We start from the raw sequence: 124,153 nt of genomic DNA, 5'->3' as shown, positions 1-124,153 counted from the left end.
CTGCAACAGAATCTCAAAGAAGACCATGTTATGATCACTATTCCCTAAATGCCCCTCACCCACACAAATGTTAGAGACTGGTGTAGCGAGTAATGTGTGATATATAGGGAGCTATTTTAAATGGAATGAATGGATGTATGTGAGTTGCAAAATGGCCTGTGGATGCACCTGAACAGAATGGATGTTCGTAAGGGACAAAAGGGCTGAATGATACATTTTATTCCTTTTTAGGCACTAGCGGAGGTGTTACAGGTGCAATGAACTGATTTTTAGTGCAGAAGGGCTGAGCGGATACAACAAGGGGAGTTCTCAGAGAACTGTTGTTTTGGGAAGGAACAAAAAAATGAATTGTGCTTTTGCACGTTCCTGTATTCAGGCCTGGATTTGTGTAACGGCCACCTAGTCCTGGGCCAAGGGTGGCAGTATTTTAGGGGGGTGGCATGCTGCCCAACCACACTCTCATTGGTTCAAAAACACTGGGGATTTGCAAGAGATACAGTAATTTTTTAAATTTCCTGTGTGCCAATCCCCATTGCTCCTGTCCAGATGATGAAAATTTGCACAAATAAAGGCGAGGGGACAGGGGTAACGAACAGCAGTGGGCCTAGGGGCACCCATTATGTAAATTCGGGCCTGCCTGAAAAAAGATCTACTGAAATAACTTTGTCAAGTTGAGAATACAGTGCAATAAACAAGTCAAATATTATGCATTAGTACAGTACAACAGTTATACATGTAATGGTAAAACAGTAAGCAGGACCATTTTGAGGCCTTGACGGACCCTGGTCAATGATTCAACTGGCAAGACCTATTACCCTGCCTATTATCCTGTTCTAAAAACACTCTCACTTTGGGCCTGACCCTACACAAACCACACCCATATAGTCAAAACACGTGTCATTATAATTACTACAGAAAATACATAATCCACATATTAACCCCAGCTGTGCCAGTATAATCACTGTAGAAATGGCCAATGAGCACTCAATTTATCCCAGACAAGCATGTAAGATCACAAAAAATGGGCAATGAACAATCTATTAACTAAAGCTGACCATACACACAAAGATTCACTCGTTTGACGAGGTATTAATTTTTTATTTAGTAATTATAAATGGACTGTTCACATACCAAACACTTTTTTCAGAATTTTTCATGAGAAATAAAGATTTTTTTTAATTTTTTTCAAAAATTGAAGTTAAATGTTTTATGTCCCTGTCTCTGCTGTTTCAGTCTAGCAGCTCAGTAATTCAGGTGCAGAATCTAAACTAAGAATTTGCTACATTAGTTGATCCATTTCTCAGCAGCACCCATTGAACATTGACAACTATTGTATCAATTCTAACAGTTGCCTTTCATGAAACACAGGGATTCTGCTCAGCAGGGACAAAGATAAGAAATGTATCAATTAAATGTATTGATTTTGACCAGTTACATAGTCATTGACCCCCCTCCCAGGAAAAAAGTCACAAATAGAAAATAGAAATCATTGAAAAAATACCTTTTTATCAGAGCACAAGTTGCATGACTGGGGGCTCCTGTAAAACTATATGTGTAGCCCCATGTCAGATTTCAAAATTGAATATTAAAAAATGTCTTTAGCTCTTTTCAAAAATGGATTTTAGTGCAGAAGTATGCTGAAGCAGCACTATTAACTGATGTGTTTTGAAAAAAAAACATGGTTTTCCCATGACACTATCCCTTTAATGTCAACTACCCTTTTTTTAATAAGAAGGAAAGCTTTAATTATTAGTGGGGGTGCAAAAAGTAAGGTACCTCAATGATTATACTTACCTGCAGAGACGGCCCAAAACAACTGGGTGCCCTAGGAAACTCAGCTGGCCATTTTGGTAGTGCGTGAGAAGTGGAAATGAGCAACAGCAGGACTAGAGAATCCAGACTAGGGGTAGGCAGAAGACTCTTCAAGAGGTACCTGTACAGCAACCCCCCCCCCCATTGTTGCACCTTTAGCAGGTGCCTCTTCTGCCTTCCCTTAGTTTTGGCCCTGCTTACCTTATACCCTAGGCCAGTGCTCCTGTAGAAAACTGCACTGATCCATGGAGCGATCCTTTTCTTGCTTCTTCATTGCATGGGAGTGCATGCGCAGTAGAGATGGAAGCCATAATGTTTTTTTTTTTCACCCTACCAAACACAAGTGGGCCCAGGGACATTGAAAAAAGCAAAAGTGGAAGAGGAGGCTCACTCTCTGGTGATTGCTAAGCAGAAAACTGCACCAACCTAGCATTCTTCTAACAGGGTCAGGCAATTGATTACAATCACGGGGGTGTCTAACATTTGGAATCTGTAAGCCCTATGCACTGATCATATCTCAAACTCAGGCTGTAAGCCCCTTTATTATGTATGTTCCCTACTTTGTCTGTTCTACACTGCCTACATGTGCCATACTCAGCCTGCCCTATGTTCCCTGGGTGTGCCATACTCTCTGCCTGCCCTATGCTCCCTACGTGTGCCATACTCAGCCTGCCCTATGTTCCCTGTGTGTGCCATACTCTCTGCCTGCCCTATGCTCCCTGTGTGTGCCATACTCTCTGCCTGTCCTATGCTCCCTACGTGTGCCATACTCCGCCTGCCCTATGTTGTCTGTGTGTGCCATTCTCTGACTGCCCCATGCTTCCTGTGTGTGCCATACCAAGCCTGCCCTATGTTCCCTGTGTGTGCCAAACTCTGCCTGACCTATGGTTCCTGTGTGTGCCATACTGAGCCTGCCCTATGTTCCCTATGTGTGCCAAACTCTGCCTACCCTATGCTCCCTGTGTGTGCCAAACTCTGTCTGTCTTATGCTTCCTGTGTGCCATACTCAGCCTGCCCTATGCTCCTTGTGTGTACCAAACTCTGCCTGCCCTACTCTACCAGTGAGTGTCATGGGTTGCCTGCCCTACTCTGCCTATGTGCGCCCTACTCTGCCTGTATGTGGGAGGTGAACCTGGATGGGGTTTGTTAGCATTTAGAAATACCTGTTAGAGGCCCCTAAGGTGTTTAATCATGTGCTAGGGCTTGCTGTGTTATCCACAGGGGAGGAGCAGGCATATGGATTTAAAGGAGAATTCAACCCTAAAGTTAAAAAAAACCCTACCCTACAATGACCCCCCTCCCTCCAGCCTAAGTGTTACACTAGGCAAATGCCCCTAAGTCTTTTCTTACCACTCCATGCAGATTCTGTCCAGCAGAATTCACGGGCGCCATCTTATTCTTTTCATTAATCTTCAGGAAGTTAGTATGTGCATGCGCAGTTGGAGCAATTTTCTGCTTTGCAACAACTGCGTATGCGCCAAAACGCATGAAAATTGCCAAAGCACCAGTCTCATTCTGAAGATTACCGAAGCGGCTAAAGATGGCGCCCGTGAACGCCGCTGGACAGAATCTGCACCAAGGAGTTAGTAAAGACTTAGGGGCATTTGCCCAGGGTAACACTTAGGTTGGGGGGTCTATGTAGGGTAGGGGGTTAGAGGTTTTTTAACTTTAGGGTTTAGTTCCTCCTGAAGGGTACAGCTTAATATAACAATACATTTTTTCACTTGAGTGCTGGGTGATATCCCTGCAGGGAATACCAACCATTTGGTTTTTTGGTGTGCTACCATCATTAATGTGGATATGGTATTAAAACTTCCTGTGATATTATGGGCATGGTTTAAAGTGGGTGCAGTTTAAAAATTAGGAGTGGTCAACACTGTCTTCTACTATCAGTTCTCCACCATGTAGGCCAGAAAACCCAAGCTTGAAGTACTACAGCAGTAGAAAAACACTATCCTATACAAACTTCTGGTCATGGACATACACAACACTGGAGCAGCATGCTTATCAAAATAGTCAGTGAGAGAGTGGATAGTTGAGGCACTTGAAGCACTATAGTGCTTACTGCAAGAAAATATAAGGGTAGGGACACACTGGGCGTGAGGCAACTTCGGGCGATTTCGGAAAACGTATCGCCGCGTGTGATTAGCGCAGGCGATTTTTCATTTTAGCCAGGCGCAGAGCGAGGGGAGGCATTCGGGGAGAAAAGTCGCGGCGATTAGTCGCCAGGCGACTAAAACTCCCCAAATCGCCCAGTGTGTCCCTACCCTAATGCTTGAAAACTTAAATGCTTGGAATTATTATGAATATAGAAGAAAGATAAAAATATAGGAATACTGGATTTTTCTTGTTGAGAAAATGTGGCAGCCCTATACCTGTCACAGACTAGGGAGGTGAATGAGAGCAAGTAGTGGGCAGGGGAGTAGAAGATTGCATCATCCTGTTTTGTAGGATATTATTGTTTGTGTATAGAATTGCCATCTTTTCTGAGAAAAATAACCACCTATCCATATTATATAAAACTGGCATTATACCTCACACACATCCATTCATTCCTTTTACATTAATCCCCCCCCCAACAGTCCAAATTTTTTTTTCCTGACAGCCCTTGTACCTCACACACATCCATTCATTCCTTTTACACTAATCCCCCCCCCAGCAGTCCGAATTTTTTTTTTCCTGTCAGCCCTTGTACCTCACACACATCCATTCATTCTTTTACACTAATCCCCCCCCCCAGCAGTCCGAATTTTTTTTTCCTGTCAGCCCTTGTACCTCACACACATCCATTCATTCCTTCTATACTAATCCCCCCCCAGCAGTCCGATTTTTTTTTTCCTGTCAGCCCTTGTACCTCACACACATCCATTCATTCCTTCTATACTAATCCCCCCCCAGCAGTCCGATTTTTTTTTCCTGTCAGCCCTTGTACCTCACACACATCCATTCATTCCTTTTACACTAATCCCCCCCCCAGCAGTCCGATTTTTTTTTTCCTGTCAGCCCTTGTACCTCACACACATCCATTCATTCCTTCTATACTAATCCCCCCCAGCAGTCCGATTTTTTTTTCCTGTCAGCCCTTTTACCTCACACACATCCATTCATTCTTTTACACTAATCCCCCCCCCAGCAGTCCGAATTTTTTTTTCCTGTCAGCCCTTGTACCTCACACACATCCATTCATTCCTTCTATACTAATCCCCCCCCAGCAGGACGACTTTTTTTTCCTGTCAGCCCTTGTACCTCACACACATCCATTCATTCCTTCTATACTAATCCCCCCCCAGCAGTCCGAATTTTTTTTTCCTGTCAGCCCTTGTACCTCACACACATCCATTCATTCCTTCTATACTAATCCCCCCCCCAGCAGGACGACTTTTTTTTCCTGTCAGCCCTTGTACCTCACTCACATCCATTCATTCCTTCTATACTAATCCCCCCCCCAGCAGTCCGAATTTTTTTTTTCCTGTCAGCCCTTGTACCTCACACACATCCATTCATTCCTTCTATACTAATCCCCCCCCAGCAGTCCGAATTTTTTTTTTCCTGTCAGCCCTTGTACCTCACACACATCCATTCATTCCTTCTATACTAACCCCCCCCCCAGCAGGACGACTTTTTTTTCCTGTCAGCCCTTGTACCTCACTCACATCCATTCATTCCTTCTATACTAATCCCCCCCCAGCAGTCCGAATTTTTTTTTTCCTGTCAGCCCTTGTACCTCACACACATCCATTCATTCCTTCTATACTAATCCCCCCCCAGCAGTCCGAATTTTTTTTTCCTGTCAGCCCTTGTACCTCACACACATCCATTCATTCCTTCTATACTAATCCCCCCCCAGCAGGACGACTTTTTTTTCCTGTCAGCCCTTGTACCTCACTCACATCCATTCATTCCTTCTATACTAATCCCCCCCCAGCAGGACGACTTTTTTTTTTCTGACAGCCCTTGTACCTCACACACATCCATTCATTCTTTTACACTAATCACCCCCCAGCAGTCCGATTTTTATTTTTTTTCCTGTGCATCATTCTTACCAGCTAGCCAGATCACAGCCCTATCTGCATGGTTGTGTGGCTGTTTGTCACAAGGAAAGGTTGTGTGTGTGTGAATGTTAACAGAGACTCTAAAAAAAGGCAATGTGTACAGAAAGAGGTAAATACATGTAGATAAAAAACACCTCAAAGTAATTGCACAGTAAAGATATGTTTATCTATGTGGAACTCTCAACTAATACACAGAAGACAGCAGCCAATGTAAATGAAAAATGAACCAATGATCCTTAGACATTTGTGACTTTTTCAACTACACAAGCAACCAATGAAATGCTAGGGGGAGGGTAGTATCGTTGTCCAATAAGAAACAAGTAAGGGCAAAGCTTGGGAGTGATGATGTAAGCATGTAGGAAGTTATCAGTGTGTCAGGTTCAAAATAGGCCACTCCCATCCCTTCAGAAAGCTGGTCAGAGAGAGAGGAGAAGGACAGATTTAAAAGGTATATAAACCAACTTTACACTAGGATTTTTACTTTCTTTTAGGCACAACTGAGTTTCTAAAACATATAATACATTGTCAGTGGTTTCATAAGATTTGGACATTGAAGGTGAACAACCCCTTTAATATCTATGAAAGTTTTTATCCAGTAAATCATTGTTGATCAAACTCTGTTTTACTGTAGTAATGAATGGGAAAGATGCCTAATTATAGCCCTCAAGATGCATCATGACTTGTAATATATGTCCTACTGTAGTTGAAAAGTCTTGACAATCAGTTTTATTTCTACCAGTGTACAATAACATGCAGTTGTTACCTATTATTCCATATGTAGTTGTTGCTAAAATGGAAATTGTCGGCCAAACAAAAAAAAGATATTTTTTCTCTCTCCATTTTCAGTCTTGTGTCATGTGACAACAAAGCTTAAGTCCTATTGCTGCACCTCAATATTAACTGCAATGTCATAATTATGATAAAACTTGAAATGCAATGCACACTATCAACATTCTCATAAAACATGATAAAATCATTAACCTTTTTTTATCCAGTAAATCGGTCTTTATCAGACCCTGGTTTTCTTTACTAATTTAGGGATTTGTGCTTGGACGGTTTAATTTAGGGAATTACCCATAAGTACAATATTAAGGAGGGCTGATTTACCAACATACTATATGTGCTAACTTGCACAAGCGCCTTTGACAACATTCAGGGGCTTATTTACTAATATAGACTCAAGTGCAGTTGGCATTAGATTTGATGAGGTCTATGTTTTAATTTTATAATTTACAATACACTGTTTAAATTTTATTGCTGATTGGTTGCTATTGGCAACTGCGCTTGTGAACCGCCTAGTTTTGTAAGTCCTGAGCTTTATTATCACCTTAAAAACTCTTGTCCTGTTGTAGTTGCAAGCAAATTTTGCTTGCAGTTTAGTTTTACTGTCTGTTAGTATAAGTTGACATAACATTTGTATTTTTATTCTGTATGTAGTTATTAAACTAAAGATTGGCACAAAACAGATTGATGATTCTTTGTCTCTCTCCATGGTTGGCATTGCTACACTATCACATCCTGATTTTCTGAAAGCAGATAACCAGGGCCCGATTTACTTAGTGGGCGCCCCTAGGCCCACTCCCACTGCCGTTCGTCCCTCCCCTTATTCGGGCAAATTTGGGTCACTGGGACCAGAGCAATGGGTATTGGCGCACGGGAAATTTAAAACTATCATATCTCCTATGCATAATATATCAGTAAACAGAAATTTTATTATAACATAAAATATGTACATGAAATATGAAAAAACTATATGAAGATAATGGAGATTTGATTCAGTACATTATGGATAACTAACAATAGCGCTATAAATGATATTAAATGAAATGCCCCGTGACTTTATGTTTATATTTACATTTATAATGATCATTTATAATTTATTAACAAATTTATACGACGTGTTTTGATTGAACATCACAGCTAATATGAAGGAGTACAACATACATCAGTTAAATGTTTCAATGATTTTATGGTTGTATGAAATTTAGATATTAATATGTCGAGACACCAAGATGAATGATAGCAATATACAATATATGATGTGTAATATACACAATTAATTGAAAAACTTTTTAGCACATTCAAATCGATACATTTTAATTATGGGTATATATTGATGTATTTTATGATATTTATCACATATGATGGATTGATCACACAGTGTTGACTTTGCCTTCAAATTAAGTGAATCACTAATGAAATGCACCTGAGCTAGCACTTTAAAACATGTTCACGTTTGAAGTCTGCACAACTCTGAGGAAGTGCCGAGATAAGGGCACGAAACGCGTTAGTTTGCACCCCACTGCTGTAATTGTACATGTGTGCTTAAAATAAAGCGCTTTTGATATTACTACCAGTTTCCTCTCTTGGATCAGCACTTGATTGTGAGACAGAAGCAGTATATCTCCAGTGCATCCGCAGTGTTTCTGAAAAAATGTGGGTGTGATTGAGCATCATTCCGCCCCCCTAAAATCCTGCCACCCTTGGCCCAGGCCTTGGTGGCCTTTCCACAAATCCGGGCCTGCAGATAACGTGATTATAAACCTTATACACTTTTCTCTAGCACACACAGACTGGGACAAGTGGGGTGGGGGTAATTCATAAGTGTTGAGAGCACAATTGCCCTCTCTAAATTAAAAAGCCAAAGAACTGGAAATTCATCTCTTACTTTTACCAGTGATGGCTTTTTAACACCCCTGTCATATGAAATGCAGCTGGGACACTGTAGCATCTATTTGTAACTTGTTTTGGGTTAACAGAGGTCGCTGGCAGATTTTTTTTTGCAGGGGGGACTAGTGCACACTAGTTACTGTAGATATTGCAAACCCCAACCACACATGACTTGTCACTGTCTGTCTCCTGCTTCAGAGGCAAAACTCAAATATAAGATAAACGTGTGGAAGAGCTATTGAAAAAAGTTGAGATTTTTTTTAAATTTTTTATAGGAAGTCAAGCACACATAAACTAGTGGTTTCACTTCTATGAAGGTAGTCATGTTGTTAGAAATTGTAAATAACTAATAAAATATCGATTTATATAAAGGTCTTTAGTATTTGATTTTCTACATACATATTACATGAACATATGCAAAAAGAAAATACGTTGAAATCTAAGATCTGTTAGGATGAGATGGCGGTGTTCACACTTCCGTAATTACCGCAGCACCAAAATAAAACAAGTGCTGGAGATTTATTTTCTTTTTTGAAAACAATAACAATACAAACAAAATAGTTAAACTAGAATCAAACATGCCCGTTATTTGTCCTAGGTATAAAATATGTAGGACATCCATAATCACCCATATGTTGGTGGACTCCGGGAGGCAGCTGTTATCTTCGTACCTGCTGCACTTTTTCTCATTAAGGACAGATTTATCAAGGGTCGAATTTCGAATTAAAAAAAAAAACAACAACCGAAATTAAATCTAAGGTTTTTTTCAATCGTATAGGTCAATTTTCGATCGAATAGGTCAATTTTCTATCAAATAGGTCCGTTTTCGATCTAATTCGATTGGCTACGATTGTATGTTTTTCCCAAAGAAAAGAGGGTTTTTTTCAATTGTATAGGTCAATTTTCGATCGAATAGGTCAATTTTCTATCAAATAGGTCAGTTTACGATCTAATTCGATTGGTTACGATTGTATCTTTTCCCCCAAGAAAAACGTTAAATTTGCTCAACATTCGATTTTTTTTATTAATTCAAATTTGCACTTCGACCATTGATAAATCTGCCCCTAAATGTATGGAGGCTCTGCTGCCGACAGCTTCTTTAGAAAGTGGCAAGGAGCCAGGAAACATGTTAAGTGGGCAGCCCCCTTGAGAGATATGCTGCTGTGCTTTTAAATGGATGTACAATAAATTTTGAACATTTTTAACTCTTCATCCAGGCTCTATGGTGCTCAGTTTTTCTACACAAACTCTGCTTGAATGTATGGGGTAATATAAAGAGCTACTGCTCTTACAGACCAAATGCAGCAACGTGAAGGTCTTTAGAGGCTCATCAGTGTTTCATATTCTTGAACTACAACTCTTGAGCATGAGCATCATCATCTGATTTATGCTGTGAGTTGTAGAATGCATATTACCCCTTCGTCACTTATAGCTTGGGGTAAATGATCTCTTTTGCAATAATATGCTGGAATTACACATGTTCAGGACCCTGCTGTCTTCTCCCCATCGGCTGCTAGGGGACCAGTCTTGGGGGTTCATGTAACCTTACCAAAATAGGTTTGATTTATTATTTTAAAAATATTGAAGCCCTCTTTTATCAAACAACTGATATGAATCTTTATGCCCCTCTACACTTCAAGCTCCAGCATCCTCTGCCCTGGAGTTGAAGCTCACAGCAGCTGTTGTGCATGAGGATATTAGTCCTGCTGTAGGAGGCTAATTAGATTACACCCAATGTTTCTTTCAGTTTGGCAGGAATTGTGGGCAGTGAGGAGGCAAGACATAAAGCTTCTTCCAGTGTTGGTTTGTGTAAAGAAGAACAGCAATTTGTTCAACTGGATAAATGAGACAGAACACCATCCGTCCGGTCTCCATGAGGCTAAAGATGACAAGCTATAAGAGCTAACTCATACTACATGGCAAGCAATATTCTGATGACACTTGGATGCAATTTGTGTCCTACACACCACTCGTTGTTGCGTGGCCTAGCCCATCTTAGTCGACAGTTGAGTATAAAGGAAAAACCGAACCAAAGCTGCTGGATGTCATTTTGTGACACCATCAACTTTTAAGGCCATGGGACACAACCACCCATTAGAAATATTTGCAACCATAAGAGTTAAGGATCACAGCCAACCAAGCTTGGGGATACTGACATTTTAACCATAATCCCTGCTTATGTATTTATTTTATTTTATTAAGTTCAAAATATATGTTACCCCTTTGCACTTCACTGGTTCCATCCCCACCTGCCCTGAGTTTGTAACATCCATCTCTCTTTTCACCTTTGCATCTAAATACAAAAATTGTTCTCTTCCAATTAAATCAATAAACAGATGCAACAAAGACACGAATGAACATGCTATTGCTATATTGCTATAACCAGGCTAATTTTGTCTGGGTTTTAACATGATGCAATAATTGTTAGCTGCTTGTGTTGGCAGGAGCTTTTGCAAGAACTGGAGGAACAAACCGAAAAATTCATTGCGCTACAGAAGAAGAATGAAGCATCTCAGCATGATGAGGTAGATGGGAAAAAGTCAAGCAGCGCTGGGAAGAGATTGAGAAGCAGTTTGCTCTTTACCTGGGAGCTCAACATCCCATCCTAGCGGCAACTTTACTAAAGGGCGAAGTGGCTAAGGCTAGCGAAAATTCTCCAGCGTGACCTCATTTTGCCACTTCGCCGATTTATTAACGGATGCTGGCGTAAATTCGCTAGCAAAGTAGACATACTCTAGCGATACTTCGCACCCTAACGCCAGACGAAGTTGCGCTATGGCGAAGGGAAGTAACTTCGCTATTTCACTAACTTGCGGATTTTACTGATCGTTACCTGGTGTGCCAGACTTGCCTTCGCCACCTCAGACCAAGCGAAGTGCAATAGAGTAGATAGGTCTTGCTTCAAAAAAAGTTGAAAAAGTCCCAAAAAACGCTGGCGTCTTTTACTTTTTTAAGGTTCATAAGCTGAAAAAAAAAGCACTTTTTTGGGGGTACCCTCCTTCCCCCCTACATTTCCTAGCATATGGCACCTAAACTATACAGTGGGCACATGTATAGGGCAAAATAACAACTCTATTTTATTTTATGAAGGTTTCCCAGTGTAATGTATTTGCTGCTACATATATGTCCATTGTACTTTAACTTGGCACCGTATGCAAATTAGGCATCGCTAGCGTAACTTCGCTACCTTTCGCTTCCCTGGGCACAACTTCACAACTATGAATGTAGAGCTGCACATTTATAAATCTTTTTAATTTACATGGCAAATGCACTTTTAATAGAGGGATGTGTTGCTTCTTTTCCTGTATTTGGAGGAAATGTTTGCACCAGTCAGGTGTGTGCCTGTTCCCTACAGGTAAGAAATGAGAAGGAATCCATTAAGAACTTCCCTTTTATGTTTCTTACCTGTAGGGAACCAGGGAAACACCTGAGTACAGCTTGGCACGGATGGGTTTATATATTAGCTGTCTAAAAGGGATAATTGTTTGTATACCTGGAATATCTGTGAGAGCGGATCCTTTCATTTGCATTTTCTGCAAATAGAAATAAATCATTTTGATATAAAACGCCTGCAAAAACAGATACCAGAGTTTCATTTCATATCACAAAGGGAAGTTTACCGAAGTAACATGCTTAGCACAAGTCATATCAATATTGTGTTTAAAACAAATCATTCTTTATTATTACTCATCTTAAATGTATTTACCCTTAAATATATTAATGTATGAGAGCATACAAATTATATAGAACCTGTAAGTGTATGTGATATTCCTTATCTGCTTTTGTGCTTGTACACAGCTATGGTAGTGTTGTTTTGAAATCCTAGACTGGCACTGATGGGTGGGGACTTTGCAACTACAGAAGGACATAAGAAATGTCTAGTGATGAGCGAATTAATTCACCAGCCATGGATTTGCTGCAAATTTCCAAATTTCGACATGTGCAAATTTTTTTTAATGTATTTGGAGAAAAAGTCACCATAAGAAAAAAACTCCAATTGATTTTAATGCATTTGGAGAAAAGAGTCACCATAAGAAAAAATGGCCATTGACTTTAATGCATTTGGAGAAAAAAATCGCCGTAAGAAAAAATGCAGCGAAGAAACGCTCATGTGCAAATTATTTTTAATACATTTTGCGAAACATTAATGCATTCGGAGGCAAAAAATCGCCATAAGAAAAAAACACTCATTGATTTTAATGCATTATGACAAAAAATTTACCAAAAAAAAATGCCCAATGACTTTAATGCATTTGGAGAAAAAAAGTCCGCATAAGAAAAAACACCCATTGACTTTAATGCATTTGGAAGAAATAAATCGCCATAAAAAAACGCGCATTGACTTTAATGCATTTGGAGAAAAAAAGTCACCATATGAAAAAATGCACATTGATTTTAATGCATTTGGATAAAAAAATCGGCATAAGAAAAAAAGCAGTAAAGAAACACCCATGTGCAAATTTTTTTAATGCATTTGGATAAAAAAAAGCCAGCATAAGAAAAAACTCCCATTGACTTTAATGCATTTGGTGAAAAAATCACCATAAGTAAAAATGCAGCGAAAAAAACGCCCATGTGCAATTTTTTTTAATACATTTGGTGAAAAAAAGTCAGCATAAGAAAAAACACCCATTGACTTTAATGCATTTGGAGAAAAAAATCACAATAAGAAAGAAAAAGCCCATTGACTTTAATGAATTTGGAGAAAAAAATTGCCATAAGAAAATATAGCCCATTGACTTAAATGCATTTGGAGCAAGAAACATTGTTTCTCGTAAAAACTCCCATAGACTTAATGCGTTTCTCAAAATTTCAAGGTTTGGCAAATTGGTCGGCGAAGCGAAACGGGACAGATTCGCTCCTCACTAGAAATATCTTATCAAGTCACAATACATCTTGTAATTTCTTTCCCATTAATTACTACAGTAAAATAGAGTTTGATAAACAGTGATTTACTAGATAAAAATGTTCACCATTGACTTCCCATGCCTTTGTTTATTGACCATTATGACATCATTATGATCCTTTGACCCCTATGACATCATAATGATCCTTTGGCCATTGTGACATCATTATGACCTTTTGACCCCATGACATCATAATGATACTTTTCCATTATGACATCATAATAATCCTTTGCCCTTTATGACATCACAATGATCACAGTAAGGCTTAAGGTTTGGCAGGAAATTGCTCTTGTCATTTTACACTTGACTTAACACGGAAACAGACAAGATGAATTCTCTCTGTCTTTTTTCTTGTTTTTTTCTCTCAACCTTATTTTTAATAACATCTATTCATGGAACAACAGGTATGTATTTAATATTTACTTATTAATACAGAATATAGAACTTATTGCCAACATTTCTATAATAAATAGAATATAAGTGTTTCTAGGTAATATCTTGACAGCTATACTTATAGCCATTCCCATTAATTTGGACAGTAGGGTCTTATTAACAAAACTGCTCGTTTCGTTTACATTTTCAAATACTACAAATCCTTTAGATGATTGGATCTAACACTGTTATCTTTACAGCATTCAACATTATGTAGCCATTTATTTTATTAAAACTGTAACGCAAAGGAATAATATTTAGTAACCAGTCCCTATTGAGAACATAAACAGTTTTACTTTATGTTTGTGTCGAAAATGTTAGATTTTAGCTAACTAAGAAAGTACAGTAGTGGATGATTGGTAGTACAGGTATAGTTATCCCTTATCCGGACACCCGATATCCAGAAAGCTCCGAATTACGGAATGGCTGTCTCCCATAGACTCTATTTTATCCAAATAATCCAAATTGTTAAAAATTATTTCCTTTTTCTCTGTAATAATTAAACAGTAGCTTGTACTTTATCCCAACTAAGATATACTTAATCCTTATTGGAAGCAAAACCAGCCTACTGGGTTTATTTAGTGTTTAAATAAATTTCTAGTAGACTTAAGGCACGAAGATCCAAATTACGGAAAGATCCGTTATCCGGAAAACCCCAGGTCCCTAGCATTCTGGATAACAGGTCCCATACCTGTATTAAGTTTTACATTAGATATTGGTTTGACTAGGCAAACACTGGATATGAGCATGGAGCTTTATTTATCTTCTTTCTAATAAAAGACATTTTTGATATTTTGTATTACAGAACCAAATGATCAAAAGAAAAATGAATTACTTCAGAAGAATGAATTACTGAGTCCGATTATTTCAGCAGTTAACTTTGGTAAGATAAACAATATTTCATTAACCTTGCTGTGAACATTTGTTATTACTGTACTACAACTATTTGGAGAAACACCAGCATAAGGGTTTCCATGCAAAGCTAAAACACACCGGGGCTCATTTATAAACTTTGCGCAGGGCAGAATGATTCCACACAGTCAAAATATTTGCCGTGCATATGGTTATATTTATAAAGCTGGATAAGAGTTATGTATTTAGGGGCATATCTGTCAAGGGTCGAATTTTTGAATTTGAAAAACTTCAAAATTCGGATTTTAAAAAAACCAACCGAAATTACGTCAGTTTTTTTGGCCGAATAGGTCTGTATTCGGCCGAAATCGAATCATACAAATCGAAGTAATAGCGCATTCGATAGAATTCGAATCAAAGTTTTTCCCCAAAGTTTTTCAAAGTATACCAATTGACTCCAAATAGGTTCTACGAGGTCTCCCATAGGCTAAAAAAAAACTATTCTGCAGGTTTTAGATGGCAAATGATTGAAGTCAAGTTTTTTTGTACATGATAAATTTTGATATTCTAATTTCTTTCAAATTCTAATCGAATTTGGACTATTCCCTAGTCAAGGTACACAAAAATAGCTCGAAATTCGATTTTTGTTTTAATTCGAAAATTCACCTCGAGCTTTGATAAATCGGCAACTTAATGTGCAAACAGAATTGTGAATTTTTTTCACACTGCGAATGTCCATAAGAGCTTTTTAAATATGGCGAAAAAATGCAAATTGCGAATACTCTGCGCCTGAATTACGGCACATGTTTGATGGCGTAGAAAATGTTCTCAAAACAGTTTTGCAAATTGTGAATTTAAGTTACTGTCAACGTTATTTTCGCGCACAACAACCTCTCACACTGGGCGCACTCACGCAAACACTCGTCTCATTTGTGAAAATTTATTCATAATGCGAATTCGCAAAAAATGGAAAGACAGGCACAGCAGCGCAATATATTAGCATTCAGGAAAAGTCATGAGCAATACAACCGTTTGCGGGAACTTTATAAATGACCCCCATATTCTGTTGTTTAATTTTGGTGTAGGCTTGTTTGTCCTTTTAGATCAGTAGAACTAATGAGATATTTTTGTGATTTTACAGATGGCAGACCGACGAATTTTAAAAATAAAGAAAATGATTTGCCCCCTGAAGCACCAGAAAAAGGTAAAATATTTATTATTTGGATCAGCTGACCTGTAACATTGTCCATACTGCTCTAAGAAAGATACATAAGATAGGTTCATCTTTTATTAATTTACCCTTTAATAGTCCTACTGTAAATCATAACGCCAAGTTGAGCAAAGTACAGTATAATTAAAACACTCTAAGCGGGTTATTCACTAAACTCCAAATGCAAAAATCAAGAAAAAATTGTGATTTTTATTTATAACATTTTTCGGAATTGATTAAACTCCGAGGATGGAAAAGGCCAAATCAGAAAATCCGGCATCTCAGACCTGTCGAGGTTGCATACAAGTCAATGGGAGAAGTACAAATGATTTTTTGATGTGCGCTGGGTTTTTGGCAATACCTGTGTTTTAGGGTGAAAAATCCGAAAAATCGTGAATATCGGATTTTTTCCCGCAAACAACATTTTCGGGAAAGTGTATTAATAAATAAGACCAAAAAACCCGTGCGGATTTGGTCTGAGTTTTTTTCAGAGAATATTGAGCTAAATTCGGACTTTGATAAATAACCCCCTAAAAAAATTAAAGCATGCAAATAAAATTATTGTTCTATGTTATTACAGCTTCCATGGTTCAGGGACTGCAAGACAAAATGAAGAAGCTGATTCATACGGTAAAAGGCAAATTCAGGAAAGGTAAATCTTTCAGCAGTTTCAATAAAAAAGTAAAATAATTATATTTTATATAGATAATGATGGATAATAGGAATAGTTTTTGGGCTGTAGCTAATATAAATCACTATTCTTAATTTTAGCTGTACACATTAACACACAAGCATCTTATTATGTTCAAAATTTGGTTTACCACACACAAAAATAATTAGAGCTGCCATACTGTTATCTCATATAAATTATAATCCATAATCCTTGCTTGTATTGTATTTTATATCGCCTAAAATAAATGCTGACCATGATATATTGCTATAAGGTGTGGCTTTATAGTGTAAACGACTGCCAGCCATGAATATAAAGGGAATATGCTGACTTGGAATATTTTTTGTACATAATCTATACTGAGTTATATTATTATTAAACATTACAGGGCAGATTTATCAAGGATCGAATTTCGAAGTAAAAAATACTATGAAATTACTTTGAATTTGAATATCGAATTCAACGTTTTTTTTACCAAATTTGAACGTTTTGCGGTCGAAGTAAAATCGTTCGATCAAACAATTAAATCGTTCGAATGAACGATTCCAGCGATCGATCAAACTTTTTTAGTTCGACTACAAAAAACTTCGAAAAATGCATTAGAAGGTCCCCGTAGGCTAACAAAGCACTTCGGCAGGTTTCATTTGGTGAACTATTGAAGTCTAAGTTTTTTTAAAGAGACAGTACTTTGATTATCGAATTTTCGAGCTATTTTACTTCGAATCGAATTTGAAGTCGTAGTATCCTATTCGATGGTCGAAGTATCCAAAAAATGACTTTGAAAATTCCCTCGAATTCACTTCGACCCTTGATAAATCTGCCCCTACCTGTCGGTGACATGTTTGTTACATTTCTACTACTGTGTCGTCTTCCTTTCCATAGAAATACCAGTACCGGACACCACAGATGTCTCAGCTACACCTGTAACAGACTCACCCGGATTACTACAAAGTAAGTACATTTTTGCCTTATGAAATTGTATAATGCTTTTTGAAAGCCATGGACCTCTGGAGCACATTTACTAAGGGTCGAATATCGAGGGTTAATTAACCCTCGATATTCGACCAGGAACTAAAATCGTTCGACTTCGAATATCGAAGTCGAACGATTTAGCGCTAATACTTCGATCGAACGATTATTCGTTCGATCGAACGATTAAATCCTTCGAATCGAACGATTCGAAGGATTTTAATTCATCGATCGAACGAATATCCTTCGATCCAAAAAACATAGGCAAGCCTATGGGGACCTTCCCCATAGGCTAACATTGAGTTCGGTAGCTTTTAGCTGCCGAACTAGGGGTCGAAGTTTTTCTTAAAGAGACAGTACTTCGATTATCGAACGATCGAATAGTCGAACGATTTTTAGTTCGAATCGTTCGATTCGAAGTCGTAGTCGAAGGTCGAACTAGCCCATTCGATGGTCGAAGTAGCCAAAAAAACACTTCGAAATTCGAAGTTTTTTTTATTCGAATCCTTCACTCGAGCTTTGTAAATGTGCCCCTTAATGGCAGATTTATCAAGGGTCGAATTTCGAAGTTGAAAATACTTCGAAATTCGACCATCAAATTTAAATACTTCGAATTCAAATAACGAATTCAACGTTTTTTCAGCGAATTTGGCAATCGATCGAATTAAAATTCGAACGATTCGAAGGATTTCAGCGATCGATTGAGCGATTTTAATTCTATGTGTAAAGACTTGGAAGAAGTTTGTAGAAGGTCCCCATAGGCTAAAATAGCAATTCGGCAAGTTTAATTTGGCGAAGTATTGAAGTCTAAGTTTTTTTTAAAGAGACAGTACTTCAATTATCGAATAGTCGAATATTCGAACTATTTTTACTTTGAATCGAATTCTAGGTACAATCGAAGTCGTACTATCTTATTCGATGGTCGAAGTATCCAAAAATTCACTTCAACCCTTGATAAATCTGCCCCTTAGGGACAGATTTAGGGTTGAATTTCGAGGTGATGGGAGTTTCTTTAAACTCGAATAGATTAGAATACAAAAAGACCAACTGAAATTTATTTTAAAAAATATAATTTTTTTTTTACTTCAGGCGAATAGGCTGTATCTGATCGTTCGATTCGGATCGTATTTGATCAAATTTGAATCAAAGTATTTTCAAAAAAAATAAAATTTTTCCAAGTCCACCAAATGATTCCACATTGGTTCTAGGAGGTCCCCCATAGGCTAAAACAGCAATTCGGCACGTTTTAGATGGCAAATAGTCGAAGTCAAATTTTTAAAGAGACAGTACATTTCAATATTTGAATTTTCAAATTTGATTAGAATTTGGACCATTCCCTAGTCGAATTCGAATCAACGTTTCCCCCCAAAAAAACTTTGATTTTTCAAAGTCCACCAATTGACTCCAAATAGGTTCTAGGAGGTCCCCCATAGGCTAAAAAAAATATTCGGCAGGTTTTAGATGGCAAATGATTGAAGTTGAATTTTTTAAGAGATATTCGATTTTTTTTCAAATTCAAATCGAATTTGGACTATTCCCTAGTTAGGGTACACAAAAATAGCTTAAAAATTCTCCTCGACCTTTGATAAATCTGCCCCTTAATGTGCAAACAGAATTGTGAATTGTTTTCACACTGCGAATGTCCATAAGAGCTCCTTAAATATGACGAAAAATGCAAATTGCGAATATTCTGCGTCTGAGTTACGCCACAACTTTGGTGGCTGAGAAAATGTTCTCAAAACAGTTTTGCAAATTGCGAATTTAAGTTACTGTCCACGTTATTTTCGCGCACAACAACCTCACACTGTGCGCACTCACGCAAACACTCGTCTCATTTGTGAAAATTTATTCACAATGCAAATGACTCCAAATAGGTTCTAGGAGGTCCCCCATTGGCTAAAACAGCAATCCGGCAGGTTTTAGATGGCGAATAGTCGAAGTTGAATTTTTAAAGAGATAGTACATGATAAATTTCAATATTTGAATTTTCAAATTTAATTAGCATTTGGACCATTCCCTAGTCAAAGTACACTAAAATTACCTCGAAATTTGAATTTTAACTTCCATCCTTGATAAATCTGCCCCTTAATCATATGAAGTCCATATTAAATGTGTATGTACTCAAGCAGATTGGGTGCCTAAGAGATAACCCCACTGATATTACATGGCCAATGAACTTGTTGATTGCAGAAAATGTTCAAATTGTGTTAAAACTGTTTAATCAACCAAAATATTGGGTCTGCATGGTCCACAGAAATGCTGCGGCTATTTACAAATGAACATTTACAAATAATTCTTATAGATGTAAATTATCTTTGTGTGGATTCAGTAATACTAATAACATTTTATTTTTATTTTAAAGAGGGCAAAGCCAAATTACAACAGATTGCAGCGAAAGGTAATATCTTAATCAATTCTTATACACATTAGTGCCCTGTGAATTTTTAGTTAAAAAGGATAGTAGTAAGTACTAAGGGGCATATTTATCAAGGGTCGAATTGAAAAAACGTCGAAATTCTAATTCAAAAAGGCCAACTGAAATTAAGTCAAAGTTTTTTTTTGGTCGAATAGGTCTGTTTTCGATTGAATAGGTCCATATTCGACCAAATTCTAATCGTTCGAATAGAAGGAATATCGCATTCGACCGAATTTGATATTTTCAAAGTCCACCAATTGACAAATGTGTTCTAGGAGGTCCCCCATAGGCTAAAACAGCAATTCAGCAGGTTTTAGATGGCAAAAGGTCGAAGTCGAATTTTTAAAGAGACAGTACATTATAATTTTTCAAAAATTGAAATCAAATTTTGTCGTTGAAACTAGCGACAATTGACTCACATTAAAATCAATGGGCATCCGTTTAATTGTCACCGTAACTGTCTCTGGCATCGAAACTGTTGCCAGCGTAAAAAAATCCAATACAGTTTTCAGTAGATTTGCCGGCGTCAAAAAAAATGTTTTCTTTTATGCTGGCGGCAGTTTAGATGCCGGAGACAGTTCAGACGTCGTCGATAATTAAACGGATGGCCATTGACTTTAATGCGGGTCAACTGTCGCCGGCGTCAAAATTGGTGTTTCACGAACGGGACAAATTTGCCCATCACTATTAAACATCAAACTTACTGTGATCCCTTATATTTTTATGGAAATAGACCCCAGAGAACCAGTTTAAATTTTTTGTTAAATATTGCTGGAGTCTTTTTATTTAACTTAAATTAAATATGCAAATTAGGGTTCAGATCCTAAGCGGTTTTCAGTTGATTCTTTTGAGGATGATGATTAAACATTCGACCAAGTCCTAAAATTCCAGACCAACATTAATTTAGATTATTTAATTGCAATTGTTGTCAGGGCTCTTTTAGATTCAGCATTAATTATAACATTATTGTGTGCTTTTGTTAGGCGAGTCTGCAAAGAAGAAAATTACAGATATGATAAGTGATCTCAAGAACATCAATGGTAAAACTCTCATTTTTCATAAAAAAAAGTTCAAGTAGTTAACAGAAATTTCTATAATTAAACTAAACATAATCTGATCCCTTATATTTATGTGAAGTTATGCCCCAGAGAACTACAGTTAAAATGTTTTATGTTAAATATTGCTGGAATCTTTTTATTTTACTCACATTGAATATGCAAATTAGGGTTCAGATCCTGAGTCCAAACATTCCGGATTTGGGCCATCATTAATGTCTAATTTCATATGCAAAACCACATAGAACATTTAATTACAATTGTTGTCAGGGCTCTTTTAGCTTCAGCATTAATAATAACATTACTTTGTGCTTTTGTTAGGAGCTAATGCAAAGAAGAAAATAGCAGATATGATGAGTGGTATCGAGAACAGCACAGGTAAAACTCTCAATTTTCATAAACAAAAGTTTAATTGACATGTTTGTCACACACTTTGCAATATTAATTTAAATAAATGTATGTAAAACAGTGAATTAGTTTTAGTATAATTGCAGTTATTTGGGCTCGTATGTCTTTTAACTTTAGTAATATTTGTTCCATTTTATTACAGATTCCAAAATCCAGGAAATCAAAGATACAATGACGAAGTTGCTTAATACCATTAAAAACAAATTCAGCAAAGGTAAACCCTTCAGCAGTTTTATAAAGTAAAATGTTTATATTTTCATATTGTATATAAATCTATATATTTATCGAGTTGTCTAACTACTCGTTTAAGTAAACACTGGCATGTTTGTGACACACTTGCATTATTAATATCTGTAATTCTTCTACTGTGTATACAGTTCATTTCATTTTTGTACAATATTTTACTCAAAGTCTTTGAGCAAATGAGCTCCTAATAACCTCTTTACTTGTTTGTTTTTATAGGTGAAATAAATACAGACCAACCAGTAGAAGGTAAGAACGTTTTTGCATCCTGTCCCTTTACTATGTTTATTAAAGATGAATTTAAAAAAATGCTCAAAAGTAGGGATGCACCGAATCCTGGTATCGGTTCGAGATTCGGCCTTTTTCAGCAGGATTCGGATTCGGCCTAATCCTTCTGCCTGACCGAACCAAATCTGAATTTGCATATGTAAATTAGGGATGGGGAGGGAAATCACGTGACTTTTTGTCAAAAATCAAGGAAGTAAAAAAATGTTTTCCCCTTCCCAAACCTAATTTGCAAATTAGGGTTCGGTTCGGTGTTCGGCCGAATCTTTAGCAAAGGTTTCGGCTGAATCCAAAAAAGTGGATTCAGTGCATCCCTAGTCAGAAGTCCCTGGTCCAAAAGCCAACTTATAGGGGCAGATTTATCAAGGGTCGAATTTCAAAGTGATAAATACTTCGAAATTCGACCCTCAAATTGAAATGCTTCGAATATCAAAGTCGAAGTATTTTTCACCGAATTTGGCCATCGTCCGATCGAAGTAAAATCGTTCGATCAAACGATTTATTAGTTCAATCGAATGATTTTACTTCGATGTCCAAAGACTTAGAAAATGGTCTAGAACGTCCCCATAGGCTAACATAGCACTTCGGCAGGTTTAATTTGGCGAAGTATTGAAGTCGAAGTTTTTTTTAAAGAGACAGTACTTTGATTATAGAATGGTCGAATATTGGAACGATTTTACTTAGAAACGAAGTTGAAGTCGTAGTAGCATATTCAATGGTCGATGTATCCAAAAAATGACTTCAAAATTCAAACTTTTTTTACTTTACTTTAACTTCGAAAGTTCACTCGAACCTTAAAATAAAGTTAATCTGCCCCTACGTCTACAATTTCACCAGTAAGCTGCTATGGGTTAATGGCTTAAAAGTAAGTGTTTATATTTTATTTTTCTGTACAAATATTGCAAAAGTATGAGTGTTTATCTTATTATAGAAAAGGTATGCATTTGACCCCATAGACAGAAAACATATCCATAAAAGCATACCGTATATATTCCAATTGGTAGATCAAGTTGCTTACTACATAATTATCTTTTCCAGATATGCTAACAGAAGCTTTTGAAAATCTGGCAAAGCAAAGAAAAATAAGCACAAAGATTGTCTGCTCGCTTATCCTGATTTGTGTTGGAATTATCGTGTGTGTTGCTGTATACAGAATTTGCCACCGAAAGATGTAGGTGTTATTTCAATACATTTCTTTTTATTGTCAACTTCTGTCCAAAAATATAACATTCTATTTCTAATCTTGTCATACAGCGAAAAGGATAAAGTAAGCAAAATGGAGCAAGGCAATTCATAAGACTTAGAATGACTCAAGACAAGAAAGCAACACGGTCTCCCACAGATTCCTCTATGAACAACTAGAATGGAGTGATCTCATAATCTTCAAGACAAATCTCCCAAGGCTTAAGGAGCATTTTTAGCAACACCGAACGTTCATTTTCACCAAGAACAATCATTTTCACCAAGAACAATAATTATAAGCAATATAAACAATATATGCAGGTGCATATACATTTGACATACAATAAAAATCCATAAAACTACTCTTGTGTGAAGCATCATTATTAATCTGACAATGGAAAGAAACTGGGTTTGGAAGGTAATAAAGAACAGGCCCATGTAAATATGTAAGGAAGGCTTATTATATAGGGTAAAAGTGCTGAATGTAAATGGAATAAATTCTGCAGTGAGCTGTGTTTAAGCTCATATGGTTCAAATCAGAAACAAAATATATACACAAAAATGCATAGGTTTAAAACCTCTCATCCTATCTAGGCCAGGTTCTTATCAGAATATAATTTGTAAGTAATGCTGAAAGGTTTACTAAGTCAAACAAGTAAATTAATAATTTCTCTTCCAGAGTTGCTAAAGAAATAAGCACCATCCACAACACTGTATAATTATATCCCATCCCACAGTTTGGGAACAGATTCTTATTCTCTATTACAAGGGCTGATATCTTTTTAAAACTGGTTTAGCCCACAAGACATAATCACAAACTGCACTATTTATTTTGGGGATAAAAAGGTCACCCTGATTGCAATGGAAGTGGGAATCTTCTGATATTGCCTATCATCTTATAACCAAAAAGGGGAATCATAGCTAACAGGATTTTCGGTCTCGAGTGTTTAACAGAAATTATTTTATCATAAATTGTCTAACTTTAGCCATGCAATAGGGTATATTAAATTTGCCCTTTAAGTCAGTGTTTTACAAATATTTTGAGAATGTAGTAAAAGTGAAGTGTTTCTCCCAAAACAATTCCACATTCATCTAAAATTAAAAAAAACTAATACATGTATCAATCTCCAATTCATAAAAAGACAGATTATAACTCAAAAGAGTGTTAAGAAGGGCAACAAAAGCAATAAAGAGAATGGATGATTTCAGTTATGGCCAAGTTAGTATCGTTTACACTAGGTTACATAATGGAAAATATGATTGTTTTATATAACATTGGCAAATTTCATTTGGGGGAAATCAATCTCAAGATATTATGCTATCCCTTGAGGAGGTGGCGATTTTATCTTTAGTTTTAGATTTTTACCCTTAGTTGCAAAAGGGCATTTTTTTTCTCTGTGTCACTTTAATTCAGTAGAACTAAACCACCAAGTGACTCATCTACAAAAAGAGGACCCTCTTTAGATTTTGGAGAGGGGCTAATCATGAATTCTGCCAAATTTCTATTAAAAAAGGCAAAAGGGAGAGTGGGATGAAGGATGCAATTTCTTTCTTGGTGTTTGTTCCTACACAATATGGGTACAGAACATGGGTTAATTAACCCTCGATATTCGACTGCCGAATTGAATTGAAATCCTTCGACTTCGAAGTCGAAGGATTTAGCGCCATTCCTACGATCAAAGGAATAATCGTTTGATCCACCGATTCGAAGGATTTTAACCCATTGATCGAAGGATTTTCCTTCGATCAGAAAATTGTTAGGAAGCCTATCGGGACCATAGGCTAACATTGGCCTTGGTAGGTTTTAGGTGGCGAACTAGGGGGTCGAAGTATTTTTTAAAGAGACAGTACTTCGACTATCGAATGGTTGAACGATTTTTACTTCAAATTATTTGATTCGTAGTTGAAGGTCGAAGTAGCCTATTCGATGGTCGAAGTAGCCATATTCGACCATTCGAAATTTGAAGTTTTTTTGTTTTAATCCTTAACTCGAGCTAAGTAAATGGGCCCCTAGATGTATAGCTTAAATCCATAAAGACAGACTGCTGAGATTCAACCACTTGAGCATAACACTTGGGGGGGATTTACTAAAACTCAAACTCCCATCCACGAATTTAATTCATTTACAAAAAAAATCTGCTTGAAAAAGTCTTTGTGGGAAAAGTCTCAACAAAATTGTAGGACAATTCAAATCATACATATTTTTCAAGTTTGACACCCAAATACCTACATTTTTTCTAGTTGTTGCCCGAAAAAACTAGAAAAACCAGTGCAGTGTAGTTCACAATGTCAAGAAACATCTTCAGGGACCCCTGCCATTGACTTCTACATGACCTCGACAGGTTTTAGGTGGAGTATTTCCTAATTTTAGATTTCTAACAGCTTTTTTTTTTCCCTCTAAAAATTCAAGTTTTCCCTTCAAAAACACGACCAGAAAAAAATTGAGGTGGAAGGAGAACCCTGGCGGCCAGTTTTGTTGCTAAAGTGTTTTTAATATTGTCACTCTTGCAGACAGCTAAGATGTTGGAATGACTTTAAGTCCAATCTTGTCAAGGTGGGCAACCTAATTAAACACAAAATATAATCATCAATACAGGGCCTTTTCAATGACTGTGCTGTATGGCAATATAATGAAATTGTACAGAAGTTGATTGGGATTACTTGTATGTTTCCAGGTATCATAAATAACAAAGAGTTAACTACCCTATTAAAAGGCCTTTGAACTCTGTTGCTAGTTTCTTTGAAACCATCCAACTCCCAATCAAATCACTCAAATCTGCAGTCGACTTTGTTGCGACTCCCCTAAATACCATAATTATTTTACTGAAACATACCAGTGTACCAGTATAATTACTACAAAAAAAGGACAATGTGCATATTAATCTCATTCGTACCAGTATAACCATTGGATAAACTGGATAAAGAGCACATTAACCCCAGATGTGCCAGTATTATTACTGCAGTAAAGCCGATAATCAAGATATTATCCACAAATGTACCAGTATAATTCCTATAGAAAATGGATAATCAGAATATTAACCCCAGACATGCTAGTAGGAGTGGAAGGCATGCCCATCTTGGATATTTTTCTAGAGGAACAGGGAGAAAAGAACGTGCAGGACATTTAAACTACAATCCGGGACAGCGGGCCGTGTTCTTAAAATTGAAAAGCAGGACAGCTGGGAGTTGCTGATACATTGCTGTGCTCATAATGCAATGCCTCCTGCCATCAGAGCCGACTTATTCCAGCATGCTTAAAACTGATGAGAACCAACCCTTACTCTAACCTACTGGCGTTTTGTAGGCACAGTATTGGGGAACCAAATGATTTGTGAAATAATCTTACTCAAAGAAAAATAATTAAAATTAAATTACATTTTAGATAAGCATATGTGATTTTCTATCTTTCTGCATTCAAACCCCCAAACAAACAAAAACAAATTAATACCGAGTAGCAAAACATCTCCAACATTTGTATTAATCATGGCTCCAAGGAAGTGAAGCAGAGTCTCCACCACTTTCTGCAGTGCAGTCACAGTGCTGAGAAGATGTATCTCAGTGGTGAACAATTCATTCTTATGCTTCAGAGTAGACAACAGAGCTGCCATTAATCTGTAACGTTTAGAAAAATGAGCAACTGTTACAAGGGCACACTAGAAAAATAGCTTCAACTTTCTATCTAGTATTTGTAAAAAGTTGTAAGACAGATATTGATCAATTAATAAAAAGAGTTGTCCTTAAAGGGATACTATCATGAGAAAACATGTTTTTTCAAAACGTATCAGTTAATAGTGCTGCTCCAGCAGAATTCTGCACTGAAATCCATTTTCACCCCCCCAGAAGCCTAACAACAGAACAATGGGAATGTAACGAGGTAGCAGCTTCCTAACACAAGATAACAGCTCCCTGGGAAATCAAAGAACAGCACTTAATAGTAAAACCCAAGTCCCACTGAGACACATTCAGATTCATTAAGTAGGAGAAATAACAGCCTGCCAGAAAGTAATTTCATCCTAAAGTGCAGGCACAAGTCACATGACTGGGGCAGCTGGGAAACTGACAAAATGTCTAGCCCCATGTCAGATTTCAAAATTGAATATAAAAAAATTGGTTTTGAGAAATGGATTTCAGTGCAGAATTGCTGGAGCAGCACTATTAACTGATGTGTTGGAAAAAACATGTTTTTCCATGACAGTATCCCTTTAAGAAATGGCATCTGAAAGTGTACCTATTCCAACACATGAATGCTTTGGCTTAAATGCAAGTGCATCTGGTAGTTTACAATAAATTTCACAGTGTTATTGCATTTTGAACAGGCATCAAATGTATACAAATCAAGCGTGTTGATATTGGTACGATGATGGCAATATTCAAACCTGATGAGCAAACATGATTTTTTGTAACCAGTTGTCGTCAAACTAGTCATAGAAAACTTTCATAGGGCTCCACATAATTAAATGGACAATTCAATGAATGATAATGATCATTAAACGGTCAGTTAGGTATCGGTTAGTGATGCAAATGACACGGTCAGCAAAGACTCTGGTGGGGGCCCAGAGAACCTTTTCTGGGAGAGTGGGACAGGCACCTAAAGGGAACCAAAGTGCAACCAGAGTGCGGAGGGGGAGCATACATACAGAGCTGGTCCAAAGGGTGTCCATCTCACTGCAGGAGGCACTTTCCTTAAGCATTACGCATTACATCCATTTCTTAGTCTTGAGTTGTTGTTTTTTTATAAAAAGACCGGAGGAATTATTTATTGAACATCGGCATCTAGAATACTCACATTATCGGGAAAGTAGGATCAGCAGCAATTGACTTGTAACATCCAAACAATGTCTCTAATTGCTGGGCTGGCTCACAGTCTTCATAATTACATTTGCTTTAAATGGATTAGAAACTGGTTCATTTGACTTTTTCAAACTTTCTGCAGAGTTGCTTGGGGTCTCGGATGGATATCCTGAAGAAGCACATAGCTATTAAACAGAAGCAAGAGATCTCCTCTAAACAGTCTCACTGCTTTTTTCTTAAAGGCCTTGGATTACACAGCTAAATATTCCAAGGTCATTTTTATAGATGTATATCATTACTGTTTCGTATATATATAAAAAAAAAGCATTTTACACATTGTATACTAGTAATTTGCAGGCCGGCCTGAAACCCACGAGTCGGGCGGGTGCAGGTTGGCTGCCACATCAAATCTTCGGGTTGTGGGAGGATTCAGGTTGAGCTCTCCCTGCCCACGAACTAACACATCTGGCTCCTCCATATATATATTTGCGCCTGCCCCGCCCCTTTCGTGAGGTCAAGTCTTTAAATGGAGGAGCTGGGCCGGATGAGGGTGGGTTAGGGTCAGGTGTCACTACTTTATACCATTTAGTGACTGCATTAAGGAAAGATGTTACTTTTCAGTATAGCACAGGGGTCAGCAACCTTTACTATCAAAAGATCCATTTTGCCCCCTCTTCCACTAAAGAAAAATAGTCTGGAGCCGCAAAACATAACACAACAAAATTTTAAAAGTTTTAACCTTTTTTAAATTTTAACTATTACAACAACAGAATACAACAAACAGAAGTGCAGTGTGCATGTGTAGGCCTACTTTGAAATAAATTAAACACTTAATAGCACTATTAAATGCCAGTGTTTTCATCTGTTTAATGTGACTTCTCTTTATGAAGGTCCATACTGATCTTCCTTCTCTTGTCTTCAGTGTGTGACCGCGGTAAGGACCATGATGAATCATCTTGCAGAGGCTTAGTCTTGCTTTCATTCCTGGGACATCTATACAGTTCTCGCACCTGCTGGTGGCTTTCTGAGTGTGCGACAGCAGTAAGCTAACCGTTAGCTTACCGTGGTCGCACACTCAAGAACGCGACAGGCAAAGCAGCAAGACCGAGCTGCAGCAAGCAGGATGAAGAGCCGAATGAAGCTCCAGAGCCGCGGGTTGCCTACCCCTGGTATAGCAGGAAAATGTACCAAGCCATTGGACAATGAAGTCTATTTAAGTATGTTTGTTTGGGGGTATCCAATTTTTCTGGCAAACCCACTTCGCTGAAAGTGAATCTGGAGCAAGTGGATACCAATGAGGGCCATATCATTAACTGTCTACTCATTATGGTGATGAAGCTTTCAGAGGTCACATTCAGACCGCTCTTCTTCAAGGTAAGGCAATATAGATGTTAGTCACTGCTTCACTAGTTTCTAGCATATGCATCTTATTCACTGCAGCTTTTTGATTGGGCAAAAACCGATGACGTAGTCTGGCAGACTGTATCGCTGATAAACTAAAAGGGCTCTTCACTCTGCAGGCCTTCACTGAAATCCTGATTCAAACAAATACTATAAAAATAGTTATGTTATATTTCAAAATTAATTTGAATGGTGGAATTGTCAGTTACTTACAAATGCAGTGAAGGGAATAAATGCAAGATTAGAGCTGCCCTTTTTGATAATCTTCTTTAACAAGGGGCAATAAAGCAAAACATTTTTGGAGGTTAAACATGACTCCCCAATGTATAATTTTCTGCAAATAGAAGATGGACTTTTCTTTTTTCAGTATAAGTCCACCCTGTATGTAAAAGTGACACAAATATCCTCCTAGCTTAGTTTTGAATTGTATTCTGAAAATGTTGTTTTAGTGATATCATAGTGTAAGAAACTGACTTGTATAAACACTAGTGTTGCAAATTCAATTCACATACTCTGAGGAACTTTATCCAATCTCCTAACTGTTTTCTCTCATCAGATAAACCAGTTTTGACTCAAAAAAACAACACTGAGAAGAGCTGCTTGTTACTGGACTCATCCTGCACAAAATCTTTCTGTATGATAACCAGCATTTTCTGAGCAAGGAGAGAACAGAAGCATTAATGATGCCATTGGAGATCAGGTAACTCTTATTTAGTCTGTTTTATTATTGCAATTTGCTCATTGACCTTATCCGGAAATATAAATGAATTCAGGTATAATGTAGTGTAAAATGTGGAATAAAGCTTTTTAATCGGCACGTTGCGCGATTCTACTGGCCAGTGGCAAACGAGCAGAAGATTTCTCACCCACAATTATTTATACACAACTGTGAGCAACAAATCTCCCAAAAAGGTGTCTCCATTGGAAACTTCGGGTGACTTTGCAATATGTTGGTTTTACCACCAGCAATTTCCGTTATTTCCAATGGAGACGGACTTTTGTGAGATTTGTCATCCGCAGTTGTGCATTTTTGTCGCAGGCGACAAAATCTCCCCATTGGCCATGCCCTAAATAATTGCAGGTGAAATCTCAGTTGGTCACTGCCTTAAGTTAGATGCTTTTGGTTAAAGGAACAGTAACACCAAAAAATGAAAGTGTTTTAAAGTAATGAAAATATCATGTAGTGTTGCCCTGCACTGGTAAAACTGATCTGTTTGCTTCAAAAACACTACTATAGTTCATATAAACAAGCTGCTGTATAGCATTGGCGGAAATCTAAAAACGGCACAGGTTAACGAATGGATAACAGATAACACATTTAGACCGAGTTTATCTGCTATCTGCTGTGTAACCTGAGCCCTTTCTCCTTTAAATGGCTGCCCCCATTGTTACACAGCAGCTTATTTATATAAACAATAGTAGTGTTTCTGAAGCAAACACAGCAGTTTTACCAGTGCAGGGCAACACTGCGTTATATTTTCATTCCTTTAAAACACTTCTATTTTTTGATATTACTGTTCCTTTAAAGGTGAAGACACACAGAGATACTAGTAGCAGCGACTTGATGTGGCTACAAATGCCTAAAAAATACCCTGCTATAAAGACCATACCAAAAATTGTCTCTGCCTTGATGGCCTTTCCACCAATGTGGGCCTGCATATTCTTCATCATGTTCTGTACCAGTAGTGCTGAAATTACATTTTGAACTGGTCAGGGATGGTTTCACTGTAATTTCACTGTTGATACTCCAATGATTGGGGTAGTTCTGTGTAGGAACAAACCTAAAACAAGGAATGTGGGCTTTGTGTCTTGGTGCAAATTTCATATGGGACCTACTATGCTTTTTTTCCATATTTTTCATCCAGAATTTTTCTGATTTCTGCAAAAAAAAAATTTCTCGAAGACTGCTTGCAGATTTCCCTTTGTTTAGGATATGTCAGCTTGTTGATCAGAAAAGGCAGGACTGGGCTAACATTGCACCACAGAACATTTGAAAAACACTTGCTTAAAGGGTAAAGACCATATTGACAGAAAATCCTGTTGGCTACGATTCCCCTTTTTGTTGGTTAGCGGATAGGAAATATCAGGAGATTCACACTTCCATTGCAATCAGGGGGACCTTTTCAACCTCACAGCCAAACAGTGCAGTTTGCGGTCATGACTGGTATCAGCCCTTGTGCAACCAATTTAAGAAGAGTAATTGTGAATAAAAACATGTTCCCAAACCTTGGGATGAGATGTAATAATTATACAGTGTTGTGTATGGTGCTCATTTCTTTAGCAGCCCTGGAAGACAAATTGTTAAATTATTTGACCTAGTAAATCCTCCTGCATTACTTACAAACCATACCATTCTGATAAGGAGCTGGTCTAGAGGGGATAAAAATAACCTCTCTGGGTGTAACCCTTCCACGCATCAGAAACCCGCCTCCACTTTAACATCACCTCAAAGTTACAAAGAACTCTCAGAAAATTCATTACAATAAATAACTCAATTATAAATTTATTTTCAATAATATCATTACAATAAATATGCCGGCAGTATTACTTTATATAACTGCCAATCCAGCTCCTGAAACAGCAAAACCTTCCACAGACAGACTATCTCGTTAAAAAAGCAATTAAAATAGCACTGTTCGTTTTGGCACTAAAGTATCTAATCGTTTTATCCAATATGTCTCGCGTTGTGGCAACATTTCGGACCTACCCCCCTCTCTTCTGGGTTCAGGTACATGATTGATACCAGTGTATTTAAAAGTAGGTGATCTATGGCCCATTTCAAGATAGTGCTTGGCCACAGGCTTCACTGTCTTCCCATCCCTGAGTGCTGTGCTAATGGCAAATCTATGTCTAGCCATGCAAATTCTTAGGGTTAAATCCGTTTTGCCTATATATGCTAAGCCAGAAGGGCAGGTAACCATATATACAACATGTGTGGTGGTGAATACAATTAGGACATCTGAAACCCTCCGTTTACCAAACTTGAGCCAAGACGACTGTTGTCTTTGGTAACATTTCACCAGGTCCGTTAAGATCAACAACTCACGTAAATGTTGTCCCCTTGTGTATGCCATCACCGGGTGATCCTTGTCAGCCCTGATGATGGGCCAATTGTCCCTTACCATGCGACTTACTCAGTCTGAGGCCGTGTTGTACCTGATGACAAAAGTCATTTGACTACTATTAAACTTCTCACGTGGGGTTCTTATCCTTTCACCGGCAGATTCTAATGTTTTTCTCAATCTCTCTCACATTTCACTGATCTGGGTTTCACACCTTTCTTTGTTTGAGTTATATCGTAGGACCCGACAAAATTGCACGACAGGAAGGGATTTTTTAAAGTGTTATAGGGTGACAACTAGATCTATGTAGCAGAGTGTTCCTGTCTGTGGTCTTCCGGTACAGGGAATAGTGTTACCTATCATTTTCACACTACACTTCCACATCCAAAATCTGCACAGTATGTTCATCACAAGGAGCACTTTTATCCTTTATAATAACCTTTCCTTCAGAATTTAATGGTCCTACCAAACCCAGTTTTTTTTTCTATTGCCAGATTAATAATGAAGCTTCACACAAGAGTAGTTTTATGGATTTTTATTGTATGACAAATTTACATGCACCTACATATATTTTTATGTTGCTTATATTTATTGCTCTATAGCAGGGATCCCCAACCTTTTGAACCCGTGAGCAACATTCAGAAGTAAAAGGAGTTGGGGAGCAACACTAGCATGAAAAATGTTCTTGGGGTGCCAAATAAGTGGTGTGATTGACCATTTAGTAGGATTGTCACCCTACATTGAGGTTCTGTTTGGCAGTACATCTGGTTTTTATACAACCAAAACTTGCCTCCAAGCTAGGAACTCAAAAATTAGTATCTGCTTTGAGGCCACTGGGAGCAACATCCAAGGGGCTGGAGAGCAACATGTTGCTCACGAGCTACTGGTTGGGGACCACTGCTCTATAGCTTGTGTGTTTCTAAATATGCCTTGGAAGATTTGTCTTGAAGATATCAGGCAACTCCATTCCTTGAAATAACTCTCTCCTGATCTGTATTCTAGATTCACCGAAGTAGGACCAGTTGAACTTATGAAGTGCCTTGCTCCATTTGGCTTACTTTATCCTTTTCACTGTATCACAAAATTAGGAAAATAAAGTTACATTTCTGGACAGAAGTTGACAATAAAAAGAAATGTATTGAAATAACACCTACGTTCTTCGGTGACAAGTTCTGTATACAGCAACACACACGAGAATTCCAACACAAATCAGGCTAAGTACGCAAATGATTGTTGTGCTTATTTTTCTGAGTTTTTCCAGATTTTCAAATGCTTCTTTCAGCATATCTGTAAAAGATAATTATGTAATAAGCAGCTTGATCTACCAGTAGGAACGCTAATATATATGCTTTAATGGGTATATTTTCTGTCTATGGGGTCATATACATATAAATAGTTTTTCTATAATAAGACATACGATCATACTTTGCAATGTCTGCCAGGAAAAAATAAAATATAAACACTTCGTGTAAAGTCATTATCCAGTAGCAGCTTAATGGTAAAATTATAGACTATAGTTCGGTTTTGGACCAGGGACTAGTGAGGAGTTTTTAAAGTACATCTTTAATAGACATAGTAAAGGGACATGATACAAAAACTTTCTTACCTTCTACTGGTTGGTCTGTATTCAGTTGAAAACTTCCTATAAAAACAAACAAATAATGGTTGTTAGGAGTTCATTTACTCAAAGATTGGTAAGGATTGGTTTATGTTTTACTGAGACAGAATGAAATTGGAGCAGTTCAAGAATTCATATTTGACAAAAAAATGTGTAAAGAGCAGCATACTTTTAATTATAAAAATATTCTACGAATATGAAATTAACTGTATATACAGCAGAATATCCATATAGAATGATATACAATAATATACAATATGCAGATTTAAATAGTTTATTAAATCTACTGAAAAATTTACCTTTCCTGTATTTCTCTTTCATGGCATCAAGCAACTCCTCCATCGTATCTTTTATTTCCTGGACCTTGGAATCTGTAATCAAATGGAACAAATATTACTGAGCGTAAAAACACAAGAGCCCAAATAACTGCAGCTACAGTAAAAGTAGTTCAGTGTTTTTAATATGTTTATTTGCATCCATAATGCAATTGTGTCACAAACATATTGGTGTTTACTAATAAAAAGTTAAAGCGTTTTACCCTTGCTGTTCTTGAGATCACTCAGAATATCTGTTAATTTCTTCTTTGCAGAATCTACAAAAGCAAACAGTAATGTAATTATTAATGCTATTGTAATTTAATATTCTATGTGGTTTTTGCTTATGAAATGAAACATTAATGATGGACCAAATCTGAAATTTTTGGGTTTGGCCGAATACTGAGTCATCTCCAAAAATGCATATATAGGGGCAGATTTATCAAGGGTCAAAGTGAATTCGAGGGAGTTTTCGAAGTAAAAAAATTCGAAATTTGAAGTAATTTTTTGGATACTTTGACCATCGAATAGGATACTACGGGGCCCATTTACTTAGCGCGAGTGAAGGAATAGAGGGGAAAAAACGTTGAATTTCGAATGGTTTCGAAGTCAAAGGATTTAACTTCAACAGCCAAATATCGAGGGTTAATTAACCCTCGATATTTGACCTTAAGTAAACTTGCCCTTACAACTTCGAATCTACTTCTAATTTGATTCGAAGTAAAATATTTAGAATATTCGATAATCGAAGTTCTGTCTCTTTAAAAAAACTTTGACTTCAATAGTTCGCCAAATTAAACCTGCCGAAGTGCTATGTTAGCCTATGGGGATCTTCTAGACCATTTTTCTAAGTCTTTACACATCAAAGTAGAATCGTTCGATCGTACGCTAAAATCGTTTGAATCGTTCAAACGATTTTACTTCGATCATTCGATAGCCAAATTTGGTAAAAAAAGTATTTCGATTCAAGGGTCGAATTTCAAAGTATTTATCACTTTGAAATTCGACCCTTGATAATAAAAATATTCCATTAATGTTGAAAAAAACTAATTACACAGTGGTTCTCTAGAGTGTTATTCTACATAATTATAAGGAATCTGATTCAGTTAAGACAAATAAGGACCCTGCAAATTATTGATTAGTATATAAACAAATAATGACCTATATTTTAGAGAGTTTTACCTTTGGTGTTCTTGAGATCATCTATCATATCTGATACTTTCTTCTTTGCAGCATCTCCTAACAAAAGCACACAGTGATGTAATTATTAATGCTGAATCTAAAAGAGCCTTGGCAACAAATGTAATTAAATGATCTATCTGCTGAATACCATACTGGACCTGAACCCTTCTTTGCATATTAAATTAAATAGTAAAATTCAATCAATATTGAACATAAAAAAATGTAACTTTGTGGTTGTCTAGAGCGTAATTACTAGAACGACCATTATTTGCATATTCAAATTCAGATTTGGTTTGGTATTCATCCAGATTTTTCATGAAGGATTCGGGGATTCAGCCAAATCCCAAATAGTGGATTTGGTGCATCCCTAATTAATAATCACAAATATACGTCAGTGGTTAATTATAGAGATATATGTAACATATTAAACTTTTGTTTATGAGAGTTTTACCTTTGCTGTTCACCAGATCTGTTATTTTCTTCTTTGCAGAATCTAGAAAAGCACACAGTAATGTAATTATTAATGCTGAATCTAAAAGAGCCCTGACAACAAATCTAATGTAATGATCTATGTGGTTTTGCATTTGAAATTAAACATTAATGATGGACCAAATTCAGAATTTTTGCATTTGGCCAAGTACTGAATCATCCTCTGAATAGTTCACTGTATCTAAACCCTAATTTGCATATTAAGTATGGATAAAATAAAAATATTCCATTAATACTGAACAAAAAATTTCAATTGCAGTTGTCTAGAGAGTAATAATTATAAGGGATCCTTTCTAAATCAGAATCCTGCAAATACTAATATTTGACTAAACCACGATTCATATTCTGGATTTGGCGCATCCCTAATAAACATATTCCAATTGATTTAAGTGCACCCTTTATAACACGTGTTTTGCATACGTTTATTTGCATCAATAATGCAAGTGTGTCACAAGCATGTCAGTGTTTAATTATAGAAATTAATGTTCACATGTTAAACTTTTGTTTATGAGAATTGAAAGAGTTTTACCCTTGCTGTTACTGATATCACTCATCATATCGGTTATTTTCTTCTTTGCAGAAGCTCCTAAAAAAAGCACACAGTAATGTAATTATTAATATTCTAATTAAATATTCTATGTGGTTTTGCATAGGAAATTACACATTAATGATGGACCAAATCTGACATTTTTGGTTTTGGCCGATTGTTCAATCATCCTCAAAATAATCTACTGAATACCGTACACATATTAATTTGATGGAATAATTAAGCCATAAAATGACGGTTTTGAGTCTATTATTAACATGTATATAGTGCCAACATATTGCGTAGCACTGTAAAGTAAATGTGATACAAGTAAATCACATGAATTATATACATAGAACATATGGAGTTACATACATCACAATCAATACCGGTACAAAAGGTGAGGAAGGCCCTATACAAAAGAGCATACACTCTAAAGGGAAGGGAGTAATACACAAGGTGTGGGAGTGGGCAAGATCGAATTAAGTGGGTGAGAAATGTGGTACTGTATGTGGTGTTGCATTTGGTAATTAATCAGTGTGAGGGTAGGCTTCTCGAAAGAAGTGCGTTTTAAGAGATTTCTTGAAAGCAGAAAGGTTGGGAGAAAGTCGGACAGACCGTGGGAGAGAGTTCCAGAGGAGGGGTGCAGCCCTTGCAAAGTCTTGAATGCGAGCATGTGAGGAGGTAATGAGAGAAGAGTTGAGTAGCAGGTCAGTAGAGGAGCGTTGAAAGCGGTTGGGTGAGAATATAGAGATGAGTTCAGAGATGTAGGGTGGGGTAGAGTTATGAAGTGCTTTGAATGTCAGGGTCATTAATTTGAATTTGATTCTGAAAGGTAATGGAGGCAAGTGCAGGGATTGACAGAATAGCGAGGCAGAGGAGGAGCGGTTGCTGAGGTGTATGAGCCTCGCAGCAGTGTTCATTATGGACTGGAGAGGTGACAGTCTCTGGAGGGGAAGACCAATTAAAAGAGAGTTACAGTAGTCTAGACGTGATATGACGAGAGTGAATAAGAATTTTGGCAGCATCTTGGGTGATAAATGATCGTTTTTTGGATATGTTCATTAGGCGGAAGTGACATGATTTAATAAGTGACTGGATATGAGGAGTGAATGACAGGGTATAGAGTTATTACTATTATTTTTAACTAAAAATTCACAGGGCACTACTGTGTATAAGAATTTATTAAGATATTACCTTTCTCAGCAATTTGTCGCAAATGGTCTTTGCCCTCTAAAATAATAATAATAAAATGTTATTAGTACTACTGAAAAAATTGACATCTATAAGAATTATATGCAAATGTTCATTTCTAAATATCTGCAACTTTTCTGTAGTCTGTGTACACCCATGATTTTATCTGACTAAACAGTTATAATACATCTTGAACATTTGCTGCAATCAACAAGTTCACCAATATCAGGGAGGTTATCCCTAGGCGCCCAATCAGCTTGACTACATACACCTTTAAAAACACATTTAGGGGGTTATTTATCAAAGTCCGAATTTAGCTCAATATTTTCTGAAAAAAACTCAGACCAAATCCGCACGGGGTTTTTGGTCTTATTTATTAATACACTTTCCCGAAAATGTTGTTTGCAGGAAAAAATCCGATATTCACGATTTTTCACCCTAAAACACAGAGTTTCTGAGGTTTTTTCTACCTTGAAAAAACTCACAACCCAAATGTAAAAAATTTGATTAAAAGCAATCAGGTGAAAAAACACAACTATCTCGAATTATAGGCTGAAAAGCCTTGAATTTATTGAGTTTTCGAGCGCAAACCACAGAAAAAAACCTGAAAAGCAAAAAAACATTTTCAAATGGTTAAATGGACCTCTGCCATTGACTTCTACATAACCTCGACAGGTTTTAGCTGTAGTGTTTTCAGATTCAGAATTTTAGCAACTTTGTGGCATAATAAATCTTGGGGGAAAAAATTATAACGAAAAAAGATTTTTTAGTGACTACCCTTGAAAAAGTCGAATTTCTAGGGGAAAACACAACTCGACCTTTAATAAATACCCCCCTTAATGTGGGTTTTATATGAATAGGCTTAATGTAAAGATGCATAGCATTAGACAATTTCATAAAGCAAATGTACTTACTTTGTAGTAATCCAGGTGACTCTGTTACAGGTGCAGCTGAGGCATCCCTGGTGTCCGGTACTGGTATTTCTATGGAAAGGAAGACAACACAATAGTAGAAATGTAACAAACATGTCATCGACAGGTAATATTTAATAATAGTATAACTCAGTATAGATTATTATGTACCAAAAAATTCCATGTCGACATATTCCCTTTATATTTATGGCTGGCAGTCGTTTACACTATAAAGCCACACATTATATGTAACATAGTCCGCATTTATTTTAGGCCATATAAGATACAATGCAAGCAAGGACTATGGATTTTAATTTAATGAGTGTGGCAGCTCTAATTATTTTTGCGTGTAGTAAACCACATTTTGAACATAATAAGCTGCCTGTGTATTAGGGTTTACAGTTAAAATTTAGAAACGTGAGAACTAAATCTTACGTGAGAATATGATGTAAATTAATTTTACGTTATTGAAACTAGGGATGCACCAAATCCAGGATTCAGTTCTGGATTTGGGCAGAATTCAGCGTTTTTCAGCAGGATTCAGCCGAATCCAAATTTCCATATGCAAATTAGAGGTGGGAAGGGAAATCAGGTAACTTTTTGTCACAAAACAAGGAAGTAAAAAATGTTTCCCTTTCCATCCATAATTTGCATATGCAAATTAGGATTCGGTTCAGTATTCGGCCGAATCTTTCCCGAAGGATTTGGGGGTTTAGCCGAATCCAAAATAGTGCATCCATAATTGTAACTGCTGAAGGATTTACCTTTCCTGTGTTTGCCCTTTACTGTATGAATCAGCTTCTTCATCTTTTCTTGTATTTCCTGGACCTTGGAAGCTGTAATAAAATGGAACAAATATTACAGAAGCTGAAGGACATACGAGCCCAAATAGTTGCAAATATAGTAAAACACGCTTATTGAATATGGTTATTTGCATTATACTGTTACAGTGTTAACTCAACATGCTGTTTTAAATTTAGCTGCATAAAGGGGTGTTGATTTTAGGGATGCACCGAATCCAGGATTTGTCTTGGGATTTGGCCCTTTTCAGCAGAATTCAGCAGAATTCGGCCGAATCCTTCTGCCCGGCCAAACCAAATCCTAATTTGCATATGCAAATTAGGGGCAGGGAGGGAAATCAGGGGACTTTTTGTCACAAAACAAGGAATTAAAAAATGTTTTCATCTTCCAACCCCTAATTTGCATATGCAAATTAGGATTCGGTTCAGCCGAATCAAAAATAGTGGATTCGGTGCATCCCTAGTTGATTTAGTCGAAATCTGATCTGGCTATAAAGTATATTAATGCTACTATTATCAACTATATTTAGGGGCATGAAAACAATATGACTTATATAGGACATCAACCATGCCCTTAATAAAACCCTTAAATATTCTGTTTGTGTGCATTTAGTTGCATAGTTTTTGAATAAATGGAGAATTCAATAATTAGCTGTTGTAGACGATTTCTGTGATTCACGGTTGATAATATAAAGCAAATTTAAATGTGTTTCAGTCACATTAGAATATTACAGAATGCGTGCAATTATGCAATTAACTACCGGTAAAGGATAATTGAGTAATATAAAATGTCACTGGGTCTCTTAACTAGAACATTTTATTCTGTGTTTACTTAGTTCTGGGCAAGCAAATACCTATGGCCTTATGATTTACAGTAGTACTATTAAAGGGTAAAAGAATAAAAGATGAACCTATGTTATGTATCTTTTCTTAGAGCAGTATGGACACTGTTACAGGTCAGCTGATCAAAATAATAAATCTTACCTTTCTCTTGTGCTTCAGGGGGCAAATCATTTTCTTTACTTTTGAAATTCGTGGGTCTGCCACCTGTAAAACCACAAAAACATCTCATTAGTTCTACTGAACTAAAAGGGCAGACAAGCCTGCACCAAAAACACATAGGGGCAGATTTATCAAGGGTCGAATTTCGAAGTAGAAAAAGCTTAGAAATTCGACCATCGAATTGGAATACTTCGAATAGCGGAGTCGAAGTTTTTTTACATTGAATTTGGACATTTGCGATCAAAGTAAAATCGTTCGAACGAACGCTTCGAAGGATTTCATCCATCGATCGAACAATTTTTCTTCGACTTCAAAAAACTTATAAAAATTCTCTAGAAGGTCCCCATAGGCTAACATAGCACTTCAGCAGGTTTAATTTGGCGAGGTATTAAAATCAAAGATTTTTTTAAAGAGACAGTACTTCGAATTTCGAATTTTTTTACTTCAAAAATTCCCTCGAATTCACTTCGACCCTTGATAAATCTGACCCATAAAGTAAACATGTATGTTTTGGCTTGGTAACCCTTAAGTTGGCCATATATGTAACAATTACGATCAATTTCATTAAAAAAGTTAAGAGCTGAATCCTCAGATAAACAGGTAGAAATAATAGAATTCTACCTCTATCGGACAATTAAGCATTATCCCCTGCCCGATATTTGGGTGCCTTCAAAGACACGATATCCAAGTCTTGCAGATATCAGTTTGGCTTGTTTCCCACCATACATGCGCCGAATGTTGTAGAAAACGAAGTTTCTATCTGTGCATATATTGCCTCCTTTGATACTGGTGTTTCCCCAAATATTTTTATTACAGTAATAAGAAAAGTTCACAAAATGTTTAATAAAATATTGTGTATCTTACTAAAGGTAAGTTTCAATTCCTCAATATTTTGACTTAGCAAATCCTTCTTCTGTAGTAATTCTTTCCGCTGTAGATCATTAGGTTCTGTAATAAAAAAAACATGATTTGCAAAATGTCTTTTATGAGAGAAATACATTGTCATACTAATATCCAGTGTTTGCCTAGTCTATAGACTAAAAATGATTCCTTTGATTTATATTGGTTAAATGATGTGGGGTGCAGTGAAGGTAACAGCGTTAAATTCAATTATATAAGGTTTTATTTTATTTACAAATTTAAAGGAAAGGAGCAATCTTGTTAACAATTCCCTATTGTCAAATTTAATGGGAATGACCCGTAAGTACAGCAGTCAAGATATCACCTTCAAACACTTATCTTCTATCTATTATAGTAGCACAGAAATTTTGACAATAGGTTCTATATTCGGTATTAATAAGTGAATATTAAATAAATACCTGTTGTTCCATTAATAGATGTTGTTAAAAATAAGATTGTAAATAAAAAAAGACAGATCGAATTCATTCTCTCTGTCTCCGTTGAAAGTCAAGTGTAAAATGACTACAATATCCTGCTGAACCTTAAGCTTTACTGTGATCATTATGATGTCATAATGGTCAAAAGATCATTATGATGTCATAATAGTCCAAAGATCATTATGATGTCATAATGGTCAAATGATCACTATGATGTCATAATGGTCAAAGGATCACTATGATGTCATAATGGTCAAAGGATCATTATGATGTCATAATGGTCAAAGAAATAAAGGCATGAACAGTTAATATCTATGAAAGTTTTTATCCAGTAAATCACTGTTGATCAAACTCTGTTTTACTGTAGTAATGAATAGGAAAGATGCCTAATTATAGCCCTCAAGATGCATCATGACTTGTAATATATGTCCTAGTTTAGTTAAAAAGTCTTGACAATCAGTTTTATTTCTACCAGTGTACAATAACATGCAGTTGTTACCTATTATTCCATATGTAGTTGTTGCTAAAATGGAAATTGTCGGCCAAACAAAAAAAAGAGATTTTCTCTCTCCATTGTCGGTCTTGTGTCATGTGACAAGAAAGCTTATGTCCTATTGCTGCACCTCAATATTAACTGCAATGTCATAATTATGATAAAACTTGAAATGCAATGCACACTATCAACATTCTCATAAAACATGATAAAATCATTAACCTTTTTTTATCCAGTAAATCGGTCTTTATCAGACCCTGGTTTTCTTTACTAATTTAGGGATTTGTGCTTGGACGGTTTAATTTAGGGAATTACCCATAAGTACAATATTAAGGAGGGCTGATTTACCAACATACTATATGTGCTAACTTGCACAAGCGCCTTTGACAACATTCAGGGGCTTATTTACTAATATAGACTCAAGTGCAGTTGGCATTAGATTTGATGAGGTCTATGTTTTAATTTTATAATTTACAATACACTGTTTAAATTTTATTGCTGATTGGTTGCTATTGGCAACTGCGCTTGTGAACCGCCTAGTTTTGTAAGTCCTGAGCTTTATTATCACCTTAAAAACTCTTGTCCTGTTGTAGTTGCAAGCAAATTTTGCTTGCAGTTTAGTTTTACTGTCTGTTAGTATAAGTTGACATAACATTTGTATTTTTATTCTGTATGTAGTTATTAAACTAAAGATTGGCACAAAACAGATTGATGATTCTTTGTCTCTCTCCATGGTTGGCATTGCTACACTATCACATCCTGATTTTCTGAAAGCAGATAACCAGGGCCCGATTTACTTAGTGGGCGCCCCTAGGCCCACTCCCACTGCCGTTCGTCCCTCCCCTTATTCGGGCAAATTTGGGTCACTGGGACCAGAGCAATGGGTATTGGCGCACGGGAAATTTAAAACTATCATATCTCCTATGCATAATATATCAGTAAACAGAAATTTTATTATAACATAAAATATGTACATGAAATATGAAAAAACTATATGAAGATAATGGAGATTTGATTCAGTACATTATGGATAACTAACAATAGCGCTATAAATGATATTAAATGAAATGCCCCGTGACTTTATGTTTATATTTACATTTATAATGATCATTTATAATTTATTAACAAATTTATACGACGTGTTTTGATTGAACATCACAGCTAATATGAAGGAGTACAACATACATCAGTTAAATGTTTCAATGATTTTATGGTTGTATGAAATTTAGATATTAATATGTCGAGACACCAAGATGAATGATAGCAATATACAATATATGATGTGTAATATACACAATTAATTGAAAAACTTTTTAGCACATTCAAATCGATACATTTTAATTATGGGTATATATTGATGTATTTTATGATATTTATCACATATGATGGATTGATCACACAGTGTTGACTTTGCCTTCAAATTAAGTGAATCACTAATGAAATGCACCTGAGCTAGCACTTTAAAACATGTTCACGTTTGAAGTCTGCACAACTCTGAGGAAGTGCCGAGATAAGGGCACGAAACGCGTTAGTTTGCACCCCACTGCTGTAATTGTACATGTGTGCTTAAAATAAAGCGCTTTTGATATTACTACCAGTTTCCTCTCTTGGATCAGCACTTGATTGTGAGACAGAAGCAGTATATCTCCAGTGCATCCGCAGTGTTTCTGAAAAAATGTGGGTGTGATTGAGCATCATTCCGCCCCCCTAAAATCCTGCCACCCTTGGCCCAGGCCTTGGTGGCCTTTCCACAAATCCGGGCCTGCAGATAACGTGATTATACCCTTATACACTTTTCTCTAGCACACACAGACTGGGACAAGTGGGGTGGGGGTAATTCATAAGTGTTGAGAGCACAATTGCCCTCTCTAAATTAAAAAGCCAAAGAACTGGAAATTCATCTCTTACTTTTACCAGTGATGGCTTTTTAACACCCCTGTCATATGAAATGCAGCTGGGACACTGTAGCATCTATTTGTAACTTGTTTTGGGTTAACAGAGGTCGCTGGCAGATTTTTTTTTGCAGGGGGGACTAGTGCACACTAGTTACTGTAGATATTGCAAACCCCAACCACACATGACTTGTCACTGTCTGTCTCCTGCTTCAGAGGCAAAACTCAAATATAAGATAAACGTGTGGAAGAGCTATTGAAAAAAGTTGAGATTTTTTTTAAATTTTTTATAGGAAGTCAAGCACACATAAACTAGTGGTTTCACTTCTATGAAGGTAGTCATGTTGTTAGAAATTGTAAATAACTAATAAAATATCGATTTATATAAAGGTCTTTAGTATTTGATTTTCTACATACATATTACATGAACATATGCAAAAAGAAAATACGTTGAAATCTAAGATCTGTTAGGATGAGATGGCGGTGTTCACACTTCCGTAATTACCGCAGCACCAAAATAAAACAAGTGCTGGAGATTTATTTTCTTTTTTGAAAACAATAACAATACAAACAAAATAGTTAAACTAGAATCAAACATGCCCGTTATTTGTCCTAGGTATAAAATATGTAGGACATCCATAATCACCCATATGTTGGTGGACTCCGGGAGGCAGCTGTTATCTTCGTACCTGCTGCACTTTTTCTCATTAAGGACAGATTTATCAAGGGTCGAATTTCGAATTAAAAAAAAAAACAACAACCGAAATTAAATCTAAGGTTTTTTTCAATCGTATAGGTCAATTTTCGATCGAATAGGTCAATTTTCTATCAAATAGGTCCGTTTTCGATCTAATTCGATTGGCTACGATTGTATGTTTTTCCCAAAGAAAAGAGGGTTTTTTTCAATTGTATAGGTCAATTTTCGATCGAATAGGTCAATTTTCTATCAAATAGGTCAGTTTACGATCTAATTCGATTGGTTACGATTGTATCTTTTCCCCCAAGAAAAACGTTAAATTTGCTCAACATTCGATTTTTTTTATTAATTCAAATTTGCACTTCGACCATTGATAAATCTGCCCCTAAATGTATGGAGGCTCTGCTGCCGACAGCTTCTTTAGAAAGTGGCAAGGAGCCAGGAAACATGTTAAGTGGGCAGCCCCCTTGAGAGATATGCTGCTGTGCTTTTAAATGGATGTACAATAAATTTTGAACATTTTTAACTCTTCATCCAGGCTCTATGGTGCTCAGTTTTTCTACACAAACTCTGCTTGAATGTATGGGGTAATATAAAGAGCTACTGCTCTTACAGACCAAATGCAGCAACGTGAAGGTCTTTAGAGGCTCATCAGTGTTTCATATTCTTGAACTACAACTCTTGAGCATGAGCATCATCATCTGATTTATGCTGTGAGTTGTAGAATGCATTTTACCCCTTCGTCACTTATAGCTTGGGGTAAATGATCTCTTTTGCAATAATATGCTGGAATTACACATGTTCAGGACCCTGCTGTCTTCTCCCCATCGGCTGCTAGGGGACCAGTCTTGGGGGTTCATGTAACCTTACCAAAATAGGTTTGATTTATTATTTTAAAAATATTGAAGCCCTCTTTTATCAAACAACTGATATGAATCTTTATGCCCCTCTACACTTCAAGCTCCAGCATCCTCTGCCCTGGAGTTGAAGCTCACAGCAGCTGTTGTGCATGAGGATATTAGTCCTGCTGTAGGAGGCTAATTAGATTACACCCAATGTTTCTTTCAATTTGGCAGGAATTGTGGGCAGTGAGGAGGCAAGACATAAAGCTTCTTCCAGTGTTGGTTTGTGTAAAGAAGAACAGCAATTTGTTCAACTGGATAAATGAGACAGAACACCATCTGTCCGGTCTCCATGAGGCTAAAGATGACAAGCTATAAGAGCTAACTCATACTACATGGCAAGCAATATTCTGATGACACTTGGATGCAATTTGTGTCCTACACACCACTCGTTGTTGCGTGGCCTAGCCCATCTTAGTCGACAGTTGAGTATAAAGGAAAAACCGAACCAAAGCTGCTGGATGTCATTTTGTGACACCATCAACTTTTAAGGCCATGGGACACAACCACCCATTAGAAATATTTGCAACCATAAGAGTTAAGGATCACAGCCAACCAAGCTTGGGGATACTGACATTTTAACCATAATCCCTGCTTATGTATTTATTTTATTAAGTTCAAAATATATGTTACCCCTTTGCACTTCACTGGTTCCATCCCCACCTGCCCTGAGTTTGTAACATCCATCTCTCTTTTCACCTTTGCATCTAAATACAAAAATTGTTCTCTTCCAATTAAATCAATAAACAGATGCAACAAAGAAACGAATGAACATGCTATTGCTATATTGCTATAACCAGGCTAATTTTGTCTGGGTTTTAACATGATGCAATAATTGTTAGCTGCTTGTGTTGGCAGGAGCTTTTGCAAGAACTGGAGGAACAAACCGAAAAATTCATTGCGCTACAGAAGAAGAATGAAGCATCTCAGCATGATGAGGTAGATGGGAAAAAGTCAAGCAGCGCTGGGAAGAGATTGAGAAGCAGTTTGCTCTTTACCTGGGAGCTCAACATCCCATCCTAGCGGCAACTTTACTAAAGGGCGAAGTGGCTAAGGCTAGCGAAAATTCTCCAGCGTGACCTCATTTTGCCACTTCGCCGATTTATTAACGGATGCTGGCGTAAATTCGCTAGCAAAGTAGACATACTCTAGCGATACTTCGCACCCTAACGCCAGACGAAGTTGCGCTATGGCGAAGGGAAGTAACTTCGCTATTTCACTAACTTGCGGATTTTACTGATCGTTACCTGGTGTGCCAGACTTGCCTTCGCCACCTCAGACCAAGCGAAGTGCAATAGAGTAGATAGGTCTTGCTTCAAAAAAGTTGAAAAAGTCCCAAAAAACGCTGGCGTCTTTTACTTTTTTAAGGTTCATAAGCTGAAAAAAAAAGCACTTTTTTGGGGGTACCCTCCTTCCCCCCTACATTTCCTAGCATATGGCACCTAAACTATACAGTGGGCACATGTATAGGGCAAAATAACAACTCTATTTTATTTTATGAAGGTTTCCCAGTGTAATGTATTTGCTGCTACATATACGTCCATTGTACTTTAACTTGGCACCGTATGCAAATTAGGCATCGCTAGCGTAACTTCGCTACCTTTCGCTTCCCTGGGCACAACTTCACAACTATGAATGTAGAGCTGCACATTTATAAATCTTTTTAATTTACATGGCAAATGCACTTTTAATAGAGGGATGTGTTGCTTCTTTTCCTGTATTTGGAGGAAATGTTTGCACCAGTCAGGTGTGTGCCTGTTCCCTACAGGTAAGAAATGAGAAGGAATCCATTAAGAACTTCCCTTTTATGTTTCTTACCTGTAGGGAACCAGGGAAACACCTGAGTACAGCTTGGCACGGATGGGTTTATATATTAGCTGTCTAAAAGGGATAATTGTTTGTATACCTGGAATATCTGTGAGAGCGGATCCTTTCATTTGCATTTTCTGCAAATAGAAATAAATCATTTTGATATAAAACGCCTGCAAAAACAGATACCAGAGTTTCATTTCATATCACAAAGGGAAGTTTACCGAAGTAACATGCTTAGCACAAGTCATATCAATATTGTGTTTAAAACAAATCATTCTTTATTATTACTCATCTTAAATGTATTTACCCTTAAATATATTAATGTATGAGAGCATACAAATTATATAGAACCTGTAAGTGTATGTGATATTCCTTATCTGCTTTTGTGCTTGTACACAGCTATGGTAGTGTTGTTTTGAAATCCTAGACTGGCACTGATGGGTGGGGACTTTGCAACTACAGAAGGACATAAGAAATGTCTAGTGATGAGCGAATTAATTCACCAGCCATAGATTTGCTGCAAATTTCCAAATTTCGACATGTGCAAATTTTTTTTAATGTATTTGGAGAAAAAGTCACCATAAGAAAAAAACTCCAATTGATTTTAATGCATTTGGAGAAAAGAGTCACCATAAGAAAAAATGGCCATTGACTTTAATGCATTTGGAGAAAAAAATCGCCGTAAGAAAAAATGCAGCGAAGAAACGCTCATGTGCAAATTATTTTTAATACATTTTGCGAAACATTAATGCATTCGGAGGCAAAAAATCGCCATAAGAAAAAACACTCATTGATTTAATGCATTATGACAAAAAATTTACCAAAAAAAAATGCCCAATGACTTTAATGCATTTGGAGAAAAAAAGTCCGCATAAGAAAAAACACCCATTGACTTTAATGCATTTGGAAGAAATAAATCGCCATAAAAAAACGCGCATTGACTTTAATGCATTTGGAGAAAAAAAGTCACCATATGAAAAAATGCACATTGATTTTAATGCATTTGGATAAAAAAATCGGCATAAGAAAAAAAGCAGTAAAGAAACACCCATGTGCAAATTTTTTTAATGCATTTGGATAAAAAAAGCCAGCATAAGAAAAAACTCCCATTGACTTTAATGCATTTGGTGAAAAAAATCACCATAAGTAAAAATGCAGCGAAAAAAAACGCCCATGTGCAATTTTTTTTAATACATTTGGTGAAAAAAAGTCAGCATAAGAAAAAACACCCATTGACTTTAATGCATTTGGAGAAAAAAATCACAATAAGAAAGAAAAAGCCCATTGACTTTAATGAATTTGGAGAAAAAAATTGCCATAAGAAAATATAGCCCATTGACTTAAATGCATTTGGAGCAAGAAACATTGTTTCTCGTAAAAACTCCCATAGACTTAATGCGTTTCTCAAAATTTCAAGGTTTGGCAAATTGGTCGGCGAAGCGAAACGGGACAGATTCGCTCCTCACTAGAAATATCTTATCAAGTCACAATACATCTTGTAATTTCTTTCCCATTAATTACTACAGTAAAATAGAGTTTGATAAACAGTGATTTACTAGATAAAAATGTTCACCATTGACTTCCCATGCCTTTGTTTATTGACCATTATGACATCATTATGATCCTTTGACCCCTATGACATCATAATGATCCTTTGGCCATTGTGACATCATTATGACCTTTTGACCCCATGACATCATAATGATACTTTTCCATTATGACATCATAATAATCCTTTGCCCTTTATGACATCACAATGATCACAGTAAGGCTTAAGGTTTGGCAGGAAATTGCTCTTGTCATTTTACACTTGACTTAACACGGAAACAGACAAGATGAATTCTCTCTGTCTTTTTTCTTGTTTTTTTCTCTCAACCTTATTTTTAATAACATCTATTCATGGAACAACAGGTATGTATTTAATATTTACTTATTAATACAGAATATAGAACTTATTGCCAACATTTCTATAATAAATAGAATATAAGTGTTTCTAGGTAATATCTTGACAGCTATACTTATAGCCATTCCCATTAATTTGGACAGTAGGGTCTTATTAACAAAACTGCTCGTTTCGTTTACATTTTCAAATACTACAAATCCTTTAGATGATTGGATCTAACACTGTTATCTTTACAGCATTCAACATTATGTAGCCATTTATTTTATTAAAACTGTAACGCAAAGGAATAATATTTAGTAACCAGTCCCTATTGAGAACATAAACAGTTTTACTTTATGTTTGTGTCGAAAATGTTAGATTTTAGCTAACTAAGAAAGTACAGTAGTGGATGATTGGTAGTACAGGTATAGTTATCCCTTATCCGGACACCCGATATCCAGAAAGCTCCGAATTACGGAATGGCTGTCTCCCATAGACTCTATTTTATCCAAATAATCCAAATTGTTAAAAATTATTTCCTTTTTCTCTGTAATAATTAAACAGTAGCTTGTACTTTATCCCAACTAAGATATACTTAATCCTTATTGGAAGCAAAACCAGCCTACTGGGTTTATTTAGTGTTTAAATAAATTTCTAGTAGACTTAAGGCACGAAGATCCAAATTACGGAAAGATCCGTTATCCGGAAAACCCCAGGTCCCTAGCATTCTGGATAACAGGTCCCATACCTGTATTAAGTTTTACATTAGATATTGGTTTGACTAGGCAAACACTGGATATGAGCATGGAGCTTTATTTATCTTCTTTCTAATAAAAGACATTTTTGATATTTTGTATTACAGAACCAAATGATCAAAAGAAAAATGAATTACTTCAGAAGAATGAATTACTGAGTCCGATTATTTCAGCAGTTAACTTTGGTAAGATAAACAATATTTCATTAACCTTGCTGTGAACATTTGTTATTACTGTACTACAACTATTTGGAGAAACACCAGCATAAGGGTTTCCATGCAAAGCTAAAACACACCGGGGCTCATTTATAAACTTTGCGCAGGGCAGAATGATTCCACACAGTCAAAATATTTGCCGTGCATATGGTTATATTTATAAAGCTGGATAAGAGTTATGTATTTAGGGGCATATCTGTCAAGGGTCGAATTTTTGAATTTGAAAAACTTCAAAATTCGGATTTTAAAAAAACCAACCGAAATTACGTCAGTTTTTTTTGGCCGAATAGGTCTGTATTCGGCCGAAATCGAATCATACAAATCGAAGTAATAGCGCATTCGATAGAATTCGAATCAAAGTTTTTCCCCAAAGTTTTTCAAAGTATACCAATTGACTCCAAATAGGTTCTACGAGGTCTCCCATAGGCTAAAAAAAACTATTCTGCAGGTTTTAGATGGCAAATGATTGAAGTCAAGTTTTTTTGTACATGATAAATTTTGATATTCTAATTTCTTTCAAATTCTAATCGAATTTGGACTATTCCCTAGTCAAGGTACACAAAAATAGCTCGAAATTCGATTTTTGTTTTAATTCGAAAATTCACCTCGAGCTTTGATAAATCGGCAACTTAATGTGCAAACAGAATTGTGAATTTTTTTCACACTGCGAATGTCCATAAGAGCTTTTTAAATATGGCGAAAAAGTGCAAATTGCGAATACTCTGCGCCTGAATTACGGCACATCTTTGATGGCGTAGAAAATGTTCTCAAAACAGTTTTGCAAATTGTGAATTTAAGTTACTGTCAACGTTATTTTCGCGCACAACAACCTCTCACACTGGGCGCACTCACGCAAACACTCGTCTCATTTGTGAAAATTTATTCATAATGCGAATTCGCAAAAAATGGAAAGACGGGCACAGCAGTGCAATATTTTAGCATTCAGGAAAAGTCATGAGCAATACAACCGTTTGCGGGAACTTTATAAATGACCCCCATATTCTGTTGTTTAATTTTGGTGTAGGCTTGTTTGTCCTTTTAGATCAGTAGAACTAATGAGATATTTTTGTGATTTTACAGATGGCAGACCGACGAATTTTAAAAATAAAGAAAATGATTTGCCCCCTGAAGCACCAGAAAAAGGTAAAATATTTATTATTTGGATCAGCTAACCTGTAACATTGTCCATACTGCTCTAAGAAAGATACATAAGATAGGTTCATCTTTTATTAATTTACCCTTTAATAGTCCTACTGTAAATCATAACGCCAAGTTGAGCAAAGTACAGTATAATTAAAACACTCTAAGCGGGTTATTCACTAAACTCCAAATGCAAAAATCAAGAAAAAATTGTGATTTTATTTATAACATTTTTCGGAATTGATTAAACTCCGAGGATGGAAAAGGCCAAATCAGAAAACCCGGCATCTCAGACCTGTCGAGGTTGCATACAAGTCAATGGGAGAAGTACAAATGATTTTTTGATGTGCGCTGGGTTTTTGGCAATACCTGTGTTTTAGGGTGAAAAATCCGAAAAATCGTGAATATCGGATTTTTTCCCGCAAACAACATTTTCGGGAAAGTGTACTAATAAATAAGACCAAAAAACCCATGCGGATTTGGTCTGAGTTTTTTTCAGAGAATATTGAGCTAAATTCGGACTTTGATAAATAACCCCCTAAAAAATTAAAGCATGCAAATAAAATTATTGTTCTATGTTATTACAGCTTCCATGGTTCAGGGACTGCAAGACAAAATGAAGAAGCTGATTCATACGGTAAAAGGCAAATTCAGGAAAGGTAAATCTTTCAGCAGTTTCAATAAAAAAGTAAAATAATTATATTTTATATAGATAATGATGGATAATAGGAATAGTTTTTGGGCTGTAGCTAATATAAATCACTATTCTTAATTCTAGCTGTACACATTAACACACAAGCATCTTATTATGTTCAAAATTTGGTTTACCACACACAAAAATAATTAGAGCTGCCATACTGTTATCTCATATAAATTATAATCCATAATCCTTGCTTGTATTGTATTTTATATGGCCTAAAATAAATGCTGACCATGATATATTGCTATAAGGTGTGGCTTTATAGTGTAAACGACTGCCAGCCATAAATATAAAGGGAATATGCTGACATGGAATATTTTTTGTACATAATAATCTATACTGAGTTATACTATTATTAAACATTACAGGGCAGATTTATCAAGGATCGAATTTCGAAGTAAAAAATACTATGAAATTACTTTGAATTTGAATATCGAATTCAAAGTTTTTTTTACCAAATTTGAACGTTTTGCGGTCGAAGTAAAATCGTTCGATCAAACAATTAAATCGTTCGAATGAACGATTCCAGCGATCGATCAAACTTTTTTAGTTCGACTACAAAAAACTTCGAAAAATGCATTAGAAGGTCCCCGTAGGCTAACAAAGCACTTCGGCAGGTTTCATTTGGTGAACTATTGAATTCTAAGTTTTTTTAAAGAGACAGTACTTTGATTATCGAATTTTCGAACTATTTTACTTCGAATCGAATTTGAAGTCGTAGTATCCTATTCGATGGTCGAAGTATCCAAAAAATGACTTTGAAAATTCCCTCGAATTCACTTCGACCCTTGATAAATCTGCCCCTACCTGTCGGTGACATGTTTTTTACATTTCTACTACTGTGTCGTCTTCCTTTCCATAGAAATACCAGTACCGGACACCACAGATGTCTCAGCTACACCTGTAACAGACTCACCTGGATTACTACAAAGTAAGTACATTTTTGCCTTATGAAATTGTATAATGCTTTTTGAAAGCCATGGACCTCTGTATTACACTTAATGGCAGATTTATCAAGGGTCGAATTTCAAAGTTGAAAATACTTCGAAATTCGACCATCGAATTTAAATACTTCGAATTCAAATAACGAATTCAAAGTTTTTTCAGCAAATTTGGCAATTGAGCGATTTTAATTCGATGTGTAAAGACTTGGAAGAAGTTTGTAGAAGGTCCCCATAGGCTAAAATAGCAATTCGGCAAGTTTAATTTGGCGAAGTATTGAAGTCTAAGTTTTTTTTAAAGAGACAGTACTTCAATTATCGAATAGTCGAATATTCGAACTATTTTTACTTTGAATCGAATTCTAGGTACAATCGAAGTCGTACTATCTTATTCGATGGTCGAAGTATCCAAAAATTCACTTCAACCCTTGATAAATCTGCCCCTTAGGGACAGATTTAGGGTTGAATTTCGAGGTGATGGGAGTTTCTTTAAACTCGAATAGATTAGAATACAAAAAGACCAACTGAAATTTATTTTAAAAAATATAATTTTTTTTTACTTCAGGCGAATAGGCTGTATCTGATCGTTCGATTCGGATCGTATTTGATCAAATTTGAATCAAAGTATTTTCAAAAAAAATAAAATTTTTCCAAGTCCATCAAATGATTCCAAATTGGTTCCAGGAGGTCCCCATAGGCTAAAACAGCAATTCGGCAAGTTTTAGATGGCAAATAGTCTAAGTCAAATTTTTAAATTTGATTAGAATTTGGACCATTCCCTAGTCGAATTCGAATCAACGTTTTCCCCCAAAAAAACTTTGATTTTTCAAAGTCCACCAATTGACTCCAAATAGGTTCTAGGAGGTCCCCCATAGGCTAAAAAAAAATATTCGGCAGGTTTTAGATGGATGATTGAAGTCGAATTTTTTAAGAGATATTCGATTTTTTTCAAATTCAAATCGAATTTGGACTATTCCCTAGTCAGGGTACACAAAAATAGCTTAAAAATTCTCCTCGACCTTTGATAAATCTGCCCCTTAATGTGCAAACAGAATTGTGAATTTTTTTCACACTGCGAATGTCCATAAGAGCTTCTTAAATATGACGAAAAATGCAAATTGCGAATACTCTGCGTCTGAGTTACGCCACAACTTTGGTGGCGGAGAAAATGTTCTCAAAACTGTTTTGCAAATTGCGAATTTAAGTTACTGTCAACGTTATTTTCGCGCACAACAACCTCACACTGTGCGCACTCACGCAAACTCGTCTCATTTGTGACAATTTATTCACAATGCAAATGACTCCAAATAGGTTCTAGGAGGTCCCCCATTGGCTAAAACAGCAATCCGGCAGGTTTTAGATGGCGAATAGTCGACGTTGAATTTTTAAAGAGATAGTACATGATAAATTTCAATATTTGAATTTTCAAATTTAATTAGCATTTGGACCATTCCCTAGTCAAAGTACACTAAAATTACCTCGAAATTTGAATTTAAAAATTTGAATTTTAACTTCCATCCTTGATAAATCTGCCCCTTAATCATATGAAGTCCATATTAAATGTGTATGTACTCAAGCAGATTGGGTGCCTAAGAGATAATAACCCCACTGATATTACATGGCCAATGAACTTGTTGATTGCAGAAAATGTTCAAATTGTGTTAAAACTGTTTAATCAACCAAAATATTGGGTCTGCATGGTCCACAGAAATGCTGCGGCTATTTACAAATGAACATTTACAAATAATTCTTATAGATGTAAATTATCTTTGTGTGGATTCAGTAATACTAATAACATTTTATTTTTATTTTAAAGAGGGCAAAGCCAAATTACAACAGATTGCAGCGAAAGGTAATATCTTAATCAATTCTTATACACATTAGTGCCCTGTGAATTGTTAGTTAAAAAGGATAGTAGTAAGTACTAAGGGGCATATTTATCAAGGGTCGAATTGAAAAAACGTCGAAATTCTAATTCAAAAAGGCCAACTGAAATTAAGTCAAAGTTTTTTTTTGGTCGAATAGGTCTGTTTTCGATTGAATAGGTCCATATTCGACCGAATTCTAATCGTTCGAATAGAAGGAATATCGCATTCGACCGAATTTGATATTTTCAAAGTCCACCAATTGACAAATGTGTTCTAGGAGGTCCCCCATAGGCTAAAACAGCAATTCAGCAGGTTTTAGATGGCAAAAGGTCGAAGTCGAATTTTTAAAGAGACAGTACATTATAATTTTATAAAAATTGAAATCAAATTTTGTCGTTGAAACTAGCGACAATTGACTCACATTAAAATCAATGGGCATCCGTTTAATTGTCACCGTAACTGTCTCTGGCATCGAAACTGTTGCCAGCGTAAAAAAATCCAATACAGTTTTCAGTAGATTTGCCGGCGTCAAAAAAAATGTTTTCTTTTATGCTGGCGGCAGTTTAGATGCCGGAGACAGTTCAGACGTCGTCGATAATTAAACGGATGGCCATTGACTTTAATGCGGGTCAACTGTCGCCGGCGTCAAAATTGGTGTTTCACCAACGGGACAAATTTGCCCATCACTATTAAACATCAAACTTACTGTGATCCCTTATATTTTTATGGAAATAGACCCCAGAGAACCAGTTTAAATTTTTTGTTAAATATTGCTGGAGTCTTTTTATTTAACTTAAATTAAATATGCAAATTAGGGTTCAGATCCTAAGCGGTTTTCAGTTGATTCTTTTGAGGATGATGATTAAACATTTGACCAAGTCCTAAAATTCCAGACCAACATTAATTTAGATTATTTAATTGCAATTGTTGTCAAGGCTCTTTTAGATTCAGCATTAATTATAACATTATTGTGTGCTTTTGTTAGGCGAGTCTGCAAAGAAGAAAATTACAGATATGATAAGTGATCTCAAGAACATCAATGGTAAAACTCTCATTTTTCAAAAAAAAAAAATTTCAAGTAGTTAACAGAAATTTCTATAATTAAACTAAACATAATCTGATCCCTTATATTTATGTGAAGTTATGCCCCAGAGAACTACAGTTAAAATGTTTTATGTTAAATATTGCTGGAATCTTTTTATTTTACTCTCATTGAATATGCAAATTAGGGTTCAGATCCTGAGTCCAAACATTCCAGATTTGGGCCATCATTAATGTCTAATTTCATATGCAAAACCACATAGAACATTTAATTACAATTGTTGTCAGGGCTCTTTTAGCTTCAGCATTAATAATTACATTACTTTGTGCTTTTGTTAGGAGCTAATGCAAAGAAGAAATTAGCAGATATGATGAGTGGTATCGAGAACAGCAAAGGTAAAACTCTCAATTTTCATAAACAAAAGTTTAATTGACGTTTGTCACACACTTTGCAATATTAATTTAAATAAATGTATGTAAAACAGTGAATTAGTTTTAGTATAATTGCAGTTATTTGGGCTCGTATGTCTTTTAACTTTAGTAATATTTGTTCCATTTTATTACAGATTCCAAAATCCAGGAAATCAAAGATACAATGACGAAGTTGCTTAATACCATTAAAAACAAATTCAGCAAAGGTAAACCCTTCAGCAGTTTTATAAAGTAAAATGTTTATATTTGCATACTGTATATAAATCTATATATTTTTCGAGTTGTCTAACTACTCGTTTAAGTAAACACTGGCATGTTTGTGACACACTTGCATTATTAATATCTGTAATTCTTCTACTGTGTATACAGTTCATTTCATTTTTGTACAATATTTTACTCAAAGTCTTTGAGCAAATGAGCTCCTAATAACCACTTTACTTGTTTGTTTTTATAGGTGAAATAAATACAGACCAACCAGTAGAAGGTAAGAACGTTTTTTCATCCTGTCCCTTTACTATGTTTATTAAAGATGAATTTAAAAAAATGCTCACAAGTAGGGATGCACCGAATCCTGGTATCGGTTCGAGATTCGGCCTTTTTCAGCAGGATTCGGATTCGGCCTAATCCTTCTGCCTGACCGAACCAAATCTGAATTTGCATATGTAAATTAGGGATGGGGAGGGAAATCACGTGACTTTTTGTCAAAAATCAAGGAAGTAAAAAAATGTTTTCCCCTTCCCAAACCTAATTTGCAAATTAGGGTTCGGTTCGGTATTCGGCCGAATCTTTAGCAAAGGTTTCGGCTGAATCCAAAAAAGTGGATTCAGTGCATCCCTAGTCAGAAGTCCCTGGTCCAAAAGCCAACTTATAGGGGCAGATTTATCAAGGGTCGAATTTCAAAGTGATAAATACTTCAAAATTCGACCCTCAAATTGAAATGCTTCGAATATCAAAGTCGAAGTATTTTTCACCGAATTTGGTTAATGGCTTAAAAGTAAGTGTTTATATTTTATTTTTCTGTACAAATATTTGTGTGTTTATCTTATTATAGAAAAGGTATGCATTTGACCCCATAGACAGAAAACATATCCATAAAAGCATACCGTATATATTCCAATTGGTAGATCAAGTTGCTTACTACATAATTATCTTTTCCAGATATGCTAACAGAAGCTTTTGAAAATCTGGCAAAGCAAAGAATAATAAGCACAAAGATTGTCTGCTCGCTTATCCTGATTTGTGTTGGAATTATCGTGTGTGTTGCTGTATACAGAATTTGCCACCGAAAGATGTAGGTGTTATTTCAATACATTTCTCTTTATTGTCAACTTCTGTCCAAAAATATAACATTCTATTTCTAATCTTGTCATACAGTGAAAAGGATAAAGTAAGCAAAATGGAGCAAGGCACTTCATAAGACTTAGAATGACTCAAGACAAGAAAGCAACACGGTCTCCCACAGATTCCTCTATGAACAACTAGAATGGAGTGATCTCATAATCTTCAAGACAAATCTTTCTAGGCTTAAGGAGCATTTTTAGCAACACCGAACGTTCATTTTCACCAAGAACAATCATTTTCACCAAGAACAATAATTATAAGCAATATAAACAATATATGCAGGTGCATATACATTTGACATACAATAAAAATCCATAAAACTACTCTTGTGTGAAGCATCATTATTGATCTGACAATGGAAAGAAACTGGGTTTGGAAGGTAATAAAGAACAGGCCCATGTAAATATGTAAGGAAGGCTTATTATATAGGGTAAAAGTGCTGAATGTAAATGGAATAAATTCTGCAGTGAGCTGTGTTTAAGATCATATGGTTCAAATCAGAAACAAAATATATACACAAAAATGCATAGGTTTAAAACCTCTCATCCTATCTAGGCCAGGTTCTTATCAGAATATAATTTGTAAGTAATGCTGAAAGGTTTACTAAGTCAAACAAGTAAATTAATAATTTCTCTTCCAGAGTTGCTAAAGAAATAAGCACCATCCACAACACTGTATAATTATATCCCATCCCACAGTTTGGGAACAGGTTCTTATTCTCTATTACAAGGGCTGATATCTTTTTAAAACTGGTTTAGCCCACAAGCCATAATCACAAACTGCACTATTTATTTTGGGGATAAAAAGGTCACCCTGATTGCAATGGAAGTGGGAATCTTCTGATATTGCCTATCATCTTATAACCAAAAAGGGGAATCATAGCTAACAGGATTTTCGGTCTCGAGTGTTTAACAGAAATTATTTTATGATAAATTGTCTAACTTTAGCCATGCAATAGGGTATATTAAATTTGCCCTTTAAGTCAGTGTTTTACAAATATTTTGAGAATGTAGTAAAAGTGAAGTGTTTCTCCCAAAACAATTCCACATTCATCTAAAATTAAAAAAACTAATACATGTATCAATCTCCAATTCATAAAAAGACAGATTATAACTCAAAAGAGTCTTAAGAAGGGCAACAAAAGCAATAAAGAGAATGGATGATTTCAGTTATGGCCAAGTTAGTATCGTTTACACTAGGTTACATAATGGAAAATATGATTGTTTTATATAACATTGGCAAATTTCATTTGGGGGAAATCAATCTCAAGATATTATGCTATCCCTTGAGGAGGTGGTGATTTTATCTTTAGTTTTAGATTTTTACCCTTAGTTGCAAAAGGGCATTTTTTTTCTCTGTGTCACTTTAATTCAGTAGAACTAAACCACCAAGTGACTCATCTACAAAAAGAGGACCCTCTTTAGATTTTGGAGAGGGGCTAATCATGAATTCTGCCAATTTCTATTAAAAAAGGCAAAAGGGAGAGTGGGATGAAGGATGCAATTTCTTTCTTGGTGCTTGTTCCTACACAATATGGGTACAGAACATGGGTTAATTAACCCTCGATATTCGACTGCCGAATTGAATTGAAATCCTTCGACTTCGAAGTCGAAGGATTTAGCGCCATTCCTACGATCAAAGGAATAATCGTTTGATCAACCGATTCGAAGGATTTTAACCCATTGATCGAAGGATTTTCCTTCGATCAGAAAATTGTTAGGAAGCCTATGGGGACCATAGGCTAACATTGGCCTTGGTAGGTTTTAGGTGGCAAACTAGGGGGTCGAAGTATTTTTTAAAGAGACAGTACTTCGACTATCGAATGGTTGAACGATTTTTACTTCAAATTATTTGATTCGTAGTTGAAGGTCGAAGTAGCCTATTCGATGGTCGAAGTAGCCATATTCGACCATTCGAAATTTGAAGTTTTTTTGTTTTAATCCTTCACTCGAGCTAAGTAAATGGGCCCCTAAATGTATAGCTTAAATCCATAAAGACAGACTGCTGAGATTCAACCACTTGAGCATAACACTTGGGGGGGATTTACTAAAACTCAAACTCCCATCCACGAATTTAACTCATTTACAAAAAAATCTGCTTGAAAAAGTCTTTGTGGGAAAAGTCTCAACAAAATTGTAGGACAATTCAAATCATACATATTTTTCAAGTTTGACACCCAAATACCTACATTTTTTCTAGTTGTTGCCCGAAAAAACTAGAAAAACCAGTGCAGTGTAGTTCACAATGTCAAGAAACATCTTCAGGGACCCCTGCCATTGACTTCTACATGACCTCGACAGGTTTTAGGTGGAGTATTTCCTAATTTTAGATTTCTAACAGCTTTTTTTTCCCTCTAAAAATTCAAGTTTTCCCTTTAAAAACACGACCAGAAAAAAATTGAGGTGGAAGGAGAACCCTGGCGGCCAGTTTTGTTGCTAAAGTGTTTTTAATATTGTCACTCTTGCAGACAGCTAAGATGTTGGAATGACTTTAAGTCCAATCTTGTCAAGGTGGGCAACCTAATTAAACACAAAATATAATCATCAATACAGGGCCTTTTCAATGACTGTGCTGTATGGCAATATAATGAAATTGTACAGAAGTTGATTGGGATTACTTGTATGTTTCCAGGTATCATAACTAACAAAGAGTTAACTACCCTATTAAAAGGCCTTTGAACTCTGTTGCTAGTTTCTTTGAAACCATCCAACTCCCAATCAAATCACTCAAATCTGCAGTCGACTTTGTTGCGACTCCCCTAAATACCATAATTATTTTACTGAAACATACCAGTGTACCAGTATAATTACTACAAAAAAACGGACAATGTGCATATTAATCTCATTCGTACCAGTATAACCATTGGATAAACTGGATAAAGAGCACATTAACCCCAGATGTGCCAGTATTATTACTGCAGTAAAGCCGATAATCAAGATATTATCCACAAATGTACCAGTATAATTCCTATAGAAAATGGATAATCAGAATATTAACCCCAGACATGCTAGTAGGAGTGGAAGGCATGCCCATCTTGGATATTTTTCTAGAGGAACAGGGAGAAAAGAACGTGCAGGACATTTAAACTACAATCTGGGACAGCGGGCCGTGTTCTTAAAATTGAAAAGCAGGACAGCTGGGAGTTGCTGATACATTGCTGTGCTCATAATGCAATGCCTCCTGCCATCAGAGCTGACTTATTCCAGCATGCTTAAAACTGATGAGAACCAACCCTTACTCTAACCTACTGACGTTTTGTAGGCACAGTATTGGGGAACCAAATGATTTGTGAATAAATAATTAAAATTAAATTACATTTTAGATAAGCATATGTGATTTTCTATCTTTCTGCATTCAAACCCCCAAACAAACAAAAACAAATTAATACCGAGTAGCAAAACATCTCCAACATTTGTATTAATCATGGCTCCAAGGAAGTGAAGCAGAGTCTCCACCACTTTCTGCAGTGCAGTCACAGTGCTGAGAAGATGTATCTCAGTGGTGAACAATTCATTCTTATGCTTCAGAGTAGACAACAGAGCTGCCATTAATCTGTAACGTTTAGAAAAATGAGCAACTGTTACAAGGGCACACTAGAAAAATAGCTTCAACTTTCTATCTAGTATTTGTAAAAAATTGTAAGACAGATATTGATCAGTTAATAAAAAGAGTTGTCCTTAAAGGGATACTGTCATGGGAAAAAAAAAAAAATCAAAATGAATCAGTTAATAGTGCTTCTCCAGCAGAATTCTGCACTGAAATCCATTTCTCAAAAGAGCAAACAGATTTTTTTATATTCAATTTTGAAATCTGACATGGGGCTAGACATTTTGTCAATTTCCCAGCTGCCCCAAGTCATGTGACTTGTGCTCTGATAAACTTAAATCACTCTTTACTGCTGTACTGCAAGTTGGAGTGATATCTACCCTCTCCCTTTTCCCCCCAGCAGCCAAACAAAAGAACAATAGGAAGGTAACCAGATAACAGCTCCCTAACACAAGATAACAGCTGCCTGGTAGATCAAAGAACAACACTCAATAGTAAAAACCCATGTCCCACTGAGACACATTCAGTTACATTGAGAAGGAAAAACAGCAGCCTGCCAGAAAGCATTTCTCTCCTGAAGTGCAGGCACACGTCACATGACCTGGGGCAGCTGGTAAATTTACAAAATGTCTAGCCCCATGTCAGATTTTAAAATTAAATATAAAAAAATCTGGTTGCTCTTTTGAGAAATGGATTTCAGCGCAGAATTCTGCTGGAACAGCACTATTTTGAAAAAATTTTTTTTCCCATGACAGTATCCCTTTAAAGGGATACTATCATGAGAAAACATGTTTTTTCAAAACGTATCAGTTAATAGTGCTGCTCCAGCAGAATTCTGCACTGAAATCCATTTTCACCCCCCCAGCAGCCTAACAACAGAACAATGGGAATGTAACGAGGTAGCAGCTTCCTAACACAAGATAACAGCTCACTGGGAAATCAAAGAACAGCACTTAATAGTAAAACCCAAGTCCCACTGAGACACATTCAGTTTCATTAAGTAGGAGAAATAACAGCCTGCCAGAAAGTAATTTCATCCTAAAGTGCAGGCACAAGTCAGATGACTGGGGCAGCTGGGAAACTGACAAAATGTCTAGCCCCATGTCAGATTTCAAAATTGAATATAAAAAAATTGGTTTACTCTTTTGAGAAATGGATTTCAGTGCAGAATTGCTGGAGCAGCACTATTAACTGATGTGTTTTGGAAAAAACATGTTTTTCCATGACAGTATCCCTTTAAGAAATGGCATCTGAAAGTGTACCTATTCCAGCACATGAATGCTTTGGCTTAAATGCAAGTGCATCTGGTAGTTTACAATAAATTTCACAGTGTTATTGCGTTTTGAACAGGCATCCAATGTATACAAATCAAGCGTGTTGATATTGGTACGATGATGGCAATATTCAAACCTGATGAGCAAACATGATTTTTTGTAACCAGTTGTCGTCAAACTAGTCATAGAAAACTATCATAGGGCTCCACATAATTAAATGGACAATTCAATGAATGATAATGATCATTAAACGGTCAGTTAGGTATCGGTTAGTGATGCAAATGACACGGTCAGCAAAGACTCTGGTGGGGGCCCAGAGAACCTTTTCTGGGAGAGTGGGACAGGCACCTAAAGGGAACCAAAGTGCAACCAGAGTGCGGAGGGGGAGCATACATACAGAGCTGGTCCAAAGGGTGTCCATCTCACTGCAGGAGGCACTTTCCTTAAGCATTACGCGTTACATCCATTTGTTAGTCTTGAGTTGTTTTTTTTTTATAAAAAGACCGGAGGAATTATCTATTGAACATCGGCATCTAGAATACTCACATTATCGGGAAAGTAGGATCAGCAGCAATTGACTTGTAACATCCAAACAATGTCTCTAATTGCTGGGCTGGCTCACAGTCTTCATAATTACATTTGCTTTAAATGGATTAGAAACTGGTTCATTTGACTTTTTCAAACTTTCTGCAGAGTTGCTTGGGGTCTCGGATGGATATCCTGAAGAAGCACATAGCTATTAAACAGAAGCAAGAGATCTCCTCTAAACAGTCTCACTGCTTTTTTCTTAAAGGCCTTGGATTACACAGCTAAATATTCCAAGGTCATTTTTATAGATATATCATTACTGTTTCGTATATATATATAAAAAAAAGCATTTTACACATTGTATACTAGTAATTTGCAGGCCGGCCTGAAACCCACGAGTCGGGCGGGTGCAGGTTGGCTGCCACATCAAATCTTCGGGTTGTGGGAGGATTCAGGTTGAGCTCTCCCTGCCCACGAACTAACACATCTGGCTCCTCCATATATATATTTGCGCATGGCCCGCCCCTTTCGTGAGGTCAAGTCTTTAAATGGAGGAGCTGGGCCGGATGAGGGTGGGTTAGGGTCAGGTGTCACTACTTTATACCATTTAGTGACTGCATTAAGGAAAGATGTTACTTTTCAGTATAGCACAGGGGTCAGCAACCTTTACTATCAAAAGATCCATTTTGCCCCCTCTTCCACTAAAGAAAAATAGTCTGGAGCCGCAAAACATAACACAACAAAATTTTAAAAGTTTTAACCTTTTTTAAATTTTAACTATTACAACAACAGAATACAACAAACAGAAGTGCAGTGTGCATGTGTAGGCCTACTTTGAAATAAATTAAACACTTAATAGCACTATTAAATGCCAGTGTTTTCATCTGTTTAATGTGACTTCTCTTTATGAAGGTCCATACTGATCTTCCTTCTCTTGTCTTCAGTGTGTGACCGCGGTAAGGACCATGATGAATCATCTTGCAGAGGCTTAGTCTTGCTTTCATTCCTGGGACATCTATACAGTTCTCGCACCTGCTGGTGGCTTTCTGAGTGTGCGACAGCAGTAGGCTAACCGTTAGCTTACCGTGGTCGCACACTCAAGAACGCGACAGGCAAAGCAGCAAGACCGAGCTGCAGCAAGCAGGATGAAGAGCCGAATGAAGCTCCAGAGCCGCGGGTTGCCTACCCCTGGTATAGCAGGAAAATGTACCAAGCCATTGGACAATGAAGTCTATTTAAGTATGTTTGTTTGGGGGTATCCAATTTTTCTGGCAAACCCACTTCGCTGAAAGTGAATCTGGAGCAAGTGGATACCAATGAGGGCCATATCATTAACTGTCTACTCATTATGGTGATGAAGCTTTCAGAGGTCACATTCAGACCGCTCTTCTTCAAGGTAAGGCAATATAGATGTTAGTCACTGCTTCACTAGTTTCTAGCATATGCATCTTATTCACTGCAGCTTTTTGATTGGGCAAAAACCGATGACGTAGTCTGGCAGACTGTATCGCTGATAAACTGAAAGGGCTCTTCACTCTGCAGGCCTTCACTGAAATCCTGATTCAAACAAATACTATAAAAATAGTTATGTTATATTTCAAAATTAATTTGAATGGTGGAATTGTCAGTTACTTACGAATGTAGTGAAGGGAATAAATGCAAGATTAGAGCTGCCCTTTTTGATAATCTTCTTTAACAAGGGGCAATAAAGCAAAACATTTTTGGAGGTTAAACATGACTCCCCAATGTATAATTTTCTGCAAATAGAAGATGGACTTTTCTTTTTTCAGTATAAGTCCACCCTGTATGTAAAAGTGACACAAATATCCTCCTAGCTTAGTTTTGAATTGTATTCTGAAAATTTTGTTTTAGTGATATCATAGTGTAAGAAACTGACTTGTATAAACACTAGTGTTGCAAATTCAATTCACATACTCTGAGGAACTTTATCCAATCTCCTAACTGTTTTCTCTCATCAGATAAACCAGTTTTGACTCAAAAAAACAACACTGAGAAGAGCTGCTTGTTACTGGACTCATCCTCTGTCTGCACAAAATCTTTCTGTATGATAACCAGCATTTTCTGAGCAAGGAGAGAACAGAAGCATTAATGATGCCATTGGTAGATCAGGTAACTCTTATTTAGTCTGTTTTATTATTGCAATTTGCTCATTGACCTTATCTGGAAATATACATGAATTCAGGTATAATGTAGTGTAAAATGTGGAATAAAGCTTTTTAATCGGCACGTTGCGCGATTCTACTGGCCAGTGGCAAACGAGCAGAAGATTTCTCACCCACAATTATTTATACACAACTGTGAGCAACAAATCTCCCAAAAAGGTGTCTCCATTGGAAACTTCGGGTGACTTTGCAATATGTTGGTTTTACCACCAGCAATTTCCGTTATTTCCAATGGAGACGGACTTTTGTGAGATTTGTCACCCGCAGTTGTGCATTTTTGTCGCGGGCGACAAAATCTCCCCATTGGCCATGCCCTAAATAATTGCAGGTGAAATCTCAGTTGGTCACTGCCTTAAGTTAGATGCTTTTGGTTAAAGGAACAGTAACACCAAAAAATGAAAGTGTTTTAAAGTAATGAAAATATCATGTAGTGTTGCCCTGCACTGGTAAAACTGATCTGTTTGCTTCAAAAACACTACTATAGTTCATATAAACAAGCTGCTGTATAGCATTGGCGGAAATTTAAAAACGGCACAGGTTAACAAATGGATAACAGATAACACATTTAGACAGAGTTTATCTGCTATCTGCTGTGTAACCTGAGCCCTTTCTCCTTTAAATGGCTGCCCCCATTGTTACACAGCAGCTTATTTATATAAACTATAGTAGTGTTTCTGAAGCAAACACAGCAGTTTTACCAGTGCAGGGCAACACTGCGTTATATTTTCATTCCTTTAAAACACTTCTATTTTTTGATATTACTGTTCCTTTAAAGGTGAAGACACACAGAGATACTAGTAGCAGCGACTTGATGTCGCTACAAAATGCCTAAAAAATACCCTGCTATAGACCATACCAAAAATTGTCTCTGCCTTGATGGCCTTTCCACCAATGTGGGCCTGCATATTCTTCATCATGTTCTGTACCCGTAGTGCTGAAATTACATTTTGAACTGGTCAGGGATGGTTTCACTGTTGATACTCCAATGATTGGGGTAGTTCTGTGTAGGAACAAACCTAAAACAAGGAATGTGGGCTTCATCCATCCCACTCTCCCTGTTACTTCTTTAATAGTAATAGGTAGAATTAAGTTTATCCCTCTCCAAAATCTAAAGAGGCTCCTCTGTCTGCAGTTGAGTTGCTTTGTGTCTTGGTGCTATAGATTGGTTTTGTGTGATGATCCATTATGGTGTGACAGGCCTCCATAAGGGACATTCTATTAAAGCTACCAGGAGAAAAACATATTGAAAAATGCCTTTCATGCAACTAAAGATAAAACCACAACCACCATGAGAGGGATAGCCTAATATCTCCAGCTTCAGATATGTGTGTTGAAAAGATTTCCAAACTGTTAATATTGAAATATGCCAATTTGGTTTATAAACTGATCATATTTTCCATCATATCAGTGTAAATAATACTAATATGGCCATAACTAAAAACTTCCATTCCCTTTATTGTTTTTGTTGTCCTTCAACCAGTTAGATTTGCTGGACAGGTCACTATTATGGGTGGCCCCCTTATATTCCTGATCCCCATTTAAATTCCTATAGACTTTGCACCAGATCAAAAGACAAAGTCTGAGAATTGCTTGTTAACATGTAAGATAAAATAAATTAGATATATATGAGTGAACATTCTTTGTTTCCATATCTTCATTATAAAAATAATGTGAAAATACAGTGATGAAAACATACTTTGGTTTAACTCTAGGGGCCCTCATACATGATTTTAGGAATGCACTATTCTTACAAAATACAATTCGTAACAAGAGATAAGGAAATTATGGGCCAAATTATAAATCAAATGGGCATAAAAGGTAAATCATATTTTTTTTAAAGTGAGTGGGAATGCAGCAGCTTAGAGGGAATCTTCTTATGGGAGGCAAATTTCCTAGGGGACCTACTGTGCTTTTTTTCATATTTTTCATCCAGAATTTTTCTGATTTCTGCAAAAAAATTTTTTCTCGAAGACTGCTTGCAGATTTTCCTTTGTTTAGGATATGTCAGCTTGTTGATCAGAAAAGGCAGGACTGGGCTAACATTGGACCACAGAACATTTGAAAAACACTTGCTTAAAGGGTAAAGACCATATTGACAGAAAATCCTGTTGGCTATGATTCCCCTTTTTGTTGGTTAGCGGATAGGAAATATCAGGAGATTCACACTTCCATTGCAATCAACCTCACAGCTAAACAGTGCAGTTTGCGGTCATGACTGTTATCAGCCCTTGTGCAACCAATTTAAGAAGGGTAATTGTGAATAAAAACATGTTCCCAAACCTTGGGATGAGATGTAATAATTATACAGTGTTGTGTATGGTGCTCATTTCTTTAGCAGCTCTGGAAGACAAATTGTTAAATTATTTGACTTAGTAAATCCTCCTGCATTACTTACAAACCATACCATTCTGATAAGGAGCTGGTCTAGAGGGGATAAAAATAACCTCTCTGGGTGTAACCCTTCCACGCATCAGAAACCCGCCTCCACTTTAACATCACCTCAAAGTTACAAAGAACTCTCAGAAAATTCATTACAATAAATAACTCAATTATAAATTTATTTTCAATAATATCATTACAATAAATATGCCGGCAGTATTACTTTATATAACTGCCAATCCAGCTCCTGAAACAGCAAAACCTTCCACAGACAGACTATCTCGTTAAAAAGCAATTAAAATAGCACTGTTCGTTTTTGCACTAAAGTATCTAATCGTTTTATCCAATATGTCTCGCGTTGTGGCAACATTTCGGACCTACCCCCCTCTCTTCTGGGTTTAGGTACATGATTGATACCAGTGTATTTAAAAGTAGGTGATCTATGGCCCATTTCAAGATAGTGCTTCGCCACAGGCTTCACTGTCTTCCCATCCCTGAGTGCTGTGCTAATGGCAAATCTATGTCTAGCCATGCAAATTCTTAGGGTTAAATCCGTTTTGCCTATATATGCTAAGCTACAAGGGCAGCTAACCATATATACAACATGTGTGGTGGTGAATACAATTAGGACATCTAAAACCCTCCGTTTACCAAACTTGAGCCAAGACGACTGTTGTCATTGGTAACATTTCACCAGGTCCGTTAAGATCAACAACTCACGTAAATGTTGTCCCCTTGTGTATGCCATCACCGGGTGATCCTTGTCAGCCCTGATGATGGGCCAATTGTCCCTTACCATGCGACTTACTCAGTCCGAGGCCGTGTTGTACCTGATGACAAAAGTCATTTGACTACTATTAAACTTCTCACGTGGGGTTCTTACCCTTTCACCGGCAGAATCTAATGTTTTTCTCAATCTCTCTCACATTTCACTGATCTGGGTTTCACACCTTTCTGTGTTTGAGTTATATCGTAGGACCCGACAAAATTGTACGACAGGAAGGGATTTTTTTTAAGTGTTATAGGGTGACAACTAGATCTATGTAGCAGAGTATTCCTGTCTGTGTTCTTCCGGTACAGGGAATAGTGTAACCTATCATTTTCACACTACACTTCCACATCCAAAATCTGCACAGTATGTTCATCACAAGGAGCACTTTTATCCTTTATAATAACCTTTCCTTCAGAATTTAATGGTCCTACCAAACCCAGTTTTTTTTTCTATTGCCATATTAATAATGAAGCTTCACACAAGAGTAGTTTTATGGATTTTTATTGTATGACAAATTTACATGCACCTACATATATTTTTATGTTGCTTATATTTATTGCTCTATAGCTTGTGTGTTTCTAAATATGCCTTGGAAGATTTGTCTTGAAGATATCAGGCAACTCCATTCCTTGAAATAACTCTCTCCTGGTCTGTATTCTAGATTCACCGAAGTAGGGCCAGTTGAACTTATGAAGTGCCTTGCTCCATTTGGCTTACTTTATCCTTTTCACTGTATCACAAAATTAGGAAAATAAAGTTACATTTCTGGACAGAAGTTGACAATAAAAAGAAATGTATTGAAATAACACATACGTTCTTCGGTGACGAGTTCTGTATACAGCAACACACACGAGAATTCCAACACAAATCAGGCTAAGTACGCAGATGATTGTTGTGCTTATTTTTCTTAGTTTTTCCAGATTTTCAAATGCTTCTTTCAGCATATCTGTAAAAGATAATTATGTAATAAGCAGCTTGATCTACCAGTAGGAACGCTAATATATATGCTTTAATGGGTATATTTTCTGTCTATGGGGGTCATATACATATAAATAGTTTTTCTATACTAAGACATACGATCATACTTTGCAATATTGGCCAGGAAAAAATAAAATATAAACACTTCTTGTAAAGTCATTATCCAGTAGCATCTTAATGCTAAAATTATAGACTATAGTTCGGTTTTGGACCAGGAACTAGTGAGGAGTTTTTAAAGTACATCTTTAATAGACATAGTAAAGGGACATGATACAAAAACTTTCTTACCTTCTACTGGTTGGTCTGTATTCAGTTGAAAACTTCCTATAAAAACAAACAAATAATGGTTGTTAGGAGCTCATTTACTCAAAGATTGGTAAGGATTGGTTTATGTTTTACTGAGACAGAATGAAATTGGAGCAGTTCAAGAATTCATATTTGACAAAAAAATGTGTAAACAGCAGCATACTTTTAATTATAAAAATATTCCACGAATATGAAATTAACTGTATATACAGCAGAATATCCATATAGAATGATATACAATAATATACAATATGCAGATTTAAATAGTTTATTAAATCTACTGAAAAATTTACCTTTCCTGTATTTCTCTTTCATGGCATCAAGCAGCTCCTCCATCGTATCTTTTATTTCCTGGACCTTGGAATCTGTAATCAAATGGAACAAATATTACTGAGCATAAAAACACAAGAGCCCAAATAACTGCAGCTACAGTAAAAGTAGTTCAGTGTTTTTAATATGTTTATTTGCATCCATAATGCAATTGTGTCACAAACAGATCGGTGTTTACTAATAAAAAGTTAAAGCGTTTTACCCTTGCTGTTCTTGAGATCACTCAGAATATCTGTTAATTTCTTCTTTGCAGAATCTACAAAAGCAAACAGTAATGTAATTATTAATGCTATTGTAATTTAATATTCTATGTGGTTTTTGCTTATGAAATGAAACATTAATGATGGACCAAATCTGGAATTTTTGGGTTTGGCCGAATAAAAATGCATATATAGGGGCAGATTTATCAAGGGTCAAAGTGAATTCGAGGGAGTTTTCGAAGTAAAAAAAATTTGAAATTTGAAGTAATTTTTTGGATACTTTGACCATCGAATAGGATACTACGGGGCCCATTTACTTAGCGCGAGTGAAGGAATAGAGGAAAAAAAACGTTGAATTTCGAATGGTTTCGAAGTCAAATGATTTAACTTCAACAGCCGAATATCGAGGGTTAATTAACCCTCGATATTCGACCTTAAGTAAACTTGCCCTTACAACTTCGAATCTACTTCGAATTTGATTCGAAGTAAAATATTTAGAATATTCGATAATCGAAGTTCTGTCTCTTTAAAAAAACTTTGACTTCAATAGTTCGCCAAATTAAACCTGCCGAAGTGCTATGTTAGCCTATTGGGATCTTCTAGACCATTTTTCTAAGTCTTTACACATCAAAGTAGAATCGTTCGATCGTACGCTAAAATCGTTTGAATCGTTCAAACGATTTTACTTCGATCATTCGATAGCCAAATTTGGTAAAAAAAAGTATTTCAATTCGAGGGTCGAATTTCAAAGTATTTATCACTTCGAAATTCGACCCTTGATAATAAAAATATTCCATTAATGTTGAAAAAAACTAATTACACAGTGGCTCTCTAGAGTGTTATTCTACATAATTATAAGGAATCTGATTCAGTTAAGACAAATAAGGACCCTGCAAATTATTGATTAGTATATAAACAAATAATGACCCATATTTTAGAGAGTTTTACCTTTGGTGTTCTTGAGATCATCTATCATATCTGATACTTTCTTCTTTGCAGCATCTCCTAACAAAAGCACACAGTGATGTAATTATTAATGCTGAATCTAAAAGAGCCTTGGCAACAAATGTAATTAAATGATCTATCTACTGAATACCATACTGGACCTGAACCCTTCTTTGCATATTAAATTAAATAGTAAAATTCAATCAATATTGAACATAAAAAAATGTAACTTTGTGGTTGTCTAGAGCGTAATTACTAGAACGACCATTATTTGCATATTCAAATTCAGATTTGGTTTGGTATTCATCCAGATTTTTCATGAAGGATTCGGGGATTCAGCCAAATCCCAAATAGTGGATTTGGTGCATCCCTAATTAATAATCACAAATATACGTCAGTGGTTAATTATAGAGATATATGTAACATATTAAACTTTTGTTTATGAGAGTTTTACCTTTGCTGTTCACCAGATCTGTTATTTTCTTCTTTGCAGAATCTAGAAAAGCACACAGTAATGTAATTATTAATGCTGAATCTAAAAGAGCCCTGACAACAAATCTAATGCAATGATCTATGTGGTTTTGCATTTGAAATTAAACATTAATGATGGGCCAAATTCAGAATTTTTGCATTTGGCCAAGTACTGAATCATCCTCTGAATAGTTCACTGTATCTAAACCCTAATTTGCATATTAAGTGTGGATAAAATAAAAATATTCCATTAATACTGAACAAAAAATTTCAACTGCAGTTGTCTAGAGCGTAATAATTATAAGGGATCCTTTCTAAATCAGAATCCTGCAAATACTACTATTTGACTAAACCACGATTCATATTCTGGATTTGGCGCATCCCTAATAAACATATTCCAATTGATTTAAGTGTACCCTTTATAACACGTGTTTTGCATACGTTTATTTGCAACAATAATGCAAGTGTGTCACAAGCATGTCAGTGTTTAATTATAGAAACTAATGTTTACATGTTAAACTTTTGTTTATGAGAATTGAAAGAGTTTTACCCTTGCTGTTACTGATATCACTCATCATATCGGTTATTTTCTTCTTTGCAGAAGCTCCTAAAAAAAGCACACAGTAATGTAATTATTAATATTCTAATTAAATATTCTATGTGGTTTTGCATAGGAAATTACACATTAATGATGGACCAAATCTGACATTTTTGGTTTTGACCGATTGTTCAATCATCCTCAAAATAATCTACTGAATACCATACACATATTAATTTGATGGAATAATTAAGCCATAAAATGACGGTTTTGAGTCTATTATTAACATGTATATAGTGCCAACATATTGCGTAGCACTGTAAAGTAAATGTGATTATACAAGTAAATCACACGAATTATATACATAGAACATATGGAGTTACATACATCACAATCAATACCGGTACAAAAGGTGAGGAAGGCCCTATACAAAAGAGCATACACTCTAAAGGGAAGGGAGTAATACACAAGGTGTGGGAGTGGACAAGATCGAATTAAGTGGGTGAGAAATGTGGTACTGTATGTGGTGTTGCATTTGGTAATTAATCAGTGTGAGGGTAGGCTTCTCGAAAGAAGTGCGTTTTAAGAGATTTCTTGAAAGCAGAAAGGTTGGGAGAAAGTCGGACAGACCGTGGGAGAGAGTTCCAGAGGAGGGGTGCAGCCCTTGCAAAGTCTTAAATGCGAGCATGTGAGGAGGTAATGAGAGAAGAGTTGAGTAGCAGGTCAGTAGAGGAGCGTAGAAAGCGGTTGGGTGAGAATATAGAGATGAGTTCAGAGATGTAGGGTGGGGCAGAGTTATGAAGTGCTTTGAATGTCAGGGTCATTAATTTTAATTTGATTCTGAAAGGTAATGGAAGCCAGTGCAGGGATTGACAGAATAGCGAGGCAGAGGAGGAGCGGTTGCTGAGGTGTATGAGCCTCTCAGCAGTGTTCATTATGGACTGGAGAGGTGACAGTCTCTGGAGGGGAAGACCAATTAAAAGAGATTTACAGTAGTCTAGACGTGATATGACGAGAGTGAATAAGAATTTTGGCAGCATCTTGGGTGATAAATGATCGTTTTTTGGATATGTTCATTAGGCGGAAGTGACATGATTTAATAAGTGACTGGATATGAGGAGTGAATGACAGTTCTAGAGTTATAACTATTATTTTTAACTAAAAATTCACAAGGCACTACTGTGTATAAGAATTTATTAAGATATTACCTTTCTCAGCAATTTGTCGCAAATGGTCTTTGCCCTCTAAAATAATAAAAATAAAATGTTATTAGTACTACTGAAAAAATTGACATCTATAAGAATTATATGCAAATGTTCATTTCTAAATATCTGCAACTTTTCTGTAGTCTGTGTACACCCATGATTTTGGCTGACTAAACAGTTATAATACATCTTGAACATTTGCTGCAATCAACAAGTTCACCAATATCAGGGAGGTTATCCCTAGGCGCCCAATCAGCTTGACTACATACACCTTTAAAAACACATTTAGGGGGTTATTTATCAAAGGTCGAGTTTCTGAGGTTTTTTCTACATTGAAAAAACTCACAACCCAAATGTAAAAAATTTGATTAAAAGCAATCAGGTGAAAAAACACGACTATCTCGAATTATAGGCTGAAAAGCCTTGAATTTATTGAGTTTTTGAGCACAAACCACAGAAAAAAACCTGAAAAGCAAAAAAACATTTTCAAATAGTTAAATGGACCTCTGCCATTGACTTCTACATAACCTCGACAGGTTTTAGCTGTAGTGTTTTCAGATTCAGAATTTTAGCAACTTTGTGGCATAATAAATCTTGGGGGAAAAAATTATAACGAAAAAAGATTTTTTAGTGACTACCCTTGAAAAAGTCGAATTTCTAGGGGAAAACACAACTCGACCTTTAATAAATACCCCCCCTTAATGTGGGTTTTATATGAATAGGCATAATGTAAAGATGCATAGCTTTCAACACACAGTACAAGTATTATACAATTTCATAAAGCAAATGTACTTACTTTGTAGTAATCCAGGTGAGTCTGTTACAGGTGCAGCTGAGGCATCCCTGGTGTCCGGTACTGGTATTTCTATGGAAAGGAAGACAACACAATAGTAGAAATGTAACAAACATGTCACCGACAGGTAATGTTTAATAATAGTATAACTCAGTATAGATTATTATGTACCAAAATATTCCATGTCGACATATTCCCTTTATATTTATGGCTGGCAGTCGTTTACACTATAAAGCCACACATTATATGTAACATAGTCCGCATTTATTTTAGGCCATATAAGATACAATGCAAGCAAGGACTATGGATTTTAATTTAATGAGTGTGCCAGCTCTAATTATTTTTGCGTGTAGTAAACCACATTTTGAACATAATAAGTTGCCTGTGTATTAGGGTTTACAGTTAAAATTTAGAAACGTGAGAACTAAATCTTACGTGAGAATATGATGTAAATTAATTTTACCTTATTGAAACTAGGGATGCACCGAATCCAGGATTCAGTTCTGGATTTGGGCAGGATTCAGTGTTTTTCAGCAGGATTCGGCCGAATCCGAATTTCCATATGCAAATTAGAGGTGGGGAGGGAAATCAGGTAACTTTTTGTCACAAAACAAGGAAGTAAAAAATGTTTCCCTTTCCATCCATAATTTGCATATGCAAATTAGGATTCGGTTCAGTATTCGGCCGAATCTTTCCCGAAGGATTTGGGGGTTTAGCCGAATCCAAAATAGTGCATCCATGATTGTAACTGCTGAAGGATTTACCTTTCCTGTGTTTGCCCTTTACTGTATGAATCAGCTTCTTCATCTTTTCTTGTATTTCCTGGACCTTGGAAGCTGCAATAAAATGGAACAAATATTACAGAAGCTGAAGGACATACGAGCCCAAATAGTTGCAAATATAGTAAAACACGCTTATTGAATATGGTTATTTGCATTATACTGTTACAGTGTTAACTCAACATGCTGTTCTAAATTTAGCTGCATAAAGGGGTGTTGATTTTAGGGATGCACCTAATCCAGGATTTGTTTTGGGATTTGGCCCTTTTCAGCAGAATTCGGCCGAATCCTTCTGCCCGGCCAAACCAAATCCTAATTTGCATATGCAAATTAGGGGCGGGGAGGGAAATCGGGGGACTTTTTGTCACAAAACAAGGAAGTAAAAAATGTTTTCCCCTTTCAACCCCTAATTTGCATATGCAAATTAGGATTTGGTTCAGCCGAATCAAAAATAGTGGATTCGGTGCATCCCTAGTTGATTTAGTCAAAATCTGATCTGGCTATAAAGTATATTAATGCTACTATTATCAACTATATTTAGGGGCATGAAAACAATATGATTTATATAGGAAATCAACCATGCCCTTAATAAAACCCTTAAATATTCTGTTTGTGTGCATTTAGTTGCATAGTTTTTGAATAAATGGAGAATTCAATAATTAGCTGTTGTAGACGATTTCTGTGTTACATAATATAAAGCAAATTTAAATGTGTTTCAGTCACATTAGAATATTACAGAATGCGTGCAATTATGCAATTAACTACCGGTAAAGGATAATTGAGTAATATAAAATGTCACTGGGTCTCTTAACTAGAACATTTTATTCTGTGTTTACTTAGTTCTGGGCAAGCAAATACCTATGGCCTTATGATTTACAGTAGTACTATTAAAGGGTAAAAGAATAAAAGATGAACCTATGTTATGTATCTTTTCTTAGAGCAGTATGGACACTGTTACAGGTCAGCTGATCAAAATAATAAATCTTACCTTTCTCTTGTGTTTCAGGGGGCAAATCATTTTCTTTACTTTTGAAATTCGTGGGTCTGCCACCTGTAAAACCACAAAAACATCTCATTAGTTCTACTGAACTAAAAGGGCAGACAAGCCTGCACCAAAAACACATAGGGGCAGATTTATCAAGGGTCGAATTTCGAAGTAGAAAAAGCTTAGAAATTCGACCATCGAATTGGAATACTTCGAATAGCGGAGTCGAAGTTTTTTTACATTGAATTTGGACATTTGCGATCAAAGTAAAATCGTTCGAACGAACGCTTCGAAGGATTTCATCCATCGATCGAACAATTTTTCTTCGACTTCAAAAAACGTATAAAAATTCTCTAGAAGGTCCCCATAGGCTAACATAGCACTTCAGCAGGTTTAATTTGGCGAGGTATTAAAATCAAAGATTTTTTTAAAGAGACAGTACTTCGAATTTCGAATTTTTTTACTTCAAAAATTCGCTCGAATTCACTTTGACCCTTGATAAATCTGCCCTATAAAGTAAACATGTATGTTTTGGCTTGGTAACCCTTAAGTTGGCCATATATGTAACAATTCCGATCAATTTCATTAAAAAAGTTAAGAGCTGAATCCTCAGATAAACAGGTAGAAATAATAGAATTCTACCTCTATCGGACAATTAAGCATTATCCCCTGCCCGATATTTGGGTGCCTTCAAAGGCGCGATATCCAAGTCTTGCAGATATCAGTTTGGCTTGTTTCCCACCATACATGCACCGAATGTTGTAGAAAACAAGTTTCTATCTGTGCATGTATTGTCACCTTTGTTACTGGTGTTTCCCCAAATATTTTTATTACAGTAATAAGAAAAGTTCACAAAATGTTTAATAAAATATTGTGTATCTTACTAAAGGTAAGTTTCAATTCCTCAATATTTTGACTTAGCAAATCCTTCTTCTGTAGTAATTCTTTCCGCTGTAGATCATTAGGTTCTGTAATAAAAAAAACATGATTTGCAAAATGTCTTTTATGAGAGAAATACATCTTCATACTAATATCCAGTGTTTGCCTAGTCTATAGACTAAAAATGATTCCTTTGATTTATATTGGTTAAATGATGTGGGGTGCAGTGAAGGTGACAGCGTTAAATTCAATTATATAAGGTTTTATTTTATTTACAAATTTAAAGGAAAGGAGCAATCTTGTTAACAATTCCCTATTGTCAAATTTAATGGGAATGACCCGTAAGTACAGCAGTCAAGATATCACCTTCAAACACTAATCTTCTATCTATTATAGTAGCACAGAAATTTTGACAATAGGTTCTATATTCGGTATTAATAAGTGAATATTAAATAAATACCTGTTGTTCCATTAATAGATGTTGTTAAAAATAAGATTGTAAATAAAAAAAGACAGATCGAATTCATTCTCTCTGTCTCCGTTGAAAGTCAAGTGTAAAATGACTACAATATCCTGCTGAACCTTAAGCTTTACTGTGATCATTATGATGTCATAATGGTCAAAAGATCATTATGATGTCATAATAGTCCAAAGATCATTATGATGTCATAATGGTCAAATGATCACTATGATGTCATAATGGTCAAAGGATCACTATGATGTCATAATGGTCAAAGGATCATTATGATGTCATAATGGTCAAAGAAATAAAGGCATGAACAGTTAATATCTATGAAAGTTTTTATCCAGTAAATCATTGTTGATCAAACTCTGTTTTACTGTAGTAATGAATGGGAAAGATGCCTAATTATAGCCCTCAAGATGCATCATGACTTGTAATATATGTCCTAGTTTAGTTAAAAAGACTTGACAATCAGTTTTATTTCTACCAGTGTACAATAACATGCAGTTGTTACCTATTATTCCATATGTAGTTGTTGCTAAAATGGAAATTGTCGGCCAAACAAAAAAAAGATCTTTTTTCTCTCTCCATTGTCGGTCTTGTGTCATGTGACAAGAAAGCTTATGTCCTATTGCTGCACCTCAATATTAACTGCAATGTCATAATTATGATAAAACTTGAATTGCAATGCACACTATCAACATTCTCATAAAACATGATAAAATCATTAACCTTTTTTTATCCAGTAAATCGGTCTTTATCAGACCCTGGTTTTATTTACTAATTTAGGGATTTGTGCTTGGACGGTTTAATTTAGGGAATTACCCATGAGTACAATATTAAGGAGGGCTGATTTACCAACATACTATATGTGCTAACTTGCACAGGCGCCTTTGACAACATTCAGGGGCTTATTTACTAATATAGACTCAAGTGCAGTTGGCATTAGATTTGATGAGGTCTATGTTTTAATTTTATAATTTACAATACACTGTTTAAATTTTATTGCTGATTGGTTGCTATTGGCAACTGCGCTTGTGAACCGCCTAGTTTTGTAAGTCCTGAGCTTTATTATCACCTTAAAAACTCTTGTCCTGTTGTAGTTGCAAGCAAATTTTGACCATTTTTGGACTTGCAGTTTAGTTTTACTGTCTGTTAGTATAAGTTGACATAACATTTGTATTTTTATTCTGTATGTAGTTATTAAACTAAAGATTGGCACAAAACAGATTGATGATTCTTTGTCTCTCTCCATGGTTGGCATTGCTACACTATAACATCCTGATTTTCTGAAAGCAGATAACCAGGGCCCAATTTACTTAGTGGGCGCCCCTAGGCCCACTCCCACTGCCGTTCGTCCCTCCCCTTATTCGGGCAAATTTGGGTCACTGGGACCAGAGCAATGGGTATTGGCGCACGGGAAATTTAAAACCATCATATCTCCTATGCATAATATATCAGTAAACAGAAATTTTATTATAACATTAAATATGTACATGAAATATGAAAAAACTATATGAAGATAATGGAGATTTGATTCAGTACATTATGGATAACTAAAAATAGCGCTATAAATGATATTAAATGAAATGCCCCGTGACTTTATGTTACTATTTACATTTATAATGATCATTTATAATTTATTAACAAGTTTATACGACGTGTTTTGATTGAACATCACAGATAATATGAAGGAGTACAACATACATAAGTTAAATGTTTCAATGATTTTATGGTTGTATGAAATTTAGATATTAATATGTCGAGACACCAAGATGAATGATAGCAATATACAATATATGATGTTTAATATACACAATTAATTTAAAAACTTTTTAGCACTTTTTAACACATTCAAATCGATACATTTTAATTATGGGTATATATTGATGTATTTTATGATATTTATCACATATGATGGATTGATCACACAGTGTTGACTTTGCCTTCAAATTAAGTGAAACACTAATGAAATGCACCTGAGCTAGCACTTTAAAACATGTTCATGTTTGAAGTCTGCACAACTCTGAGGAAGTGCCGAGATAAGGGCATGAAACGCTTTAGTTTGCACCCCACTGCTGTAATTGTACATGTGTGCTTAAAATAAAGCACTTTTGATATTACTACCAGTTTCCTCTCTTGGATCAGCACTTGATTGCGAGACAGAAGCAGTATATCTCCTGTGCATCCCCAGTGTTTCTGAAAAAATGTGGGTGTGATTGAGCATCATTCCGCTCCGCTAAAATCCTGCCACTCTTGGCCCAGGCCTTGGTGGCCTTTCCACAAATCCGGGCCTGCAGATAACGTGATTATACCCTTATACACTTTTCTCTAGCACACACAGACTGGGACAAGTGGGGTGGGGGTGATTCATAAGTGTTGAGAGCACAATTGCCCTCTCTAAATTAAAAAGCCAAAGAACTGGAAATTCATCTCTTACTATTACCAGTGATGGCTTTTTAACACCCCTGTCATATGAAATGCAGCTGGGACACTGTAGCATCTATTTGTAACTTGTTTTGGGTTAACAGAGGTCGCTGGCAGATTTTTTTTTTGCAGGGGGGACTAGTGCACACTAGTTACTGTAGATATTGCAAACCCCAACCACACATGACTTGTCACTGCCTGTCTCCTGCTTCAGAGGCAAAACTCAAATATAAGATAAACGTGGAAGAGCTATCGAAAAAAGCTGAGATTTTTTTTTTACATTTTTTATTGGAAGTCAAGCACACATAAAATAGTGGTTTCATTTCTATGAAGGTAGTCATGTTGTTAGAAATTGTAAATAACCAATAAAATATCGATTTATATAAAGGTCTTTAGTATTCGATTTTCTACATACATATTACATGAACAAATGCAAAAAGAAAATACGTTAGATGAAATCTAAGATCTGTTAGGATGAGATGGCGGTGTTCACACTTCCATAATTACCGCCGCACCAATATAAAACAAGTGCTGAGATTTATTTTCTTTTTTGAAAACAATAACAAAACAAACAAAATAGGTAAACTAGAATCAAACCTGCCCGTTATTTGTCCTAGGTATAAAAGATGTAGGACATCCATAATCACCCATATGTTGGTGGACTCCGGGGGGCAGCTGTTATCTTCGTACCTGCTGCACTTTTTCTCATTAAGGATAGATTTATCAAGGGTCGAATTTAAGAAACTTTGAAATTCGAATTAAAAAAAAAACAACCGAAATTAAATCTAAGGTTTTTTTCAATCGTATAGGTCAATTTCCGATCGAATAGGTCAATTTTCGATCAAATAGGTCAGTTTTCGATCTAAGAAAATCCTTTATCCAAAGATAACTGTCCCAAGGCTTTTGTTTTCATATAAAATATTGTTTTATTAAATTAGCATTAAAATTCAGTTACAAACAACCCCACCAGGCCCACCTTACGCGTTTCGCACCCTCCGGCGCTTAGTCATCGGTGTAAGCGTCGGAGGGTGCGAAACGCGTAAGGTGGGCCTGGTGGGGTTGTTTGTAACTGAATTTTAATGCTAATTTAATAAAACAATATTTTTTATGAAAACAAAAGCCTTGGGACAGTTATCTTTGGATAAAGGATTTTCTTATATGTGATCGCCTGAGAACTGGGGCGAGTCCCTTAGGCTTAATTAAATGTAAATCAGATGTGGACTCCCAATTGATGTATAATACAGTTTTCGATCTAATTCGATTGGTTACGATTGTATGTTTTTCCCAAAGAAAAATGTTGATTTTTTTAAAGTCCACCAATTGAAACCAAATAAGTTCTAGGAGGTCCCCCATAGGCTAAAACCGCAATTCGCCAGGTTTTAGATTGCGAATGGTCGAAGTCGAATTTTTAAAGAGACAGTACATGATAAATTTCAAATTTGGACTATTCCCTACTCGAAGTACACACAAATTTGCTCAACATTCAATTTTTTTTTTAATTCAAATTTGCACTTCGACCATTGATAAATCTGCCCCTAAATGTATGGGGGCTGCGCTGCTGACAGCTTCTTTAGGAAGTGGCAAGGAGCCACGAAACATGTTAAGCAGGCAGCCCCCTTGAGAGATATGCTGCTGTGCTTTTAAATGGATGTACAATAAATGTTGAATATTTTTAACTCTTCATCCAGGCTCTATGGTGCTTCCTTTTTCTACACAAACTCTGCCTAAATGTATGGGGTAATATAAAGAGCTACTGCTCTTACAGACCAAATGCAGCAATGTGAAGGTCTTAAGAGGCTCATCAGTGTTTCATATTCTTGAACTACAACTCTTGAGCATGAGCATCATCATCTGATTTATGCTGTGAGTTGTATAATGCATTTTACCCCTTCGTCACTTATAGCTTGGGGTAAATGATCTCTTTTGCAATAATATGCTGGAACTACACATGTTCAGGACCCTGCTGTCTTCTCCCCATCGGCTGCTAGGGGACCAGTCTTGGGGGTTCATGTAACCATACCAAAATAGGTTTGATTTATTATTTTAAAAATATTGAAGCCCTCTTTTATCAAACAACTGATATGAATCTTTATGCCCCTCTACACTTCAAGCTCCAGCATCCTCTGCCCTGGAGTTGAAGCTCACAGCAGCTGTTGTGCATGAGGATATTAGTCCTGCTGTAGGAGGCTAATTAGATTACACCCAATGTTTCTTTCAATTTGGCAGGAATTGTGGGCAGTGAGGAGGCAAGACATAAAGCTTCTTCCAGTGTTGGTTTGTGTAAAGAAGAACAGCAATTTGTTCAACTGGATAAATGAGACAGAACACCATCTGTCCGGTCTCCATGAGGCTAAAGATGACAAGCTATAAGAGCTAACTCATACTACATGGCAAGCAATATTCTGATGACACTTGGATGCAATTTGTGTCCTACACACCACTCGTTGTTGCGTGGCCTAGCCCATCTTAGTCGACAGTTGAGTATAAAGGAAAAACCGAACCAAAGCTGCTGGATGTCATTTTGTGACACCATCAACTTTTAAGGCCATGGGACACAACCACCCATTAGAAATATTTGCAACCATAAGAGTTAAGGATCACAGCCAACCAAGCTTGGGGATACTGACATTTTAACCATAATCCCTGCTTATGTATTTATTTTATTAAGTTCAAAATATATGTTACCCCTTTGCACTTCACTGGTTCCATCCCCACCTGCCCTGAGTTTGTAACATCCATCTCTCTTTTCACCTTTGCATCTAAATACAAAAATTGTTCTCTTCCAATTAAATCAATAAACAGATGCAACAAAGACACGAATGAACATGCTATTGCTATATTGCTATAACCAGGCTAATTTTGTCTGGGTTTTAACATGATGCAATAATTGTTAGCTGCTTGTGTTGGCAGGAGCTTTTGCAAGAACTGGAGGAACAAACCGAAAAATTCATTGCGCTACAGAAGAAGAATGAAGCATCTCAGCATGATGAGGTAGATGGGAAAAAGTCAAGCAGCGCTGGGAAGAGATTGAGAAGCAGTTTGCTCTTTACCTGGGAGCTCAACATCCCATCCTAGCGGCAACTTTACTAAAGGGCGAAGTGGCTAAGGCTAGCGAAAATTCTCCAGCGTGACCTCATTTTGCCACTTCGCCGATTTATTAACGGATGCTGGCGTAAATTCGCTAGCAAAGTAGACATACTCTAGCGATACTTCGCACCGTAACGCCAGACGAAGTTGCGCTATGGCGAAGGGAAGTAACTTCGCTATTTCACTAACTTGCGGATTTTACTGATCGTTACCTGGTGTGCCAGACTTGCCTTCGCCACCTCAGACCAAGCGAAGTGCAATAGAGTAGATAGGTCTTGCTTCAAAAAAAGTTGAAAAAGTCCCAAAAAACGCTGGCGTCTTTTACTTTTTTAAGGTTCATAAGCTGAAAAAAAAAGCACTTTTTTGGGGGTACCCTCCTTCCCCCCTACATTTCCTAGCATATGGCACCTAAACTATACAGTGGGCACATGTATAGGGCAAAATAACAACTCTATTTTATTTTATGAAGGTTTCCCAGTGTAATGTATTTGCTGCTACATATACGTCCATTGTACTTTAACTTGGCACCGTATGCAAATTAGGCATCGCTAGCGTAACTTCGCTACCTTTCGCTTCCCTGGGCACAACTTCACAACTATGAATGTAGAGCTGCACATTTATAAATCTTTTTAATTTACATGGCAAATGCACTTTTAATAGAGGGATGTGTTGCTTCTTTTCCTGTATTTGGAGGAAATGTTTGCACCAGTCAGGTGTGTGCCTGTTCCCTACAGGTAAGAAATGAGAAGGAATCCATTAAGAACTTCCCTTTTATGTTTCTTACCTGTAGGGAACCAGGGAAACACCTGAGTACAGCTTGGCACGGATGGGTTTATATATTAGCTGTCTAAAAGGGATAATTGTTTGTATACCTGGAATATCTGTGAGAGCGGATCCTTTCATTTGCATTTTTTGCAAATAGAAATAAATCATTTTGATATAAAACGCCTGCAAAAACAGATACCAGAGTTTCATTTCATATCACAAAGGGAAGTTTACCGAAGTAACATGCTTAGCACAAGTCATATCAATATTGTGTTTAAAACAAATCATTCTTTATTATTACTCATCTTAAATGTATTTACCCTTAAATATATTAATGTATGAGAGCATACAAATTATATAGAACCTGTAAGTGTATGTGATATTCCTTATCTGCTTTTGTGCTTGTACACAGCTATGGTAGTGTTGTTTTGAAATCCTAGACTGGCACTGATGGGTGGGGACTTTGCAACTACAGAAGGACATAAGAAATGTCTAGTGATGAGCGAATTAATTCACCAGCCATAGATTTGCTGCAAATTTCCAAATTTCGACATGTGCAAATTTTTTTTAATGTATTTGGAGAAAAAGTCACCATAAGAAAAAAACTCCAATTGATTTTAATGCATTTGGAGAAAAGAGTCACCATAAGAAAAAATGGCCATTGACTTTAATGCATTTGGAGAAAAAAATCGCCGTAAGAAAAAATGCAGCGAAGAAACGCTCATGTGCAAATTATTTTTAATACATTTTGCGAAACATTAATGCATTCGGAGGCAAAAAATCGCCATAAGAAAAAAACACTCATTGATTTTAATGCATTATGACAAAAAATTTACCAAAAAAAAATGCCCAATGACTTTAATGCATTTGGAGAAAAAAAGTCCGCATAAGAAAAAACACCCATTGACTTTAATGCATTTGGAAGAAATAAATCGCCATAAAAAAACGCGCATTGACTTTAATGCATTTGGAGAAAAAAAGTCACCATATGAAAAAATGCACATTGATTTTAATGCATTTGGATAAAAAAATCGGCATAAGAAAAAAAGCAGTAAAGAAACACCCATGTGCAAATTTTTTTAATGCATTTGGATAAAAAAAAGCCAGCATAAGAAAAAACTCCCATTGACTTTAATGCATTTGGTGAAAAAAATCACCATAAGTAAAAATGCAGCGAAAAAAACGCCCATGTGCAATTTTTTTTAATACATTTGGTGAAAAAAAGTCAGCATAAGAAAAAACACCCATTGACTTTAATGCATTTGGAGAAAAAAATCACAATAAGAAAGAAAAAGCCCATTGACTTTAATGAATTTGGAGAAAAAAATTGCCATAAGAAAATATAGCCCATTGACTTAAATGCATTTGGAGCAAGAAACATTGTTTCTCGTAAAAACTCCCATAGACTTAATGCGTTTCTCAAAATTTCAAGGTTTGGCAAATTGGTCGGCGAAGCGAAACGGGACAGATTCGCTCCTCACTAGAAATATCTTATCAAGTCACAATACATCTTGTAATTTCTTTCCCATTAATTACTACAGTAAAATAGAGTTTGATAAACAGTGATTTACTAGATAAAAATGTTCACCATTGACTTCCCATGCCTTTGTTTATTGACCATTATGACATCATTATGATCCTTTGACCCCTATGACATCATAATGATCCTTTGGCCATTGTGACATCATTATGACCTTTTGACCCCATGACATCATAATGATACTTTTCCATTATGACATCATAATAATCCTTTGCCCTTTATGACATCACAATGATCACAGTAAGGCTTAAGGTTTGGCAGGAAATTGCTCTTGTCATTTTACACTTGACTTAACACGGAAACAGACAAGATGAATTCTCTCTGTCTTTTTTCTTGTTTTTTTCTCTCAACCTTATTTTTAATAACATCTATTCATGGAACAACAGGTATGTATTTAATATTTACTTATTAATACAGAATATAGAACTTATTGCCAACATTTCTATAATAAATAGAATATAAGTGTTTCTAGGTAATATCTTGACAGCTATACTTATAGCCATTCCCATTAATTTGGACAGTAGGGTCTTATTAACAAAACTGCTCGTTTCGTTTACATTTTCAAATACTACAAATCCTTTAGATGATTGGATCTAACACTGTTATCTTTACAGCATTCAACATTATGTAGCCATTTATTTTATTAAAACTGTAACGCAAAGGAATAATATTTAGTAACCAGTCCCTATTGAGAACATAAACAGTTTTACTTTATGTTTGTGTCGAAAATGTTAGATTTTAGCTAACTAAGAAAGTACAGTAGTGGATGATTGGTAGTACAGGTATAGTTATCCCTTATCCGGACACCCGATATCCAGAAAGCTCCGAATTACGGAATGGCTGTCTCCCATAGACTCTATTTTATCCAAATAATCCAAATTGTTAAAAATTATTTCCTTTTTCTCTGTAATAATTAAACAGTAGCTTGTACTTTATCCCAACTAAGATATACTTAATCCTTATTGGAAGCAAAACCAGCCTACTGGGTTTATTTAGTGTTTAAATAAATTTCTAGTAGACTTAAGGCACGAAGATCCAAATTACGGAAAGATCCGTTATCCGGAAAACCCCAGGTCCCTAGCATTCTGGATAACAGGTCCCATACCTGTATTAAGTTTTACATTAGATATTGGTTTGACTAGGCAAACACTGGATATGAGCATGGAGCTTTATTTATCTTCTTTCTAATAAAAGACATTTTTGATATTTTGTATTACAGAACCAAATGATCAAAAGAAAAATGAATTACTTCAGAAGAATGAATTACTGAGTCCGATTATTTCAGCAGTTAACTTTGGTAAGATAAACAATATTTCATTAACCTTGCTGTGAACATTTGTTATTACTGTACTACAACTATTTGGAGAAACACCAGCATAAGGGTTTCCATGCAAAGCTAAAACACACCGGGGCTCATTTATAAACTTTGCGCAGGGCAGAATGATTCCACACAGTCAAAATATTTGCCGTGCATATGGTTATATTTATAAAGCTGGATAAGAGTTATGTATTTAGGGGCATATCTGTCAAGGGTCGAATTTTTGAATTTGAAAAACTTCAAAATTCGGATTTTAAAAAAACCAACCGAAATTACGTCAGTTTTTTTGGCCGAATAGGTCTGTATTCGGCCGAAATCGAATCATACAAATCGAAGTAATAGCGCATTCGATAGAATTCGAATCAAAGTTTTTCCCCAAAGTTTTTCAAAGTATACCAATTGACTCCAAATAGGTTCTACGAGGTCTCCCATAGGCTAAAAAAAAACTATTCTGCAGGTTTTAGATGGCAAATGATTGAAGTCAAGTTTTTTTGTACATGATAAATTTTGATATTCTAATTTCTTTCAAATTCTAATCGAATTTGGACTATTCCCTAGTCAAGGTACACAAAAATAGCTCGAAATTCGATTTTTGTTTTAATTCGAAAATTCACCTCGAGCTTTGATAAATCGGCAACTTAATGTGCAAACAGAATTGTGAATTTTTTTCACACTGCGAATGTCCATAAGAGCTTTTTAAATATGGCGAAAAAATGCAAATTGCGAATACTCTGCGCCTGAATTACGGCACATGTTTGATGGCGTAGAAAATGTTCTCAAAACAGTTTTGCAAATTGTGAATTTAAGTTACTGTCAACGTTATTTTCGCGCACAACAACCTCTCACACTGGGCGCACTCACGCAAACACTCGTCTCATTTGTGAAAATTTATTCATAATGCGAATTCGCAAAAAATGGAAAGACAGGCACAGCAGCGCAATATATTAGCATTCAGGAAAAGTCATGAGCAATACAACCGTTTGCGGGAACTTTATAAATGACCCCCATATTCTGTTGTTTAATTTTGGTGTAGGCTTGTTTGTCCTTTTAGATCAGTAGAACTAATGAGATATTTTTGTGATTTTACAGATGGCAGACCGACGAATTTTAAAAATAAAGAAAATGATTTGCCCCCTGAAGCACCAGAAAAAGGTAAAATATTTATTATTTGGATCAGCTAACCTGTAACATTGTCCATACTGCTCTAAGAAAGATACATAAGATAGGTTCATCTTTTATTAATTTACCCTTTAATAGTCCTACTGTAAATCATAACGCCAAGTTGAGCAAAGTACAGTATAATTAAAACACTCTAAGCGGGTTATTCACTAAACTCCAAATGCAAAAATCAAGAAAAAATTGTGATTTTTATTTATAACATTTTTCGGAATTGATTAAACTCCGAGGATGGAAAAGGCCAAATCAGAAAATCCGGCATCTCAGACCTGTCGAGGTTGCATACAAGTCAATGGGAGAAGTACAAATGATTTTTTGATGTGCGCTGGGTTTTTGGCAATACCTGTGTTTTAGGGTGAAAAATCCGAAAAATCGTGAATATCGGATTTTTTCCCGCAAACAACATTTTCGGGAAAGTGTATTAATAAATAAGACCAAAAAACCCGTGCGGATTTGGTCTGAGTTTTTTTCAGAGAATATTGAGCTAAATTCGGACTTTGATGAATAACCCCCTAAAAAAATTAAAGCATGCAAATAAAATTATTGTTCTATGTTATTACAGCTTCCATGGTTCAGGGACTGCAAGACAAAATGAAGAAGCTGATTCATACGGTAAAAGGCAAATTCAGGAAAGGTAAATCTTTCAGCAGTTTCAATAAAAAAGTAAAATAATTATATTTTATATAGATAATGATGGATAATAGGAATAGTTTTTGGGCTGTAGCTAATATAAATCACTATTCTTAATTTTAGCTGTACACATTAACACACAAGCATCTTATTATGTTCAAAATTTGGTTTACCACACACAAAAATAATTAGAGCTGCCATACTGTTATCTCATATAAATTATAATCCATAATCCTTGCTTGTATTGTATTTTATATCGCCTAAAATAAATGCTGACCATGATATATTGCTATAAGGTGTGGCTTTATAGTGTAAACGACTGCCAGCCATGAATATAAAGGGAATATGCTGACTTGGAATATTTTTTGTACATAATCTATACTGAGTTATATTATTATTAAACATTACAGGGCAGATTTATCAAGGATCGAATTTCGAAGTAAAAAATACTATGAAATTACTTTGAATTTGAATATCGAATTCAACGTTTTTTTTACCAAATTTGAACGTTTTGCGGTCGAAGTAAAATCGTTCGATCAAACAATTAAATCGTTCGAATGAACGATTCCAGCGATCGATCAAACTTTTTTAGTTCGACTACAAAAAACTTCGAAAAATGCATTAGAAGGTCCCTGTAGGCTAACAAAGCACTTCGGCAGGTTTCATTTGGTGAACTATTGAAGTCTAAGTTTTTTTAAAGAGACAGTACTTTGATTATCGAATTTTCGAGCTATTTTACTTCGAATCGAATTTGAAGTCGTAGTATCCTATTCGATGGTCGAAGTATCCAAAAAATGACTTTGAAAATTCCCTCGAATTCACTTCGACCCTTGATAAATCTGCCCCTACCTGTCGGTGACATGTTTGTTACATTTCTACTACTGTGTCGTCTTCCTTTCCATAGAAATACCAGTACCGGACACCACAGATGTCTCAGCTACACCTGTAACAGACTCACCCGGATTACTACAAAGTAAGTACATTTTTGCCTTATGAAATTGTATAATGCTTTTTGAAAGCCATGGACCTCTGGAGCACATTTACTAAGGGTCGAATATCGAGGGTTAATTAACCCTCGATATTCGACCAGGAACTAAAATCGTTCGACTTCGAATATCGAAGTCGAACGATTTAGCGCTAATACTTCGATCGAACGATTATTCGTTCGATCGAACGATTAAATCCTTCGAATCGAACGATTCGAAGGATTTTAATTCATCGATCGAACGAATATCCTTCGATCCAAAAAACATAGGCAAGCCTATGGGGACCTTCCCCATAGGCTAACATTGAGTTCGGTAGCTTTTAGCTGCCGAACTAGGGGGTCGAAGTTTTTCTTAAAGAGACAGTACTTCGATTATCGAACGATCGAATAGTCGAACGATTTTTAGTTCGAATCGTTCGATTCGAAGTCGAAGGTCGAACTAGCCCATTCGATGGTCGAAGTAGCCAAAAAAACACTTCGAAATTCGAAGTTTTTTTTATTCGAATCCTTCACTCGAGCTTTGTAAATGTGCCCCTTAATGGCAGATTTATCAAGGGTCGAATTTCGAAGTTGAAAATACTTCGAAATTCGACCATCAAATTTAAATACTTCGAATTCAAATAACGAATTCAACGTTTTTTCAGCGAATTTGGCAATCGATCGAATTAAAATTCGAACGATTCGAAGGATTTCAGCGATCGATTGAGCGATTTTAATTCTATGTGTAAAGACTTGGAAGAAGTTTGTAGAAGGTCCCCATAGGCTAAAATAGCAATTCGGCAAGTTTAATTTGGCGAAGTATTGAAGTCTAAGTTTTTTTTAAAGAGACAGTACTTCAATTATCGAATAGTCGAATATTCGAACTATTTTTACTTTGAATCGAATTCTAGGTACAATCGAAGTCGTACTATCTTATTCGATGGTCGAAGTATCCAAAAATTCACTTCAACCCTTGATAAATCTGCCCCTTAGGGACAGATTTAGGGTTGAATTTCGAGGTGATGGGAGTTTCTTTAAACTCGAATAGATTAGAATACAAAAAGACCAACTGAAATTTATTTTAAAAAATATAATTTTTTTTTACTTCAGGCGAATAGGCTGTATCTGATCGTTCGATTCGGATCGTATTTGATCAAATTTGAATCAAAGTATTTTCAAAAAAAATAAAATTTTTCCAAGTCCACCAAATGATTCCACATTGGTTCTAGGAGGTCCCCCATAGGCTAAAACAGCAATTCGGCACGTTTTAGATGGCAAATAGTCGAAGTCAAATTTTTAAAGAGACAGTACATTTCAATATTTGAATTTTCAAATTTGATTAGAATTTGGACCATTCCCTAGTCGAATTCGAATCAACGTTTCCCCCCAAAAAACTTTGATTTTTCAAAGTCCACCAATTGACTCCAAATAGGTTCTAGGAGGTCCCCCATAGGCTAAAAAAAAATATTCGGCAGGTTTTAGATGGTAAATGATTGAAGTTGAATTTTTTAAGAGATATTCGATTTTTTTCAAATTCAAATCGAATTTGGACTATTCCCTAGTTAGGGTACACAAAAATAGCTTAAAAATTCTCCTCGACCTTTGATAAATCTGCCCCTTAATGTGCAAACAGAATTGTGAATTGTTTTCACACTGCGAATGTCCATAAGAGCTCCTTAAATATGACGAAAAATGCAAATTGCGAATATTCTGCGTCTGAGTTACGCCACAACTTTGGTGGCTGAGAAAATGTTCTCAAAACAGTTTTGCAAATTGCGAATTTAAGTTACTGTCCACGTTATTTTCGCGCACAACAACCTCACACTGTGCGCACTCACGCAAACACTCGTCTCATTTGTGAAAATTTATTCACAATGCAAATGACTCCAAATAGGTTCTAGGAGGTCCCCCATTGGCTAAAACAGCAATCCGGCAGGTTTTAGATGGCGAATAGTCGAAGTTGAATTTTTAAAGAGATAGTACATGATAAATTTCAATATTTGAATTTTCAAATTTAATTAGCATTTGGACCATTCCCTAGTCAAAGTACACTAAAATTACCTCGAAATTTGAATTTTAACTTCCATCCTTGATAAATCTGCCCCTTAATCATATGAAGTCCATATTAAATGTGTATGTACTCAAGCAGATTGGGTGCCTAAGAGATAACCCCACTGATATTACATGGCCAATGAACTTGTTGATTGCAGAAAATGTTCAAATTGTGTTAAAACTGTTTAATCAACCAAAATATTGGGTCTGCATGGTCCACAGAAATGCTGCGGCTATTTACAAATGAACATTTACAAATAATTCTTATAGATGTAAATTATCTTTGTGTGGATTCAGTAATACTAATAACATTTTATTTTTATTTTAAAGAGGGCAAAGCCAAATTACAACAGATTGCAGCGAAAGGTAATATCTTAATCAATTCTTATACACATTAGTGCCCTGTGAATTTTTAGTTAAAAAGGATAGTAGTAAGTACTAAGGGGCATATTTATCAAGGGTCGAATTGAAAAAACGTCGAAATTCTAATTCAAAAAGGCCAACTGAAATTAAGTCAAAGTTTTTTTTTGGTCGAATAGGTCTGTTTTCGATTGAATAGGTCCATATTCGACCAAATTCTAATCGTTCGAATAGAAGGAATATCGCATTCGACCGAATTTGATATTTTCAAAGTCCACCAATTGACAAATGTGTTCTAGGAGGTCCCCATAGGCTAAAACAGCAATTCAGCAGGTTTTAGATGGCAAAAGGTCGAAGTCGAATTTTTAAAGAGACAGTACATTATAATTTTTCAAAAATTGAAATCAAATTTTGTCGTTGAAACTAGCGACAATTGACTCACATTAAAATCAATGGGCATCCGTTTAATTGTCACCGTAACTGTCTCTGGCATCGAAACTGTTGCCAGCGTAAAAAAATCCAATACAGTTTTCAGTAGATTTGCCGGCGTCAAAAAAAATGTTTTCTTTTATGCTGGCGGCAGTTTAGATGCCGGAGACAGTTCAGACGTCGTCGATAATTAAACGGATGGCCATTGACTTTAATGCGGGTCAACTGTCGCCGGCGTCAAAATTGGTGTTTCACGAACGGGACAAATTTGCCCATCACTATTAAACATCAAACTTACTGTGATCCCTTATATTTTTATGGAAATAGACCCCAGAGAACCAGTTTAAATTTTTTGTTAAATATTGCTGGAGTCTTTTTATTTAACTTAAATTAAATATGCAAATTAGGGTTCAGATCCTAAGCGGTTTTCAGTTGATTCTTTTGAGGATGATGATTAAACATTCGACCAAGTCCTAAAATTCCAGACCAACATTAATTTAGATTATTTAATTGCAATTGTTGTCAGGGCTCTTTTAGATTCAGCATTAATTATAACATTATTGTGTGCTTTTGTTAGGCGAGTCTGCAAAGAAGAAAATTACAGATATGATAAGTGATCTCAAGAACATCAATGGTAAAACTCTCATTTTTCATAAAAAAAAAGTTCAAGTAGTTAACAGAAATTTCTATAATTAAACTAAACATAATCTGATCCCTTATATTTATGTGAAGTTATGCCCCAGAGAACTACAGTTAAAATGTTTTATGTTAAATATTGCTGGAATCTTTTTATTTTACTCACATTGAATATGCAAATTAGGGTTCAGATCCTGAGTCCAAACATTCCGGATTTGGGCCATCATTAATGTCTAATTTCATATGCAAAACCACATAGAACATTTAATTACAATTGTTGTCAGGGCTCTTTTAGCTTCAGCATTAATAATAACATTACTTTGTGCTTTTGTTAGGAGCTAATGCAAAGAAGAAATTAGCAGATATGATGAGTGGTATCGAGAACAGCACAGGTAAAACTCTCAATTTTCATAAACAAAAGTTTAATTGACTTTTGTCACACACTTTGCAATATTAATTTAAATAAATGTATGTAAAACAGTGAATTAGTTTTAGTATAATTGCAGTTATTTGGGCTCGTATGTCTTTTAACTTTAGTAATATTTGTTCCATTTTATTACAGATTCCAAAATCCAGGAAATCAAAGATACAATGACGAAGTTGCTTAATACCATTAAAAACAAATTCAGCAAAGGTAAACCCTTCAGCAGTTTTATAAAGTAAAATGTTTATATTTTCATATTGTATATAAATCTATATATTTATCGAGTTGTCTAACTACTCGTTTAAGTAAACACTGGCATGTTTGTGACACACTTGCATTATTAATATCTGTAATTCTTCTACTGTGTATACAGTTCATTTCATTTTTGTACAATATTTTACTCAAAGTCTTTGAGCAAATGAGCTCCTAATAACCTCTTTACTTGTTTGTTTTTATAGGTGAAATAAATACAGACCAACCAGTAGAAGGTAAGAACGTTTTTGCATCCTGTCCCTTTACTATGTTTATTAAAGATGAATTTAAAAAAATGCTCAAAAGTAGGGATGCACCGAATCCTGGTATCGGTTCGAGATTCGGCCTTTTTCAGCAGGATTCGGATTCGGCCTAATCCTTCTGCCTGGCCGAACCGAATCCGAATTTGCATATGTAAATTAGGGGTGGGGAGGGAAATCACGTGACTTTTTGTCAAAAAACAAGGAAATAAAAAAATGTTTTTCCCTTCCCACCCCTAATTTGCAAATTAGGGTTCGGATTCGGTTCGGTATTCGGCCGAATCTTTAGCAAAGGGTTCGGCTGAATCTAAAAAGTGGATTCGGTGCATCCCTACTCACAAGTCCCTGGTCCAAAAGCCAACTTATAGGGGCAGATTTATCAAGGGTCGAATTTCAAAGTGATAAATACTTTGAAATTCGACCCTCAAATTGAAATACTTGTAATATCAAAGTCGAAGTATTTTTCACCGAATTTGGCCATCGTCCGATCGAAGTAAAATCGTTCGATCGAATGATTTTACTTTGATGTCCAAAGACTTAGAAAATGGTCTAGAACGTCCCCATAGGCTAACATAGCACTTCGGCAGGTTTAATTTGGCAAAGTATTGAAGTCAAAGTTTTTTTAAAGAGACAGTACTTTGATTATAGAATGGTCGAATATTGGAACGATTTTACTTAGAAACGAATTCGAAGTCGTAGTAGCATATTCGATGGTCGAAGTATCCAAAAAATTACTTCAAAATTCGAACTTTTTTAACTTTACTTTAACTTCGAAAGTTCACTCGAAAATAAAGTTAATCTGCCCCTACGTCTACAATTTCACCAGTAAGCTGCTATTGGTTAATGGCTTAAAAGGAAGTGTTTATATTTTATTTTTCTGTACAAATATTGCAAAAGTATGAGTGTTTATCTTATTATAGAAAAGGTATGCATTTGACCCCATAGACAGAAAACATATCCATAAAAGCATACCGTATATATTCCAATTGGTAGATCAAGTTGCTTACTACATAATTATCTTTTCCAGATATGCTAACAGAAGCTTTTGAAAATCTGGCAAAGCAAAGAATAATAAGCACAAAGATTGTCTGCTCGCTTATCCTGATTTGTGTTGGAATTATCGTGTGTGTTGCTGTATACAGAATTTGCCACCGAAAGATGTAGGTGTTATTTCAATACATTTCTCTTTATTGTCAACTTCTGTCCAAAAATATAACATTCTATTTATAATCTTGTCATACAGCGAAAAGGATAAAGTAAGCAAAATGGAGCAAGGCAATTCATAATGACTCAAGACAAGAAAGCAACACGGTCTCCCACAGATTCCTCTATGAACAACTAGAATGGAGTGATCTCATAATCTTCAAGACAAATCTTTCTAGGCTTAAGGAGCATTTTTAGCAACACCGAACGTTCATTTTCACCAAGAACAATCATTTTCACCAAGAACAATAATTATAAGCAATATAAACAATATATGCAGGTGCATATACATTTGACATACAATAAAGATCCATAAAACTACTCTTGTGTGAAGCATCATTATTGATCTGACAATGGAAAGAAACTGGGTTTGGAAATTAATAAAGAACAGGGAGGACCATGTAAATATGTAAGGAAGGCTTATTATATAGGATAAAATCTATGTAATGCATAGGTTTAAAACCTCTCATCCTATCTAGGCCAGGTTCTTATCAGAATATAATTTGTAAGTAATGCTGAAAGGTTTACTAAATCAAACAAGTAAATTAATAATTTGTCTTCCAGAGTTGCTAAAGAAATAAGCACCATCCACAACACTGTATAATTATATCCCATCCCACAGTTTGGGAACAGGTTCTTATTCTCTATTACAAGGGCTGATATCTTTTTAAAACTGGTTTAGCCCACAAGCCATAATCACAAACTGCACTATTTATTTTGGGGATAAAAATGTCACCCTGATTGCAATGGAAGTGTGAATCTTCTGATATTGCCTATCATCTTATAACCAAAAAGGGGAATCATAGCTAACAGGATTTTCGGTCTCGAGTGTTTAACAGAAATTATTTTATGATAAATTGTCTAACTATAGGGTATATTAAATTTGCCCTTTAAGTCAATGTTTTACAAATATTTTGAGAAAGTAGTAAGTGACCCCAGATTTATATCCTTATTGTCACTTGTCATGTTAACATCTTTCCCATTTGCTTCAAACAGTTTAGTTCTCATAATGCACACACACCCAGGAACAATTTCTTGCCCTGTACATATTCATTTAAAAATAGCTTTGAAGTGTTTCTGCCAAAACAATTCCACATTCATCTACAATTAAAAAAAACTAATACATGTATCAATCTCCAATTCATAAAAAGACAGATTATAACTCAAAAGAGTGTTAAGAAGGGCAACAAAAGCAATAAAGAGAATGGATGATTTCAGTTATAGCAAAGTTAGTATTGTTTACACTAGGTTACATAATGGAAAATATGATTGTTTTATATAACATTGGCAGATTTCATTAGGGGGAAATCAATCTCAAGATATTATGCTATCCCTTGAGGAGGTGGCGATTTTATCTTTAGTTTTAGATTTTTACCCTTAGTTGCAAAAGGGCATTTTTTCTCTGTGTAGCTTTAATACAGTAGAACTAAACCACCAAGTGACTCATCTACAAAAAGAGGACCCTCTTTAGATTTTGGAGAGGGGCTAATCATGAAATCTGCCAATTTCTATTAAAAAAAGCAAAAGGGAGAGTGGGATGAAGGATGCCTATCCTTTCTTGGTGTTTGTTCCTACACAATATGGGTACAGAACATGATGATATTCATATCTGGGTTTACCTTCCATGAGTTCTACAAGGAAAGGGATGGATTTAGGCAGCAGGACCATTTAATTCCTTTGGAGCTTTTTAACTAAATCGATCAGAGCCAGCAATGCTGCAAACCGAACCTGCCACAGAGAAAGAATGGAAAATTGTTAAAGGAAGAAAAAAAGCTCTACTTATTTTACTTTATGTTGCTCAAGGGCCATTTTATTTTTAATAGGCTTAAGGGTCAAAATTAAGATTAAAAGTTAGAAATTTTACTTTTTGGGGTCAATGAGACTGTGAGCCAGCCCCACAATCCGAGATGTTACAAGTTAATTGCTGCCCATCTTACATAATTGTCTGAGATGTGTTTATAGAATTGTACTATATACTGTACATTAGATGCATAGCTTAAATCCATAAAGACAGACAGGCACAAAAGTGTAACTCTCAACTGCTGAGATTCCACCACTCGAATTTAACTCATTTATCAGAAAATCAGCTTGAAAAAGTCTTTGTGGGAAAAGTCTCAACAAAATTGTAGGACAATTCAAATCGTACATATATTTCGAGTTTGACATCCAAATCCCTCAAATTTTTCTAGTTGTTGCCGAAAATCCTTTACTTTATCGAATGAAAACCAGTGCAGATCACAATGTCAGGAAACATCTTCAGGGACCCCTGCCATTCACTTCTACATGACCTCGACAGGTTTTAGCTGGAGTATTTTCTAATTTAGATTTCTAACAGCTTTGGGGTTTAATAAATATCTAAAAATTTTAATTTTTGACGAAACGGGTTAAATTCATCAATCCCTAAAAATAATCATCAATACAGGGCCTTTTCAATGACTGTGCTGTATGGCAATATAATGAAATTGTACAGAAGTTGATTGGGATTACTTGTATGTTTCCAGGTATCATAAATAACAAAAAGTTAACTACCCTATTAAAAGGCCTTTGAACTCTGTTGCTAGTTTCTTTGAAACCATCCAACTCCCAATCAAATCACTAAAATCTGCAGTCGACTTTGTTGCGACTCCCCTAAATACCATAATTATTTTACTGAAACATACCAGTGTACCAGTATAATTACTACAAAAAATGGACAATGTGCATATTAATCTCATTCGTACCAGTATAACCATTGGATAAACTGGATAAAGAGCACATTAACCCCAGATGTGCCAGTATTATTACTGCAGTAAACCGATATTATCCACAAATGTACCAGTATAATTCCTATAGAAAATCCATAATTAGAATATTAACCCCAGACATGCTAGTAAGAGTGGAACCCATGCCCATCTTGGATATTTTTCTAGAGGAACAGGGAGAAAAGAACATGCAGGACATTTAAACTACAATCCGGGACAGCGGGCCGTGTTCTTAAAATTGAAAAGCAGGACAGCTGGGAGTTGCTGATACATTGCTGTGCTCATAATGCAATGCCTCCTGCCATCAGAGCCGACTTATTCCAGCATGCTTAAAACTGATGAGAAACAACCCTTACTCTAACCTACTGGCGTTTTGTAGGGAGACAGTATTTGGGAACCAAATGATTTGTGAAATAATCTTACTCAATAAAAAATAATTAAAATTAAATTACATTTTAGATAAGCATATGTGATTTTCTATCTTTCTGCATTCAAACCCCCAAACAAACAAAACAAATTAACACAGAGCAGCAAAACATCTCCAACGTTTGAGTTTATCATGGCTCCATACATACCTATAAAACTGAATCTTGCAGATATGGCCTAAGGAAGTTAAGCAGAGTCTCCACCACTTTCTGCAGTGCAGTCACCGTGCTGAGAAGATGGTGAGCAATTACTGGTTAGCAATTCCTTCTTATGCTTCAGAGTAGACAACAGAGCTGCCATTAATCTGTAATGTTTAGAAAAATGAGCAACTGTTACAAGGGCACACTAGAAAAATAGCTTCAACTTTCTAATTAGTATTTGTAAAAAATTGTAAGACAAATATTGATCAATTAATAAAAAGAGTGATCCTTAAGAAATGGCGTCTGAAAGTGTATCTATTCCAGCACATAAATGCTTTGGCTTAAATGCAAGTGCATCTGGTAGTTTACAATAAATTTCAGTGTTATTGCATTTTGAACAGGCATCAAATGTATACAAATCAAGCGTGTTGATATTGGTACGATCAATCTGAAGAAAATGGAATCTGCTTATGCACAAATGCTAACTAATGATTTCATTTTTGGACGCACAATGCTATGTAAGTCTATGGGCGTCATTTCCGCAGCAAAACAAGGCAAAAAAATTCACCCATCCCTACTTATTTGCTGTTGGAGGCAGCAAAAAATCTAAGGATTCATTCATAGAGAAAAGCAAAACAGAAGCAGGTAATTTACTAACTTTAATCGCATATTACTACAATAAAATATACTCATTATACACATCTCTGAGAGTAAGGCACTTGACAGCCAGAATCACAAATTCTATAATCTGGGTAAAAATACACCCCCACACATGAGCTCATTCAGTTGGGCTTTTGTAGACAAGGTGCAAAAACCCTAGCTAAACTTCCATAAATAAAGATGTATATACAAGAATAGTATCAGTTAACCCAGAAACCCAGAAAGCTACAAATTATGGGAAGGCAAACTCCCATAGACTCCATTTTCATCAGTGAATTCACATTTTTACAAAATGTTTCCATTTTCTCTTTAATAATAAAACAATAACTTGTATCATTAACCTTTATTTGAGGTAAAACAATCCTATTGGGTTTATTTAATTCTTAATATTTTTTGTAGATTTAAGGTATGGAGATCCAAATTACAGGGAGAGTCCCCTTATCTTGAATTCCCCAGGTCCTGAGCATTCTGGATAACAGGGCCCACACCTGTGCAATATATATATATATATATATATATATATATATATATATATATATAAATACATTTCCCTTTACAGGGATGCACCGAATCCACTAATTTGGATTTGGCCGAACCCCCAAATCCTTTGCGAAAGATTCGGCCGAATACTGGACTGAATCCTAATTTGCATATGCAAATTAGGGGTGGAAATGGGAAAATTGTTTTACTTCTTGTGACAAAAAGTCACGCGATTTCCCTCCCTGCCCCTAATTTGCATATGCTAATTAGGATTCAATTCAGCCTGTCTGTTAATTGCCTGCTCTTCCTCCTCTGCATTTGCTCTTTGCGATGTACAAATGAAAGCAGATCCGCAATGAGGCCCAACTCAATCTAAAAAGTAAGACCAATATAAATGATACATTTTAAACACACTGAGGCTGAAGTGTAAAACTGATAATATACTTTTTTAATGTATTTTATGCTAATGGATTTTTATATCAGGCAGCAGTGAGGACAATTTGAGGAAAAATCTTTTACTTCATGTAAAGTTACCCTCGACTTTTTTTCCTTACAGAATTGTCTAATGAGGTATTGGTTTCCTCAAGCTTATGCAACATCAGGCATGTCCAAAGTCGACCATGGGCCAATTACAGCCCTTTTTCAAATTTACACTGGCCGACAGCCTGCGTCATGAAATTAATAATAATGCGGCCCACCAGCACAGTGCAATCAGGATCATTCACTCCCAATAGACATGTACTGACACGTAGTGATCTGCCGCTTACGCGTACGTCCTTAGTTTACTGTACTGGCACGTCAGTACGTCTGTTGACATCTTCAGCCCTAAAGAAGTATGAGAGAGCGGCGTGTCACTACGTGCCAGTAACACCTTTAGCGGTGCGTCACTGCGTCCCAGTACGTGTCTATTGCTAGCACCTACAGCACGCAGAAGCAGTATAGACCAAGTAAAATTACTGCTACAGTATGTGATTCCTTGTTTAAATGATAAACGGAGAATAAGTCCAAACAGACTCCACTAAACGCTGTGTATGCGTCCATCTCTGGGAGTGAATGATCCTGGAATGATCCTGATCGCAAGAAGGGATAGCGGTGTCAGGCTGAATGGTCCGCCCCCACACATTTTCACCTCACCAAATCTGGACCTTGTTGCAAAAAGTTTGGACACCCCTGTGCAACAGCATCACTGTCTCGACTTTCAGGTATAGCCTTGCCTAAGCAGCCATTGCCTCACTAGCTGGGATGCCACAACATTTCTTTTGTCAACTCTATTTCTATAAGGGTAAAGACAGGTCTTTAAAATGAATGGCGCGGTGATCAGCCAAACACAAACACATCCGGGACCAACACTAAACCCTGCCCCTTGACATCATCCTCCAGCCCCCACATCACAGAACCCACCCCTGCCCGGTCTTTCTGGCTGCAGAAGGTAGTAACTCTAGTTTCTATTTGTTTTATAATCTTTTTACATAAGTCAGTGAGAACATGGCCTAACAGTCAGGGATGTAGGCTCAGAAGGACAGGGCCATAAATGTCACTTTCCATAAATGTAATTTCTGCTCCTAAAAGTTTAGATTCAGATCTGCACCACATACACACATACAGTAAGTACGCTGATAGAGCAGAGTGCAGCCTTCCCCAGCACAAATCATATCCAACTGTTTGCTTGGTCTGCCTACTAATTATGAAACAATAACATTTTATAAAAAATAAATAATAAAGAAAAGTTGCTTAGAATTGGCGATTCTATGTAATACTAAAAGTTAAGTTGAAGCACTCCTTTAATTATATATTATTTAATGTCTGTTTACAAAATAAACCCAAGTAGTAACATATTGGAATAGTTGGACATGTTATTCATCATTTCAAACTCAGTAAAACATTTAAAAAGAATAGGACAGCTCTAAATGATAAACTTTTCTTACAATTTAAAATAATGACTTTACCGACTTAACCAACTTTACCAAGACTGTGCACATGCTCAGTGTGGTCTGGGCTGCTTAGGGATCGTCATAAATTATCAGCACAAGTCAAATAATATCTGCCAGAAGCGATACAGCAAGACTGATTAATAATCAGAATATGCAGACTGCACTGCGTCCTGTGTTGTCATGTAATCTAATGTGGATTTTATAGTTTTTGTATTGTTTAATACAAACTTTTCTCCAAATAGAATCCTAGTTTATCTGTTTAAATCTGGTTCCATGATCTTTGTCCCTGCAGCTGGAGTTGGAAACAGTAAAGGGGATGTAAATACAAAAATAAAATCCAATACAAATCGCCGACTGCTATACAGGGAAACAAACAAAACTGCTTGAGTTCTGCATGGCTGGGAAGTAAGGCAGGGTCTACCCCTGCTGTTCATAAGTATGACTGTTTCCCTGCGGAGCAGTTAGGGACCGACAATTCCTATCCACAGCAGTAAATGAAGGGAGAATTTCACTGCACACAGTCAAGTTTCTTATAAAAACCGTACACCTTTTTTAATTACAGTATATTGAATATAGGTTTCTTTTTCATTAAAGAACGTAAAAATGGGATTTTATTTTTTTGCCTTTACACGCCCTTTAAATGCACTGCTGCTAACAGCCAGTTTGTTAGAAAATATACCAGACCGTTGCACTGGTTAGAGGGCAGAAATTAAATGCATTTTTTTCAGGCCTACTCTTCAGTCATTGCTTAATAATGATAGATATTAAGGACAAATTATATTAAATTGATGATACAAAGAAGTAGGTACAGGATACCACAACAACTTAGAAAGACTCAATTCAGCCAAACATTGGCAGATATGCTGTACTTTATATTTTGCCTTTATATTGTTTTTATTTTGTGGGCAAACAGCGCAAAGGATCATAAGAGTAGGAAGTGAATAGGAGCTACGTTTTTTTGAACTTTGGTGTATGCTATGCAGTGCTCGCCATGGTACATCACCAGAGGAAATTTTTAAACCTTCCTACAACTGACCACAGTATACCCATAGTACAGGTAAGGGATCTGTTATCCGGTAACCTGTTATACAGAAAGCTCTGAATTATGGAAAGGCCATTTCCCAAAGACTCCATTTTATCCAAATACTCCTAATGTTTAAAAATGATTTCCTTTTTCTCTTTAATAATAAAACAGTACCTTGTACTTGATCCAAACTAAGATATAATTAATCATTATTGGAAGCAAAACCAGCCTATTGGGTTTATTTAATGAGTCTCTAGTAAACTTTAGGTATGAAGATCCAAATTATGGAAAGATCCCTTATCCGGAAATCCCCAGGTCCCGAGCATTCTGGATAACAGGTCCCATACCTGTACATGATTATCGGTAGGGATCAGCATGCCACCATACATATAGCATGAATCATATTATTAATACAAGTACGGGATGTCTTATCTGAAAAGCCATAGTCCAGAAAGCTCAGAATTATGGGAAGGCCATCTTTCATAGAGTCCATTTTTAGCAAATAATTTTTAATTTTTTTTGTAATAATTAAACAGTACCTTGTACTTAATGGTAACTAAGCTGCTTGAATCCATATTAGTGGCAAACAATCCTGTAGGGTTTATTTGATTAAATTAGTTTAAATTATTTTTTGTAGACTTAAGGAATGGGGAACCAAATTATGGAAAGATCCCTTTATTCAGAATACCCTAAGTCCCAAGCATTCAGCATAACAGATCCTATATCTGTATGCATATAGTCATATTTAACCAGACCCAGGGTCTCCAGTTGGGAGGCCATGCTTTTAAAACATTCAAAATGATTGTTTATTGTTTGGTCATCTTGCAGCAATTTTTCCCACCCCTTCATAAATTGTCTTGTTTTTTAACCATTATGGAAATCAAGCTGACCTAATTTGACTCCAGATAGGTGCACTTTAAGTGGTATGAAGAAGCCACAATCTCTTTAAAATGCTTCACTAGCTAGGAGTGGGATGACAAAGCTGGCACTACAGATAGGAGAAACAACTGTAAAAAAATGCTTCTAAGTAAGCACTTTCCTGGTGTGGGCAGCCAAGCTGAGGCACACAGATACACACAATGAGGCATCTTGTTCATTATGCACATGGCCTATACTTGGGAAACGTGTCAGCTCTGTTAACACTCACATTTGGTGTGAGAAATATTTTGATTATGGCAGGTCTTTGCTGGTTGTAATGAGAACACAGTGAGCATTTATTAGGGTATAAAAGTAATTTTAGGTTGTCAATTTAAGCAGCACACAAACAATAGTGGGATCTTTGGGAATCCCATATCAGAGTTGGAAGGTGAAGAGCAACATATTTATTTTTCCCCAGTAACTGAACTGTGTGATCTGAGTAGAGGGAGTACCCACATGATTTGGTACCAATGATTTGGTTGTTGTTCTATGCTTTTAGAATATGCCCAGTCTTTAGGGGCGAGAGGCTTGCAGAATGTTCATTGAACTTTGCAATAAGTAGGAGTAGATGGGCTTCATGTTCCAGCAATTCACTAGATGCAGAAGCAAGTTTCTCACGCAACCTCTCAATTACAGGTTAGAAGGGTCTGAAATGTAAGCAGGAAAGCACGATTATTTCAGTATCCCATGTAGTTCTCACTTCTATAGCCACTATTATTTTTGTTCTTTCAAGAACATAGATTCCATAGATTCGGGTGTAGATGGTTTTTTTTTCATACTACAAAGTTTGAATCCGCTTCCTTTTCCTTATGAACCACCTCTTATACTTAGGGAGTAAAGAAAACTTTGAGATCCGTTTTTGTCTTTGTTGCATGTGTTATATTCATGCTCTAGTATTACCTTCCTTGTCCCAATATACATTTCCATAGCCGGCAGGCATTTAAGTCCCCTCTTAAAACCCACCATGTCATAATTATATTTAAATCCTCAACACCATGACCACCTTCACCCAACTCCCAACCCACAGTAATTACTAGATAATCAGTTTTTATTACTCAGTGTAATTCCTACATCTACACAAACAGGATATCTACCACCACTAGGTCTCCATTTAAAATCTCACCCCATTCTCTTTTATATTGTAGGCTCTTGTAGGCAGGAACCTGACCTCTGTCATTTCTAAACACTCTACAGCTGAAACAAGATGTATATACCTCAGCAAGATACTAACTGAAGCGATAGTCCACTCTACTGCCTACTTAAAATGTTAACCTATTTAAAGGTTTAGTGCTAGTAACGTCAACGGCGTCATGCCATTTTTCAAATGGCGTCCTTTGTTTAATAGTAAATAAACACATATGTTAACACATATTAACATATGTGAACACAATTGCCTTTCTATATTCTATAAGATTAACTGTAGTCAGATCTGCTGTCTGTTATCCTGCATATGACCTGCAAAAAGTCTATAGAACCAATTAAAGCATTTTTTAACTCAAAGAGACCAAGAGATGTCAAATCCATAAATGCCTTGAATAGTTTCCAGTATGCTTTGTATATACTTGCAAAATGTAGAACTTTATAAAGTTTGACATACCTTGACTCCTTGAAAAACTTTCATCAAGGATTTGGCAATGGATGGGCAGCTTGGGGACTGAATTATCTGTTCTAATACATTTGTGTGAACTTGTGGGTGAGCTTGGCATTTTTAGCTCCTCAAACATTTCCCCTAATGTCTTTATGCAAAAAAAAATTCAGTTGGGCGAAGGCAAAGCAATAGAAGCAAACGCCTGTTAAAAATTTCGATATCTACTAATTTGAAAAAAAAAAAAAGGCCACAATTTTAGACACACAAGCAGGTGATCACATGACGAAGGGGAAAGCCCCCGAAACGTTGTGACGCAATAAACGTACCAGGGGTTGCACCCCGGTTTGAATCGCTTTGTGTGCCAGCCTGTATTGCTTTCCAATAGTGAGCCTGACTCTCAGTTCCTGGACCATTATTTATTTTCAAATCATCTTTACTTGTTTTGACTGCAATGTTTGTTTCCAGTCTGTACTATTACAGTATTGTAAAAATGTACAGCACTTTGTATACCAGTCATTATCATCAAAGTGCAACAACTGTGGTTCTAACTTAGCTTATCCAGTAGTTTCCCACCTAAAGTCTTCTTGCAGGGCTACAGATCTTAATATACAAAAAGGGGGATTGTGGGAGCACTCAAAAGGCTAAGTTAAATATATTTAAGTACAATGGAAGTGCTACTGATTTTGCTAATTAATCAATGCACATACCCTGGTCCCGAAGTAATTCAGTATATATGCAAGTGCATGTGTTCACACAGGGGTTTTTTAGTTACAAAGTTATGATCATAAAGTTGATAAGCCGCCATACCACGTCAAGGTAAACCCCATTACTACTATGTACTTTATTTACTGTATATAACTGAAATGACAATAAAATCCACTTGACTTGACTTGACTTGTAATTGTCACGGTCGGTACCCAACACCAGATCAAATGCCAAGCACCCTGGTCTCGGCTCGTGCTTCACCTGTAGTGTGACCGCCGTTGGCCTCGGGAGGAGCCCTCAGCTACTTGGATGCCACCAGGACTTAAACGAGAGGTGCAAGGCTAGATGTTCTGGATAAGCAGAGGGGCACGACTGTTAGCAAAGTCTTTGGGCAGAAGGTCGTGGTACAAGGTGTTAAACAGAATCGTAGTCGGAACTGGCCGAGTCAAGGCAGGCAGAAAGTGAGCGTAAACAAATCAGGCCGGGTCTGGGCAGGCAGCGTTCAAAGCCGAGGTCAGGCAGGCAAGGGAAAAAACCGGGAGATCAATCAGAGGGATAAGGCAGAAGAGGTAGTCGAAATTCAGGCAATGGATCAGAATACAGAGGTCAGAATCGTCAGGAACTGGCTTTTAAGAGAGATTGCCCAAACCAACGCCCAGTTTTTAAAAGCATAGGGCCACCATTTGTTTAAAGGGGTGGGTATAGGGTGCTACAAAACACATGAAGCTTAGCCTGTAGCTTCTGGCTACAATACAATATACAAAGTTATGATTATAAAGTCTTCTCTTCGTTGCATCACCATCTTCCCCTTAAAGTGTGTGCCTCCTTATCTTATCCATTTATTTAAAATACAGTACATGTTTTGACACTCTTATAATCACATATGTTAGGTGTCATGTCCAACTGAGGAACCTAGTTCCAACACTTCTAGTGTAGGCTCCATCTATAATATATTAAAAATAAGATTGTGGGAATGCACATGCATGTGAAGAACCCCTCTATGGAGGGTTCTGAGTTGCCTTAGGTTCATCTTTAAGTATCTTATAAAACAGCCAAATCTAGGCAACTGTAATTGGTCTTCATTGTTTATAGTTTCTTCTTAACTCTTTCCAGTATTCAAATGGAGGTCACTGACCCCATCTAAAAACAAATGCTCTGTAAGGCTGCAAATGTATTGTTATTGTTACTTTTTATTACTCATCATTCTATTCAAGCCCTCTCCAATTCATATTTCAGTCTCTTATTCAAATCAACACATGGTTGCTATGGTAATTAGGACCCTAGCAACCAGATTGCTGAAATTGCAAACTGGGGAGCTGTTAAATAAAAAGCTAAATAACAAACAGTGATGCCATCAGATTTCATGTCGGCACATACTGTAGGTGCATAAGATTTATAGTAAATCTTAGTACACTGCACATCCGAAAGATAATATGTAGAGAGGAGACTGCCACCTTAGGATATCTGCATCAACTTGTATTAGGAAGTGTACCAGAGGTGAAGTTATGAGAAATTGAGAATTTGTCTATACTCCCTAGATGCAGAGAAGGACCCTATCCCCTCTCAAGTCATACTGTGACCTTCCAACACCACTGTGAAAAAATAGCCTAAAAAGTAAAGATTAGTTGGGTATGGATCACCCATTAAATTCTCCTAAATTAGTCCATATCTTGTCACTAAATTGTTTTTTAAAAAAAAATGCCAAGTCTTCATATAAAACACAGGACCGGAATTCAAAATAACTTTAAGGCTGTTTATAGGTAACAGGTGGTGCCATCTAACTACTCTTTTTAACAGGAGCAGCCTCTGACAGCTTTGGGGCCCTGAACATTTCTGCTGTAGATGGCACAAATGATGGGACCACAAAAAGGATTGCCTTGATAAAGATCAAGAGAAAAGCGCATTGGAATTACCTTCTAATAGTTTTAACCTCTTATAAGATTTTAAACGTATTTTCAAGATAGATTACAGGAGCTGGCTAATTAAGTGTGCGGCCCTTACACACAGTATCTTTTTATTCTCTGGATATTACCCCTTTCCAAGGCATGGTCGTTTTGTGGTCTTACAGGAAAGATATTTTCTTGTTAAGAGTTAGGGAAGGTAAAAATAGTGGTCACAGTCCTCTGTGTCCTGCCTTCTCCCTTGTGTGGTGTCCCAGAGCTTGGATAGAACCAACATCAGACAGTAGCAACAGGGACAGCTCCACCTCTATTCTGTATTTCCTTTACCATTTATGAACTGACTTTTTAATGGTATTTGGATCAAGTTATATTCCTTGCATAATGATTGGTTTTTAATTCTCTAATTAATTATTGCTGTAATGATTCACTGGTTTTCTCATGAATTGATATACTTTAAATTGGCTGAGTTTAATTTATTGGCACTGAGCACTTTATGGGTCATTATCGGAACAGATTCAGGATGATTCAAGAAGCATTGAGTTATGATCATCTGAATATTTAATGTAAAAGATGCTTGCAGATTTATATCACGGTAATGTCCCATAGATCGTTGTTTATGTATTGTGCTTTATTACAAATCTTTTTGAGAAATCTCAATTTGTGAAATTACATATCAAGGTAAATTATTGGCCCAGAGCACTTTGAGTGATTTGCACATAAAGCCAATCCCACAATTCATGATTTATTTAAGGGATTATCTAATACTTATGATTAATTGAGCCAACGTGTGGTATTTCATTCAATTTATTCAAACAATTATGTGTTTTTAAACTACGAAATTACCAGAGGCAGTGAAGGGTTATTTTACTTCCATCTACTCATTTACAACTGATGGGACCCTCACAGCACTAAAGACATTTCACGCCCGAAGTTGCCCACAGACTCTCTCCCCTATTCCCTCTTTCTTCCCTGGTGGAGCAGAGACTCTAGCTGCAGCTAACGGTATATTACTGTGGACCTAACAAGGAAAAACAACTCAAGTTGCAAAATTTCTAGAGTAAAGGGATAATCAAAGGACCAGCTAGTCTCAGTAAAATGGCCGCTGAAGCCCTAGGGGCCCTTGTAAGCGAACGGCCGCAGCTTGCAGTAGACGTCAGTCAGACCACCAAAGGATAATAATAGCTAATCTTTTTATCACAGGGACATTCCCATATTCGCCAGCCCATGCCTAGTTCCGCGCTCCCCGCTCAAATGAAATGGTGTTACTTGCACCCATCGTTTTTATAGCCATGTAATGTGACGTCACATTCCCGCGACGGGAGACTTGTGACGCGTCCAGTGGATTAGGTGCCCTGCGCGCATCAATAAACTACAAATTATTTGCGCAGCGGGATTTTTAATCCAGGATTTAGAGCAGTGATATGAAAATCAGGATAGTCTTGCGTATAGCAGAACTGTTGGGCGCTATGTTATTATATGTTTATATCATACCACGCAACATTTTGGAAGTAAAAAGATTGACAACATTTTTTTCACACGTAGAACAGCGAAATATGTTGACCACGCCCTTTCTGTGGGCACATCCCTAACTACCATGTTCATTATTTCTCCTTATCTAAACTGTTTTTTTGTGTTTCAAAATTGTTACAAAGTATCTTATTTGCATCTGTTTTGTGCTCTCTGCTAAAAGCCAATTAAGTGAGAAACTTTGTTTCTTTTTCTGGCTGTTTAGTGCAGAGAAAATAGGGACTTTCCAGTACAAATGAGAGACTGTCCCTCTGAAAAAGGGACAGTTGGGAGGTATGTTTGAGTAGATAAGGAGGGGCTGCACAGAATCTCGGCTTGTGTCAAGTCTGCACCACTGGTGCTAAATCTATGGTTCTTGTTGTTGCTACTGGAGCAGGCTTCTAGGGGATGCTGGGAGTTGTGGAAAACTACATGGCTGTTCCCTAAACTAGTTACGTCCCCTGCTTTTTATTCTTGTTTTAAAGGAAACTGTTGTTCATTATATTTTTCACCTTTTGCTCAGGGACAGTAATTGTGAGAAATTGTTGTTCTATGTCAGATCATGTTTCAGTTTGCATTGGCAAAAGTTGTCATAACTGGACAGAAATTATTTTCACCGTTGCTTGTACACAATTTTTTAAAACTGCAGGATGGCTTCAGCTGAAGGGATTCCCCAGTTTGCCACTAAAGCTGGCCATAGTTGTAAAGATTTTTAAAAGATCTAATCGTTATCATGAGACCACGATTAAATGTACGATGTGTCCATCAACTAAAAAGACCATTTCAGGCGATATTGCCAGCAAAACTGAAGAGTAGCTGCCTGCTTGTCCCTGCAGACATAGATAGATTGCATTGGGACCGATAATGATTTTTAAACCTGGCTGATCAATTTTCTGACAGCTGTCGGCCAAAAAATCGTAAGATGTACGATCGTTCGAATACCACTAACCGCACGATAATTGGATGGATTTGTCGGACTGCACTGAAATCGGTCGTTCACCAAAGAAGAGTCGTCACGTCTATGGGGACCTTTAAGAGCTGCTTAATAATGTGAGCTTTGGACAGTTCCCGTTAAAGATTGTATGATCTCACTTGTAAAACCTTTTGAATGACAGCTTTAATGTTTGTTTCTGATGACATTGGAAACAGTGTTTGTTTTCCATTTCCAGCCATAGAAGACCCGGCGCAACAGTTGAAACGGCTGGCACTGCCGCAGACTGACCCAAGTTTGTACAATGGGAAAGAGTCTCTGAAAGAGTCTCGGAAAGAGCCTCCCTTCTTTTTAAACCCAAGGAAGCTACAGAAATTGACCAAGACCCATTCTTTGCTATTGGTGAGTGACTTTAATAAGAAGCACCACATCATTGCTTTGTTTCCAGCTGAGCTGATCGGAATTGTCTCCCTAAGAAATGCTAACCATTTAAAAGGTGGCTAAAGATTTAATATTCTGTCTCTTTTTGGCTTTCTTGCTCAGTTTTAAGTTGTTATTATTACAATGTATTTTGTTGGTAGTAGTTGCTGGTAACAGCATTGTTGGGTTTTCGAGAGCACAAGACTGTTCAATGGGGAACCCCTTAAAGTTGAATTCCAGGCTCACCCAATAGCAGAAGGATTCAAGGCAATTTTGATATGTTTTCCCATTTTTAATTGTTTGTTCCCAGACTACTTTAGTCATGGTTTAAAGCAATACCGACACATTCCTAGAAAAATAATAGGAACGTGTCAGTATCAAATAGTTGCTGCCCCCTCAAAGCCACCCACAGCCCTGTGAACCTGCTTTGACCCGACCCTCCGACACTGCTAAAAGACCTTCTGTGTAGTTTCAGTGATGCTGGGCTGGCTGATTTCAGCCTACGGAAGGATTGCCCTGCCCCCAGCCCAGCATCACGGAAGCAAGGCAGAAGATCCGTTAGTAGTGTCAGCGGGTCGGCTGCGCAAAGGTTCGTTGGGCTGGGGGGCAGTTTGAGGGGGGCTTTCAGGGAAATATTCTGGGTGCAGCAACTGCATGATACTGATACGTACCTATGATTTTTAGAGAAGCGTGTCAGTATCGATTTAAGTTTTGAAATTAATATTTTCAAAATCATCATCTATTTTTCTTTTTAAATATCCCATATAGTTACGAGTTAGACACACAAGTTGAAAATGTAAAAAGAGCTTTTTTGTTTAAGGGTCATCTTGCATGTGCCCAGTCATGGCAATACTCAATACACACCTGTCATTTGACAGAATGGGAGTTTGTGGGTGATTCCAATTCATGTATGATAGCGGACAACTTTAAGCCCCCCCCCTTACCACAGTGCAACAAAATGCTTAAAAAATGCACTTCTATTATCCTTGTAAGCTGCATGAAAACGGGACATCATTTCTCCTGTGACTCTTGATATGGTTCACTTTTTATAGGTTATAGAATGGCCAATTCTAAGTAACTTTTCAATTGGCCTTTTTTAATTCATTTTTATTAATTTTAATTATTTGCCTTTTTCTTCTGACTCTTTCCAGTTTTCAAATGGGGATCTCTGACCCCATCTAAAAAAACAATTGTTCTGTTATTAATTTTTATTACCCTTGTTTATTTATATTTCAAATTCCTGAAAATGCATACTGGAGAGCTGCCTAATAAAAAGCTAAATAACCCAAAAACAAATAATAAAATATCAAGATGAATAGCAAATTGTCTGACTATTACTCTACATCATACTAAAAGTTAATTTAAAGGTGAACAACCACTTTAAAGGAGAATGCAACCCCTCCAACTAATAAAAACTCCTATCCTCCATTGTCCCCCCTTCCTGCTCCCACCCCACACAGGTGTTAACACCTGTAAATGCCCCTAAGCCTATAATTACCCCTAGGGTGAGAAATTGAATGAAAAAGTATAGTAAGTGGTAATGGCTTACCCAAATGATAGCATAACAGTGGGTGATGGATTTCTATTATGGATACCTTATTACTGGCAATTCTATTGCAAAATTAATACTAATGTTTCTGGTTGAGCCAATGTCACTATTAAAAATAAATAGTGAGCTAATGATTGTCACCAGCTTTCATGCCCCTTTAGGGTATGATATTTACTGTTTTTTTATTGAGACAACACAATTATGTTTGTGTGTGAGAGAGAAACATGTTAATAACATATTATATTAACACATAGCAATGAATTGGCAGGTAGCATACAGGCTTGTTGTGGGTTAATAGGCAAAATTTGTAAGTTATTACAATGGCTCACTTCTTTTTATGTCAGCTGTTTGATGCTATTACATATGCACAGCACATGTTAGTGCGTGTGTGTGTGTGTGTAAATATGTTGCTTATTTGTTAGCTCTTGTTTTGATTGGTTAACCTTTTACCTGCCAAGAACGTAGGTACTACGTTCTTGCAGGGGAAAGCCCTAACTGTAAAGGGCTCCTCTCTGCATCTGCGGCCGCTTCAGCAGAGGGTTTCCGGTGTCTCCCAACCCCCTAGGCAACAAGCAGGGACACCGGAGGGGGAGGTCACGTGGGTCCTGCGACGCGATCGTCGCAGGACCCACCATCCATTATGCAGACACGTGTCTGCTCTGTGCTGCGTCTTCTGCCTGCTCCAGCGCGATCAGGACTTCCTGCTGCGTGGACTCTGCTGTAGGACCCCCCTTGGCTGCCCAGGACCCTCCTGGACTTCAGAACGGTAAGTGGCCTTTATGTAACACTTATACACTCATTTACATACACATCCATGTACACAATACACATTTTACAAAGTTAGCTTTATTCTTTTTATTTTCAGGCTTTTTTTTGCAATTTTTTGTCAGAATGTGTACTTTACAAAAATAAATGATTTTGGAGGTCTATGTGCTGTTAGGGGGTCTTGTGGCACAATACACAGTCACTGGTCTATGTTCACAGAAGGCGAAAAGACAGCGGAGAAAATTCAAATACACTCATTTTTTGTTGGTCCGCACATGCCAGCTGCTTTGGTATATCTATGCACATTGGGCAGCAAACTGTTCATTAGACCCTTGGCGTCAATATTTAGGGTGTTTTACAATTGTATGTATGAAATTGGGTGAAATAAATACGACTACGAATTGCAATATTTTTACCGCTGCCTTTAGCGAAGCTTTGCAGTAAGGTAGTTTGGAGTAGAAAGACATAATTATCCATTTTAGATTCGTCTGAATGTGTACTTTCCAAAAATATATGGTTTTGGGGGTCTATGTGCTGTTAGGAGGGTCTTTTGCCAAATAATACGCAGTCACGGGTCATTCTTCACAGAAGGCGAAAAGACAGGGGAGATAATTCAAATACAATAATTTCTTGGGGGTTCGCACATACCAGCTGCTTTCGTATATCTATGCACATTGGGCACCAAACTGTTCAGGAGACCCTTGGCGTCAATATTTACGGTGGTTTACAATAGTATCTAACAAATTGGGTGAGATAAATGCGGCCAATTGCAATATTTTTAGACAATTTTCATAAATGTCATAAAAACCGCTGCCTTTAGCGTAGCTTTGTAGTAAGGTAGTTTGGAGTAGAAAGACATAATTACCCATTTTAGATTCGACACAATGTGTACTTTCCAAAAATATATGGCTTTTAGGGGTCACCATAACTTTTTGTAGCTTTTATCCCATATAATGTTTGGAAATTAGTGTAAATGTAAGACATCAAATAAGTATGCACAAGGTAGATTCTGGGGTCTTTACATGCAATGTACTTCGATAATCCTATGTACATTGGGCATCAAACTGTTCAGAGGAACCCAGGCTTTCATATTTGGGTGATTTATCTTAATACCTAATAGTATGTATGAAATAAGGCGCTGCAGGGTGGAAGTTTTGAGGTGATTTTTGGAAATGTCCCCAAAATTGACAAATTTAGGAAATATTTGCGGCTTGGTGCTTTGGGGTAGAAAGACATGCATACCTAATTTAGATTCGAGGGGATGTGTACTTTCTGAAAATATATGGTTTTCTGGGGTGAACGTACTTTTTTCTAACTTTGCCCACCCCAAAATGATGTAAATGTGTTGATTTTGCAGCACCTGAAATGATAGACCAAATGGGGGGTCTTCCTTTTGAGGCCCTATATGCCATGTGCTTAGGTACACCTATACATATTGGACATCAAACTGTTAAGCGGACCCTAGGCTTTCATATTTGGGGTCATTTGTCTTGATAACCAGTAGTATGTTCGATATAAGATGCTGCAGGGTGGAAGTTTTGAGGTGATTTTTGGAAATGTCCCCAAAATTGACAAATTTAGGAAAGATTTGCGGCTTGGTGCTTTGGGGTAGAAAGACATGCATACCCAATTTAGATTCTGGGGAATGTGTACTGTCTGAAAATATATGGTTTTCTGGGGTGAACGTACTTTTTTCTAACTTTGCCCACCCCAAAATGATGTACAGTAAATGTGTTGATTTTGCAGCACCTGAAATGATAGACCAAATGGGGGGTCTTCCTTTTGGCTCCTATATGCCACATGCTTAGGTACACCTATACATATTGGACATCAAACTGTTCAGCAGACCCCAGGCTTTCATATTTGGGGTAATTTGTCTTGATAACCAATTGTATGTTCGATATAAGATGCTGCACGATGGAAGTTTTGAGGTGATTTTTGGAAATGTCCCCAAAATTTACAAATTTAGGAAAGATTTGTGGCTTGGTGCTTTGGGGTAGAAAGACATGCATACCCAATTTAGATTCGGGGGAATGTGTAGTTTCTGAAAATATATGGTTTTCTGGGGTGAACCTACTGTTAGTGGAATGTTTGGCCTTGAAATCAGAAGTATGCCGTTTTGTGGAGCGGTGCTTTGGAAATTTGCTAGTGTACTGCTTGTAGATTTTGATCTATATAAGTGAGAAATCTCCATAAAACTATATATATTTGGTATTGCCACGTTCAGGAGACATAGACCTTTCCAAATCTGCTGTGTTCTCGTACATAAAATAAATGATGTTTCTGATATATGTAATTGTACTATGTGAAACCTGATTTTTCTCATTTTATTAGGCACTTTGAAGAAGTATATTTTTTTAAAGAAGTTGAATTACACAAAAATTCTAGCATATTTTGAAAGCTCAGGTTGTCCTGATTAAACTAAAAGACCCCCCAGGAAATGCCTTTAAAGTGAAAGAGTACAAAATGTTCAAAAATGGTCTGGCAATAGAAGTACCAAATCAGCCAAATTGTCTGGCAGCGAAAAGGTTAATGCATGCTCTTGATACATACACTTAGCAAAGGAGTATTGCTCATTCTATTTATATTAATGCACAGGGCTGTTGTTCTGCTTCCCACAGCCATCAGCTCTCCTTGCCCTCTATTGCATTTAGCACCCTTGTTTATACCTTTGCAAAGTAACTAACTTGTTTTGGTACTTGATGTGTCCTGACTTCCTACACCTTGGGGCCGTACTTGTGTTTCTCCCTGGGTGAAGATAAGGAAGTTGGCTGTACCAAAACCCTGAGGATGTTTAAAGTTAAAATATCAGCCTAGTCAATGTTAAGTACTCTCATAATAACCAGAACGTGCTTTTATCACAAAATCTCCCTATTGTACATATTCCCTTTTTGGTTAATGTGCTGCACTCTCATGCATTCTATTCCATAATTGGTACAGTTTGGCCATGCACAGATGCCCCCCCCCCTTGCCATTGCGGGTTCAGACAGTGTTGCATGTGAACAATACTTAAAGGGATACGGTTATGGGGGAAAATTTTTTTCCAAGATGCATCAGTTAATAGTGCTGCTCCAGCAGTATTCTGCACCTTCATTTTGAAATCTTACATGAGGCTTGACATATTGTTAATTTCCTAGCTGCCCCCAGTCATGTGACTTGTGCTCTGATAAACTTCAGTCACTCTTTTCTGTTGTACTGCAAGTTGGAGTGATTTCACCCTCCTCCTTTCCCCCCCAGCAGCATAACAACAGAACAATGGGAAGGTAACTAGATAGCAGCTCCCTAACACAAGATGAGAGACTGGAGAGACTGGATGTGTAACATAATAGCCAGAACACTACTTCCTGCTTTTCAGCTCTCTTGGTTTACACTGACTGGTTAACCTGGTTACCAGGCAATAACCAGAGTCTTGAGGGGGCGGGCACATGGGTCATATCTGTTGCTTTTGATTCTAATCTGAATGCTGAGGATCAATTGTAAACTCACTGGACAGATATGTACCATGTGGCCCCCCTTCAAGTCGCTGACTAGCTCAGAGTTATAGAACTGAAAAGCAGGAAGTAGTGTTCTGGTTATTATGTTAGACATCCAGTCACTCCAGCCTTTATACATTAAATTTTTTGCCTAACAATATTAGAAACATTTTTTATTTTGCACAGCCTATGTATTTACACAGTTTTTATTTTCACACTGAACTGTTCCTTTAAGCCGCAAGCTACGGCACTCACCCCACCCCTAGTAGTGATGTGGGTCGGGCTTTTTACCCCGGTTCCCGCGGGTATCTGCCCGGCCCGCACATCACAAACCTCTAGTATCCTGCTTTGTAATTATTATGTCACTGTAATAAGAGAATATTTTTTTAAAAAAACATTGGTGTCTGGTAGAACTGAACGTGGCTTCAGGACTTCAATTTCAGCTGCTTTTGTGACTTTGGGACTTCAACTTCGGCTTGGGTCATTTTGAGGTTTCAAGGCTTCGGCTGTTTGGGACTCTGGCTTTTTGGGACTTCAGGAGAGGCAGCACGACTTCGGTGCTGTACGGTGGGCCCGCCTTTTTTCTAAAAGTGCAGAACAGCTGAGCCCCCTTCAGGCCCGATACACTTGTACCCCCCTGTGCCAACCTGATGGCCCTGCTGTGGTCTCAGAATGGTACTGTAGGTAGAAATTCCTAAACAGAATAATGCACGGACATGCAAACCCCGTACCCTTTACATCTACACCTTACCCTTTACATCGACACCATAACAGTTTGCAGCCTTCAAACACTGGAGAATAAGCAAGATTACTTCCAAGCCTCCTAGAACAGGAGTGGCCTGCGAGGTGTACTTCTGGTGATGATGTCCCATTATGATGTACATCCAAAATAGCATTGTTAACATTCTGTTCCATGAAAAATATTACTTAAATATCATATTGATTTATGAGTAGGGATGCACCGAATCCACTTTTTTGGATTCGGCGGAACCCCGGAATCCTTTGCGAAAGATTTGGCCAAAAACCGAACCCTAATTTGCATATGCAAATTAGGGGTAGAAAGGGGAAAATATATTTTACTTCCTTGTTTTGTGACAAAAAGTCACGTGATTTCCCTCCCTGCCCCTAATTTACATATGCAAATTCAGATTCGGTTCGGCCAGGCAGAAGGATTCCGCTGAATCCGAATCCTGCTTAAAAAGGCCGAATCCAGAACCGAATCCTGGATTCCGTGCATCCCTATTTATGAGAGAATTTATATTGGTATATTTAATAAACAACTATTTCTTATGTAATCTTAACCTAATAAATATCTGAATGAAAAGCATGAAACAGGAGGGTGATATAGACAAGCTGTTTGTTAACAGTGTCTTGAGATCTACTCATCACCAGCTAAAGGTCTACTGGTAGATCCCGGTAAACCTTTTGTGCACCCCTGTCCTAGAACAACAACAGTTATTGCTTATCTTTATTTTTCCAGGCGACTGCTCAGCATATAGGCTCGTGTTAATGGACCAGTAATCAAAATTTTTTTTAAATAAAATTCAGGGTTTTTTTTCTGTGCTCTAGGTGCCTTCATTTTCTATGACCCTATGAGGCTGCCTCCGCGTCGGACTATTTGGTTCCAAGCGCCACACAGTGTAGTATGGCCAGTGCCCTACACACAGGGGGAAGAGCGAGTAGCGTAGTGAAGCAGCTGGAGCCAGAGAGCCAGGGACAGGATCAGCATCTCTCGCCCTGCTCTATGCCAAGGACAATGCTTCGGCTCCCCCTCTCCTTTATTCCCCCAAAGAAGTCCAACAGGCTGCCTGTGTGCACCAAGATGTCTATAGGCACAATTGCCACCTGACTTATAGCCATGGGCTTCAGCTGTCAGTGCCAACGCACCCAGCTGGGAGTGATTTTCCTTTTATCCGCTGTTAGCAGCCAAAGCTTGTATGTGCGACTCCAACTCCCTGAGGCCAGATTCCAGCGCTCTTGAAGGCTGGGGTGATCTGTACAATATAGTGTTCCCTGAAGCTTCTCTAGCTGTCAGTAGAATATGGGAGATAGCCAGGGAGGAGAAATAGAGCGCCGCAGGATGGATAGTCGCCTTGTCGTAAGTTATTTCTTAATAAACGCTTTGCAATTTTAAATTTTAATTTGTCTTGGTGGGGTTTTTTTCGATGTATACTAACGAATTTTTTAAAAAATTTTTTTTGATGTTACTGGTCCTTTAAGCCATCAACGGCACAGCTCGGCACTGCCCTTGGAAATTACAACGTTCTTCAAAAACTATTCAGAGGACTAGTAAACTACAGATAGTCTGTGACCATAACATTATTCACCTGGCGCGCTCTCTCTCTCTCACTCATCGGCTTTCCACTCTCCCTGGAATTGAATACGATGTCTCCTCCTCCTACCTTAGTTTATGGAAGAAGCTGATTAATCAGCATGGGCAAAATCTGCCCATGTAGAAGTTGATGGATTTCCTTGTGCTCCTCCCCTCCACCTTAGCATCAAACGGCTGGGCCCAACACAGTAGGATTTAGCAGGGAGACAACCGTAAAACAAATGTTTGGCATGTGACAGGCAGCACAACACACACCTAGTCATGTATTTATTTAACAATAGGCAAAAATAAAACTCAGATAAATTCTGTTGCAGGCCCCCCTCTCCTCCCCAGCCCTCCTGCTTTGCGGGATCTGCTTCCTCTGTAGTTACGACACTGCTTTTGGAATGGGTTTATAAAAACCAATAGTTAACCTTTGAGAGTTGATAAAGACAATGGCTGCTTAGGCAAGGCTATACTTGTAAGACGGGACAGTAATGCTTTCACAGAAGTTGAGAAAATCAAGCTGTTCATATTTCATGAGGCAAATCTCCAAGAGACAAAAAAAAGTTGAGGGCAATTTTACAAGGACCGTAAAGACTTTCTCAAATTATGTGATGCTTTCTGATATAAAAATCCATTAGCATAAAATGCATAAGAAAAAATGTGTGTACAGGTATGGGATCTGTTATCTGCAACCCGTTATCATGAAGGTCGTCTCCCATACACTCCATTTTAATTAAATAATTTAGAAACAATACCTTGTACTTGATCCCAAATGAGATATAATTAATCTTTATTGGAGGCAAACCAATCCTATTGGGATTATTTAATTTTAAATAAATTTTAAGCAGACTTAAGGTATGGAGATCCAAATTACAGAAACATCCCTTATCCGGGAAACCGCAGCTCCCAAGCATTCTGGATAACAGGTCCCATACCTGTGTATTACTTTTAGTTCCGTTTGTTGCATTTCAAATTACAGCTTCATCATGTTTAAAATGAATCTTTTTTTTTTCTTATGTTTTGTTTTTTAGATTGAGTTGATGTTGGGCCTCATTGCGGATCTGCTTTCCATTGTACATCACAAAGCAAATGCGGAGGAGGAAGAGCAGGCAATAAACAGACAGACTGCCCTGTACAGCCTGAAGCTTCTCTGCAAATGTTTTGACCCACAGAGACAGCAGGTGTTTGTGCCTGTTCTAAATGCCGCCGTTGACCTTCTTTCAGAAGAATGTGCTGGGCTGTGCTCTGCTGGGCATTGCTGAGATTACCAGCACTGTCAAAGCTCTGGCCATCCCACAGTTACCCAGGTATCATGCCAGGGGGTTACATATGTACTTTGAGTATCTACATGTGTACACCTTGTTATTTATTTATTTTAATTCTATGCAAGAGGGCATTATTTGTGGCTGATATACAGTTTATTTGCAAACTCCAGTCTACCTTTTACTTTCAAAGCAGTTATATGTGCTCTTGGTTTTCTGGGTTTTTTTTAACAATGCCTTTAAAAGAGAACTAAACGCCCTTGCCAATAAAAAAGCCTACCCTCCATAGTCCCCCCTGCACAGGTCTTGACCCTAAGCTGGTAATTACTCCTTGTTGCAGAGTCAGCGCAGCGGTGCTCACGGGGACCAATCTTCATTTCTTCAGTAAGTAAGCGCCGTATTTGCGCATTCACAGTTGGACCATTTTCCCGGTTTGTTAGAGCTGTGCATGCACTGAAAATTACTGAAGCACTGTAAGAAGACCCAAAGATTACTGAAACCCCGGAAGATGCCGTCCGTGAGCTCCGTTGCACTTACTCTGCAACGAGGGGTAATTACTGATTTAGGGACATTTACTTGTGTTAACACCTGTGGGGGGCAGCATGGAGGGGACACTATGGAGGTAGGGGGTATGGGTTTTTATTAGCAAGAGGGTTTAGTTCTCCTTTAAAGGATAAAATATTACTACATTTGATGTGAGCTCATTCTGGTTGGCTAATGTAGGACTTAAGCATAAACACAGTCTGACCTGCTATAAAAAAAATATATATATATGCCTCTTATAACAGTTACTTATTCTCCTACATGTTACAGATTAATGCCAGCATAAGTAGAAATTGCTTGTTTTCCTGAAACCAATTATCCAGAAATCTCAGAATTATGGAAAGGCCATCTCTAATTGACTCCATTTTATCTAAATGTTTTAAACATTATTTCCTTTTTCTCTGTAATAATAAAATGGTACCGTGTACTTGATCCAAACTAAGATATAATTAATCCTTAATTGAAGCCAAAACAGCCTGTTGGGTTTATTTAATGTTTTCATAATTTTCTAGTAGCTTTAAGGTACAAACATCCATTATCTGGAAAACCCCAGGCCCCGAGCATTCTGGAAAACATGTCCCTTACCTGTAATTATCTGTTTTATTTAGTGACTTATACTGGCATGCCTTGGGTTAATATGTTCATTATCCATTATATTCAGTGATTATACAGGCATAACTGAAGTTACTATGCTTGTTATCTACTTTTTAGATAACTCTTCTCAATTTAAAACACCTGGAAAGACACTGGATATAATTTTTTTAGAGCCTTATGTCACTACTTTTTTTTACAGAGCTCATTTGCACTTGAGCATAAGAGAGAGGTTTGTCTGTACAGGTAGAATATGCATTAGAGTATATAGTATTGATGGGCAGGTCAATGTTTTCCTCGACCTGCACCCTCCCAACCTGGCCCGGCCCACTCTGTCTCCTCTATTCATAGACCTGAGCCTGCTCAGCAGTGATGTCATTAAAGAGGCGAGGCAGGCGCAACTCTATAAACTGACGCCCAGAAGCTGGCAATGTGAGATCGCGAGCGGGGAGAGCAGAAGGGAGTGCACAACCCGAAGATTATTTGTGGTAGCTAGCCCAAACCGCCTGACCTACGAGTTTTGGGCCGCCCCGCACATCCCTAGTATGTAGTACTTACTACTGGATATCAATCATATACTGTGCAATTTCATTACATCTTATGGAGCTTTTCACTATCCAGCACATTCATTGTAAAGGCCAAGATTGCGCTTAAAGTTCAACATCTCAGCTGTCTGCAAGAGTGACGGTATTAAAAAACCACATTAGCAACAAAACTGGCCACCAGGGTTCTCCTTCCAGCCATCACCAAGGGGCACATTTACAAAGCTTGAGTGAAGGATTCGAATTAAAAAAACGTCGAATTTCGAAGTGTTTTTTGGGCTACTTCGACCATCGAATGGGCTACTTCGACCTTCGACTACGACTTCGAATCGAACGATTCGAACTAAAAATCGTTCGACTATTCGACCATTCGATAGTCGAAGTACTGTCTCTTTAAGAAAAACTTCGACCCCCTAGTTCGGCAGCTAAAAGCTACCGAAGTCAATGTTAGCCTATGGGGAAGGTCCCCATAGGCTTGCCTGAGTTTTTTTGATCGAAGGATATTCCTTCGATCGTTGGATTAAAATCCTTCGAATAGTTCGATTCGAAGGATTTAATCGTTCGATCGAACGAATAATCCTTCGATCGTAGGATTTGCGCTAAATCGTTCGACTTCGAATATCGAAGTCGAACGATTTTAGTTCCTAGTCGAATATCGAGGGTTAATTAACCCTCGATATTCGACCCTTGATGAATCGGCCCCCAAGTGTTATTCTCAAGTGGTGGAATCCCAGCTGTCGAGAGTTACAGATTTTTGTATGCCCTACTGAATTAGTTCTAAGTTGATCATTTGTTCCTGCTCTTAATGAGAGAACTTTTCCTAACCTCCTTTCAAAGTTGTTTTCTTTTATATTAAAAAGCTATGTATACAACAGCTTGTGTTTCAGTTTGACACAGGCTTTAAATGTGTAATAAAACTAACTGATTTTGCTTTTAACGTGTCATTTTCCGCAATTTTCAAAAGCAAGGTAGCTTTATATATGAAACTCCTGGCTCCTAAGTGTTTCAGATAACAGGTCTAATCTAATACATACTTATATGTAGTGTAAGGGTATTTTCCAAGGCCACCTGTAGTCTATGGAATAGCCCAGCGATTGTTATAAATACTCAATGTAAAGGAAGTATATGGGCATGTTGGTGTTACTTTTTTAACTTTTCATATTTTTGTTAAACAAGCAGCAGTGGATAATTTCATAATTAGTCTTTACATAGAACCCTAAAAATCATTTTGGTTGATCACTCAACATTTTCGTTGATTGACTGGACAAAATGTAAAACTGTAAACTGTAAAACACCCTCCACATTATGATGATGATGGCAATATTCAAAGCCTGATGAGTAAATATGATTTATTGTAACCAGTTGTTGTCAAACTAGTCATAGAAAACTATCATAGGGCTCCACATAATTAAATGGACAATTCAATTAATGATAATGATCATTAAACGGTCAGTTAGGTATCGGTTAGTGATGCAAATGACACGGTCAGCAAAGACTCTGGTGGAGGCCCAGAGAACCTTTTCTGGGAGAGTGGGACAGGCACCTAAAGGGAACCAAAGTGCAACCAGAGTGCGGAGGGGGAGCATACATACAGAGCTGGTGCAAAGGGTGTCCATTTCACTGCAGGAGGCACTTTCCTTAAGCATTACACATCACATCCATTTGTTAGTCTTGAGGTTTTTTTTTGTTTTTTTTTTTATAAAAAGACTGTTTGTAGTGAGTATGTGGAAGACCTAATGACCAGAGGAATTATTTATTGAACCCTCGGCAGTTCTCTCTTGGACTGTCAATACCTTACCTCCCGGCTTCCTGTTCCTCACTTCCGGTTCTATGTGGAGGAACACGTCGGGAGCAAGCACGCTGTGGGAACTGGTCGCCTTTTCTCCATTTTACAGAGAGCCATGAAGAAAGGCTATTTTGACATTTTTTGAAAAAAACAGCTAGGTAATTTATATCAATGTATTAGGGTATGGCTATTATTTTAGCATTTGGAATGGAATTTTTAGATAAACATTTTTGGTGTTACTGGTCCTTTAAGAAGAGTAATTGTGAATAAAAACATGTACCCAAACCTTGGGATGAGATGTAATAATTATAAAGTGTTGTGTATGGTGCTCATTTCTTTAGCAGCCCTGGAAGACAAATTGTTAAATTATTTGACTTCGTAAATCCTCCTGCGTTACTTACAAACCATACCAAGGAGATGGTCTAGAGGAGATAAAAATAACTTCCCTGGGTGTAACCCTTCCACGCATCAGAAACCTCCCTCCACTTTAACATCACCTCAAAGTTACAAAGAACTCTCAGAAAATTCCTTACAATAAATAACTCAATTATAAATCAATTTTCAATAATATCATTATAATAAATATGCCGGCAGTATTACTTTATATAACTGCCAATCCAGCTCCTGAAACAGCAAAACCTTCCACAGACAGACTATCTCGAGTTTAAAAAGCAATTAAAGTAGCACTGTTCGTTCAGTCCTTTTGGAACTAAAGTATCTAATCGTTTTATCCAAAATGTCTCGCGTTGTAGCAACATTTGGGAACTATCCCCCCGTCTTCTGGGTTCAGGTACATGATTGATACCAGTGTATTTAAAAGTAGGTAATCTATGGCCTGTTTCAAGATAGTGCTTGGCCACAGGCTTCACTGTCTTCCCATCCCTGAATGCTGTGCTAATGGCAAATCTATGTCTATCCATGCGAATTCTTAGGGTTAAATCTGTTTTGCCTATATATGCTAAGCCACAAGGGCAGG

General features: G+C 36.7%; 4 protein-coding genes across 6 annotated transcripts; 2 read left to right on the top strand and 2 right to left on the bottom strand.

The window, feature by feature from the left end:
* Positions 1 to 33,256: 33,256 nt before the first annotated feature.
* Positions 33,257 to 41,466, bottom strand: LOC121393526. Its single transcript, XM_041562360.1, has 13 exons — positions 41,318 to 41,466; positions 40,436 to 40,498; positions 39,416 to 39,487; positions 38,655 to 38,723; positions 37,744 to 37,779; positions 36,550 to 36,606; positions 35,983 to 36,024; positions 35,532 to 35,588; positions 34,574 to 34,627; positions 34,335 to 34,406; positions 34,024 to 34,059; positions 33,572 to 33,704; positions 33,257 to 33,488 (listed from the first exon to the last, which is right to left on the bottom strand). Exons 1-13 carry the CDS (start codon positions 41,457 to 41,459, stop codon positions 33,446 to 33,448), a joined length of 876 nt encoding a protein of 291 aa, XP_041418294.1. The 5' UTR covers positions 41,460 to 41,466; the 3' UTR covers positions 33,257 to 33,445.
* An 8,721-nt stretch (positions 41,467 to 50,187) lies between these two features.
* Positions 50,188 to 58,208, top strand: LOC121393525. 2 transcript variants are annotated; one of them, XM_041562359.1, is made up of 10 exons: positions 50,188 to 50,408; positions 51,519 to 51,581; positions 52,166 to 52,237; positions 53,141 to 53,209; positions 55,036 to 55,071; positions 56,073 to 56,129; positions 56,468 to 56,524; positions 56,695 to 56,766; positions 57,015 to 57,044; positions 57,719 to 58,208. In XM_041562359.1, exons 3-10 carry the CDS (start codon positions 52,171 to 52,173, stop codon positions 57,853 to 57,855), a joined length of 525 nt encoding a protein of 174 aa, XP_041418293.1. In that variant the 5' UTR covers positions 50,188 to 50,408; positions 51,519 to 51,581; positions 52,166 to 52,170; the 3' UTR covers positions 57,856 to 58,208. The 2 variants fall into 2 exon arrangements, with proteins under 2 accessions (XP_041418293.1, XP_041418292.1); XM_041562358.1 differs by lacking the exon at positions 50,188 to 50,408 and having other exon boundaries at positions 51,390 to 51,581.
* A 10,879-nt stretch (positions 58,209 to 69,087) lies between these two features.
* On the bottom strand, positions 69,088 to 75,206 carry LOC121393524. Its single transcript, XM_041562357.1, has 10 exons — positions 75,114 to 75,206; positions 74,353 to 74,421; positions 73,560 to 73,595; positions 72,364 to 72,420; positions 71,797 to 71,838; positions 71,346 to 71,402; positions 70,400 to 70,453; positions 70,161 to 70,232; positions 69,850 to 69,885; positions 69,088 to 69,529 (listed from the first exon to the last, which is right to left on the bottom strand). Exons 1-10 carry the CDS (start codon positions 75,154 to 75,156, stop codon positions 69,327 to 69,329), a joined length of 669 nt encoding a protein of 222 aa, XP_041418291.1. The 5' UTR covers positions 75,157 to 75,206; the 3' UTR covers positions 69,088 to 69,326.
* Positions 75,207 to 86,356: 11,150 nt separating this feature from the next.
* LOC121393523 lies at positions 86,357 to 95,267 on the top strand. 2 transcript variants are annotated; one of them, XM_041562356.1, is made up of 11 exons: positions 86,357 to 86,571; positions 87,682 to 87,744; positions 88,331 to 88,402; positions 89,303 to 89,371; positions 91,745 to 91,780; positions 92,781 to 92,837; positions 93,175 to 93,231; positions 93,402 to 93,473; positions 93,722 to 93,751; positions 94,803 to 94,935; positions 95,019 to 95,267. In XM_041562356.1, exons 3-11 carry the CDS (start codon positions 88,336 to 88,338, stop codon positions 95,059 to 95,061), a joined length of 564 nt encoding a protein of 187 aa, XP_041418290.1. In that variant the 5' UTR covers positions 86,357 to 86,571; positions 87,682 to 87,744; positions 88,331 to 88,335; the 3' UTR covers positions 95,062 to 95,267. The 2 variants fall into 2 exon arrangements, with proteins under 2 accessions (XP_041418290.1, XP_041418289.1); XM_041562355.1 differs by lacking the exon at positions 86,357 to 86,571 and having other exon boundaries at positions 87,553 to 87,744.
* Positions 95,268 to 124,153: the final 28,886 nt, after the last annotated feature.

Source organism: Xenopus laevis, chromosome 5L, assembly GCF_017654675.1.
Source record: "Xenopus laevis strain J_2021 chromosome 5L, Xenopus_laevis_v10.1, whole genome shotgun sequence".
In the NCBI taxonomy this organism is placed as follows: domain Eukaryota; kingdom Metazoa; phylum Chordata; class Amphibia; order Anura; family Pipidae; genus Xenopus; species Xenopus laevis.
Note: the sequence above shows the minus strand (reverse complement) of the source record. Positions and strands in the feature narration are given on the sequence as shown.

Bases quoted from the DNA above. Each gene is read 5' to 3' on its own strand.
- LOC121393525 (XM_041562358.1), top strand. From the start codon at position 51,494: ATGAGATATTTTTGTGATTTTACAGATGGCAGACCGACGAATTTTAAA. The intron at 53,210-55,035 runs GTAAGTACATTT...TTTATTTTAAAG, and splicing joins CTCACCTGGATTACTACAAA to AGGGCAAAGCCAAATTACAA. The intron at 57,045-57,718 runs GTAAGAACGTTT...TATCTTTTCCAG, and splicing joins TACAGACCAACCAGTAGAAG to ATATGCTAACAGAAGCTTTT.
- LOC121393526 (XM_041562360.1), bottom strand. From the start codon at position 41,459: ATGACAATGTATTTCTCTCATAAAAGACATTTTGCAAATCATGTTTTT. The intron at 36,025-36,549 runs GTAAAACTCTTT...GTGCTTTTCTAG, and splicing joins TGATATCAGTAACAGCAAGG to ATTCTGCAAAGAAGAAAATA. The intron at 33,705-34,023 runs GTAAGAAAGTTT...TATCTTTTACAG, and splicing joins TACAGACCAACCAGTAGAAG to ATATGCTGAAAGAAGCATTT.
- LOC121393523 (XM_041562355.1), top strand. From the start codon at position 87,657: ATGAGATATTTTTGTGATTTTACAGATGGCAGACCGACGAATTTTAAA. The intron at 87,745-88,330 runs GTAAAATATTTA...ATGTTATTACAG, and splicing joins CCCTGAAGCACCAGAAAAAG to CTTCCATGGTTCAGGGACTG. The intron at 94,936-95,018 runs GTAGGTGTTATT...CTTGTCATACAG, and splicing joins AGAATTTGCCACCGAAAGAT to CGAAAAGGATAAAGTAAGCA.
- LOC121393524 (XM_041562357.1), bottom strand. From the start codon at position 75,156: ATGAAGAAGCTGATTCATACAGTAAAGGGCAAACACAGGAAAG. The intron at 74,422-75,113 runs GTAAATCCTTCA...TCCTTTCCATAG, and splicing joins AAAGGGCAAACACAGGAAAG to AAATACCAGTACCGGACACC. The intron at 70,454-71,345 runs GTAAAACTCTCT...TTGCTTTTGTAG, and splicing joins TGATCTCAAGAACACCAAAG to ATTCTGCAAAGAAGAAATTA.